This window comes from Pseudonaja textilis, chromosome 7 (genome assembly GCF_049901715.1).
Source record: "Pseudonaja textilis isolate UNSWEBS1 chromosome 7, rPseTex1.2, whole genome shotgun sequence".
Taxonomy (NCBI): domain Eukaryota; kingdom Metazoa; phylum Chordata; class Lepidosauria; order Squamata; family Elapidae; genus Pseudonaja; species Pseudonaja textilis.
Window position 1 is genome coordinate 32,192,541 of NC_141996.1, and position 121,004 is coordinate 32,313,544.

Below are 121,004 nucleotides of genomic sequence, written 5' to 3' on the forward strand. Positions count from 1 at the left end.
AGGCGATGGACATCGTTCTCATCGTTGTGGGCTTCCTCCGCTTCCACCTCTTCGGAATGGACTGGGAACGATGCTAGCTTGGCACTTGGGCCCTGAATTTCGGTGGCTGAGTTCGTTGCTAGCTCGGCTGCTAGGGCCTCCTCTACCGCTTGCGCGAGGTTGAGGTCTTTTTTAGCTAGCAGTCGCCTCTGTAGGTTGAGATCCTTGACCCCACAAACTAATTGATCGAGGAGCATGTCCTCCAGGTATGTTCCAAACCCGCAGTGCAGGGCTGCTGTTCTGAGGGCGGCCATATATTGATTGATGGTCTCCTTACTTGATTGCTTCCTCATACGGAACGTGAACCTCCTGGCGATTTGTGAAGGCCTGGGAGCGTAGTGGTTAGTGAGGATCTCAAGCAACTCGGACCACGGAACGTTTTTCAATTCTCTCGGCGCTACGAGTGCTGCGGCGGTATCGAAACGGTGGCTCCGCAGTAGATTAGGAAATAGGATTTTTTCCGATGCTCTCCCGCATCCGCCAGACCGACCGCATCGATGTAATGATTGAAACGGTTCTTATACGATTCCCACTTCTCTTCGTCTGGTTTAAACGCTGGGAATACTGGGTTGGAACTCATGGTGCTGGAACGGCTGGGCTACCTGCGGAAAAATCTCTCTGGGACTACGAGCGCTCGTGAGTTACTAGTGATATCAGCTCTGGAGAGGTTTTTTGCTACCCTCTCTTTCTCTCTCTGGGTTACCACGTTGGCTGCTAGCCGTTGGAGGTGTCTTGATTCACGCCAAAAAGTGGGCGTTAGTGACTCTCTACAGCGCTGTGCTGTGATTCCTACTGGCTCGAAATTCAAATGACACCCGTTTGAATTTCGCGCCAAATGCAGAGCGGCTGCGGCTCGCAGCGCTTCACTTTCCCCGTAGCAGGGCTAACAAGCGGCTACAGACGCTTCTAACTTTTTGTCTCAGACCGCTTTCTCTGGCTGCGGATCTGCGTTTGCTCTTTTTGATCGCTCGTTTTGTTAGCTGACCGCTCTCTCTGGCGCGGATCAGCGTTTCCCTTATCGCCAGCCGATCGCTCTCTCTGGGCTGCGGATCGGTGGCTAGTGACTCAGCGGTTGCAAGGTGCATCTGGTAGCCATCCCACCTTCGTCGCCAGTGTTAAGTTTGAGCAATGAGAGGCTGAACCAGAGCATGAGTGCAACAGTACTTTATTTTACAAATAAAGGGCTGACCGTGCTTGCCAAGCCTGGAACTGGCTCGCAGCAATCAGCAACCAGTTGGACCCCGCAGCCTGCTTTTATAGCTGGCTGCTGGGGAGAACCAACCAATGGGAATGGGGGAATATCGCCCACACAAAGTGAGTGGACCTGAGTGAGAACTCCTTGAGTCCTCAGGACATAACACTTCTGCTTAGGAACTTTGCTCGCTAGTCAATTAAAGCTGATAAATTTGGTTAATTTCCCTGGTCCTTTACCTTCCTTCTATTTTTTAAAGAGAGGAATCTTTGCTTTCTCATTTTTTTAAAGAAAGGAATATTTGCTCTCTCCTAGTCTTCTATAACGTTCTCAATTCTCCAAGAGCAATCAAATACTGTATTCAACTAGACTCTTCAGTATGACATGATACACCTGGACCTGGAGTCTTGGATTCATTTAAATTAGCTAAAACACCTCCTATGCACAGCTAGTTGTTCACTTCCAGAACTCTGCCTTGTCTTTTTAAGTTATGAACTTAAGCTGGGTGTGTTTAGAAAAACAATGTTTGCACAAATTCATTCACCATCCTGCCCATTGTCTCAGAATACCTGAAGGGTCCTTTCAAGTTTCTTCCAGGTCAAAGCTTTAGAAAAGCCTATGAAGGAAATAAAGATCCTAGAACACATTCCCTCTAGCAGGTAACACCCAGATAAACAATACATTAATCAAGGAACTATCAAGAAAGGAATGATGCCCTAACCCTACTGGCAGGACAAGCTACTATATATAAATAATATAAATAACCAGCAAACTGCACAGTCCCAGGCATTGTTGATGTTACCCAGTCTAGTAATACAATACTATAAAATAACCAAATTCAGAGAACATCAAGAACCCAAAGATTCAAACATATATAAATTACTTACCATTGGTATGATCTGAGTGTTCTTTAATCTGTAAGACAAATATTTAGGTTTCTTGCAACGTGCTATAAAGCTTTCATTGCTTCGTATTGTTTGATCTTTTCTTGATGCATTTCTTCTTCAGTGACTCCAGTGTGTGTGTGAGAGTGCGCGTGTGTGTAATAATACACACATGCATACAGTTAGGTGTCTAATTTAATACATTTTTGTAACTCAAATGTGTACTTCTTTAATACTAAGCAAAATCTTAAAAATGGTGTCAGTAATTAAATATATTTGCAGAAACTTTGTAGTAAATATTTTTTGCTATATAATCCACACAAGCACAGTCCAAGCATTCTCTGCAACTAGAATAAATGTTAAGAAAAATAATAATGTCTCATTATTTATGAAGAAAAAAATACAAGTGACGGTGTGGCATCCTGTCTATATCAGAACCAGCTAAAACAGGGGTGTCAAACTCGATTTCATTGAGGGCTGCATCAGGGTTATGTTTGACCTCGAGGGGTGGGAGGCATGACAAGGGTGGGTGTGGCCAGCTCAACATTACTCATGTCAGGGAGCCTGTGGTGGCCAGAGCATTCTGCCAATGAAAATGGGCTCCTGAGACAACCTCCTGCAACCCTCTGCCAGCAAAAACAGAGCTTGGGAGGGCTGCCCGCAGCCCTTGCAAGCTCCTATTTCATTGGCAGAGGCACCGTGATCCACTCCTTCGCTGTTTCTAGGGTAAAACCATGGGGCAGATCTGGAGTTGGTTCCTGGGCTTTGAGTTTGATACCCCTCAGCTAAAACAATAACAAGTGGGTAATTCATTTTCTTTTATTTTGTTAGTTTTCTAGACTAACTATTAATCTGCAATTATTTAAATTAAAAACAGTTATACTTTAACTACATTAAATTCCGAACTCTTTGGTTACTCTCTGTATAAAATATGTTTTTATCCTGTTGTCAAATAGCCAAATTCTCATTTGCTCTCTATATTTCTAGGTTTTTTTTCTAAACGTCTGTTCTGTGTTATTTTAATACCCTTGAATTAAGTACTGGGCCTTAGTATATGATTGCTGCTTGCTCTTCTAGGCAACACATGTACTATGGCCAAGTTACTGCATACTGTGAGTGATATAAAAGTGTTGCTTCCCCTGCTAACATGTTATTTCTTAAGCATAATAGTGAGCAGCACTTTCTTCCAGCTCGTCTTTTGTTATATCAACAATTAGGACATCTGTAGTTGCTAGATGCTATATACATATATGCCCATTCATAACAGAAGAATTCCCATAATTGTTCACCGGAAAATGAAACTCTGGATATGAAGTGTTCTTGGATGAAGGGAGCATGGTCAAATGACACCTGGACAATAACTGTAAAAAAAATCTTTCTAAACAGTTTCTTTTTTTTGTCCCTCGCTGCTTTAGTTTGCCACCAATTTTGTAGAATTTGGATATTTTGGTAGAAATAGTGCCTATAATAATTAGAAATGGTGACAAATTGACAAACAGCACCTTTAGCCAGGGTAGCAAGATAATAGTTAACTGAGACAAGATTACAGTAACTGAGAAAGGATATTATACCATTTTTCTCAGGTAAAAGGGAATTTAGGTATTCCATCCAGGGCAGAGTCCAGGAAGCATCCCCACAAAATAGTACAAAATGAATTATTGGAAATTCTGATGGGGAAAGTATCTAGTTGAGTAGATAACATGAAGAAACTCCTGTTTTGTGATTTCTTTTTTACTTCATTATTAAATGTGCAGTGAAGGACTACTTTAAAGCAAATAGACTTTGCCATTCCCAGAGATTCCCATAAACCAAATGGACTGTATAGATTACGATGCATGTGGGATATCCCTAGAACGTTCAGTTTGTTTACGTTAATGTCCAAAAGGTGGTGGGATTGTATAGAAATGTTTAAATGGATGTTCTCATTCCCCCCCAAAAGCTTAATTTACTATTCTTTCCCCCGCCATTTTGCCTAAATGTGGCCTGAATTCTTCTTGACTGCAACAACACCCCCATTTTACCTCTTAGCATCTCCACACCTCTGCTACAAGTTGGAAACATCCTAATTCAGTCAAGTTCCTTTTGTTTTCTGCTTTGGGAATGTACTCATGACTTATTCCTTTTGTTTGGTAGCTTGCTCTTTTTACGAGTCTGATTCAATTACATCTGTCAGTCCAAAAATCACCTTTGTACTCTACTATTTTAAGAACGAGAAAAGTCTATCCTTTACTTCTTTGAGAATAAACTTTCTTCACCCACAGCTGCATGTCCTCAGTTCTAATTTTTTTTTTCTTTAGCAATAGTCAACTTGTATTTACTGTATGTCAAAATTTTTGCAACTCTATGTTCCTGTTCAGTGTTCTACACCTTGTTTTTGTATGATGTTTGATGTGTTCAATATTAGCTCCCAAACCCTTTAATCTAGAGTCTTCAATAGTTATTTTTTCAGCTATAAAATTAGTCACTTGCTATTAAAAATGTTATATCTATTTTTCTTTAAAATCAGGTTTTAAAGAATGATACATGATTAATGTAAGTCTTTTAATGCATCCTTGTTTGTATATATCCCAATCTAGATTAAAGCTTTTCAATTGGCATTGCTAGGATATTGATTGCACCTAAAGACTCTAATTATGAAATGTTTTATATAAAAAATACCAGCCAGCTATTTTCACTATTACAACCCACCCACCCCCCTACTTTTATGACAATAAGATTGCAATATTATTAGGGATTGTAAAGCCTGTAAGGTTTTTTTTAAATAAGATCATCTTAAAATGATCAAAATGTTTGCTCAAAAAGATTTGTACATACAGTATGTTATTTGATTTAGTATGCTTTCTTGTGTTTTCTCACATTCTTCCTGCCTTCATATTTCCCAGACAGACAAAATTACAAAATATTAACATATTCAGTACAAAGATATGATATTTTCACAGAGATTATCACATCATTCTCAGCTCTCTTGGCAATTATCAGACATGAACAAACTGAAATCTATTGTACATAGAAGCAAAAGTTGAAACTCTCAGGCTCTTGAACTTAGCAATGGTACTATAATTGCTTTGGCTTCTAATTGCAAACAACCTGACCAGTAGTGGGATTCAAAGAAAATTACTACCGGTTCTGTGGTTGTGGCTTGGTGGGCATGGCATGGCTTGGTGGGCATGGCGTAGTGGGCGTGGCAGAGGAACGATACTGTAAAATCTCCATTCCCACCCCATTCCAGGGGAAGGATACTGCAAAATCTCCATTCCCACCTCACTGCAGGAGAAGGATGCTGTAAAATCTCCATTCCCACCCCACTCCAGGGGAAGGATATTATAAAATCTCCATTCCCACCCTACTACTGGAGAAAGGTTACTACAAAATCTCATTCCCTCCCCACCCCACTAACTGCTTTCCAGCTCTGTTCTCCTATGCAGGGAAACAAAAGAAGACCCACCCACCGATCAGCTGGGACTCAGGAAGCAGAGAATAGATGGGGGCGGGGCCACTCAGAGGTGGTATTTGCTGATTCTCTAAATTACTCAAAATTTCCACTACCGGTTTTCCAGAACTGGTCAGAACGTGATGAATACCACCTCTGAACCTGACTCATTATGAAGGCATTAGATTATTTTTAAATGTTGGTGCTGAACTAAACCACTACAAATGCAACTTTGGTTATTACCTGTTTGAGAAGATTTAACAAGCAAATGAAAATTGGATTCAGGTTTGAAAACTAACTTTGGACACCTTTATTTTCTAGTTTGGAGTTCTGCAGTGTATATTTCTATTTTTTAAAAAGAAAAATTATCACAGTATTACTAGAGGACTTCTCCAGTTACAGTTAGCCACAGAAGATTTTTTGATAGATTTCTTTAACAGAGAAAAATGTTTTTGAGGACTATCTTTCTTTTAATTCACTTTTAACTGACATATAATGCATATAATACATATAATTTTACATATAATTTTATTAAGAATTTTTATTATAATAGTAAAATAAAAATAGTCTTCTAAAAATTAAAGCAGGATCTATTTCCTCCATAAACTGTTTGTACATTATAATTAATTTCAAAATCTTATTGTAAAAGTTACAATATTTCAATTTTCTATTGATCCTTAATCTGTTTCTCTTGCTAAGATGAAAATTTTATTTAGCTTTTTGCTATTTATTTAAATTCTCAAGCTTGCAATTATAGTTTCTTTCATTCAGGATTAAAAGTAAACTCCCCCAGTATTTTCAAACTTGTCATTCTGAAAGTCTCTAATGGCCTAGAAATAGTCAATGAGCAATTTCTGAAAATGATTACAAAGTGATCCACTGTCTTCCCCTTACCTGGAGAGGTTCCAATAAACTCCTCTACTCATCATGGGCTTTGCTATCGTTTCAGTTAACATTTATTTTTGCAGTACTGCTATATATTTAGAAGTACATATCTACATTAATTTTCAGTTAAAGAAGAATAACTGAAGATTCAGAAATGTGATTGACATCTTCAACATGAACAAGAAGCCTGAAAAGCAACTGATTCATTGATCTATATATATATATTCCAGTGTGTACCATGTTGACTCATTCATTTACAAGAAAATGTCAAAATTTACTGAAGTATTTTCAGACTTTCTTAATAATTACTACTGTTGATAACAGATCTCAAAATAAAAAAATTAAATTATTAGAAGAAACAGAAAACCTATTGGATTCTTCCTGGAATTGCCTGTTGAAAAACACAAAAAAAATCTTCAGTCACTAATAGTCCAGTAACAACATTATGCATTTGAAGTTTCATTGTAGCCTTATTAAAGCATGGTTATTTTCTGTGGGCTTTGTGAGAATAAAATATATTTATTGGTAGGTTTTGCCAGCGGGCCTGGGGAACCCAGAGTGGAATGGAGCCCATCAAATAGCTAGTGTGATCTGTTGTCATTGGGGAAGGGTGTGGGAGTTATTTTTTTCCCCCCAAATTTTGTTCTATTGTACTTTACTAATTTATTCGATTCTTTTAGTTAGTTTTTATTGTTTTTTATTTTTATTTTTTGTTTTAAATATGGTTTTACATTATATAAGCCATCTCGAGTCGACATGGGTGAATAGACAGCAATATAAAATAATAAATAAATAAATAAATAAATAAATAATACAAGTCAAGCATTCCAACAAAGGAGTTAAAGACATGATAGCAGTGTTCCCAGTGGAGGTATTCTATCAGTTCAGCCCAGGTCAGGTTAAAAATGCTACCGGCCGGCTGATCCAGTGGTAAAAAAACAGCTATTAGTTCAGGCAAACCGGTATTTCTTTTTTTTCTTTCCGATGATAAGCTGTTCTGATGACCAGCTCTTCCAATGAACAGCTATGCCAGGATCCTCCTCGCTGTCTTACTGCTTTGCCAGGAGGCTTCCCTGAGCCCAGGAGGCAAAAAAATGGAGCTTCCACCCCCCTCTGTATTTTGTCTCCTGGCCCTCAGGGAAGCCTCCTGCCTCCCAGGAGGCTTCCCTGAGGCCCAGGAGGCAAAAATGGAGTACGGGGCAGGGTGTTGCATGCCTCCCCCCGTGCTCCATTTTTTGCCTTCTGGGCCTCAGGGAAGCCTCCTGGGCGAAGCAGTGAGGGGAATCCCAGCACAGCTAATCGTTCAAACAGCTGATCATCAGGAGGAAAAAAGAAGCCACGCCTACCCAGTCACATGGCCATGCCCACCTAGCCATTCACACCTAGCCACTCCCACAGAACCAGTAGTAAAAATATTTGCATCCCACCCGTGAGTGTTCCAATATGTAAGGGGCTACCACAAAGAAGAAAGGGTCAACCTATTCTCCAAAACAGCTGAAGGTAGGACAAGAAGCAATGGATGGAAACTAATCAAGGATAGAAGCAACCTAGAACTCAGGAGAAATTTTCTGACAAGGAAAACCAGTTAACCAGCAGAACAGTTTGCCTTCAGAAGTTGTGGGTGTTCCAACACTGTAAGTTTTTACGCACAAATTGGACAATCATTTGTCTGAAATGCAGTAGGGTTTCCTGCCTCAAGATTCCTTCCAACTTTGTCATTCTGTTTATTACTATGGTTAGATTTTAAAAAGCCCCATGGATTTCAGGCTAACACCTTTTTCCAAGCTAATGAATAACATCTACTTGTGTCCCAAAAAAGTAACCCTATAGCACGGTTTCTGATAAACAAGTCAAAAACAAGGAATTGAGAGAAGTTCTGTCATAATTGCTCAGCATACCAATTTAAAACATGCACTATTAAATCCCTGCTGCTAGTCTTGCATGCTAATGGCTGACTTGAGCAGTACTTCTTTTCCAGCATTGCTTAGTCCGCTTGTTCTTATTTGATTGCATCTAAAGGATCTTCATTCTATTAACTGCTCTAAGGAGCTGCTGTTCAAAATTAGCTGAATTCTGTACTGTGCCAAAGCCAAAATAACAGCAACAGAAAACACTAAGGCTTTATCAACTTTTTGGCTGCTTTCCTTCAGCTTGCGTAGACTGTGTGACACATTACAAAGGGGTTTAATTATCAAGAAAGCTGTCCCAAATTAGGCACATACTGTATAGGATGGGTTTTTACGAATCACTTGTGCAAATTTGAGATTCTTACCGTAGTTTATGGGGCAAAGAACCACCAATGCAACTGAAAATGATTAGAGTGGGTTTCCTAAATTACTTAATAAAAAGGATTTGATAATAGAATTTGTTCATCATTCATTACCCGTTACCCAGTTCTGGATTTCACCCAAGCCATCAGTGTTGACTGTTGGAAATCTATTAAACTAAATACTGTGGGTTGTTTTTTTCTTTCTTTCTAAGGGATTGAAAGGAAGGTATTGAATGGTTGTATATCCTCTCAATCCCTCTGTGTCTATGCATGTGTATGTGTATACACACAAATATATATTTTGACAAAAAGAATGAAGTTGAGTTTCTCTAAGTTTACCTATTTTGAATACTAATGGTCCATTTTCTATTCCAAGCTCAGAAATTATTTCCATTCCTGGTAGATGGAACTATCCAGCCATTAGATGCAAGGTCTCACTTGATGCTTTGTATAATTTCTTAGAAATAAGCCTTACTGGATTCAATATGGTTGCTACATGATGCTTTTATGATTGCAACTTTCAGTTTTATAAAATCATTATTTAGATTTCTTTAGGCCATACTTGTACTCCACAAGTAAAAACTAACTATTGATTGCTATATATACAAAAATTCAAACTTCCCCTTTTTATTTAAACCTAACTGTATTTCTAATTTCCTCAAATTAATCTGCATGGGGCTCTCTTAATTTACTACCAATCAGAGTATCAGTAGATTTTCTAATACTACAATATTTGTTTTTCTTCTGGTATTACATATTATGATCATGTCACCAAATAGTTCCTCTGTACCCTCTCTAGTTAAATTTCTACATTTTTTAAAACTTCTTCTTAATGTCCTATGATAGTCTGTAAATATCTATGCATAAATAAGCATCACTGGCTTTAGTGTAATTTAGTCTCAGATGTGGGATTGCAGCCTTAAATTATAAAATTTAATATTGACGATGGGGAAACAAATTGCTATTTCAAGCAACTTACATAAATGTAAACTTATAGTAATAGTACATTTTCTCTCTAACTGAAAACAAGCTTATTTCGAAATAGTCAGTAGGAAAGGATATATAATCGGGGGTGGGATTCTACCAGTTTGGACCAGTTCTATAGAACCGGTTGTTACAATTCTGCGCAGTTTGGAGAACCAGAAAATCACACCACTGGCTGACCCCTCCCCTCCCAACCCCACCCAGGAGGCTTCCCTGAGAACCAGTCAGGGGTAGTATTCAGGAGGTTGGAGGAGGGAGAAGTGGCCTGAGAGCAGAGCTGAACCTTCCTTAGGATTGAAGCTTCTATTTTTCAGTGCAGACTCAGGCAGCAGATTGCAGAAAGGTAGATCTGGGAGTGAAGCTGTGATTCTGCAAGCAGCTCAAGCTGCCCGCCTGCTTTGATTTTGGGTAAAAGTTGCTCTTTTTTAAATAAAAAATTCAATCTTTACATATATATTTACAATATTTACATACAAGTCATGCCCAGCCAATCATATGACCAACAAGCCACACCCACAAATTAGGCTATCCCCACAGAACTGGTTGTTAAGAAATTTGAATCCCCACCCCTGTATATAATGACTTAGTATGGTGTGTAATTTCACCTATTTCAGAATTTAACCAGACATTGTATAGAATTTAGATAACAATTCTATACTCATAAGGTCCCGAAGATTCAGTGGAATTCTTTCCCAGTCCTTAGACAGAAATCTGCTAGTCTTTCCTGCTTCTCCAGTTGTCCTGCATGCAGAATAGAGGAAGAAAACGGCTGAAGCCCTGAAATGACCACTTCCCATCACTCCTTAGAAAACAGACATACATAAATCACAAAGGAAACATCATAGATTCAGACGGTGCCTAAGCTGAAATTATTAATAATTAATTAAACATTAATTACCTAATTATTAATTGCTACTTATACATTTTTATTCTTGATTTTGACATTATTATTTATGTCTGAAGTATTTTGTTATTAAATGATTGTTGTTATCATTGACGTCGTCATCATCATCATCATTATCATCATCATCATGGGCATCCAGATGTTTAGAAGGAGTTTGGCATTTTTATCCATCTTCTGAGTCTTTTCCAAGGGCCTGGAATAGACAGGTGTGATTGTTTGATGGGTTAAGCATATTTTTGCAGGATTTAAGCTGTTCCAAATAAAGTTGCCTTTTGCAATTGACTGATAGTGATTTTGTCAATGTCAGTGGTGTTCAATATTGCACCTAAGGCAATCTATTGGTACTTTCTTGGTTTCTTCTACCACAGTTGATCAACTTCTATTTGCAGGTCTTTGTAATTTGTTATTTTCTCCAGTTCTTTCTTCTATGCTACCAGGTTCTAGCATAACTGTTATGCAGACTTTTTAGTCTTTCTTATTAACAACAGTTAAGTCTGGGGTGTTATTTAGCAGGTGAATTTTAGTTCGTTTGATTTCTATTTATCTGTTTTGTAGACCCACAAGTTCTTACTTGTAGGCAAATATTATTAATAATGATACTCCAATGTATCATTGTTGCTACTTTTCCATGCTGCTGTTTGTAATCAGTCCATGATCTTATAGCAGCTAACTAGGTTCCACTGTTCCTTCATCTTCTTTACAGAGGTGCTGTTTGCAATTCATTGCTGTCTTCTCAATTCTGGCTTTGTATGTATTTGTTCTTAAAGCTTGGAGTTGTATAGCCACAATCCCCCCCAATTTTCCTGCTCTTATCCATTGCCAGGTCTTGTTATTTACTTTGCCTGCTATTTTTATGTACTGGCCATGTAATACTTTGTCTAACCATGTCTCTTTTCTTCATTTGGACTTATAACCCATCTTCAATATTCAGTAAGCCTTCATAGTGTATAAGTTTCATTGCATCTTTCTAAGGTGACCAACTATCCTCCTTTAGGGAGGGCAGTCCTCCTTTCGTAAGCTCTGTCCTCTCTTGAAAAGTGTCCTCCTACATGTCCTCCTTTTTGATATTTGAAGACTAATCTGTAAATCTCCGTATTTGATTGATGCCGACCCAATCAGTTGTGTGTGATGTGACGTATTTGTATGATTCGTCAAGGCTCGGTACAGTGCGTCGAGATGTGATTATGAGACGCATGCTCCCCGCACAGGAGAATTGTTTTGAGAGTGCACTGTACGCAAGAGTGCGCCATGCACGAGTGGTTTTTTTTTTCTTCAATTTATTTGTGTCCTCTTTTTCATTGTAAAAAAGTTGGTCACCTTATTATCACTGTTCTTCTGATATTCTTCCAATCCCCTTTTTTCTTCTTCAACTGTCTGGTTTACTTGCAACATTCCACCCCCATCTATTTTCCTTGGTAAGTAGGATCTGTCAGCATTGTTACGTGGTGTGATGTCTCCTGTGGATGATGACTCCTCCACCTCTTCCTCGGAAGCTTTGAGGGAGAATGAGAGCATTCCTGGCACATCCGGTATTGCTGACCCTGAGCTACTGGCAGAACAGGCCTCAGCTGGGGAGAGCTTGCAGGCTAATGAGGGAGAGGAGCTGCCAGCTTTGGTGGATGCTAGACTGCACAGGGCAGACAGCCAGAGATCTACCAGATTGATGGGGAAAAGGCCCCATCCTTCTTAATGGGCTGCACTGGGAGGGGCTATTTAGCATGGCAGGCAGAGGAAGGTGTTGCTGGAAGCAATGTGTGTGGGTTGTGGCCAGATGGTTGTTTGTGTTTCCGGGACTCTGCAGCTCATGGATATAATTCAATTGCAGAGAGTGCTTATGTTTGTGTTTGGAGCAGCTGGTTATCTGTCAGGTGGACTAATTGGCCATTTCCTGAAAGGTTAGTCTGGAACTTGTTCGTGGCTGGCTTCACTGAAAATGACCCCCTGCAATTCCTGTGACTTCTCAGACTGGACCACTGGACTTATTGACAAACCTCAGTGGAGGCCCCAGACCCCAGAGGGGATTTGGGTTATTTTTGGAACCTACCCAGGCAAAACCTTTATTTCTAAGATTGTTTCTGGATTGGCTGTGTTTGTTTTGCTTTTGGTTATCTACTTGGTCACAAGCCAATTACTGTGCTAAGCTTGCAGCTGGGGGTTAACTGAAAACCTGAAATAGAACTGTTGGGGGAACAAACTGAATAAAGTTATCTAGACCAATCCTGATGTGTGGGTGAGTGGGGGCAGCACACATGGATGAAGGTCATGATTTTTCTGGTCTTCCCATCCAGGGTTTTAATCTGCTTGAGTCTAGTCGATTATTCCAGCTGAGTATCCAATAATTGGAATTGCCAGTTAATTGCCTTCAAGGTATTTCCTCCACTTTAAAATCTTCAGTCTCATGATGTATTCAATTATAACTTTCTTCATGACATTAGCATGCTTGATGTTGTCAGCTTGAAGGATGCCCAGATATTTGTAGTGATCTTCTTCATCCAGGCTTTTGATGTTATTTCCATAAGGTATCTAGATTCCTTCAGTTTTCACTTTTATTCCCACTGATGGCAAGGTGACACATTTGTCCAGTGTTAGTATTATTTACTTTTATTTTTCTTCAAAAACGATATTATATGTGTGTTAGCTTGCTTGTCTAAGGTTCATTTCTGCATGATTTTTTTCTTGGAACGTAGGCTGTTTTCATTGCAGCATATTCTTCCATTTTTCCAATCCTTTATTGATGGCAAATTGTATTTTTCCCAATGATGTATTAGATTGATTCTCTCTGCTGACATACCATCTTAATAAGTATGAGTTTTTTGGATCATCTACATTGTATAATAAAAATATGGACTAACCATGGCTAAATATAAATCATGGCTTAAGCTTATGCCATTGAGTTTGATATCTGTGTATCTAGAAATGTACATTTTGTATGCTTTTCTTTTTGTTTCATTTTTTTTGTTTTATAAAATTGTACATTTTTCTTTCATTTTTGGTATCTAATTTTAAAAATAAGAGATTTCAATTTGGTTCTAGGGTCATGACAATATAAGTTGCAAAATATCTTACATATATCATAAAACTGTTAGATGGGAGAATATTTCAGAAGAATTTATTTTTATCTGGAGGAATGGACTGTTGATAAGTTTTTAATTAGCCTTTTCATCAAAGAACAATAGAAAGTATTTTCAAGTTAATTTTCTTTGATTATTTCTGTTTATGTTTATATGATTACAGGGATATTTCTTCATTTCTTAGCACTTATGTTTGCTTAAAAACATTTGAAGTATTATAGATAACTATTGCAATGTTAACTAAATGTGTGGAATTCTTGCTACAAGGCAAGCTTGCAAACTTCACATATGATTTTGGCTATCTACTCAATGGTCATCATATTTATGTATAATTATGCATTATATTTACAGAATAGATTTAAAAATAAAAAATTGGAAATTTTGGAGAAAAAAAGCAGGGTTGTTTATCTAAAACAGGGGTGTCAAACTCAATTTCATTGAGGGCTGCATCAGGACTGTGGTTGATCTTGGGGGCCTGGGTGGGCCTGGCTGACTGGGTGGGTGTGCCTAGTTTGACATCATTTCCCAAACTGCTGGCATGTTTCCTCTTCGCATTGGGTAGACCAGGCAAAAGCCATGCTGGCCTGATCTTTCCTCTTCACATTGGGTAGACCAAAAACCAGTCCAAACTGGCCAAAACCAGTCTGGCCAAAACCAGTCTGGCCTCATCTTTCCTCTTCACATTGGGTAGACCACATTGCAGGCTGGATCTGGCCCACAGGCCTTGAGTTTGACACCCTTGGTCTAAAAGACCTGAACTCTGAATTTAATAGGTTCCACATTGTTTGGTCACTCTTACTCTCTTTCCAGGTTGCCTATTTCTCTGAATAATTGTATGTACAATCTAAACATCAAATAGAAACTTACATATACAGCATATCATTCTTCAACATTCACTGAACTGAAGACTTTGCTTGGCTAATGTAGCAATTAGCTAGTCCTGCAGTACTTGGATGTTTTTGAAACTTCCAAACTATACAGCTTACATCAATCATTCTGAGTAGAACTTAAAAAGCTTCCTCTGAGGATTTTGAATATCGTCCAATTTAAGTTTGAGCATTTATAATTAATACTTGCAATACTCAATTTGCTTTGGATCCTGTGCACAGTACACTGATTAATTTTGCCAAGTCAATGAAAATACAACCTAATACAGGCTGGATAATAATTTGCAGAGTAGCCAGATAATTATTACCCATTTTTTTGGGGCCTCAGTTCTCCCAACTGCAGAAGCAGCTCGGGAATATTTATACAGTAATGAAATGATAATACTACTCTTTTTCTGTTTTTATGTATTGTGCAAGAAGTGTAAATAAATATAGATATGCATTATTTCTGACATGGACACCCATTTTTCTTTTATTTTTCTAATTAGTCTGTTTTCTTATAATCTTCTAAGATGGTTTCTGACATCACAGATCTATTTAACACTGCTTTTCTAGCTGATTATTCAGGTCATCATATTCAAATAGGAACAGCTCCACCTTAGTTTTGCCCGTATAATAACTTTTGTCAACTCATAAACATATTTTCTATTCTGGTCATAAACTGGATCAATTATATAGTGTTTACATATCTAAGACTCAGTTTGGATATCATAGACTGTAATTCATAGTGTTATATAAGAATAGAGTTTATACAGAGCCTTTGTGGTTATTCATTGTATTGTATAACTGAATTTCTCTTTTGCTTAATCACCAGTTTGTTTTTAACACATTGGATCTTTTTGGTTAATATACTTGATCTTTTTCTTCACTTCTTTGCTAATTAACAGATGAGACGTGCTGGGTCAAAAAATTATATATTCATCCATATCCTAACAAAAACACCAATGTGTTAATGATGGTATTATTTTAGCAAATTCTATAATGAACACTGATCGCCTTGTAGTTAATAGCTGAACTTCATATAAAGTTATAATTAATAGCTATTATACATGTCAATAAATGAAAATTAAAATCATAGAAATAATCTCACTATTAAAATAAAAAAGCTATAGGAAACTGACTATACAAATCAGTACTACATCATTCTGGCAATATATGCATATTGCATTTACCTGGAAGGAATGGTATTTTTCCATAATTCATCTGCTTTTACAAAGGGAGGTTCATCTTAGATTCATCTAGAATATGGGAACTTTGATCAAATCAAATTAAAATAGACTTTCTTTTTGAAGCCTGCTGATTCAATTCAATTCAAGATAAACTTTCTGGTACACTTAGTAGTAAACAATGTATGTTTACTATTTAGGTTTGTTAAACTTATATCCTGCAGAATTTTCATTTCTTAAATTTGTATCTTGTCTTTCTTCCAAAATTCAGGGTAGCATTCATCCTCCCACTATATCTGTCATTTCAAGGTAAAATATTATTCAGATCTTCATACTACAAAAAATGACATACTATATCTGCAATGTAATCTTATCCTATGTATGTCAACTCTCGAATAATATTCACTTGAATGAACCTTAGCCAGGCAGCTATTTCCTAAGCAATTCCAAACTACAGGGATTTCTCTACAAGGAAGTATTTCTTTGGTAAAATTGTTTGTAATAAAAGGAGGAGAAACAGATATAATTGTATAACTATTCAACTATATTCATACCACTTGTATCTTAGCAGGCACAACAAGATATATAATTATTATTCAGCACAAGGTTTATTGGGGTTTTCTCTTAACGTAAACTGATTCAGGCCCAGTTTGAATTAAAAATCAAATCAGTCATTTTAGGAAAGCTAATTTCAATTTGATATAATGAAATCGTATACATACTACCACAAGAACTATGGACCTGCCTTTGAAGATTAATCAGGAAACCACAATTAGTACAAAGTGTGATGGCTGGAGTTTTTGCAGATAAGAGCAGTTATGGCAAATAAACATTCATTTTGTGATCATGTTACCAATAGATTTCTGAGGCTAATTCAAGGTGGTGGTTTTTAATTCATATAGTCCTTGGTGGGTAATCAAGGCCCAACCTGTAAGAGTTCAAAAGAGTGTGTAAAACACCCATTAAAAACTAACAATCAAGAAAGCTAACTTTTTATAGAAATTCATTTGGCAGAATTTTACATAATATTAGAAAGTAGACATCTGTGTTACTGAGCACTGAGTAAAATTATTAATTTTGTATTTATTTTATAAACTTGTAAGGCAATCCAAATTTATAATGAGTCTGAATAGCTTATACTAAAAGCAATCTTACAATTTAAAAAAAATCCAAATGGAGAACAACCATTAAAGGACAATATTCAGGTCTCCTCACTGATTCTAATTCGAAGCTTGTGAAAGAGCAAGTTTTTCAAAGCTCTTTCGAACATATTCATGGTGGGGCTGCGATGTATCTCCAGGGAGATAGTATTCCAGTGAATAAGTACTGCACTAAAGTAGGCTTCTTAAATCCCATCAAGATACACTCTCTAATGGAGAGTGTATCAGTGTTGGAGCATGCCAACACTGCTCAATTTTAAAAAATGAGCAGGAATCATAGAAAACAGAGCATTCTTTACAGATAGTTCTTGACTTACTATAGCAATTGAGATAGGAATTTTGATCACTAAGTGATGCAGTTGTAAAACGCAACCACATTGCTTAGCCACAGCCATCTCTGCATTTCTGGTTGTTGACCAAATCCTACAGTCACATGGTGAGGAAATGTCTTACCGACTTTCCACAACAAGTCAGTGGGGAAGCCAGCACGGTTGCAAGTCCCACACCAGCAGGCAAGTAAATGGCTGTTGCCAGGTTGGGGAGGGATTGAGATGTGTGGGGATGTGCAAGGTTGTGAGGGGAATGTGAGAGAGGTAAGGTGTAAGTTGAGGACAGTGTGAGGCTTCAAGACACTGCAAGGGGACACTGGGAGGGCATATGAGGGTGAGCAATGTGATAAGATACAAGAGGTACAATATGGCTGGGGGGATGTGAAAGAGTGCAAGTGGGTACATGTGTAGCCAGGGTGACACAAGTACAGAGGAGCTTGAGGTTAGTGCACAGATGGGGAAGACTTAGTCCCCATAGGTGATTTATAGAGGCTAAATCTAAATCTACTGGCAACTCCATTGACTTTCTGGGGAAGCCAGAAGATTGCAAATGTTGCAATCACATGATCATGTGGTGCTGCAACCGATTCTAAGTGTGAACCAGTTGCCAATTGCCAAGATCACAATCAACTGACCACAACACTTCTGCTGCTCCTATTTGCCATATATTGTGAGAATATACATATTCTTGCCCTACAATACTTTTCGAATGCTGTTTCCACTATATGGCCTGTAATTGTATTGTGATCTCTTTTCTGAGATGCTTAAAAAAGTCAAAAGAAAACCATTTGTTTGCATTAGCATTGTCATTATACTGCAATTTCCCCCCCTAAAAACTTGGCTTTGTATCTGGACCTAGGGCATGTAATATATTAAGGACCTCTTTTTGGCTTTACTGTTAGATGTTTAACTAGCCTATAACCTGCTTAATGCATTTATTGTTTGGATGTTTAATTGTTCTAACTGTTACATAGTTTTATTATTGTAAGCTGTCCAGAATCACTTGCTGAGATGGGCTGCAATAGAAACTGAATGAATGAATGAATGAATGAATGATAGAAATATAGTAAGTTTCCATAATCCTGAAAAATATTCCTTTCTCCTTCCACACTTTTCATTCATTATGCAAGCATGAAAACTGAATTTATGTTTTAGAAATGAGTATGTGAAGAGTATTTATCAAGAAAATATGTTACATTTATGGCATTGGTTCAGGTTGTCTTACAAGACAGTGATCAGTGAAGTCTTAATATCCCCTCATTCTCTTTTGATAAAACAATTATCACCTCTAACCTGTCTGAACCTGAAAGCATTATATGGCAAATCACTTTTTTTTTCCCATAGAGCAGAGTCTGCTATCTTTAATACAAGGAAATTTGATGTTGTTGCCAAATTCCCTGTTTTTCTATTCTTAATAGTGGACATGATTAGTCTATTTATCAGCTGGGTAGAAAAATGGGGCCACCTACAGACAAGTGCTAGAAGTTTTCACAAGTGCAGAAGACATTTTAAGATTGATGTATTAATAATCCCCTTGTTCTTCTCTTTCTCCGGGACACTCTATGCTGTCTAAGGACTAAAACAGACAATTTCCATTAGGGATTTTCCATCACATTCTCTTGAAATTTCTCTATTTTTATTCGTTAAAAGCAAATAATGTTATGAGTCTCTTCTTCCAGGTCAACTTTAATTCTGAATGGTAGCATTCCTACTGTGTAAGAAGGTTTTTTTTTCTTCTTACATAAGTTTGCTAAATCCGTATCAAGTAAATAGAAAAATTAGTAAAGCAATTGTTTTGAAATATGCAAGAAAATGTTCAAATACATGAGCATTTTTAAAGAAAATCCAGAAACTTCACTCAGCTAAATGAAGGTTAAATGTATTCATTGACCTGCAGGAGGCATGGGATATAGAAACATCATTTGAAAATAATAGGGCAGAGGTGCAAAATAATTAGTCTATCACAGCTCCTTACATACTCTGATTCCTATTCCCCCTCCAATATTCACCAGTGCCTGCAGACTGCAGTATATCTGCAGATCTCTCTTGATTGCTACCAAATTCCGCATTTCTCCTAATTTGGTAGAGTATAAATTGTTGTTGTTTTTTTCAACCCAGAGACCAGCATGTTGCTAAACGAAGTCCCAGCCTCATTTTCATTTTCAAGAATTCCTATGGTAATTTTATCAAAACATAGCTAGCTGCTTGAAACAGGCTTTTATTTGAAAACACTCTATCAGAGAAAGATTGAGAGAGAGGGAGAGGGAGGGAGGGAGTGGGTTGGAGGCAATATCTTGACAGTTTAAAAGGGATCCTAAGGAAGCAATAAGCATTGGTAGAAAGTATAAAAGTGTTTTAACATAGTAGGTTGGTTTCATCAGGAAAAAAATAAGACAGACTTTAAAAGTATCTATTATATTGTGACATGTGTTAGCTTGTTTATAAAATCTATTTCCTTTTTCTGTGTTGGTGCATGTATGCACAGCAGGAACAACTTTTTTTTCTGCTTTTGCTTTTAAATCTGGGAATTATGCCTTTACAAAGCAGCTCTAAAATTGGCAATTTGATTCAAGTTATTCTGAAAAAGCAAGGTACCTTCACTGAGGTTCTCAATTGAAGCATCAAAGGCAATTGTTTCCTTTGCCAATCTATTTCCAAGAAGTGCTTTCAGAATATGCATACCCTTGTAGAATTGAAGGCCCTTAAAACGGCCATCTGAATTTGAACGTTTTAATCATGATTCTATAAAGCTTAATGGTTATATGCCCTCTGTGTGTGTGTGCATGTGCTTTTAAATTAGTAGGGGAGGAACATTCCAGTTTGCCTTCAATGTCTTCTGTGAAATAAATGGTGGGAAATATGGAAGGTTATATGAAGCTCAGACCTACCTCTACCCTTATACCCAATTACTTGGCTAACCTGCCTTTCTGTCTTCTTTGAAATAGATATTCAAACAGAAAATTGTGGTTCAAGTGAATAAAATTAGAGGCAAAAATGTGCAATATTTTTTAAGCATTTCAATTTACCTCCCCCAACTGTCTTATATACCATCGAAGATAAATATATCCTTACAGCCAAGCACTTTTAATCTATGTTCTAAAAGAACTGTTTTATGTATCCCGGCTCCAATATTTCAGCAGTCAGCATTTTTAATGGACTCATTGTACTAGAGTGCCAAACTAATACGTGATTGGGTAAAGACGAATCTACTATTTAAACCCCAGAGTGAGCAATTTCACATCTATATTATTAACTACACAGATGGGACAGGGAGCAAAGGAAATTATATAATTTCAATATATATGATGCTTTGGGAGAGCCCACTTTGTTTTCAATCTATTTCTGTCTTGGGTTTTCTAGGTTTTACTCTAGAAACTATGGTGCACGGTTTTTTTAATATATATATACATATATGAGAACTCATGTCACAAGTGAGGCTTGTTTCATACAAATTAAAAATGATTTAAATAACTGCAGAACAAATTATCACAAGAGTATTACTTGGAAGATGCTGATTTGCCCTTCAGGTTCATAAATATCTTTTGGAACTGTTCCCTTAATTTAAAAAAAGGCAGAGAAAAGTCTACTTGTAAATTAGTATGCAATAATTATTAATATAAGTATTTTCCTGCATATGCAAGTTCAAATGCACTAGGGTAAACTATCATAGAGATTTTTTGGGGACACTGTAAACCCCTTTGAGGCAAAGGAAGAAGATGAAAGCAATCCCAGAAAGGCACATAGATTCCTTTGAACCTATTTCTCTGCTTAGCTTGTTTAAGATCAACAGGACAATTATATTTTAAAAAAAGTAAGGGCTAGGCAGTTGCAGAGTTAAGAATGCAGCAGTTCCACCCCCACCCCCCCATCAGATCCAATTCACCCTTCCATCTATCACCTACCGATTTAACCAAAGCCTTTGGCAGTATCTGACAACATCTGAGATTTCCACAGAATCTCCTGGGGAAACGTCTACTTAAGAATTTAAACACTGCATCCACCAATTTAAACACTGTATTGCCATAAAGTCATTGCAGTCCTTTGGGACGAAGCCCTGAAAACCAATTATATTGGCCCAAACGAAGAGAAAACCCTTGTCCTCACTGCATCTCTTTGTACCTGTTTGCTTAAAAGTCTCACTGAGACCCGTCCCTGGAAACCTAGCCACAATGATCTATGCTCAGTTGGCTGCACCTAGGATCACAGCTCTTTTCTCGGAATTTCCTGCAAGCTGGCGCTTACTTCGAGGTAGCAAGTGCTGCCTTCTGCCCGCATCACACGCTTCTGACAAGAGATCGCATGATGGCCTCAGAGTCTCAGGAGCCGCGGATTTATTTCTTTCTTTTCCTAGGGATCAACAATGCAAGGCAATTTCCATCTCGGGGATGATCAAAGTCTCCCCCCACCTCTTTCCCCCCCCCTCCCCCCCTCGTCCCTTCTCTCCGGAATAAGGCGCCCTTCAGCCGGATTCGGAGCATCCAGCACTGCATCCTTCCCTGGGAGGAAACTCCCTTGCAAACAGTGGGAACTTAGTGCCAATGAACACGCCCTAGCTAGGATCGCGGCGAAAGATGCCCTAGAATTTCGCCTGACCTGCTGCCATCGCCTCCCACTCGGCGACCCCTAACGCTGCCTTTTTGGTGACTTCCCTGCCCAATCTTTCCCGAGGGCTTTGCATTCCAGCCCGCCACCCTCTTGCCGATTAAGAGGCGCCTCGGGCTTCCATACCGCATTTTCTTCTGCCCCCGCCCCCCCCCCCGCCCCCGCCCCGCTCTCGTTAATTTCAATGCGCCCTGCCCCAAAACGCGGCCGCCCCCTTTCTCCGCCCGGCAGCCGCTTTCTCTCTTCCCTCACTTGGCTACTAGAGGAAGGCTTGGAAAACAGCTCTCGGCGAAAGAGCGGGCACTTTGAGGGAGCTCAGGGGGGCGTGTCCTCCCTGACTCGGCCCCACCTCTTTCTTTCAGCTTTCGGTCTTGGAGCGCCGCTAGGCTGCCAGAGGAAAGAGCCACCTGCTTCGGAGCGGTCGCGATTGGCGCCTCGCTCGTTCGTGCCTCCCCCCTCCTCGGTCGCAGAAGCCTGTGAGCGGCCGCTTCTGCGAAGCCTCCAACTTCTCCTTCCATCACCCTCCACGCGTCCCCCTTTTTCGTTGGACCCCGTTGGCTGGAAAGTTGCGGACCCTCCGCTGCGGTTCCTCTTCGGAGAGAAGAAAGCCGTAGCTGCCGCCGCTGCTCTCTGAGGGGAGTGGGTGGGTGGGTGGTAAAAAAAAAAAAAGCCCGCGCCCTCGTCCTTCATATCTTTCATCGAGAGGAGCAGCGGCCGAAGTCGCCGTTCGCCTGGCGGGGAGGCGGAATGGAGATGTCCTCCGCCGTCGCCTCCTGCTTTCCTTGCCGGCTGCAGCGGCAGACGCCGCTCTTCTTTCTCCTGGGGTTGCTGCTTTCTGCCCTTTCCCTGCGGCCAGGTAAGTGAGCGATTGGAGCGGAGCTCAACTTGCGGCTGGCCGGGGACAGGCGCGCCTTTGGGGACCGTGTTAACCGCGGAGGGGAAAGCTGTTTTGAAGCGTTCCGGCTCTTCGGCCTCTTGGTCCTCCGTTTCCTTTTGCTCTTTCTCGGCTGCCTGGAACTTTAGGGGAGGGCGAGCCGGATTGCGGCTGCAGGTGGCTCTGTGTCGCGCGCTCTGGATGGTATCTGGATCCGGTGGTTTAATTTTTTTTTTCCCCTTCGGAAACCGCCTTCCAGACTCCGGACGAACCTCGGCGTTTGTGTGATTTAGAAACCGAGCGCCTTAGCTTGTAAGGGGCGTAGGAAAGCGGGATGGGGGGCGGATTGACCAGAACCGATCAAGCTAAAATAACGCGTGTGGATTAGATTACGATCCCCCCCTCCCCCCGTCCACGTATGCTGCAGCACGGATGCATGACTGCCATCCCTCACTTATTAAACTCATGGAGACTTTTGTAGGAAAGTGGAGACCGTCATCCCAAGTGGACCCGATGCATCCTAAGAACCTTTGAAAATTATTCCCTCTCTTTTAAAATGAATATTTCTTTTTTTTTTTTGGTTGGGTTGGTCCCCCCCCCCCTTTTTTTTTTTCCTGGCTTAAATCACGTTGAAGGTTCCACTCTCGTGTATTCGTTTGGGGAGAGAAGCCTGTTGATCTTGGCCACCTTCATGTCTGACCTAATGGATCATTAAACATTGAGCCTTTGATAGGTGGGACTGCCCTGTTTTAAATTCAAATGAAAAGATCGTTAGCCCTTTTTTTTCTTGTATTGTACAAATGACAAAAAAGTTGTTCATTTATTTTCCTTATTTGCTTGGGTTTTGTTATAAAAGGAAACAAAATGTGCCTGCCAACTCCCCTTTTAGTTCTCTGGGAAGCTGAACAACATTTGTCAGGGACAGAACAGCCTTTATCTTTGATAGGTTTCTTCTGCTCATTTTAAAAGTTGCCTTACTGGTTGTGCAAGAGAGAGCAAAGCAAGGTGACTACATCTGCTCTACAGATATACCCACACACGAAACACCAACAACCATGTCCTTTAGCTCAAAGAACCGCTAGTACTATGTCTGTAGCAGAAAAAAAATAGGCTGTGGGGGTAGGGTTGAGTGAAAGATTCAAACCAAGTCTAGTTGAAAGTTCAGAGCAGATTTGTACTTCCTATCAGACTGATTTTAAAGCATTAAACATCATTACAGGAAGCCCTCTAGATAAAAATTACTACATACTTAGATAACAGTACAATAAATGGCTTCTTAGGCTGGAACACTTTTCTGCTGTTTCTATTTCACACCTATATAATTCTTTATGGACTTCGCTTCTCTGCTTGTGTTGTATATACTTGTACACACCACCTTCATGGATGCTGTCCAATTCATTGTTGTACTGTTTTCAGAATTTTAGGGACAAAAATATATAGTCCTGTTACGGATAGTTGAGTCTTTACGAGTGACAGATTGTGATATTGAAAGATTAAGTCAGTTCTTGGCTTGCAGACGCTTGGAAAGTCTTCAGGCAAAGAAGTGTGAGATCCACCTGGAATATTCTTCTTGGTGTAAGATCAATTAGGATCTTGAAAACAAGGCTCTTCCAGTTCTAATAGCAGAGGTTCTGCATTAAATCAGCTCCACTTTGGAGCAAATTTACTTGGTAGAATTCCTCATGTGTGATTTTCCACTGAAATATTGGCTTGGTTCCTATTATTTCTTAAGCTTTTCAGGAATAAGTTAAACAGGGTTACTGAAATAGCCTGTATAGTTAGTTCTGTTTCCAGTTTTCTCTCAGAATCTATATGTGTATTAACCAGTACTGGAAGAAGGGAAGCAAACTGTACTCTTCCTACACTGTGCAGCCTCTCATTATTCTTGTAGAAAGAGCGTCAGCCTGTGGCAACATTTTGTATTACTTGAAGAGAGAAGCTTTGTGTGTCGGCCTTTGAATGAATAAAAAACCTTTGTAGTGGATTTAGTGTTTTCACATTTGGAGAACCCCCTTATTAACTATATAAAGGCCAGCTTTTTACTGTGGATACAGAAAGTAACTTTTAAGTATGTGCATGTTTAAGCACATTCATTCCAACTGGTGGTGTTTTGATTAGTACACATCTAAATTTCTAATTTCAGTTAATGAAGCTAAATTTTCTTGCAATAAAATTGGACAGTGCTTCAGTTAAATTTCATTAAATGCAGTATTTAATTATTGTGTCTTTAAGCAGCAGTGGGTTGCATTTGTAAGAAAACTAATTGCAGTGCAACATGAAAAGACTAAGAAAGCCTGAATTCAGGGGTTCGATTAAGAATGCAGTTTAATTGATGATGGTTAGAGAGCAAGCCCCACTGAAGACAGTGGGATTTATTTAATGAAAAAAAAACGTGCTTTTACGCGGTCCCCAAATAAAAGTGTTAAAAAAATAAAAGGAATAAGGTTGCCAAAAATGTTAAATATGCCTATTTATTGGCTTAATTACTTTTGTGTCATCTCAAAACCATTTACTGTGAGTGTAAAGAATCATAGAATCATAGGACTTGCTGCTTTTAATTTTTTTCCTTAAGCAAGGAGAAATCATTAATAGTTGTTTTTGCTTCAAAAGAAGCAAAAGGAATTGAAAATGCCATTTGCTGAGATAGAAACCATTACTAGAAAGTAAGTTGATTGAAATCAATGGGTTTTATGAGCGGACTGAGACCAGTGTTGCTATGTGGATGCAGATAGACACATGATTATTTGTGATAACTATAAACATAATAGTTGAAATAGGTTTTTCCTTTCAAAAATATAATTTTGGAACCGAGTCCTTCCTTTTTCTGATGATATATATACAGTATATGCCATTGAAGTCTAAGTTAATGACAGTTGGCCAGCGAAGACATTTTGAAGTGGTGGTAGATTAGCCCAGTGACAACTTAAGCTGCTGTAAAAATACAGTACTGTAAATCATTAGAAAAAGCATTAAAATGACCAATATTGTAGGAATTTTACATAAAGCTGTGCACCCATACTGATGTTTACTGTCTCAGGTTTACATCTTGAAGACTACCGTAGAACTGGAAAGCGCAGGGCACAATTATTAAAGTGGACATAGAGTGGGAGTGGGAGAGTAGTTCAGAAAGAAGAAAAATATAACAGAAGCATATTAAAATTGTCAAAATACTAGCCTGACCCAAAGAGGGAAAAGAGGGAGGAAGCCAGTACAAATGTAATGTTTTTCTGGTGGAATTGGATATTAATTTGCTCAGAATAGGACAATACTGTATGTACAAACTCATGAACTTTTAGATTATTAATGAAACTAGATGTAATTACACCTAATGTGTATAGTAATATTGGCAGAAGATCTTTTAATGTTATTTTCTGGGATCATGCTTGTGGGTATTGGTTATCCCTCAGATCCTTTTGAAGGATTTAATGATCTTGGTTGACCTTAGCATAGCTAAGCATAGTTTTGTAAGGCCTACCATTTAATAGTTAATTACTTAAATGCTTATTCCTTGTTTATTTCCCATAACTAAGATGTCCATTTCTTAACACTAAATCAAAATATTTTTCTGTCCTTAATTATATGAGTTGCTAAATATTTTATGTGACTAAATGCTTAAACATTTAAGTGCTTAAATGATGTGTGTAAGTGTATTGTAAATAGGTGTGTGTATGTGTGTATAAATCTATGTAAATAATGTATCACTATCATAATATCAGTTAAATATGTTGACCACTATTTTAATAAATGTGAAATTAGAAACAATAAATTGAAGAGCATAAACATGAAAGTCAGTAAATCAATCAGTAGATCTTTTAAGTTAGAGATAGCAAACTTGTGGCTGTACAATTATTATGCCCAATTGATTGATTTAATTCATTAAATTTATATAGCTGTTATAGGAAAGCTGTGAGTAATAATTCTCTATGTAAAAAAATACGCTGATTATTTATTCAGAAATTAATAATCTTATACATATAGTTGCTGTGACATATTTTCATTTGGATTGTCGTGCAACACCATGTAAATGTTCTATTTTAGGTATGATTTTATAGAGGGAGCTAGTTTAGTTTAGTGATTAAAGGAACTTTTCTATCTTTAACCCTCTCAGACCTGGAAAATAGCAATTGCAAACTGCCTTCAAACCATGAACATTGCATGAACTTGTTCATTCAGTTAGAGTCATTATTAACTTGAAGACACCATCAAAATATCATGTATATAACAAAATTAAAGAAATAAGCACATTACAGATTTGTGGATTTTTGTACTTTTTAATCTTTTTGCAAATAGGATTACTTTTCTCCATTTAGAGGGGATATTTCTTGTTCAGGAGCAACTGGAAAGTCAATGATTGCCATGTAAATGATTACTGTACATTTTTTATCCAATACTGTATATCAAACTTTGGTAGGCAGATTACAGTGCATCTAGACAATATCTCACTCTCAGGCTTTATCTTCAGTTCATTTAAAATATTTTCTTTTCTAAGAGTATTAGAAAACATGTATTTTGTTAAGTAGGGAAAGTTTTCATTTCTCAATGATGGACTAATGTTTTATTCACATTTTTTTGCATCTTTGACTTATTATGAGAAATGTGAATGAGTTTGTGAATGAGTGAATTTAATATGTATCAGCCAATGTCTGGGATTCATCATTTAAATTCCAAATTTTATGACAGGATATTTTACAGTTGTTCCAAAAGAAACAAACTATGAAACTTATAATAGTTAAGTGGGGTGATATCCATCTAGATTGTTGATGGATTTGCGTAAAGCTTTCGTGCACACTGTTAGTCCTTTAACTGAGCAATGTGTAATTTCTATTCACACTTATTCTCATAGCTGTTAATCTAATATTCTAACAGAAAAGTTCTCTGTGGATGTCTACTTAGTTTATTTCATTTTCTTTGTGTATTTACATGTTTTTACAAAGCATCAGTAACTAGTGGCTTAGTATTTTTTCATGTATAAGAAATATACTCCCTCCTTAATTTTATTAAAAGTGATGAAATAGTCAAAAGAGAAAGGAAAATTTCAGGGTATAATTAAAAGAGCCTAACTCATGTTTGGAATGGTCCTCCAGTGTTTACTTAAAAGTGCCCGAAATAAAGAAACTATAGTGTTCCCCAACTAGTTGTCAAAAAATGATATACTTATTTTATTCTGTCATTTTAAATTATTTCTTCTTTTTTATTTAATCTTGATTTCAGTTCTATAGCATGTTCTCATCTTGTTATTTAATCTAATTTTCACTAAATTGATCACTTTCCAATGCATTGATCAAGTCCTCATAATTCTTAGTTATTTTCAAGAAAATATTTAGGTGAAGAATGTACAGGCACATTCCATAGTTAGTTTAATTAATGTAGTTTATATTAGACACAATTTAGAAATGAGACATGTGACTTTGATTACTGTTGTGTGTTGGTAAGTACTTTTATGCTTGTGCTGCTCAAGGATAAATTCTTGCCATATGAAGCTCACCATTTGGACCACTCAATAATCTTCAGTACTATCAGCTATGGCAAGTGTAGATAATCTGCCTCCAGACGTTTTAGCCTTCAACTACTATCAGCATTAATAAATTCAGCCAAAGGCAAGAGATTATGGGAATAATAGTCCAAAAATAAAGATTGATTTATAATTTTTTAGGCTGCTTTATGTATTCCATGTTAAGCATTTGAAGTTTGGGTGCACATTATTATTAAAATGCTGAATATATCCCATATTGTCCAACAATTCCAAATAAACTATGGATATTCTCAACTGATTATGATGTTAGTATTGGTCTAAATGAGAGATCTCTACAAAATCTAGACAAGTTAAACATGTTAACATAATGCAGATTGTGAACTTCCTGTTGTGACTAAAGAATTTTTTAATTTCAATAAAAGATAAAATTTGATTATTATAACAGAAGAAATTAGGAAATGTCTATTGTATTCAAGATGCTGCAGCTGAGCTTATTATGAATAAGCTAATGGGGGTTGGATTAATATTGTTTAAAGATATTTATCCTAGCTGCTTGTGTTCGGCCCTACATGTATGGAGACGTCCATGCGTTTCTAATATTTATATAAGAAAACATTTCATTTTTAATTAAGCTTTTAAGTCAAACCTTCATATGGTTTGGCCTATGATAATTTTATGGTTTTATATTGTCTGGTATGCTAGATTTTTTAAAGTATAACAGGTATAAACAAGAAATTTTATTCAGAACTTCCCTATACTGTGTGTATAAAGGAACGCTTCAAAGGTTTTCCAGAGTCCCCCCCCCCCTTGTTATATAGAAGAATGAGGAAACATTACTTTATGGAAAGTTAGTCATATATAGGTTGTGTCAGGATAAATATAAGAAGACTCAAATTCAAATATCATTTAAGTCTTTGTGATTTAATCTTGGTATTAAAGATTGCCATGGTGATTTTACTATTATTGTTGATATTATTGTCAACCTAGTACTATAACATTAGAATAACACTATCCTTTTGGAAAACATGTAGTAGCTTTCAAAAACAGAAATTTAAGCAATCAGTATATCTTAAAAACAGAGCCTTAGACCTGAAATTCATTTGGTAATTAATGGTATATTTTTACCACATTAATATGTTTAGGATCAAAATAAAAGGTATTTGTGTTTAATTCCTAGACGTAAGCCGTTCAAGCAATAAATATTGCTTGAAAACCAATGTTATTTTTATAGAAAGCTTTGTTTACTGTTTCTGACTCATGGTATATGTGTCAACTTGCCATATATATCAGTTGGATTGTTATCGTCTAATTATTTGATAACAGAAATGTTCAGCTTTTTCCTGTCTTCTCCTTAGTGCTGTTCTGTGTATACAATTTCCTTACCATTGATTACAAAAAACATTGGCCTTGTATACTCTGACTGCATTTTTATTATAGCATGGAGAGGATAGATTTTGCATTTGTAAAGGTCATAAAATACTAGCAATGGGAAACAGTAGTGTAAAATATAATATTACTTCCAATATTAACAATGAAACTATTTTACTTACTTTGAGAGCATCAACATTTTGAAAATGTGTAAAGATGCTCCAACCATTTTAAATAGAAGTGGATGCAATTTAAGCCAGTTCTTTTTAATTAATTTATATAAGTAAAAGAAATCTGTATGTGAGATTGATATACCTGTTATGTTCAGATATTAGGCAATCAAATTATTATATATACAACAATGTGAAATTACAACTGTCCATTTTTTAGCTAGTGTTCGCCTTCATTTTCACTGAGTTCTTTCCAAGAACCTTGAATGTTATAATGTATTGGCAGAGTATATGTGCAGATTCAAGCAGTGTGGCCTTTTGTTTTGACAGGAATTTTATCAGTGCATAGATTTTCTGTGTCATCCTGGACTTTTTGGTATGGCATGCAGTATGCTGATAACCACTGTGTACTACCATAGTTGGTTTATGCCATAATCTTTCAAATTTGTTTTTCAGATCTTAATACTTTATGATCTTCTCCAATTTCCTGCCTTCCATTCTCCTATTCTTAGATATTGTCACATCAGTTATCTACACTTTCTTGTTTTTTTCCAACCACAATTAAATCTGTGGTGTGTCATGTGCCAAGATTTGAAGACTCTAATTATTGTTATGGTTGGTCATACAGCCAGCCATTCCATATGGAATGGAATAGGCAGGTGTTGCTTGATAGTGTTAAAGGTATCATGGCAGAATGTGAACTGTTCCAACTAAGCTACCTTTTGCAATTGATGTTGGTTTTCTCTATCCTGAAGATAGTCAAGCAGTGTTCTAGATATTTGGGGATTGCATCCAAGGTACCTACCAGACTGGTATTATTGTTGTTAGTATCTTTGCTTCCATTTGCCAATCATTCTACTTCTATTTGCAGATTTTTGTATTTTGTGATTTTTCTCCAGTTTTTCTCTCTTCTATTGTGGTATCTCTAGGTACCTCTACACCGATTATCCGTAGATTTTTATTATTGTTACTATTATTATTGTCTATGTTGATTTTCAGAGAGTTGCCTCTTAGTTACAATTTAAAAAAGAATTAAAACTATAAGCTAGCAATAACTCAGACATTTAAACAGAAGAATAGCAAAGGGTAGTTAAGATATTTTACCCAGCAGTATACTCATGCTTTTCATTTATTTGCCATTTAAGTGCAATGAAAACCTTAGCGCTCTTAAATAGATAACTTATATTTAATACTCTTAGTTACTTACAAAATAATTAATACTTATTTACTATTAAATTAATTTCTATGAATATTAGTAAATACTCTTAGTAGTCTTAATAATTAATACTGTTATTTAATTGCTTGAACAATCATACTAATATTAAATATATTATAGTTCCAATATTAAAAATGTATGATGTAGGCAGTATAAATTATTTCAGTGAAACACTTGAAAAGCTTCAATATTAATTAAAGTTTTTGATATAGCTAAACATAAATATGCTACACTTAGACCTTGAAAGCTCCTAGAATTGCAATATGATCTATTCAAGAAGAATGTTCATAATTATATTTCAGGAACTGAAATTGATGGCCTTATCCTCTAAAGAATCTGATATGTTAAGATATGGAAGTCAGATTTCTAAGCTATAATTTGCTTTCCATTATGTGCAAATATGTTACATTTAAAGCTAATGGGATTTACATAAACATAGATAATGACAAGTTTACATTCAGATAGTACATAGAACTAGGGAAATATTTTTTGCAGTAATGTTTGCAGGATTGAAAATAAGATTTTGAATTATACAGAAAAAGCTTTTAAAAACAATATCTAGGTTCCCTATAAACTATTTGAGTTGCTACTATACTGGAATTGTTACCCTTCACTTTGTATATTTTTTTTAAGAAAGTAGGCTGTTTGAAATGCTAGATAAAATGAAAGATTAAAGCCTAAATATAATGGACCATTGGGGAAAGGGGTTTCACTGAGTATCAAATGTGGAATGGGACTTTTGAGCTAACCCCCCATAAGTAAGTATGAAGGAAGGAAGAAGGAAATGAGCTGAGAAAAGCAACGTGCATAACAAGTTACAGGCATTTGAGCCTGACAGCCACAAATGGTGATACTAAAAATGGGCCCCAGCCAAACGAGGCTAAGGATCAGAATCTAAGAACACTGGAGGCAGAGTAATCACCCAGCCAGACACACTGGGCTCTTCCAGAACCCAAAGGAAGCACAGATAGGGGCAGAGGGGAGCAACAAATTGGAAACTAGGCGCGATCAGTTGTGGCAATCCTGGGAATTCAGCAGATTTTGTACATTAAACCCCAAGACCACTGCTATTTTGAGTGTCTGTTGCAGTCTTCTTAATTATCGACAGATTTGATATAGTGTTTCTCCTTAAGTAAAAATGTTTTTATCATATACTAAAAATAAGCATTTCCAGCTCATTAGTATTAGCTACAAAATTGTGCCTGTTAGAGGCAATATCTAGCATTGGATATTTTCCACAATAAATCAATTAAAGTTTTGACTCATTTTTTTAAACTGGGTTGTTCATCTAGTTTTTGGACGTGTGGAGAATAGACCATGTTTTAGGTCCTATTGATGCATATTGAAAATTCAGAGGAGTTCACAATCGTTTAAGCACTATTGTGTTGAGAGAAACTGCAGCACATCACACTTTCAGGAAGCTGGAGGGAAGGGCTAAGGCAGGGAAGTGCTACTCTTATGTTATTATCAGGGTGATTTGCTCTTTTGCTGTTTTTTTTTTTTTTGGTAAGCCCTTGGAAGACTGAGCTTCCTTTCAAAAACTTCTGGTTTAATGTGACATTAACATCTTTTATTTTATTTCTATTTTTGAGGTATTATTTTTATTGTTATAAGGTATTTTACACTACATATTTTTCCAGGGTGAGTAGGTTTTAATTGCAACAGTGAAGGAACATGTTAAATAAATAACTAAGCAAACAAACATTTTGTGGGAGCAGAATTGAATGTAATTCATATTTGTCTTTCCAGGAGAGAGATCCTAGCAAGTTTCAGACAGATGGCTTTGCGGGGTTGGTAATGGCGGTAGCGGCTTCACCTTGATGCATGTTAAATAGTTCATTTTCCCAATTTATTTTTTGTCATTTGCCATGAAAATACTGTCAATATAAGCTTATGCAAATAAATTATGCCATTTTAGCAATTACAATTTAAGACCAGATTTAATTCATATAAATTGAAAGACTGTGTGCAGTTTTATGTTTTATATTTCTTTCACAACTATTACGATGGGGGAGAGATGTTATTTTTTATTGCTAAATGCCCCTCTCTTTCTGTAGTTTCTTTCAGTGGAGGGGGTTAAGATAAATGTATAAATTTGTACAAACATATTATTAGCAACTTTTTACTGTAGATATCTGATATTGGTCTGAAAGTTTAGGAATAGTTCATTTTGGTTTGAGCTTCTTTTTGAGATCCACCTTGCTTTAGATAGATTACAAATTACTCCAGAGGTTGGGTAAGGATTTGCTAAAGTATACAAACACTCCTAAAGGAAATATGGAATATAATTCTACAGAATGCAGTAATACTTACTGTAGAATTCTCTGTAGCATACATTTGGAGAGATAATCTTCAATGGTTAACTTTCTTGTTTTTCTGAAAGTACCTAATGTTTTCAACTCAAACCAGCTTTTTGCAACTAGGAGTTGGATCATTGTCCTGCTTAAATCACAGAGTGTGTTTCTTTGTTATTATATATCTGCCTTTACAGGAGTACACCACTCGGGAGAATAATATGCTAACCATATGCTAACACTGTATGAGCTCCCTAATGCTTGCTCTAAATGTAACTATTTTTCTTGTTCTTGCTGTGTCTTTCATGTGAATGATTAACAAATTTACTGTAGATTTTATGTGAATGATTAATAAATACTTAAGTGTCACTATTAACATATAGACATCAGCACTGCTTTCTGAAAAATGTCCATTGAAGTTTGAACAGAACTACCTCAAAGCTAATTCAGCTCACATAGCTTGGATAAATCTTTTGAGAATAATAGTTCAATTAGTAATATTGAATAAAGGCTGCTAAGACGTCCAGATGCATCACAGCAGAGATCATATCACAATGTGATCATCTCACAGTGTAATCAAGTATGATCAAGTAGTTTCTAGGACAAAAAGATAACTGAATTCTAAGAGAAATAATTTTAAAAATCCATTTTATCTTTCCTCAGTGTTAATGCACCATGTCCTGAAAGCAGTTGTAGGCAACCCATTTATTGTATACTTCAAATGTTCAGCTGTGTTATTATTTTTTTCTATAGAAAAAAGTTATTATTTTTGTTTAATGAAGCTAAAACCACGCTATGGTGTAAGAAGAATTTACCTCTTGTCTCCAGTCCAACATCCCTCATTCTGCAAGGTGTAATATACTATCTGAAATATGACTGTGATCAGTGATTGGCCAGAATGTACAAATATTATGTGTATCTCCTCAACTTTAAAAACATAAACTTGTTTTAAAAAATCACCAGACAATGCCTGATATAATTTGAATTGCCAAGGCTGTTAATTATCAACATTGCAATTACTTATCAGAATGAATCTGTTAGAAGAACCACGACTTTTCCTTCATCCTGATGTAGATATAAAAGTGTCAGTCTATCCTCATATATTTCTTCTTTTTAAGTAATTTTCATTTTATTTTTATTCTTCCAGTGTGGCATGTAGGCAGTTCATAACATTTCCCTATTACATCTTATTTAAACCAAACTGACAAGTTAGAAAAGGGAAAGGAATGAACCCACCATTGGCTCCTCCTACAATATTTTTTCATAACTGATTCACATTCACATTCTTAAGAGTTGTGCTGCTCCAGTTTAATGTCTCTTTTTAATTTGACAGTAGGTTCCTTACTGACTCAAGAATATTTTATCTTTCAAGACAATTGTTCTAAAATTGATCTATTTCTACCTAGACTTGTGTTTGCTTGAAAGTTCATGATAGGACATTTAGCACAGTAACTGAAAATTTAGGGTTTATTTGCTTTGGATACTTTTGTACATGAAAGAGAGCATAATATGCACAGAGAAGAAGGATGTATTTTAAACAGCTCAGCTAGGAATATGCAATTAACAGTTTTTGGCTGAGAACGTAACTAAAAGGTAGAAAATGAGTCTGTACAAATTGCTACGATTATCTCATCACAGTTGTTTTATGTTTAATTAAAATACAAAGAAATCCCTTAACATAGATTTGTGGTTTGGTGGCAGTTTTTAATGAGACTTTTGTGAAAGACATGTCTTTATAGATACTTATCTTTATTAGTTTTGAGATCAGCATATATTTAATTAAAATACATAGCTATTGGAGTCTGTGATGTTTGTTTCTATATTTGTTGGTTCATTTTTCTGGCTACAGTTCATAATCTAATTCAATTTTATTGCTATTCAAATGCATTGTACTTTTTTTTCTGAAGCTGTTGCAATTCATCTCCTAGTATTATGAGTATTTGCTAGAATATTGAAATATCTTACTCTTTCAAGATGTGAGCATTTGGAGAAATATTTATATGAGATGGAATCCCATATCTGGTATCTTGCACATCAGAGGATAACTGTAATGGGCTTTACAATTTTTTCATAGCACAGTCTATATACAAATATGTAAATTAAGACATTGTGTCTTATCCACAGACTGTAATTAAATATTTTGGATTAACTATTATGCAGTGTAGAGAAGCAGCTTGTAAAATGTCTTATCCTTTTGCCTCAGCAGTTCACAGTTTTTTGCAGGCAAGAGTACATTTAACTTCCAAGTGATGTATGGGGTCATAGTCCCAAAAGAGGAAGCAAATAAGATACATGAGCTATCAAATAGGGTTTTTTTATTTGAATACAAATACATTTTAAATTAAATATATGAAATAGACTACTATAATTGCTGTTTACATGGTAAGATTTTTTCCTTCTATTAATAACTTTTGGAGATATAACAAAGCTTCTGACACTATTAGTACCCACTCTTGTGTGCCCTCTCAAGATGTAGATCTGATGGTCTTGGGAAGCTGAACCAACTAGCTTCACAAAGTTTGCTTCATGTTTTAGGGAAAAAAATACTTATTTTGATGATGTGATAAATATATAATTTCCCACTGGGGAAAAAAACACAATCATGTCCTGTTTCCTGAAGATTATCTGCTCTCGCTAGTTATGATGCTTTAACATTCCCTTCATTACACACTTAAGTCTAAGTGACCTGTTTGGGTTGAGATTTGGGGGCAAAATCTCAATGGTACCCAACAGTACATAGTAAAATAAAGTTCCAGGATCCTTTTTTTTTTCTTTTACTGACAAAACTAGAGAGAATGCCATTTGACTCCATGGGGACTTGTTAGTAAGAAATCAGTGGTTAAGTTTGTGGGATGACACGTTTGATGAAAATATTTTCATCACTGTTTGATTTTACTGAAATCTTAAATTCTTATTCACTGCATCTCTATATCTGTAGTATATGCATACATTATTTTATCAGACAAAAGAAGCTAGAATGAATAAATCATATTTCAAATATTACTGAAAATGTACTAAACAGATCAGTTGATTCTTCCACATTTAGTGGCAATTTTATAAAACATGGTGATTCCAAAAAGTGAAATGTGCCAGAATGAAATAAATTTTAAAAAATGAATTTTAATTTTTACCTGTAACATTTTTATTAAACTTTTTTAAACCATGTATTCCCTCAGACTGTACTGATCTTTCTATATTCTAACTGCTCCAGGAGTTACATTTTTTACCACATTTCATGTATTTTTTATTAGTTTGCTTGTACATCTTTTTCAAAATTTTAATTAATAAAAATATTAGTAAAAGTAGAAAATTATTTTTATGAACTATTTCCACACCTTTTGAGAAAGAAGGGGTACGTAATTGTTCAAATTCTTGTCAGGAAATTTATGCTTCTTTTTCAAAATGAGTCCCTTTTCATTTTTAATGAAAGTCTGCTTTCCTCAGTTTCTGGTCCTTTCAGGGTCTGAGAAATAGAATGGCAATGCTTGATGGTTTAACAATCAATAATTGTGCTATTTGAAGAGGTTACAAAGATGGGAAAACTGTGAGATTAGAAGTAAAAAACAGTTTGCATTGTTACTTGAAGATGTTAAAATATAAAATTACAGCAGATTTTTCTTCCATATTTTAAAGATAATTTAAAGCCAGTTAAATTTTGTTTTGGGAAATTGTTATATTGAGAACAATGTGTAGAACATATTTTTAAAGAAAGAATGTCATGCATTGGGAAAAGTTTTATTTTTAAAAGTCCTTCATTTTTATCTTACAATGTTTCAGGCAGCATTGTGCACTTTTCAATCTGTTCTAGTCCTGTTATGTTGTGTTCTGTTCTGTTCCATGCTTTTAAAAATGTTACTGCACTTATTATAAGATTCAAAAACTATACTGAATTAAAATTTTACTTAGTATCCAAATGATCTGATTACCGCTATTTTAGTTCTGTTGCTTTAGGTTTTCTTGATTCCTGTAACAAACTGCCTACTTACAAGAATGGTAAAAGTTAGCTGATCTTTCTAAATATAGCACACACCAATTATACTTTAAAAGAAGTTTCGGATGTAAAATTAGTAAAATAAAAGAAATCAGGATCAGAAAAGTCCTAGTGTTCTATGCTTGTGTTGAAATCTTGAAAAATATCAATCGTATGTTCTTAGATTATTAGACTGTTGAATTATGAAACCAATGGCATGTAAAGAGAAACAAAGTCACCTCTAAGACACAGCTCCCTAGGTTTCTGGAGGTCCTGTAGTATCATCTGCTCTAAGACCATGTTTCTTTATCCAGAATGGGAAGTAAATTGCTATAAAAGCAAGTCTTTAGTTTTACTGAAATCTATGGAGCTGATTGCCATTGTTGACTGAGGCATAACTATTTCCACATTTCCCTTTTATGATAATAAATGCAGATGTGAAGAGAGACTACATAATTTCCTGCAGTGTCATTACATGCTTCTGTTGCTTTTTGCGTGCTGTGGTACACAAAAATAAATAGGAATAAATAAATAGGAATATGAGGGTCCTCATTGAAATAAAGTGATTACTGAAGGAAATTTTTCTGGGAAAGAAAAGGAAATAGTAAATGCTGTTTACTCTTGGGACATAATGTGTCATCATATGGAAAGGGTGATTTTTTTTCCCAGGTAATTTAAAATATGTTTAAGCATAAGGATGTGCTGCCCCACTCACCTATACATATACGTCAGTGTGGTTAATGGAGAGTTTTATTGGTATTCTCCTAAATGCTGCTGCATGAGCCCAGGATGGGTGAGACTCCTCCTGATGACATCATCAAGCTGGGTCTGTCTTGTATAAAAAAGGACTGCCTATGGGAATTTCCCCCAGCTTTGACTCAGCTTCTTTCGATGTCAATCGAGCTGTGTCTCTGAAAGCAATTTAGCAAAGCAGCAACAGCAAATTCGGAACAGCAATTGCAAACCTTCAGCACAGCTCCCTGGGACATGGTGTAGCTGTGCCTTCAGGAGAGCGGATTTCCGTTCTTCTGCAATGCAGGGAATCATCCATAATCCAGGGAGACTGTAAGTAAGGGAGAAGCCATAGGCCCTCCCCTGCAGCTCTCCCTGAGCAAATTTGGCCGCCGCGATCGTAAAGACTAGAAAGGAGATAACAGTGCCTCACAGCTGATTGTAAACAACACAGTTTCCTTTCTACTGCTGATTTCACCGCTCGGGGCATTTTTTTTCTGTCTATAGAGCAAGGATCAGCCATCACAGGCTGCAATTGTACAAGGGGCCAGTTTGGATCATCTTCTCCTCAGTGCACGTGGTGAGCAACCATCTTAAGCAGCCGCACTCATCAATGGCCTACCCCCATGCCACAGCAGGCCATAATCAAGGCCTCTACATGGGCAGCACATAGTGTGCTGTCCATACCAACGATGGAGGAAGATAGAATTCAACAGAGCTGCAACAGGCCTCCCAACCATTGTACCTTCCAATTGTTCAGGCAGGTACTTCCAAGGGAAACTCTTCAGGCCTTTTTTTGACAACACCCAAGCCCGGTCTCCAAAGCCGAATTGTTATTCGGGCCCCGAGACCTAAGCAGATCAGGCCCCAATTTTTAAACAGGCCCCTTGGGACCTCTCTTCAGCTTGGCCCTCCATGGCCCAAGATGTTCTTGACCTAAACTTGAGGCTTCCTTCACCTCTGCTGCAGGCCTTCGTCCCTCAGATCCATCATTTAGTGGCAGACCCAACTACATCCAAGATGTAGTCTCCATTGCCATCAGACAGGGCCTAGCAGAAGGGCTGCAATGAATTTCGACCCTCAAACAGGTCCAGCCCCCCTTTGCTGCCCTACTACAAGCCAAATACCCCAGAGGGGACTGCTTCACCCACAGGAGCCCAAGGCCCCTTCTGCTCAATCAGAATGGGGGGGGGGGTGCTAGAGCAGGGAGACTATACAGAACCATCAGAACGTAGCCACTCTCCTGCTTCTGAATGGGAGGAGGGAGAAATCTGGGACCCCAACCTCTCTGAGGAAGAGGAAAATCTGTGATCCGATCAACCCCCATCAGCCACAAACTGGCTTTATTCAAGCCTCTCCTCCACAAGGCACTGGTTACTGCCCAGTGTCCCCAGAGGAGGATGCCCCCGAATCTCAGGTGGTACAGTCGGGGTCCAGGGATTCCCTCTTCTCCAAAAACATAGTCCAATCGAAGGTCCTTCCATCATCCAGTTTTTCTGGATCTGATCAGAATTAATTCGCCTCTCCTGCCGCAGGCCCCTACCCATCTTCATATGACAGGCGGTTCTACAATGTGATCCCTTCTCTTGCTGCTGCTCTTACAGTTCCCTCTGTAGACATTCCAGTCATGGCTTCCTTCTCCTTGGGCACTCCAACTGAGCCCGAGGATGTACTTTAGGCAGGGGACAAATGTGCTGAGCAGACATTAAAATGTAACCATCAGGCCTCTGCTTTGGCTGCTGCATTGTTTTTCATAAGGGCCTCTATCCGCTGGCTGCACCAGCTACAAGACCGCATATTTCCATCAGACTTGAGATCGCATCAAGATCTCAATAAGATTATAGCAGCAGTGGAATTCACGGGGATGCCACCCTAAATTCCGCCTGTTCTCCTCCAGGGCCATTGCTTCGTCTGTGGCAGCGAGGAGACTGCTATGGCTATGAATTTGGCAAGCAAAGCCTCGGTGCAAGTGGAAGCTGGCTTTGGGCTCCAGCACCAGTGAGAAGCTGTTCGATGATGTTCTCGATCCATCCATCGTCAAAATGAGGGTCAAAGGAAAAGTTCCTTCCTTGCCAGGCTGGAGGGCAGACTTCCATCATGCCCCTTACCTGCCACCTCCATTTAGGCCCAAAATTACTTCTCGCTTCTCCACGCCACAGGGAACGTATTCCCAGCGCCAAGAAAAATGCCCTGACATACCAGGCAGACAATAACAAACTGTGGGTAAAAGGCCCTTTCGTGGGGGAGAGGGTCGCTCATTCCATCGCTCTAAATAATTTCTTCCCATCAGGGGTCATTTGGCCTTCTTCTCATCCAAATGGGAGAAGTCAACAATGGATGCCTGGGTACTCAGTAAGGTCGGGGTTACAACTAGAATTTCTATCATCACCCCCAGGAAAATTTCTGCTCTGCCCCATCTCGCAGGACAATTTAAAAAAGGGCCTTTATTGAATCGACCATTCAACACCTAGTTGACATAACGACTATTCAACCAGTCCCTGAACTCCAACGGGGACGTGGGTTTTATTCTCGGCTTTTTTTTTGTCCCCAAGGCCTGGGGGGAGGGTTGGCAAGCTATTCTCAACCTAACATTTCTGAATGTGTTTATCCCATTCAGGCACTTTAAAATGCAGGTGCTGCATTCTATTCTAAAGCGTGTTTGGGAGGGCTGTCTCCTCTCTTCCACTGAACTTACAACCCATCAACAGTTCCTCAGGTTCTGTTATAATGGGAGACACTACCAATATAGGACCTTTCCCCTTGGACTTTCTTCAGCCCCCAGATCATTTTCTAAGCTGGTGGCAGGCTTGCCAGCCCTTATTAGGGCAATCCCAGTAAGAGTCCAGTGTTACCTGGTTGATGTACTGGTCCAGTCATCTTCCCCATCTAGGGCAGCAGAATATTTGGATATCACCATTCAAGTTCTCCAAGAGCACGGCTTCTCTGTCAAAGAGGCCAAAAAGCCACTTTACTCCCACCAATTCCTTACTCCATCTAGGAACTGTAATATAGTTTTTTCCTGCAAGGTGTCCTTGTCCCAGGAATGTCAGGAGAGTATCAGTTAATTGGCCATATAAAATCTAATCCTAGAGTGCCCCTGGCTATGCTTTCCAAGCTCCTGATGAAAATGATATCATGCATTAATATAGTGCCCTGGGCCAGATTCCATGCCAGGTCACTCCAATGTTTTCTTCTACCTTATCAGAAGATAGGTAGGAGTTGTTCCTCTTTCTGGTCAGATTAACTCCATTGGTCCTTAAATCTTTTCAATGGGGGTCATCTGAGGCATTTTCCATGGGACTCTTGTTCAAGGAACCAGACAGGTTAGTGCTGACCAATCTGTATGGCTGGGGAGCCCACCTTCAATCCAGGGTGGTCCAGGAACAATGGTCCCAGACAAATTTGGTCCATAATATTAACCGGCTAGAGCTTCAAGCAGCCCATTTGGCCCTGACACAATTAGAGGATGCTGTCTCAGATAGGGACATCCTGATCTTGCTTGACAAGGTGTCAACCAAGGCGTATATTAACCACCAAGGCGGAACACATTCAGGACCCCTGATGTTAGAGGCAGATCAACTCTGCTTATGGGCAGAGAGACACCAAGTATCGCTCAGGGCTGAGCTCATTGCAGGTGGGGCCAATGTTGAGACTGACTGGCTTAGCAGAGCCACCACTGACCAGGCAGAGTGGTGTTTGCACCCCGATTTATTTCAGGAGCTGTCGGAGCACTTTGGATTGCCAGCAGTGGATCTCCTCACTTCCCAGGACAACATGCAACTCCCGAGGTTCTACTCCAAGTATGTGGTTCTGGGGGTGGAGGGAATGAATGCTTTATGCAGGCCTTGGCAACTCATGTATGTCTTTCCTCCTCTGCCCCTGATTCCGGGGGTCATCTAGAAACTGGGCAGAAGAGCAGAACTTATCCTTGTAGCCCCTCTCTGGTTCAGGAGGCCATGGTTTGCAGACTTAGTAAACCATTCCATTACCAGTCCTTGGAGGATTCTGGTAGACAGAGTGTTGCTCAGACAGGGGCCGATATTGCTTCCAGAGTCCCAGTGGCTTCAGTTGGCCATCTGGAGATTGAGCGGGGATCCCTGATCTGGAACTATCATTCCTCCAGAGTAATAAGAACAATCCAAGCCTCCAGGGGATCCTCCACCAACTGCATCTACGATGTAACCTGGAAGGCTTTCAGTGATTGGTGTCGTAAGTAAGACATTGCCCCTTCCGGGACTTCAATTGCCAGATGCTGGACTTCCTCCAAGAGAGCCTAGATGAGGGACTTTCACCTAACACTCTGCAGAGGCAGGTTGCAGCCTTGTCCTCTGTTCTATCCTTGGGGGAAGTGAAATATTTGTCTAGACATCTCACAGTCCGCAGGTTTCTGAAAGGTGCTACAAACCTGAGGCCTCCAGTGGTTCATCGAGATCCCACATGGGACTTCTTTAAAGTACTGCAGTCGCTGATTAAGGCCCCATTCGAAACACTGAGGTCAATTCCCTTGCAGTTTTTTGTCTTGTAAGGTGGCATTTCTGGTAGCGATCACCCCTTCTAGAAGGATTTTGGTCCTGGCAGCCTTGTATGTCAGGAAAGACATCTAAACCCTACCTTTTGTACCTAAGATAATACTGGGTTCCTCAGATCCCAAGACATAGTGTTACCTGATTTCTGTCCCCCTCCACTCCACAACTTAGAGTGCAAGTGGAACACCCTAGATGTTAGCCGGGTGCTTCGAATTTACATCAGACATCCCTCGACATTTAGCAAAACTGAGGCCATGTTTGTGTCCTTTCCCCTTTCATTGGGGGCAACAAAGCCTCTCCTCCCACCTTGAGTAGGTGGATCACAGCATGCATCACTCAGGCCTTCTAATCAGAGCCCTTCCAGTACCCCAGGGCCTAACGACACACTCTGCTAGGAGTACCTCAACTTCAGCTGCCTGGGCCACGCAGACACTCCTAGTGAAGATTTGCAGAGCGGCTACGTGGACCTCCCCATCTCTGTTCATCAGACATTACCATCTGGCCTCCTATGCCTCGAGGAGTGCGGCTTTTGGCAGACGGATGCTTCAGTGAATGGTTCCAACTTCGGAGAGACTTGCCGGATGAGGACCCTCCCGTGGACATGCAAGCTTTGGTATGTCCCATCCTTGGCTCTCGCAGCAGCATTTAGGAGAATGGGTATTGGTAAATTTACCTGAGAACGCCCTTTCTATAGATGCTGCTAGAGAACCCAGCCCCTCCCTTATTTCATCCAGACCATGGTAAGATACGTTAATGTTAAAGATTCTGTTTTGCTTTCAGAGACACTTCCTACAGTCTGTCAAGGGCCTTCGCCAAAGCTGGGGGAAACTCCCACAGGCAGTCCTTTTTATACAAGACAGACCCAGCTTGATGATGTCATCAGGAAGAGTCTAACCCATCCTGGGTTCTCTAGCAGCATCTATAGAGAGGGCGTTCTCAGGTAAATTTACCAATGCCCACTCCCTAGCAGTTCTCTACACCTGGCTTTAGAACTTTTCCAAACGAAGCCAACCACAAGCAAGGCCAACTTAATCCTCCAGGCAATGGCCAATTAGCCCATAAAACAAATAGCAAGCTGCTCAAACAAGTAAGTCCCATAGACGAACACAAAGCCTCCAGGCAAAAATCGAAAGTTCATCCACATTAGCTCACTTGTTATCGAAGTTCAGAGTCTCAAAAGTCAAGCAGGAAACACGAACAAACACATGGACATGACCCACACACGTTGTTCCCGGCAACACCTCCGTAATAGCTTCCTGGTGTAGCCCATCAGGAGGGGAGGGACCTTCTCCTGAGTAAGGCAGGCAGCTCCTCCCCCTCCTTTGCTGGCCTGCAAGCTGTCCCCAGCTGAAGCATGTAGTTCTCTTCCTGCTGGCCATTCAGGGTCAGTAATTAACTCTGTTCCTGATGTGCCAGGAATGAACTCATTCTCCCTTGAGACAGCCTCTGAGGAAGCGTCAGAGGAATCATCCAAAGGAGACATCACAAAGGAAGACTTTAGATAGCTGTTGCAAATCATAATCAGATGTTTTTCTTTGGAGCTCTTAACAGCTTCGCAATCAGATAGCAATAGACATATATACTGCTCTATAGTGCTTTTCAGCATATTTTAACAGTTTACAATGTCAGCGTATTACCCCCAACAGTCTGGGTCCTCATTTTACCAATACTATGTGGATATTTTTACTGACAATAAATATATAGTCTGGATAAAAATGCATTTGACTTCAGCACAATATTATTTCCATGCACTGTGAACATACAATACCAACATAAATCTTACATAGATTGGTAACAGAACATCTAGGCCAGTTTAATTTTATTGTCTAAGAAAAAGAACAGCCTTTATGACTGTAACTGAAGATGCTGTACTTCAAAAAGATATTTTTGGATAAAAATAAGTGACTGTAATTGAACTATAGCCTATCTGTAATAATATTTCTGCAGCTATAAAAATTGAGTACAAATCAAAGAAATGCACATTGCTTGCAATGAAAAGATAGTTACAAAGATGTTACAAAACTGCAATGATTTTAAATCCAGTTAAATTATGCTGTTTATTCATAAATGTATGTTGGTAATAAAAATGATGAAAAATTGCAGGACTGACAAGAATAGAAGAATGATTTTAAATGGTATTTAAAAAGATGAAAAGTGCCATGGAATATTTGAGAATTTGTTTCAGACATTAAGTCTGTTACAATTGTTTCTAATATGTATTGTCATTTCTTTCTATTGCTCTCACTCTGTATATTGGAACTGTTAATTTATTGTATGCATTTGATCTTACATGGCTAAGTGTGCATTATTGAATGTTCTTTGGGAAAAGGTTAAATTGGAATATTTCTGTTTATCTGAGTGGTTGGGAGGGTGACAGCTTTTTGGAGCAAGGAGCTATGCCTGTTTCAGGATTTAGTAGTATAGTGTGAGCCTTTAATGAACATTTGACAGCACAGTAGTTGGTTTGATGGTTTGTCTGTTTCTTTATTGTTGATTGCAAGGTGAAGAATTTATTCGGACCTCTGGCATATGATAGATGTGGATGTGAAGGTACTTTTTTGTGACTGAACTAGATGCTCTGTCAGTTCTTACTGTATGAAGGAGACCTGTTCAGCCTCAAGAAATTACTTTGTTCAACAAGGATAATGCCTTCTACCTCGTGAACTGTCAACCAGAAGCTGTAGCCATGGTTACCTCACCACTTACCTAAGAAGATCACCCAAGGTCACCCCCCCCATAGACTCTACCATTTGCTATTACACTAGATATGACTTAGAATGAATTAAACTTTCATTCAATCTGTAAATATAGTCATCAATCTGTAAATCGAGTTATAATAAGTGTAAGATTAAATGGTAAGGACCTATCATCTGAAAGCTGAGTGGGTTGGAAGTATAAGACAGTCATCAGCGGTGGTTTCTTCAATATGTAATAGAGTGAACCATGCTGGGACAGTTTCAGGCAAGTTACAACATAATGGGACATTTGAGAAGATAAATACTGTTCCTTGCTCTTTAGAAAAGTTTAGAACATAAAGAAAAATGGGTTAGCTGCCTTTAATTTGGCTGACAAAAGAATGGAGATGAGCTTTTTAAGGAATATTATTATATACCACCTACAAGAAGGTTTTAACTTTTAAAAGATTGCTGTCAACCCTGAAGCTGACCTGGCAGAAACCATCATGAGATGGGATTATAAAGATAGCTTGGCTTGTATAGTCAAAATAAAATACTTTCTCCTGGGAACCAAGGACATTCTCACACCTGGCCAAAAGAAGGAGGAGTGATGTCACCAGACCAGCACATGCTGCAGTGATTGGCCCCTTTGACTGACTGATTGGGGTTGAGGGAAAAACTTTACTTTTAATTAGGTGAAAACCAAGGGGCCCCTCACAGTTGGTTTTCACCAGATATGTACCAATATGATATTTCCACTAAAGGTATACTTTGAGGAATTCACCTGCTTCAGAGTTCTTGCTTGGAATGGATTTATTACTTGGAACCCTGACAATTACATTTTTGGCTTACTCTTTGTACAGGTAGTCTTCAGTTTATTGTTATTTGTTTAATGGCAGTTCAAGGATTCAAATGGCTTAACGTAGTTTATGACCATCCTCAAAATTAAGATCACCACACAACTGCTATGGTCACATGATCGCAATTTGGGCACTTGGCTGCTGGCTCACATTTACGATTATAGCAACTTTTTGAGACTTCCCAGCCAGCTTCTGACAAACAATTAAGGAAGTAATATTCATTTAATGACTGGATGATTCACTTAACAACTGTGATGATGAACTGCTTAATGAAGTGGTAAAAATGGCTGTAAAATTGGGAGAAGTTATTTAAGGACTCACTTAAAATCTTCTTCATGTAGCCACTTAAATTTTGGTTCCAACTGTGGTCTAGTATTATATATTAGAAAAAAACTGTTAGCATATTTCAAACATGATATGAACTTACTTTTTGTCTTAATTTTATTCTTTAAATAAACATGGTCAATTCTGTGTGAGGTATGACCTATTGGCTATAGTAGGAAGTGATCCCACAAAGTAACTTGGAGCTTTCAACTAGTTAAAATGCAAGTCCTTGAGTAAGCGTTGAGTAACAAAGGTCACTCAACTTTATTATTAAAAAATATTTTTCATCTGTTTTTTCATCTATAATAGTAAATAGGATAAATGTGTTATGATAATAATCCTTGCTTTTCTTCATCTCCTGATTTTTAGGATATTGCAACTACTATGTAAGAAACCAGCAGTATATAGAGTATGTTTAAAAGACCTTTGACTTTGGTATTCTATTATTTATTATGATTATTATTTTGATGTTCTGGGTTTTTATTGTTGCTAGTTGTTACTTTAAAATAATATATTATTGGTACCTTTTTAATACTTGGTGATTTGCTTTGAATTTGCACAGTTGAAAACCAAATCCTATAAATAATTTAATGTTATTTTATAATAAAAGTGAACTAGCTATACTTTAAACACTTTCTCATCTACAACTGCATTTTGTCTCATTTGGACACATTTATTGTATCCAGTATGCCAGCAGCCAGATTGATTAAAGAACAGAAACCTACCTGCTTCATCTAATATTTATGATAGTATCAGTTACTTTAAATTTGCTTAAAAATATATTTGCTTAAAATTTTGTCATGCAGGGTATATGGTATGGTAAAGTAAAAAATATTGACTGAAATCAAAACTTGTTGGCTGTTCCCCCACATGCACACTTTATGACATTTATAATTTCCAAAATTAACATACAAGGCTTATAAAATAAAGTTAACAGTGCAACTTTTCTTGTATGCCTTAGTTTTTTCCTCTTGTGATGAATTATATTGATTTGAAAGGTTTTTCTCCACTTAAAGAACTGAAAACATATTTTGATGAAATTGATCCTGATGTGTTTAGTCAGATTGGCTTCTACAATATTAATGTGCTTTTGCATTTTCAAGAGAAAGAAACAGATAGTGTGCTAATAGTTCTATGTATACAGAGAATAAATTTTTTTTGTCAATATATATTCCTGTAACAAAGAGTTTCAAGAAACTGTGCAGATTATCAAACAGATTTACTGATTGCTTAACATCTTACAAAGAAGAATACAGCCATACATAAAGAGTGAAGTCCTGAAATTTTCATGAGACCTATCCAAAGTGATTGAACTTAGGACAGTGTTGGCAAACCTTTTCAGCACTGAGTGCAGAAACTGGAGCGCATGCTGGGGGGAGTACTGGAAACCGGAAGAACTGCCCAGCGTGTGCAGGAGCACCAGAAACCGGAAGAGCAGCTCCCCAGCATGCATGCCAGCTGGTCTTCATGCATGCATGCGTGCCAGCCAGCTGGTCTGTGTATGCACGCCAGAAAACGGAAGATGCATGTGCTCTCTGGCCACCTGGTTTTACAATTTCTGGTGCACATGTGCATGTGAAGACTAGCTGGCATGTGCACACATGTGCACCAGAACCTGGAAGAGCAGCGGGCATGCCCAGAGAGATGGCTCTGCATGCCACTTCTGGCACACGTGCCATAGGTTCGCCATTATGGACCTGGGATATAGTTCATCTTCCTCAGAGCACATAAGCCCTCCAATCACCTCAAGGTAATGCCTTATTTGAAGTCAAAGTAGTTCCTCATTGGGGATTGTTATTATCAAGTGTGGGTAATCTACAATTGGATTCACAGTCTAAGACTGATGAAAACATAATAATAATTCAAGTCCCAACCACGGCTCTAAGTATTAATGTTTTGCTTCCTGCACAATCAGGAAGTTTCAACATGAACATGTTATTCTTCTTGGCTGTCAGGTAAATTACTCAATGCATCCTTTTTTTCTCTTCAACAGTTTGACTTGAAATGGACTTCTGTCTTCATTTATGCAAAACAGGTATAATATATCAATAGCACTAAACAGATATAATGAAACTGAACAGTAATTAGCTTTCTGTTTTTTAATCTTAACTGTGAGACCAGCTTGTGTCCAGTTAATAATTCTAGGAATGTATTATATCACAGTTAGGGCCCATGTATTGATGGCCTTGATGGTGTTTTCACCGTTATCTTTAGCATTTTTCTCACTCTTTGGATGTATTCTTTACTAGTATTTTTAACTTGTTCATGTTTGTTATCCAATTGGAAAGGTCCACATTTTTTAGGCTTTATCCTGATAGCATCTGATGATTTTGCCATTCGGCATTTAAATGCTATTACTGTTTGTGATTTTACTCCAATTTATTACTACTAAGCATTTTCTCTCAGCCAAATTCCATTGCTATATCTGTGCTAGAAGTTCTTATAATATTGGTCATTAACTGGATTTCAATTTTTCATTTGCCATTAAACTTAAGATCATCCATATAAAGCAAATTTTGAAATTTTTGTAACCTTTTTTGCTGTTTTGTAGCCAAGATTTATTTTCTTCAAAATCACGGAGAGTAGGATCATAGCAATGACAAATAGTAAGGGTGAAAATGAGTCACCCTGCAAGATGCCTCTTCTAATGTTGACAAGCCCAGGGTTTTCATTTCTAATAATCAGTTTTGTTCTCCAATGCTCCATTACTTATTCTATAAACATTCTGTGTCTATTGACGTCACTTGTCTCCAAACATTTGATGATTCAACTATGGAACAATGAGTCAAACACTTTTTTTATAACCAATCCACATCACAGGTAAATTGTTTTTTCAGTATTTGCAGTTCTCCAAATCATTTTATCAATTAGAAGTTGATCTATTGTACCTCAGCTCTTCCTTTTATTTCCTTTCTATTCTTATTTATTTATACCCCACCTTTATTATTTTTATCAATAACTCAAGACAGCAAACATATCCAACACATCTTCCTCTTATTTTCCCCACAATCCACCTGTGAGTGTGGTTGGGCTGAGAGTGGCTGGCTCAAGGCCAGCTAGCTAGCTTTCATGGCTAAGGTGGGACTTAAACTCAGGGTCTTGTTGTGGTTCACCAGCACCCTGTGTAGACGGCAGTGGAACGACAGTGGGGAAGAACAGGGACCAGTCCGCGAGTCTGGGAAGGACTCTGATGAGGGTCCTGTTTCTGATGCAGAGATGGGGCCAGGACCATCTGGGAGTTGTGTGCTGATTCTGGAGCCTCCAGAGTCTGGCAACAGTGAAGCAGAGGAACAAGGGGAGACTGTTCCCAGTGTGCTTGTATGCAGAGCTGCTAGAAGGCAAGAGAAGCTAAGACAAAAGGGGTGACTCGGGAGTAAGGCTTGGAGGTGATTGCTCCTCCCATAAGATATATAGGAAATGCAAAGATAGACAAACCTTTGCAGGAAGCAAAGTTGTCCACTCTGTTTGGATTAAACCTTGAAGCTCTGTGTGGACTTTGTACTTCGGAAGCCTTGGTCAGAACAGGTCTCTTGTTTTCTAGCCTGATGTCTTAATCACTAAATCAAACTGATTCTTTTATTGGAAGTATGTTATTTTCTTCTAAATAATCTTGGATGTTTTCCACTGTTATACTTGTGAGTAGCTTAAGCATTGAAGGCAAGCATGTTATTAACTTATAAATTCCTGGCATTGTCTCTTTTGCTGGTTCTTTTTGTTGAGTCTTTTTGAATCTGGTTAGTTCTGCCAGTTAATAACCAGATGCTGATGTCTTCTTCTTCATGTGATACATCATTAAGTGATTAAATCACCTAAGATAAAATCAAATACATTATTGGAAAGTTCTTACAAGGAGCTACAGCCACTGCTGGAATATTTTTAAGGAAACCAAAATTGAAGCACCTAATTAAGTGATTTCAGGCAATTATCTATACTTCAGCTTTAGAACTGACTTCTGCAATCTATCATACATGAAACTCTCATAATTTTCCAGATGGATATAGTCTAGTGTTTATATGTGACTATCTAAATCAGGGGTGTCAAACACAAGGCCTGCAGGGCTGTCCTGGAAAATGTAAGGGGTTGTCCCACATCACTTTGTCCCGGTCTACCCAATGCAAAGAGAAAACATCAGACCAGCATGGTTTCAGACCAGTCTACCCAGTGCGAAGAGGAAACATGCCAACAGTTTGGGAGTGGCGTCAAGCTGACCATGCTCACCAAGTCAGCCACACCCACCCAGCCCCCCTGAGGTCAACCACAGCCCTGATGCAGCCCTCAATGAAGATCTAGATAGTGCCTTTAATAACAGTACTTGGTCCAAACAAACCAGTATCCTCTGCCTTGGTCCTTAGGAGAAAAGATAGACACAACAAGATGAAACAAGCATCTGTAGGAAACATGGTCGCTGGTGAGGATTGCTGGAAATTTTAGGTACATTACACTTTGGGAAATATGTGCTGATATTTCAAAGTCCTATTTCAAAACTTAAGAAAAAAGGCATGTGTCTTAAATACATATTCAGAGGTTTTTTATTCAGGAAGCAATTGAACATGTGTTGTTATACAACCTTGTACCACTAGTAGCGTTTATATGGATTGGACTTCAGCAATTATGATTCTCCAACCAGCCAATGATACTAACAATTTTGGGGAAATCAATATTACAAAATAAGAAAATGGGGAAAATATCCCTAAGGTACTGAAACTGATACTTTACCTAGTGGGACATTATTTTGTACAGATATTGCTTAGCATTATGCATTGCTTAGCTTATTAGAAGCTTTTTGCTCTGCATTTTACCAATATAACTGTCCTATTTCCTCCTTTTTGCTTTTTCTCTTTGCAAAATACATTCTGTATTTTGAAGAAAAAATCTTCTAAAAACATTGTTTCTGGAATGTAACTGCAAATTGACTAGATTAAAAAACAACAATCTGCTTACAGAAAGTGCCTTCTCCTCTTTGTAAGTTAACCTAGCAAAAACTTTTTAACAGGCGATTTCTTGAATGCTGGAAAAAAAAGTCTGGTAATTTTCATTTGATGTCTTCTTAAAAGAATGTTTATGTAAGACCACCAAATAAGTATTACCATAAGAACTACTTTTCAGGCAGCCTGATGCAAGTACATATATGAAATTATGCTCTTTTCTTAGCAGTGGTAATTGCTGTGAGAGCTAGAAACAAAACAGTAATGAGCTTGTGTTTGCATTAAAAAGGCCTCTAAAAGACTATTAGGGGGAAAATGCACCATTATTTTGCAGAGAAAATTGAAGCCTGACTGGATTTGCTTTCACTGACAGTGTTCTAGCATTTGATAATCATATCACTATATTAACAGCTAATGTCCACCATTTAAAATGCTTTTTTTAAAGTAGAAAATAGCATTTATATGAAAAATCCTATTTCTTCTTTTTTATAAAGAAAATAGATGCTAGAAAAGTGAAGAGCCTTTCCCCACTGTTAACCAGAAATATTATTCAAATATGCTTCTGTTGACAGAGAAATTGCTGTTCCCATTTACAGACTCTGTTTGCCTCTAATTGCCTCTGTTTGTGTAGTGTCATGCTTGTTTAAATAAGTTGAATTTACCACTTAAATTCCCATTTTTGGGCAGGTGTTTATGTTTTTTGGGAAGTCATTTGTGTTTCTTGTTACTGTTATGATTATTATAATTCAGGCTGTGTCTACATTGCTTTAAAATTTTAAACATTTTTAGTGTTTTGGAGGTTATACATATTCCACAGTACACCAGAATTAGGCTTTTTTTTTGTAACAAAAATGTAAGTAAATAACTAGCTTGAGAAACATACTTTTGAGTTTTTATTGCCCCATTTTATTTCAACTATCTTAAGTGTTGACATAAAAATTGTCAGTTTTATGATATCTTCATGCCAGTTAACTTATGAATATGTTAAAAAAACTCAGTTCTAAGGCAAATCCTTTTGACCATTTATTCCTAGCATATTAGTTCTATTACTCAATGACTTTCCAATTCATAAAAAATAGAACTTAGCCTTGGAATAGGAATGTTACACATATTTTTAACCATTAATACTTCAAATGTCTTGACTTTTGCCAGGTTAGGTTCACATTTATGGAAAGAGGGCTTGTTTCTTTTTGTTATGCTATTCTGTAAGAAAAATTAATTAGTTGGTAGTTACTTCTAATTATGGACTGGTTTTGTTTCTGCAGCTCTAAATAAGCTTCTTTATTAGTTAGTAGCAATTTATAGTTGATAGAATGCCTAAATCATCCAAAAGGTGGATAGTTTGAGAATTCAAACTCAAACTTTATTTGACATATTTTATGAATATATTTCTGGATTCATCATATGATATTGCAGTATGGATTTAGTAAGAAAACACTGAATTGCAATATACTCCGCTATTTTATTGAATCCCAGAACTGAGCAGCAGTTGGTTTCCACTTGTTTTTCATGAATATTTTTCTTTCATTTGGAAGCAACGTGCATGCATACATGTATATGTATGTGTGTGTAACAAATACTCTTGCCTCTTACTTTCCCTATAATAATCTTGTGAAATGGGTGAGGTTGAGAGGGAGAGAGAGAGAGAGAAAGAGAGAGAGAGAGAGAGATTGACCAGCTGTTTTTTATGCCAAAGGAAGGCTAGAACTCACAGAGTCCTGCTTTTTTGATCAGTACCTTAACCCTCATATCCAACTGGCATTTACATACTTTATATAATGTTAACTTTCAAATATTTATTTACACTAGGTAACCTTTAAGAGAAGGGAACATTTCAATAGATAACAGTTAAACAAATATCATTTAGTTCAATTTTTAAATTTGGCATTTTTCCCCTAAAACTTATGTTTTACTAAACTACTGTATCAGACATAACTGTGCAAAGTATCAGAATCTTCATGTTTCTTCTTGTCTGGAGGTATGAGTTGCTTTTTAATAACTAATCTCTAAAATATCTTATTCTGTATGCTTCCTTGATTCAGTTTGATTGTATGCTGTAACAATTTGTTCTGTTGTGCCATTAAAATCAACAAAGAACAAGAAACTCAAACTTGAATAAATGAATAAGTTTGAAAGAATAAAGGAGAAAATGAAATATGACATAGCTATGCTTTTTTATCAAAATATACTCATATAGTTTTAACAAAGGAACACATTGTTAGGTTGCTGCAGTATTAGCTGAGAATTATTCCTAAAGACATTCAAATACAGACAGCATAATATAGTACCCAGTATTTCTGTGAGAGAATTTGAAGACTTGGTATCAGGAATGGGAAGTATGAGCAAACTCTTAAGGGGAATTTTCATAAAGGATTAAAGAGTCCTGAGAAAGTGGAAAGCATGAGAAAGAAATTCAAAACAATCCTACTTTGATTTTGTTTACTCTAAGATACAACATAAAGAACAGGCTTTGGTGTTTTGTTATTCTGCTTTACTTCAAACTGTAAAGAACATTCTGGAACCCCTTCCATGCTGCTTTTTCACAGTTAAAGGACTGGCAGAAAGGGGGAAAAAAATAAACACTGCTGCAGAATCCTACAAGGACAGATCTACTGTAGTATAGATTCAGTACTTTGAGGTTAATATCATTTGGTCAAGTGTGTAAAATACGTTATAAATATCCCTCAGTGATAATTGTAAGCTGTAAATAAAGTGAAGTGGTAGGACATTGTAGGACTTCTAACACTCTTCATTTAAGGAATGTAGTGGCTAAGATACTGAGCTTGTCGTCCAGAAAGGTCGGCAGTTCGACAATTCGAATCCCTAGCACCGCATAATAGAATGAGCTCCCGTTACTTATCCCAGCTTCTGCCAACCTAGCAGTTCAAAAACATGTAAAAATGCAAGTAGAAAAATAGGGACCCCTTTGGTGGGAAGGTAACAGTGTTCCATGCACCTTCGGCATTTTAGTCATGCCAGCCACATGCCTATGGAGATGTCTTCGGACAGCACTGGCTCTTCAGCTTTGTAACAGAGATGAGTACCTCCCCCTAGAGCCATAAACGACTAGCATGTATGTGCGAGGGGAACCTTTATATAAAATAAAGAGGAAAATGTTATTTGTTATTGGGATAATTGAAATTGAAAATGAGCTACTCTTACACTACTAAGTATATGAATTAATGTGCATGTGGACTTGATGTCAAACCCTAAGAGACCCATTCTGTTCTTATATTCTCTGAGATCAATGAATAGTTATATTTTAATTTCCAGCCCCCTTTTGAGTCAGACAAAATCTAAGTGGTTAATTAAAAATATTGGATTCTGTGAATACAAAAACCATGGCCATATAGACCCAGATGTTTTACATAACATCTTATAAATCAGAGTATGGCATCAACATAGCATTGGATCTAGTCATAAACATGCTTAGTGTAGCTGCTTTCACATTAATTGAGCAAAATTTTCATGATTAATTTGAGGAAAATTATGCATAGATCAAAACAATAATGCACAGATAGTTTTTGCAATTACTCCTCAAACATTTCTGAACAGAATTATTTTTACAGTAATGAGCACTATATTTTTCAATCAAGCTCTTCATGTACCAATAAAATGCAGATATAAAGATTGAACAGTTGCAACTAGGGAAGTACTACAGTAGCAGCTGTCTGTTGTATCATATGGTACTGTATCGGCTATTTTCTCACAGAAAACATAAGCAGAAAGTGGCTACACCATGCCACTTACATCAGAGAGATATATATTCTGCCCTTCTTTTAGATTTCTAGCCAGTAAAATTATGGGGGACTAAATAAATAAATAGGACTAAATATTCTTGCCCTACTTACAAAGTGAATCACATATCCGTCTCAATGCAGTATAGCAATTTCTTACCCATACACTTATTCTAAAACTCATACAAAATGATGTGTTCAGCTAAACTTTCAGAGGTAGCAGTTACTTGCCAGCTGGCCTTGGACTTGCAACTTCTTGCTGGCTTTTCCCCACTGTCATTCTTCCTGCAAACTTCTCACAAGCCAACCAAAAGGGGAAACTGGCAGGAGTTCTAGGGAGGAAGGGAGAAAGGAAAGAAATATTTCCAACACTTAAGCTGGCAGGGAGTCTCAAGTCATTCCTGTGTCCCCTGCTTGTTTGTTTGTTTATTGTTTATTTATTTATTTATTTAGCTAGCCTGCTATGGTCATTCTGTGTTTTTGGTGTAAGAAAATATCTCTGAAATGATACCTTAACACAAGGGTATCAAACTTGCCACATCACATCGCCGTCATATGATGTGACATTTTTTCCCTTTGCAGAGCTGGTGTGGGCATGGCCTTCACGTGATGCATGTATTTGTTTTTAATTCTTAAAATTTATATTAAACATCACAGAACACAGTTGCAGCTTTAAGATGGCTTTTTATTTTTCAAGGGTCATAGGTGAAATATATCTGCTGAATAATTTGATTTCTGTGTTATTTAAAAAAAATAACACAGAGAGGAAAAGAGCCACTGGAGAATGTGGCAGATGAAGTTCTTATATCAACTGTGAAGCCCTTTCCTTTTTCTTGACTTAATATAGTACATTAAACTTGAATTAAAACTTGTAATGCTTATTGATTTTATTAGCCTTATAAATGGAAGGGAAAAAGAGGAAGGCAGATCATTTCAACCTTCACTTGACTTTGACTTAAAGCTTTTTAAATGGCTAAATTGCCTCCTATCTTATCAGAAAGACAGGTTTACCCAATGTAGATTAATTAAGCAATTGTTAAGAGTTACACTGAAAGGTTTTTTTAAGTTCTCTTTTTCTGGACCTAATTAATTAAGTAGTCATAGCAAGAAACATAATTATTTGATTTTTATATGATTCATAAATGTTTTATGACTTACATAGATTTTATTTTTCTGATTTCAGCCATACTCTGAAGTTGATCTGAAGTGATAAAAAAATGTGGAATTACCGATAATAGGAGATAAATGTAATGTGGAAGAAATAATATTCTGAGATAATAAAATACTTACTTTTCATGAAAATGTATATTTCACTCTTTATTGCAAAACTTCATCATATAGGATACATATGCCTATTTCATCAGGTAAATAAAGAAAATTATTTTAAGCAAGTCTGTTTCTTTGGAAGAACATTTTGATATGCAACGTCATGTAAATCTGCTTCTAGTTCATAAAACAGAACTTTGTTACATTCAAACCTAGTCTGTTATAAAAATTTATTCCAAAACAGCTGATCAACCAATCTGAACAGCATGTCTATATACTGCTTATACTTTCTATTTCGACAAGGTATGGGTATGTTAGCTTGCAAGATAATCTCTAGATAGCAATCTTATGTTGCATAAAATAGCATAAACGTCCTTCAGCTAAAACTGAGAATTCACTCTAATTATGGCCCACTTATCAAAGCGTTCCCAAATTGACCAGTACTTACCTTATGAACTAGGAATGCTAGATGAGACACAGGTATGATTAAGGCTACTAACCTAGTCTATCATTTTTTAATCTAACTGAAACTGAATATGAAAGCCCCAATTAATGAAGAAATGGATGGGGCAAGAAAAATAGCTACACTGTCTGAAAACTGAAAGAAAGAGGAACAAATGTAGTCTAATATTTTAGAATGAAAGTGATGAATACATCCAAGTAAATGAAGGTGTAGCTTTAATTATCAATTGAAGGACTAAAACCTATTTTCTATGTCAGGGCTGTCAAACTGATGGCCTGCGGGCTGGATGCGTCACAAGCTGGCCATGCCTGTGCACAGTTTAGCAAAAAGGAAAAAAAATCATGATATGTCATGTGACGCCACCGTGATGACATGAGTTTGACACTCCTGCTCTATGTCATTCCATGTTATATATGTCATATGAATTGGTGCTATCTAGGTTGTTATGGATATCTATGAAAGTAGGAATAATGTTATTGCTGGTCACTTGTTAACTTGAGCAAATTGAGATAACAGAAGAAGCAAAGGTGTGTTTGTGGGATAGTTAAGCAATGTTATAAATAAATATGTGTACTGAAAAAGTTTGTTCAGCTAGGTAACATAAATCCATGAGAGAAATGAAAGAGGAAATTCACTGAAGAATGAATGGAAAGGTTAAGTATTTGGTGAATATTTGATTACAAAAAAAGTAGTTTTATTTTTAATATTTGGTTTGAGCTTATATTATAATTCTGTTATATATCATCTTGTATTCTGTTATGTTAAATTCTCAAAATTATTCAAAATAAATGTGAAAATTAAGAATGATTATTATGAGAACTTTGGATATTAGAAAAATTAGAAAAAAATTTCACACTAAATATATTGCATCTAAAATAGTACAAACATGGATTAGTTTGAAGTTGAATATTCTTCTTTTATTTTCTAAATTTGTGCAGATATTTAAGACAGTAGGAAAGTACTAGGGTAATAGTTTAGAAATAATGTACAGTCATTTTAAAATATCCTGATTTTGCTGTAGAATTACAAGTTGGTAATAACCATATCCACTCTATTTGTTGCACTTGGTGTTTGAAAAATATTTGCTGATACTGGGGAAAAACAGATCAGTTGAATAAATGCTAAGTAGTTTGTTGAACAGTGTTTCTTTAAATAGTTTGGCAGAGGATTTCTTCATTTCCTGTATAGCATTAGAGATTATCTTGATTGGCCCTGGCAATACTTTTCTATCAGCATTTTCACTAGAAACTTTCAGTAAATAATATATCAGGTATAAAAAAGTTACTTTATTTGGAAATTACGCAAAAAACCTTTTTTTCAACAAAGTAAGAAAGGACATTTTAAAAATGATAGAATTGTTTTCATATTGGCTATTATGTGCCATCAAGTCATTGTTGATTCTGGACTTTCTGACAGTTTTCCTGTGAAAGTTGGCATGCACTAAGGATTGGCATTATTGCTGTTGCTGTTCATTCATGTCATGGATATGTCATGCTAAACCTGTATCACAATGCCCATTGTCTACACTGACAATGTCCTGCTTGGGAAGAGAAGAATTGCAGCTTCTGTGTCCAGACATAGAATGAGTTGACTTAATCAATTTGGTTTGTGTCGCAATATCAGGAAGACTAAATAGGTAGAGTCTCCTGATACTGGCAGAGTCCAAAGGATGTCTGAAGTTGCAAGTGACATGGGGTGGCCATATTTGGGTCAATACATTTAATATGCTTATAATTGGCTATAATGAAATTATGATCTATTGTTTTTATCAATTTCATGAAATTAAGGGAAAAACTACATGTATAAAGTTAGTAATTATGCACCTTGCAAATACCCTGAGAAACTTGTAGTCTGGTAGAAGCTAAGTTGTTTAAAACAACACGACTTTTACAAATCAAGACCATTTTAAACCATGAACTAGTTGACCTGTCCAGTATCTGAGATGATCTTCTGAACCATGTGTCCATTTCTTATGACAAGTCAACTTGTTCTCATTAATGTTGATAACACTTGCGCACTGGTGGACCATTATTTTTGCCTAGGTTCATGACGATGACATGGTCAACCATATAATTTTAATCAATCAAAGAACATAGTGCCTGAACATAGTGTATTCTGGAATATGTAATATTCAGAGATTCTGTATTAAATACATTTGGAAACCATAATGTTTTTGGAAAATAGAATATTTCTACTCCATAACATTTTTTGGGAAGTCATTTGCGTTTCTTGTTACTATTAGGATTAACTTGTCTCTTTTTTCCTGAACTTTATACAGCTTATTGAACTAAAAATGATTAAGGGTTTTTTTTTTTGTTGTTTGACATGAAGAATAATTTTGAATATGTATTAGTATTCAGCAGGTTCCGATCAGTTCTGGAGAATCGGTAGCGGAAATTTTAAGTAGTTCAGAGAACCAGCAAATTCCATCTCTGACTGGAGATTTTACAGTATCCTTCCCCTGCCACACTCACCAAGCCACACCCACAGAACCGGTAGTAAAAAAATTTGAATCCCACCACTGGCTTTACTTAAGACCAATAGGTAATATATTACAATAAATGGGAAAATTGCAGTTACTAAATAGTGTGACTTGCAGGCAGTCAACAAAAAATAAAAACTGGATTTTTTTTGCTGTAACATTTTTCATCATGAAACATAAACATAAATTATGATAGGTATAAGGGTGGTTTTAAAGTAAATAAACAACCTAATCTCTCTCTCTCTTCCTCCCTCCTCTCCACTTTCTCTCTGTTTAGTACTGTCTCATATGAATTCTAAGTGGGCTTTGCACAACCTTTTTGTTTTCTGAAAATTAAGTATACCCTAATGCCTTATCTGATCATATGCACTCAAAACATTGTGCCTTGACTAGTTCTAGCTGTAGCCTTAATGTTTCAAGAACATTGCTAATTAATTTACACTTTTCTAAACTATATTTCTCAGTACTTCCTATTAGCTTCCAAAGAAAGTGTTGACAGGTAGGATTGATTGAAAGGGCCTTCTTCAGTCATGCTACAATAGTAATTTCTCCCTTTGGAAGCTGAAATCAATCATTGCTTCAAGTGCTTCATGAAGGTTAAGATTACAGTTTTAGCATACATTCAGTTCATCGAAATATTATCATGGTGAGAAAGGAAAAAACACTTTAATCTTTGCTTTATGCAGGTCATTATCTTTGGAATGGCATCTTCTGAGTTAGCCTTTACTAGTTTTGCTTTAATGTTTGTCCCCCTCAGTTTTTAATACTATTTTCAGTTCATGTAGTAGCAATCGAATTTTCCCGCAGAAAGAAAAACCAACTATCCACTAGGGGATCAGATTGTAACAAGAATTAGCCATAACTACTGCCAATAAATGTCTCAAAATAGACTAAGCAGCCAAAGGAAGCCTGACTGAAATAAAAATTTAGAAGGTGGGAATAGTTGCTTGGATGAATTGTACCCATAGTGTATTAACACAGATCACAAAAAACTACTTGCTATGAATTCTAAGGTTGAAAATGTATCCTGAATCCTATTAATAATTAACTATTGCAAAAGGCAGAGCCTATCACCAAATATCAAAAATAACTCTGCCTTATCTCTTTTGGCATGACAAGTAACACATTTTCTTCTCTTTCCCCTTCCCACCAATGATATTTATTCTTCATCCCCCAGCTGTTTTTAAAAGAATACTAATTCTGATTTCTCCCCCCCCCACTTTTTTTTTTTGTTATTTTCATATTTGGCTTCTTATCCAGCATCAGATCTTCCTACAATGCTGTTTTCTGTGCTGCTGTCTGGATTCTCCTGGGAGAAAGAAACTTTTATTTGGAAACATTTTTTTAACCAAAAGAATATTTATCAGAGTTTCAGGAAAAAAAGCTAGTAGTTTGGTAATACGGCAACCTAGATCAATAGAAGTCACTGATCTAAGGGGTGTTTTTTTTTTTTCAAGTAGAAAAAGAGGGTAAGCAAGGTATTAAATTTTGGATAGCAAAATTCAGGAAGAGAACTCAGGAATGCCCAGTGGGAATAAGAGTGATAGGTATGGTGCTGATATATACAGGTGCTGATAAATTTGATGTTTAAATCATTCATTAATTGTTGAAGGGTGAATAGATGAGTTTCTTTTTTTGCATATTAATATAAAAGGTGACTTTTATTTCATTTCCATTTAATTTAAACTTAATCTAAATTTGAATACTTAATTCTTTCCAAGTTATAAACCAGAATGCAGTTGCATTTCAGGTATCTCATATTTTTGAACTTTGCAGACAATTCCAAAACCAATTATAAAAAAGTCTGTATAAAATATATCTAAGGAGAAATGTATAGGAAAATATGCATAAAGGACTGTTATGAAATGTTAATTTATATTGCTAGTGTATATTGCTGGTCCATGTATGATATGCTATATGGTTGATTGATTGATAAATAAATAAATAAATAAATAATAAAAAAAGTTACATAAATAATCAGTTAATCTCTTAATTATAAATACCACTTGATAAATCATTTAGCCACACTGGATTAACTTTGTTTATTCTTTCCTTAGTTCCCTCATTCTATTTCTTTAATAGTTTAAACTATTTTTTTTTTACTCACACAATGGTGGCCAAAGCTGAAGAAAACTACAAACTGGGATTCATTGAAATTGTCAGTATCATATGAAGATTGAATTGTTTGCGGAATTGTTACAGAATTTTTCTGTAAAATCACAATTTGTAGGCTTTTTTTAATTGTAAAAACTTGTCTATGTTTTTTGACAAAAATAAAATTGATTAAATTAAGACAAATTCTTTTTTTAAAAAGCCCTATGATCAACAATTAAATGTCTTATATTCATTTATTTTGTAATGTCATTAAGTGAACTATATTGAATATCTAAATTTCATTCTAGTAATATGATTGTAGGAGAATCACATCTAATTTAATAACACTAGATATAATTCTTGGATTTATAGGTCTGGAAAAGAAGTGAAACAAAATTGCTTCTGTGCTTACTCTGATGGATTATCTGCTAACTTCTGAATACTTTACACTTTGGGATAGTAGCTAGGCTATATATCCAAGTGAATTGTATTCTGCTGCAGAGTTTAGAGTTATCAGTCTGGAGATACTGAAGCTTCAAGACCTTATGGAAAGGAATTATTGCACTAAATTAGCTTTCCCCTTAACTATTAGTTATATAGCAGATGATCATGATGGAAAAGGTCTTGTACCAAAAAGTACTTATTTTTAACTCCGCAAGTTCAGTAGCTCTTTCACGTGGAAAGATTCTTTGCATTGATATGACAAAGCTATTTCCCCGTGATCTACAACAAAAATGTATTTTATGTTGCCACAAGATCTGAGTAAAGGATTTCCTCACTTTCAGACCTTTCCTGGGTTACTCAGTTGAAAATCTCTTCCCCCAAATCCAAATACTTAAAAATAGTTATGTTACACATTTTAACTGAACTACCAGTTCTATGGAGTGTTTAATATTGTTATGCATCATGTTTTAAGATAATGTCTTGGACCAGAGTTTTGTTTACTACAATGGCTTTCATATATGGGAGAATAAAACATATATGCCAGATTTTAGTCTAGATTTGACATTTTTATCCACATACCAAATCATTCCTAAGGATGGGGGAATAGGGAGATATGTTGTTCTTATTATATAATCAAGTGAGAAATAGCTTTTTGTTATGTATTTATGCATTGGTGATGTAGGAAAAAGAGAATATATAAAACCCACTCAAAGTTATAAAAGCCAAAACGTATGTTTGGGAATTTTTCAGTTGTGGAGAGTAATGAGTCAGAAGACATAACAAGATAATATTCTTACAAATGAAAGATGATTCTCCCATAAATTGGAGAAAGTGACATCAGTCCAATAGAAAGGTAGCAGGAGGTATTGTATATCAAGTGTACTCAAGACCAGCTTTGTTGGTCATTTTAAAAGTGTATTGGAACTGTGGTCATTTTGAGTAGTCAGTGTTGAGTGAAGTTCATGCACATTGGACATCTCTCCTCAATTCCTTTGGAACACACCCTTAGCCTGGCAGCTAGAATTTTACCAGCTTTATATGGTGTGTGAATGACCACAGATCTTTTGTTGTAGAAAGTGAATAATAAAGCTTATAAACCGCATCTGTTTTTATATGTCTGAGTCTTTGATTAAAAAACAAACAAATAGCACAGGAAGCGTCATAAACATTCTCTTTACTAGTCATAAAGTCTCATCTTCCCAAATTCAGATTGTTTTTTTAATCACGCAATAAATTGTACAAAAGGTTTTTAGATGATATCATAATAGTCTAGACTAAGACTTCAGAAAATAGCTTTATAAACTTTGGTGTTTCAGATAAGGTTCAGATTATACTAAAATGAGAATGACATCATTTAGGTTTCCACATAGTTACTGAGACTTTTTTGAGTAAATTCCACCGGCTGTAAATTAGATATAGAACTTGTCAGATGCTTAAAATCAGAATATTTATTTTATCCTTTGATGGCCTTCTAACTTTTCCTTTTGCTAGAAAAAGGCACTTTTCATGGATAAGTAATTTCTGAGTAGAATAATAGTACATAAAACAGATATTTGCATTGTACAAATCCTCATGTAAGATTTTATACAAGCTTATTTTTGGATTACTTCAAAAATGTATTACAATATGCAGTGTAGAAGTATGCAATAAAAACTTTTCAAGGGGTTTTAATACAGTTGACTGACCATTGACACTGAAATCTTCAATATTTATATGTGCTACAATATTTATATGTGTCAGATAATTTTACATAATCATATTTAAAGCTGAGCTCTTTCCTTTTGAAAACTTAAGTATATATTGAGGTCTCTCACCCTATATATCTGGGCTAAATAGTACCAGATTTGAATGTAAAGCTTCTTCTGTTACAAGTAAAAAACATATGAAAATCATATGAATTTGTAATTTATTTACAGATAGAATAAAATATTTAAGTTATACAATATTCTGTAAAAATCTCATCTAAGAAAATTTGGAGTTTCTTTTTAATATATTTATCTGGATTATGCTAACATATTAATTTTATATTGAAGAAAAAAATTGTGATCTTAATATTACCATATCCCAAACATATCCCAAATGAAAAATTATTGTCATTTATATATTTACTTAATGAGCTAATATACTCATTCAACAAAAATGACTCCCGATAAGTTTACAAAAAAGAATAAAACATAAAAGTGAATCAAAAGATAAAAGAAAAACAATAAGTGTAATCCCCAATAACCGTTTCTTTCAGTTTCCAACAAGCTTAACAACAAAGGTGTTAATCTAAATTTCAGAGGCGGGAGGGAAATAATGGGCACTTTGTATGCAGAAAAGGTGGTCTTGTAAGTAATTCAGTGTCAACAATATAGGGCTTTATACTGTATGTTAACAGTTTGAATTGCACCCACAAAGCTGTTGATAATCAAAAACAATTACTGCATGATTATTGCTACTTTATAATAAAATTATAACTGGATATATAGTATGCTATCTATCCAATAGTTTTGTTAATTGCTCAGCCCAGATTGCTTTGCCCAAGCTACAAGGCTTTAAATAAAATTGAAAATCAAAGAAGGGGCAGAGCTTGTGAGTGTAAGGACCATTTAGTGAACCGAGTAGTCAAAATCCCAGGATGGTAGAAAGCAAAGGGAAAAAAATCCCAGAATTCAGCTATACCAGCAATTTATATTGATGATAATAATGCTATATTAATGTATCCATTAAATCATCAAGAGTTGAATAATTCTTTATTAGATTTTCCCCAAATTTGGGGAGAGAATAGAATATTTTGCAAGATATATTTTAATTTTCATTGCTTTCTCCAACACCATTTTGCTTGTTCATCACATGCATCATTATGTTTCTTTTTTAAAATTATATCAACGTTTCATTATAATTTCATCTTCTGTTCCATTTTCCCCCTAAATTAGAATTGCCAAAGTTGAATTTACTGCTTCTGAATGTTACTAATAAATAATTAAGATCAATTTGGGGAATTTATGGTTCTTTAGTCACAGAAGAATAACCTTCAATGTACCACGTTGCTTTGGACTCTTGGGATTGTAATTCAGCAACATGCAGAGAGCTTCTCATTCCCCCAACTGTGTTTCAGATTATAAATTAGGGAAGCCAACATGATGCCAATTACTATCGCTCCATCTAAATAATGATAAAATTTGTAAAGGTACATTCACATTCAAAATAAAAAAGAGTTATTCTGAATTCTAGTTGTGTGTCAAGATGTTGCCTTTGTAAGATCATCTTTATACTCAGTATAGTCATATTGAATTTTTCTGTCTTCAAAGGTAAATCAACAAGCACTATTTCTGGCAATATTTTCCTATGTTTTCCATTTCTTTTCATAATATTTATTTATATTAAAATGTACATTCCATATGTAGGTGCCATTTATATTATAGATTTTAATGTATTTGATTAAATGGCATTATTTATTCCATTTAAATATGTAACAATTGGGTTTTTTTTAGACTGATGATATTGTCATTTGTTTTGAGTAATAAACAAAATAATATTGCAATGTTAATAACTGAATGGATTTGGTTACCTGATGATATTACTGAAGGCTGGGTACAGGGTGGCCAAAAAGGCAGAGATAAGGGGGGAATTGGCAGGTAAGGTAAGGGAATTGGTCTTACTTAGTAACTACCTTACTAAAGCTCAGGGTTGGGAAGGAGGAAACCTAGAATGGCTTGGGTTGAGGTGGGTACTTGCTTAACAAACCATGATTCTTGTTTAATAATGGCAATAGATTCCCAATATTGCAGTTGCTAAGCAGTGTGGTCACATGACATTTCATCTTGTGACCATATCAATTTGTGATGGAAATTCAAAACTATCTATATGCATCCTATATACCGTTGTATGTCTAATAGTTGTAAATAACTAAACCATAATATAAAAATAATAAGTGATAATCTTTGGTGTTTATGAGTAAGTTTGGATTATACAATTTTTCATATATTCTCAATGATACATAACATCCTTCAGACTACAAACTTCATAGTTTGCTAAAGAATATTTGCTAAAGAATATTAATTCTGTCTACATTTAAAATATGTTTAAAAGTATTCTTAAAACATCTTTGTTTATAAGAGTGGGCAGATGTTACAAAATGACTCTTATGTAAGTTATGATTAAATACCAAATATGTGAAACTATGAGGACAACAGTAAATTAAAATTAGGCTTTCAATCTTAGTATTAAAAACAGTGTTTTCCTTAATCATGAAATTGCTTCCATTGTATATTGTTTGCACAAAACTGCTATGGGCCTTTTAGGTAAATCAGAGTACTGAGCTTTGTAGAATGCCTCAGCCACATTACAATGACAATTGATAATATATGTTTCAAATAAGATGTAGTGACTCTTACAATGATTAGTAATGTCTTGACATGCATGCTTGATTGGTGTGATAGCTTCTTGCAGCTCTTGAAAATTTTTAGAACAGTTTAGAACAGATGATACATTTTAACTCAAAACTCAGACTCAGAATTTGCCTAAAAATAAACAATATCTGTCTTTATTCATAAGTACAACATTCACATAACTGAGAAAGAAAATAGATAGGACAATACATGCCCCTTTAGACATCAAAGGTTTGTATATTTTACTGTTGTATATTTATATTTCCTTACAAAGTCATAATGAATGGATGCATTTTAATCTTGTACAATCTACCCTTCTTAGTGTAGCCTTTAGGACGAATGTTTAGAAATGGAAAATGCCATTCAAAGAATCCAGTTGCATCAAACATCAACTCTGAATACTGTGAAAATAATGAATCAAAAATATCTGTGGAATGTAGTTTAAAAAGCACTTCTATTCTTCTATTCTTTGTACTTTCATTTTCACTTTCATTTTTGTTTGATTTTGAATTTGTTTCTTTGTCATTTACTAAGTCATGATTTTATGATGTAGATTTAAAGTCTTGTATGTTCCTATGTTGTTTTTGATGTTTGTTTAATTTTGCATGTCACAGAAGAGGGACTTGAGGTAGAATTCCAAAGTGACAAATGAAGTAAATAAATGAACTATAGTAAAGTCAATGAAAAGATGACTATCCTCAAATACATTGTTATTTGGAGATGACTGGAAACATGATACTTGACACATTTCTCCTGATTTGTATATTACTTGTTGAGCAAACAATCTGTTTCCTTCTGCCCTCCAGAAACCCACATCTCAAACACATAAAGATGTCTGATTATTCTAGTTCAACATATTCCTGTAACCCCATTTACTGTTGAGGCATCATGGTTTATTTCCCAGGGTGAAGGATGGTTTATTTCCCAGGGTGAAGGGTGGTTTATTTCCCAGAGTGAATTCACCACATGAAAGCAGCTACCAAAGAAATCAGTATCCATAAGAATCCCTCCTTCCTGTTAAATGACTGTCTAGCACAGGAGTGTCAAACTCGAGGTCTGCAGGCCATATCCGGCCCACGAGCTGCTTAGATCTGACCCACAGGGCTGGCCTAGAAATAGCCTATAGTGCCTCTGCTAGCAAAAATGGGATGTGGGGGGGGGTCATGTGCAGCTCCTCTGCAACCAGTTTTGGCTGCAGGAGGCCTTCTAGGCCCAAAATGGGGCCTCCAGAGTGCTGCAGGAGACCTTCAAGGCTGCAGGAGACCTTCAAGGCCCAAAATGGGGCCTTTGGGGTGCTCCAGGCCCAAAACGGGGCGCACTCCAAGCGGCCTTCCAGGCCCAAAACGGGGCCTCCGGAGTGCTGTAGGAGACCGTCCTTGACTCAGAAGGTTATAAAAGGGAGGAAAGGTAAAATATTTTACCTTTCAGGCTTGCAGGATTCTGTTACTATAGCCTGTGTCAATAATTTATAGTTCTAGTTCTCCAATGGAGTCAATTTCTTAATTTGGTCTCTCTCTCTCTCATAAGGTGATCAAGTAGATCAAGTAAGTATTAAAAAAAACAAATCACAGAAATGTATGCCTCTCTATTTTTATACGTGTATAAAACCATGTGTGTGGAGGTGCGGTCCCGAGTCATGCCCACCATGGCCACGCCTAGCCCCCACCCACCTGACCCTCTGAGGTCAAACACAGCCCTGACGCAGCCCTCAATGAAATTGAGTTTGATCCCCTACTCTAGCATCTCCACTTTTAAAAAAAATTCTACATGACTCCTGTGTAATTTGGCACCTCATCTTCTCTACTGTCTGGGACTTCTGTTATAAATGTTCAGACTGTAGAAAATTGCTTAGTAAATGAACTAGGTAAAGATAATGCTTCACAAGATGCATACTCTTCATTTACTCTGGCAATAGGACTTCAACATCTTTTAATGTTTTATAGTACAGAAATAAATGAACAGTATCATATTTTACTAAAAGCAATGAAATTCAAGCTATGGCTGCATTTATTGCAGTTGATCTATTCTAAAATCTTCAAAGGAGCATCATGTGTCAATATAGATTGTAAGAGCTGTGTTAATGAGGGCACCATAGTGTTATTATTGAAATGAAATACAGCTTCATTATATCATTATGTGAAGGAATATTTTAAGACATAAGTAGGTATGCTTACAGCCTTAGCAACCCAATAGAATCTGAGCTGACCTTATCATGTAGTGATTATGAGAGTATCTATATCTTTTTATTGCAATAGTATGGTAATGGTTTGTCACTGCTTCATTTTAAGTTCTCAATTGCTTGGTGTAATCTACTATTATTCTAGTACTAATCACGCCTGGTCCTTATGCTTCTAAAATCTATAGGTATAGCCACCTTTTTAATCTATTTAAAAGTTGACCATTTGGTGGTGGGATGGTAATCTATTGATTTATCTTGAGGTTAGTTCAATTCAATGAAATTAAGCATATTTAACAGGGATACAATCGAGATCAAGTGAGGTACTAATACCACTCTATAAAGCCTTAGTAAGACCACACCTAGATTACTACATCCAGTTTTGGTCACCACACTATTAAAAAGATGTTGAGACTCTAGAAAAAGTACAAAGAGCAACTGGGATGACTAGGGGACTGAAGACTAAAACATATGAAGAATGGTTACAGGAACTGGGCATGGCTAGTCTAGTGAAGAGAAGGACCAGGGGAGACATGATAGCAGTGTTCCAATATTTGAGGGGCTCCCACAAAGAGAAAGGGATCAAGCTATTTTCTATAGTGCCTGTAGGCCAGACAAGGAATAATGGATGGAAACTGAACAAGGAGAGATTTAACCTGGAAATAAGGAGAAACTTTCTGACAGTGAGAACAATAAACCAATAGAACAGCTTGCCCTCGGAGGTTGTGAGAGTGCCATCAATTAAGACTTTCAAGAAGAGATTGGACTCCCCATCTGTCAGAAATGATGTAGGGTCTCCTACTTGGACAGGGGGTTGGACTAGATGACCTAGGTCCCTTCCAACTCTTATCTGTTATCTGTTATCTGTATCAAGAAGACTGTAGTATCTTGGTTAATGTTTTTGTTGCTTTTGACTCAGGCAATCTGTAGATAGTGCTCATGAAATTTTGGTAATAGAAATTACATGCCTGTATTCTTCCAAATATTTTTCATGGTAAAACATACGTATTATAGGGAAACAGTTCAGTGGAGGCATTCATACTGGTCTGAGTTCTGATGTATTTTCTGTTTGGTTTCTTCTAATTGTTACGCAGTAATAACAGAAGCTTTGATTTTTCTTCCTTATAATGTATGTTTTAGGTCATTGCCATTCAAGAAGCAAGATACTTTGCCTTGCCAGCTCCATAGATCAGTGAGGAGTTGGTTAACCATAAAAAAGACTCAGAGGAAGAGTTGCTAATTTGTGAGGCATAAATCCAAAGGATTCCAATCTGACTCACAGCATTGTACTTGAAAACTAGTCTCTTTCTTTTTCTTTTACCTGTAATATTTTACTTTTAGTGAAATGATAGGTTTTGTCTCTAAGCAGCTGAGACCTGGTGATGATGCTAATTAAGTAGAAAAATACCAATTGTGTATTTTGTCAAACTTCATGGCAGGACCCATCTACCTGGAAATGTCACTTTTATGGAATTATTTCATTATTGTGTCCACTCACCCACCCATCCATCCATCCATCCATCTACCTGAATAAGTGCAGATTAGATTCAAGCCTAACTTGATCCCTTTTAAACAATTCAACTTGTTCAGTCTTCTTGAAAAATGGTATCACTTCTTCAGAAGAGTTGATAATTTTGTCATAATGATAATACAGGTGAAACCTGAAAAATTAGAATACTGTGCAAAAGTTCATTTATTTCAGTAATGCAACTTAAAAGGTGAACCTAATATATGAGATAGACTCATTACATGCAAAGCAAGATAGTTCAAGCCGTGATGTGTCATAACTGAGATGATTGTGGCTTACAGCTCATGAAAACCCCAAATCCACAATCTCAGAAAATTAGAATATTGTGAAAAGGTTCAATATTTTAGGCTCAAAGTGTCCAACTCTAATCAGCTCATTAAGCCATGACACCTGCAAAGGGTTCCTGAATCTTTAAATGGTCTCTCAGTCTGGCTCAGTAGGAATCACAATCATGGGAAAGACTGCTGACCTGACAGTTGTGCAGAAAACCATCATCGACATTCTCCATAAGGAGGGAAAGCCTCAAAAGGTAATTGCAAAAGAAGTTGGATGTTCCTAAAGTGCTGTATCAAAGCATATTAATAGAAAATTATGTGGAAGGGAAAAGTGTGGAAGAAAAAGGTGCACAAGCAGCAGGGATGACCACAGCCTGGAGAGGATTGTCATGAAAAGGCCATTCAAAGGTATTGGGGACTTTCACAAGAGGTGGACTGAGGCTGGAATTAGTGCATCAAGAGCCACCACACACAGACGGATCCTGGACATGGGCTTCAAATGTTGTATTCCTCTGGTCAAGCCGCTCCTGAACAACAATGTCAGAAACATCTTACCTGGGCTAAAGAAAAACAGAACTGGTCTGTTGCACAGTGGTCCAAAGCAGTGGTGGTATTCAAAAACTTTTACTACCGGTTCTGTGGGTGTGGCTTGGTGGGCGTGGCCATGTGACTCAGTGGGCGTGGCTTTTTTTGCAGTCCCCACCTGTTTTGGGGAGCTTCTTAGCCACAGAGGAGCCTCTGGGGGACATTTTTGTTCCCTGAAAGCTCCTCTGGGGCTCAGGAAGAAAAGGAACAGAGCATGGGAGGGGCATGCAGCACTCCTCCAAGCTCTGTTTTTGGAGCTTCCTAGTCTCAGAGAAGCCTCTGAACCCTCGGGGGGGGAGGTGTTTTTGCTCCTCCAAGGCTCCTCTGGGGCTCTGGAAGTCAAAAATTGGAGGGGGGGGCTGAGCTCCTCCCTCCATTTTTTGCCTTACTGGGCCTCAGCAAGGGGAATCCCGGCACAGCTGATCTTATCTACAGCTGATTATCGGGAGGGAAAAAAAGAAAGAAATACCTTAGGCGAATGTCAGGCAGGCGGGCAGGGTGAGCAAACATCAGGTGGGAGGGCGACCGGGTGGGGGGCATGGCCAGCCAGAACTTACTACCGGTTCGGTGACCCATGCCAAATTCTTGCTACTGGTTTGCCTGAGCCGTTGAGAACCGGCTGAATACCACCACTGGTCCAAAGTCCTCTTTTCTGATGAGAGCAACTTTTGCATCTCATTTAGAAACCAAGGTGCCAGAGTCTGGAGGAAGAATGGAGAAGCACACACTGCAAGGTGCTTGAAGTCCAGTGTGAAGTTTCCACAGTCTGTGTTGATTTGGGAAGCCATGTCATCTGCTGGTGTTGGTCCACTGTGCTTCATTAAGTCCAGGGTCAATGCAGTCATCTACCAGGAGATTTTGGAGCACTTCATGCTTCCTTCCGCAGACAAGCTTTTTTTTATTTTTTTAAATATATTTTTATTAATTCTCTTTTTTTACATCGTAAAACATCATAGTATCAACAATGTTCCTGGCATCTATCTATACAGGATGTTGGTTTAAATATCATAATACATTATATAGCATTTGTCTACTATTAAATAATATCTTTACCTAGAATTACTATTCTTATATCTTTATATAATTTACAAAATTTTATTTTACTTTCTTAAGGATTGTTTCAATTAACATTTTTGTCTCACTTCTTGGTTCTGTTTGTTAGCCATTTATACCAATTGTTCCAAATTGTAAAGAATTCAGAGTCATCTTTTTCTTTCAATTTCATTGTTAGCATATTCATCTCAGCACTTTCTGTTACTTTGTGTATTATTAGTTCTTCATTGTGGTTATTTGGTGTTTTCCATACCTGCACAAAGGCTATTCTGGTGGCTGTTGTAATATGTAATATTTCTTTGATGATTCCTAAAAGGAAGGATTCCAGTCTGAGTTCAATCTGATAGCCAGTGATCTCTTTTTAACAATTTTTAATTTGAATCCAGTATGTCCTGGCCTCGGGGCACATCCACCACATGTGATAAAATGTACCATAAACTTTTTTTGCACTTCCAACATTTGGGACTCATGTTGGAGTAGATTTTTGCCAATCTCATTGGAGCTAAATACCACCTATAAAACATTTTTTATATATTTTCTTTGTATGCTGCCTGTTAACTTATAATTTATGTTCCATATTTTCTCCCATTCCTCTAATTCTATAGTGTATCCAAAATTCTGTGCCCATGCAATCATTGTACTTTTGACTATTTCCTCTTCCATTTTGAAATCTAATATTTATATATTTTAGTTATAAGTTTTTGTTCCAGTCCCATTAATATTTTATCTAATTGGTTCTGCCCTTTGTCAAATCCAAAATCTTTTGAGACTTTTTTATATTTATTTTGAATTTGCAAATATGGCCACCAATCGATTATAAAAACTATCCAGATAGCTGTTGTCTATACTGAACTATTCTTTAGAATTTGAAATGTAATATAACAATGCTAAAAACTACTATACAGTTAAAAAAAAGTGTTTTGTGCTGAAATTTGTATTTTTAAGAAAGATCATTTGATCAAGTAGGTATACAAACTATGCATCCTGTCATCAGCATTTCACAGAATGATTGGTAAAAAAAAAAATCCTGCAGGAAGACAAATCAGCAGGCAAGGAAAAAGGAAGGAAAATTGTCCTACAGCTTTTTGTTTTGTTCTTTTTTTAGTAAATATCAAAATTGAAATAAAGGTGGAGGGACAGCTTCACAGATGTGAATGAAAATATGTACTCCCCCCTGCCCCCCGCATCAAATTTTAAGGCAGTGTGAGACATCTAGTTTCCAACTATAAGAGAATGTCACCTTCAGGGCTTCTGTGAGGGGGATATGTTGAGAAGGGGAGATTGCAATCATGTGGAAGAGCAAGAAAAAAAGGTTACAAGTAAAAGAGCAGGAAACACACCATAGCAAAAACAACTTGGTGCAGTATGTAGCAGGTGATTGGCGGCATGGGTAAAGCTGTGCAGAAATCAGGTGCCCAACAGCCAAAAGCTGAGAAAAGGGACAGAGTCCAGCAGCCAGCTGGCACCTGGTAACAAACTTTTCTTTTCCCAGTCAAAAAGTATGAGTCTCTGCAATAATTCTGGATGCCTCAACCAATTCTTGGCTGAAAATACTAAAAGGCCAGCCATCAAGAAAGCCAATTCAATCTAAGATGACTAATTGGTAGCTTTAAGAGATGTCCATTTTTAGGTTTCCTCCACAATCCATAGCTGGGCAAGGAGCCAGCTAGGTGCTCTAAATAAACCCGTTTCTTTACACAGGGTTAAGCAATTCAACTGACTGTAAAGATGAGGGGGAAAATAAATAATTGAAAATTCATAATATACATCGATAAAAATTCTTAGAAATAGCCATAGCACATTTAGAGACAGGCACATAGATAAATAGCCACCAGTAGAAGTCCAGAAAGTATAAATCTAGATCAAGATTTTTCCAGTCCTTCACAAGAACCTGTTGTTTAATAATATACAGTATTAAAAGATTGTACGTTGTTCCAAGTAAACATGTTTAATCATTATACAACTCTAGTGTAGACAGGAGTGTTAGTGGCTGATCCACTCTCCTTAAGTTATGTCTTCACAACATTGCAATATTTTTTCAATCAATAATGAAACAAAGTAACAAATGTTTAGTTGTGTAGGAACGGGGCACAACTGTGATGAGCTATTTATACTTTTTTTGTAAAATTATTTTCTGTAAAAATAATAGATTCCTGTGAATTGCGGATTTTTAATAGCATAATGTAATCTTTTTCTTTTTCATACTTAATTCAGGTTAGTTGTGTTAAGAATAACAAAGACTCTCAGTGTAATATATTACACTTCAGTTGCTTAACATTTTATGGCATGCATTTTCTTTTTCTTTTTTAAATAAAGTTTTTTATTTTTAAACACATACACATGCAAAAACATAAAAACATAAAATCCTCTTCCATTTTATATACATACAGTGTGTCAGTTGGTTACGTATCTTTTGTGCTATACTTTTGTAGTCATTTATTCACAGTTTATACCAGTCTTCACATTGTCAAACTAACATATGTTTATATATTTATCAGTTATTAATTATCCATGACTAAACTATTTATTCCATCATTTTATATGAGATGTTCCAAGTTTATCTTAAAATTTATGTTATACTTTCAATCAGTGGTTATACAGTATATATCTATACTATGTTTTATATCAATCTATTAGATTTTTATCACAAAATTATCTAGTCTATTATATTACCATGCCTTTTTATCCAACCATTGATAAAGCAAATCCCATACATATAAAATTGCTTATCTTCTTATTCTCTAATTTCAAATGTCAGTTTATTCATTTCAGCATAATTTTTTTGATAACTTCCTCCTGCATAGGTATTTTGTCATTTTTCCAGTTCTTCGCAAATATAATTCTAGATGCTGTTGAAACATTTACAATCAAATATTTCAGTTCTTTATTGTATATGTCCGGTATGTCTCCCAACAAAAAGATCTCTGGTTTAAAATCTATATGTTTTATCATTTTTTCCAACCATGTGTGGATTTTAGTCCAATATTTCTTTGCATCTGAACATGTCCACCACATATGATAATATGAACCAGGTATCTGATGACATTTCCAGCATTTATCAATTTATTCTTAAACATTCTCGCAACTCTTGTCGGGGGTAAATGCCACCTGTAAAACATCTTATACAAATTTTCTTTATATGCAGTTGACATTATCATTTTATAATTTTGAGACCACAACTTTTGCCATTTTTCCAAATCAATCCCATATCCAAAATTTCCCCCCCCCCCAGCAATCATTGTTTCTTTAACTTGCTCCTCCTCCAATTTAAATTCTAATATATGTCCATAAAGTTTTTTAATTACCTTTTCATCAGTACCCATCAAAATTTTATCTAAGTCAGTCAACTTATCATAAATATCTTCTGCCTTGGAGTCTTTATCAAAAATCTAGATTATATTTGTAAATAAGAAAACAAATTCATTTTTACATCTTGTTCTTGCAATGTTTGCATAGATTTGAGTTCACCCTTTTCATTCAGCATCTCCCCATTTCCAACTGTTTGTTCCTTTTTATATATTATTGGATAAGAAAAAGCTTTAATAGTTGATATCCATGTTGGAATTTTAAAGTAATATTGTCTTTTAATCTTCTCCCAACTCAAAAGCAATGCCTCAAGAATATAATGTCTTCTAAAATACCCATGTGTTTTAGTTCCCTTATACCAGAGAAAGGCATGCCATCCCAACAGCAAGTCATGACCTTCCAAAGTCAATAATCTACCATTCCTTAGTGTTATCCATTCCTTTACCCACATCAAACTTGTCGCCTGGTAATACAGCTCCCAATTGGGCAAGGCAAATCCTCCTCTTATTCTTGCATCTTGTAACAGCTTTAATTTTATTCTTGCTTTTTTACCCTGCCAAATGTATTTCAACACATTCTATTTAAATCTTCAAAAAACTATTTCCCTAATCGAATAGGAATTGTCTGGAATAAATATAAAACTAGGCAATATATTCATCTTAATTGTGGATATTCTCCCAATCGATGATAGTTGCAATTTTTCCCATTTCATCAAGTCTGTTGCAATCTGCTGTTTGAGTTTAACATAGTTATCATCCTTCAGGGTACTGCATCTTGATGTAATATAAATCCCTAAGTATTTAACGTTGTTCGTGACCTGTATTTTTAAAGTTTCTTCCAATTCTTTCTTTTGTCTTATTAATATATTCTTTGTTAATATCTTTGTTTTGTCTTTATTTATTCTCAAACCTGCTACTTTTCCATATTCTTCTATTTTTTCTATTAATTTGGGTGTTGTTTCCAAAAATATAAATAAATACCAGGTCATCTGCAAAAGCTTGCAATTTATACTCCTCCTTTTTAATTTTCATTCCTTTTCTTTTTCTTCTCTGATATTCCTGTTCAACACTTCCAATGTTAACAAAAACAGCAGAGGCGATAATGGACAGCCTTGCCTTGTCCCTTTTTTAATATCTATGGATTCTGTTGGCATGCATTTTCAAAGAGTAGCACCTACAACAGCTCCTCTCAAATGATGTTTTTCAGAACGCATCTTTTTATCTGGGATGATTATAATGTCTCAATTGGGTATATCTGAAATTATCTGAGGAATTAGTCAATAAACTATGGTTGCAGTTACATTTGTATATGATATTATATGATTTGTATGTGACATGATGCCATTGATGTTAAAATGTCAGAGGGAATTATTTCTGTAGTTTTTATTGTTTTAAATTGTTGTCTGTTATAGGGAATTTTGAATTACAGCATCACTGATATGCTGTTTTAGACGTAGTGGGGAGGAAATTAGATAGATAGATAGATAGATAGATAGATAGATAGATAGATAGATAGATAGATAGATAGATAGATAGATAGATTCACATGTGAGATATTACTAGATCTTTTGAAAAGCACATTAATAATAACATACTTTGGGTCTTTCTTTTAAAGAAGCATTAAGCTTTTTTATTCTAAAGTGTTTATTTTTTTATTTAGTTTTTTTAAAAAAAATTATATGGACACATTTTAAACTATCATAATAGTTTAAAGGTTAAGGTTAATTTAAATATTTTCTTAAAGATCCACAGGACTCCATTTTTTTATTTCAATATATATCTTTGCAGGGCCTTAGCATAATGGCTATTTTTAATGTAAAATGGAGTTGCGAACTATTTACTTTACTTGGATTCACTTTTGCTCTGCCATATTTCAATATGTTTGCATGCATAGCAATAATCCAAAGAAAACTCTTATTTTTGCAAATGATGTTGTAGACTGTGTGTTGTCAGCCCTGGACTCCACCATCCACCCAAGCCCAGCAATTCTATTTACACAGCCAAAGGTATGTGTTGACTGATACTGTGCATTTGTTACTATAGCAACTTGGAAGGGTTAAAAAGCATTGTTTTAAAGTAAAGAGAAAAGATCAACAATGAAACTCACATAGGAACATTCTTTTATAATGACATTTAGTGTACTTAAGCAGGAAAGCAAATACTTATCCTCCTTTTTATCAGATGCAAAAATAGGCTCTGTCTGTGGTCTCAATTCATCCTAGAGAAAAATGTCAAATTTCTTCCGTGTTCTGACACAACTCATAGATTGCAGATAAAAGGTAGCCTTTCATTCTTTAACTGTCTAATTTTGTGTTTGGGTTATGGGTGGGTTTCTTTGTGAATTTATATTTGTCATTAATCTATAAATGTTAGCACATATATTAAGCAATCCCAAAAAAGTTTATATTTCCTTAGCACCATCTAGCGGTCAGTCTGCTATATTCATTAAATTCAATGATAAAACAGCTGTTTTCAGCTTGGGCTCTAGATGGGATTGACCAAGTTTAATTTAGGGAATGAAACAAAATATTATAGAAGCATACATCACTGTTCATCTGCTAGATAAAAGTGCTGATCAATCATTTTAGGCTGTACTAATGTGGGTAAGATGTAGGTTTATACTGTAACATTATTTTTTAGTTTCTGTATTATTTTCTATCAAATGTTTGCACATAAATAATGTAAAAATGAACTGTATATTTTGAACAAAAGATTGCTACTCATTGGGGTTAAATACATCAAAAGATTGCATTTCTTCTCTATATTGCTGTAATTTACTCTGTAATAGACTTTTCTTTTTCTTTTTGTTATTCAAGGAGCCCATGTTTAGAAATGTTATAACAACTGAGTATAGGTAGTCCTTGATTTACAGCCATTGGTTTAGTGAGCGTTTAAAGTTCCAATGGAGTCCAAAATGTGACTTATGACCATTTTTTCACATTTACAGCCATTGCAGCTTCCCTGTAGTCACATGATCAGAATCGGGATGCTTAGCAACTGGCATGTGTTATGATGATTGCAGCGTCCCCTGATCATGTGATCAGCTTTTGCAATTTTCTGACAAGCAAAATAAGTGGGGGAGCAAGATTCACTTAACAACTGTAGCAAGAAAGGTAGTAAAATGATGCAAAACTCACTCAACAACTGTCTGGCTTAAAAATGTTAATTCTGGGCTCAGTTGTGCTCATAAGTCAAGGATTACCTGTCTACCATTACCTTTATCAGTGAATCTGATAGTGGTGGACAAGTTATAAGACAACGTATTTAAAATTTGTACACTCTGGATGGATATATTCGCTATTTTGATTTTGGAGTAATGTATGCAAGTCACAATTTTTTAAAAAATGCTGGTGGAAATATGGAGTAGTGGTTACAAAAAGAGTGCCCTTAGTTCATATTTATGTAAAGTATAATAACAAATCTTATAACAATGTAGTACACTGTAGTTTTTTTCTTGGCTGTTGTATCTTTGGATAATATCCTGTTATGACCCTGGCGGAGCATGTAAGCAATAATGGCGATGTGAAGGATGTAATTCCCTTTTTATTGAATCAGCCTTTCCCCAAATCCCCACACCTCACTGTTAGCCCAAAAGCAAGGGTCTAACATGTACACACACCTCAAGGGGTTCCTCGAAGTGAGAGAGTGAGCAGCACAGTTCTGAGAACAAAAACAGTTCAGGACACTTGGTCATGTGTGTCTTCATTGCGCAGAGAGTTCGTTGGGGCACAAACCAGAGCCAAGCTGTGTCGCTGCAACTGGCAATAAGAAGAAATTATTTACAACACAAATAATAGCCAGGTGCAGCTCTGAACTCATGCCTTATAACGATTTAAGATGCTTGATGATTGTGTGCCATCAAGTCCTGTCAATTTTTAGAAACAATATAAATAATTGTTCTTCAGAATGATCAGACCCCTATCTGATTCTTAAGGTTTTCCAGTGAAGCACTGTGTAATTCAGCTTATTCATCTTACCAACTTTTTCATTGTCTATTTCTCTTTCTTCTACATTTCCCTCCCTCCGGACAACTCTGGAATTATTTGTTCTGTTTTAATTACTTATTTTATTTAATGGTATTCCCAGGAGTCTTCTGTAACACTAAAAACAAAATTGTAAATGGTCACTTCTGTGTTTACAATTACTTGAATAGAGTATCAAAGGAGAAACTATAACTTGCATAATTTTGATCTTAGAAAGTACAAACATATCCTAGTACCTGAATATCTTCTCCAAGGTTTTTGCTACTTTTCTAAGTGCTAGTATGCGGTTTATTTCCTGATTGCTCATTCCTTAACATTGATAATAGATTCTAAAAGGCAGAAACTACCCATCACTTAGGAGCCATAGTGGTGCAGTGGTTAGAATGCAGTACTGCAGGCTAACTCTACTGACTGCTAGCAGTAGATCCTGACCGACTCAAAATTGACTCAGCCTTCCATCCTCCCGAGGTCAGTAAAATGGGGATCTATATTGTTGGGGGCAAAATGCTGACTCTGTAAACCACTTAGAGAGGACTGTAAAAACACTATGAAGCAGTATATAAATATAAGTGCTATTGCTATCACTTCAGTATCTTCATTGTCAATTCTAAGACTAGTGACTACACTTATTATCATTAGTTCGGTCTTTACATTTAATCGTAGTTTCATTTTTTGTGCTCCTTCACTTTCAGGCCAGTGTAGATCAGTTGCATTTCTGGCTATTAAAGTATCATGGTACCTTAATACTCATTGTTAATTAGTTCTGGAAGACACAATGAGCACTAAAAATGACAAGTACAAAACCATGTGTCTTATCATGTGACCCTTTGTTTTGTCCAGGAAGGACTTCTTTTTCCTATATCAGAGACCTTCCCGGCATGGCTGACTTCCTGTCCATTCTCTGCAGCTCTCTGTTCCTATCACAGTGCATCGAGTATCAAAAAGCAATGAGTATCAGGACAGCATTTTCATGTCAAAATGTGTTGAATACCAAATTCAATGAGTTTTGAAACATTAGAGAACCAAGGTACCACTGTAGTGTTATCAGAGTAGATTAGGTCCCTGATGTCACTTCCACTCATTTTAAAACTGTAGTCATCTCCTTCAATATATATTCTTCATATAAGTTGTATAAATGATAAATAATGATAGCATATACAGCCATTGATTCTTTTTCCAACTTAGAACCAGGTTGTATTACCATTTTCAATCTCCATTGTGAGCTTTTGTGTGTGTGTGTGTGTGTATAAAAAGAACTAAAAGTATAAAAGCATAAATATAATACTAAACACAGCTAAATATGCAATCCAAGTAAAAGATGGAAAGTGGCATCTGCTGTTAATCACCTCCACTGTGATGCTTCCCCATTGGAGCCCAGCCAAGTGGTAGAGCCATGTCTTTAAGTATTTACAGAAGGTCAAGAGCAGTGGTCGCCAACCTGTGGGCCACGGCCCACTGGTGGTACTACAAGAAAATTTTGGTGGTCTGCAGAGAAATGTCACCCTCAGAGCACCCTCCAAAGCAATTAATCCAGGCTGCACGGGAACACAAGGTTGCGCTGCCCACATGGTCCGTGGGAACCCTCCCTGCCCACTCACTCCTTACCTGGCAAACTTGCCTGCTAAGTTGCTATTTTTCCTTTTTTTTCCCCCGACTGATCAGCTATTCTGCTGTGCCAGGAGTTTTAGATTAGTAAAAAGCAAGAAATTGTTGGATTTCTTGCTTTCTAGGTAATCTTTACCTTCCTTAGGACTGAAGCTTCTGTTATTCAGTGCAGGTAGCTGATGGCAGAAAGATAGATCTCTGGATTAATCTGTGATTCTGTGAGCAACTCAATCTGCCTGCTTTGCCTGATTATGGGTAAAAGTTGCTCTTTTTTATAAAAAATTCAATATTTACATAGATATTTATAATATTTACATACAAGACATGCCCAGCCAGTCACATGACCACCAAGCCACACCCACAAATTAGGCCATGCCAACAGAACCGGTTGTTAAGAAATTTGAATCCCCCCCTCTCTCCCCTCCCCCCCCACCAATGTCAGCAAGCTACCATCAGTCAAAATTCATATTAATGGTCCCAGGATGTTATGAGTTTGGTGGTCCCTGAGATCCAAAAGATTGGCGACCCCTGGTCAAGAGTGTTGGAACCAACCTCACTCTGTGAGGCAAAATGTTCCACAGGGCAGGCAAAATATCCAATGACACCCATAGCATACCTCCTCTGCTGGCACAGGTAGGATGAGCCAATTCCAGTGGGATGAGCTGGTTCTTTAAGTACCTATACTATATTTCTGTGTAATCAATCTGATAATGCTCATGCAAATTGGAATTCTTTTGGCTATTGGAAGACTGTCATTGATTAAAAGATAATTGGATTGGCAAAAAGTGATCAATCTCTTCATTTCAGTTTCTAGACTAAACAGTCCAATTATATCTTCTTCAATATTCCAACTTTAGCATTCCAGTCTCCACTATTAGCAGCACTTTTTATTGCAGTTCAAAACTGATCTGAGACAGAAATGATGTTTCAGGAATGGGTCAGAAAACATGTTTGCATTAGGGCAGAAAGCTCCAAGCAAAGGAAAACGAAGATCAAATAAAACAAGCTAATTGTACATGAAAACAGAATTGCACCAAATAGGCATGTACATTTGGAAAGTATGCTGTTGCTAAATGATTTACTAGAGTCTTCATATACTTCCAACCAGCCTTCCCAGGCCATTGCTTCCAGCTCCATTGTACAACCGTTAGCATAATTACGTAATTCTATAATGAAAGACGTCCATAGAGTACCTGTTATGAAGACATTTCCACAGTATGTAATTATTGCAGTACTATGCCACATGTTATTAGTCTAATATTTATTGAACTTTGCAGCCTGTCTGCATAATCATTCTTATTAAGAAACTTCAAGATTTCGTCTTATTCACATGTTTTTGCATGATCTGAAAGCCAGGTCTTCATCCTCGGAAACAAGTGGTAGTCGCTTGGTGCAAGATCGGGGCTGTAGGGCAGATGAGGAAAAATCTCCCACTTGAAAGCATTCAGGACTTCTCGAGTGCCGTAGTTCGGCCATTTTTAAACTTAATGCACCATTGGCACACTCCACCTTTAGTGATGATGTTGTCCCTGTACACTTCACACAGTTGCCGAAAAATTTCAATCCGTTTATGGTTTTTTGCCAACAAAAACCTTATCACTGATCGCACCTCACAACTCGAGGGATTTTCAATTGCAGCACACATTTCAAACGTTAGCTGTCAAATAACGGGCAACAATATGAACCTCCCACTAGCACGACTAGATGCAGACTGAGCGGCGGACGCACAGACCAAAGATGGCCACGCTAGCTCCGCCCCTTCTTGCTACAGACGAAAACATAATCTATTTTGTGGATAGCCCTCGTAGAAGATAACTGTATGAAATGCTTATTTGTGGCACATATTTTCCCCAACAATAGATTAGTGCCCTGAGTTGATTCCACCCTCCTAGTCATTGCGAGTTGATGTAGCCATAAATAACTTTTTGATGCTTTATCCTTCCAATAGGTAAATATCTAAAAATTTACATATACTCCTTGAGTCCCTCCAAAAGTTCTTGTAATTGTTGGGATTAGGTATTGCCTGAGTGTGGTTGTTCTTACTTTGTTGCTACCAAACTCCAGGCTTTTACACTTTTAAGCAATGTTGCTTTTCAGCATTCCGGCTGAGCTTCCAAGTCAAGCTCCACGCAGGAATCACACCACATGATAATGTGATCCTGGCAGTTGATTGATAGCCCATTTGCTTTCCTGTAATAATTGTAATTACCAGATATTACCTCTACCTTCTCATCTGCTTGCTATCTTCTTATCAACTTTTCTCTTACATAGCCAGACTTATGCTGTGTTAGCTTTGTAGACTAAGGACATAAGTGGGGTAAAACTGTTTATGAACATTGTCAGATTCCTGAAAACACCAGCATGTGCTTCCCATCTCCTCTTAAAATTTCCAAAGCTGTAAACTTCCATGGCCTTTTTTGGAGAAGGGGGTAAACTGAGCCTGGCCTTGGGGAATTAGCCTGTCTATGTAAGCCTGCCTATGCAAGCACTGAAAGAGCATCTTAGCTTCACTTCCTCACATATTTTACAATCCCTTTTGAGAATCCAAGCTAATATTTTCCAAACTTTCAAGACCCTACCACACCACTGGGATTAAGATAGATCACTGGTAATGCTGCAGTTCCAAGAAATCCAGAATTCACCGGGAAATTTTATCTGCTAACATTGAAACTTTTTCTCATCTTTGGAAATTATCTAATTCACAAATAATATAGAATAAGAATACTTTAGAACAATTTATTGTTCCAGTGACTAATAAGAAAGAATTGCGCACTACCACAGCATATCATTCAGTTAGATGTAGTGTGCTCTGTAGTGGCTATGGAGGCATTCATGTGCGCTGTGGGAAAAAATGGGGCAAATCACGAAATACAAAATATATATGAATATATAAATATGCAAATATTGCAAATTACAGGCTTATATTGGATGTTCCACAAAGTAGGAAACTCAATGTTCTTCTAAAATTGCTGTCATGGAGCTTTGCCAACTTTGCTAGCTTTATTTTGAATTGTGATAAATTAAAGACAACAAATATTTAATGCAGTGTAAACTATTTTTAACCAATTAATTAAATTATTTATTGAATTTTGAAAATCATACATTTTAGCTAAGACTTAGAAAATTCCAATGTTTTATTTTATAATAATAAAATATTTTATAATATTTTATAATTAATAGCTGTTTCTTATTGTTTTTAACAGGACTTGGATTATATACAGTAAACACAGTATATGGAGATACCATTGTTTTGCCTTGCCATTTAGAAGTTCCCAATGGTCTTTTGTTTGCAAAGTGGAAATATGTAAGTATAAATTATTTTAAATTATTTCTGTTATTGCAATGTAGGAGAAAATTTGTGGAACTAATTAACATATTATGCAAAAGCAGGTTTTTAAACTTTGTGTTAAATGTGTGGTATAAATAAGTCTTTTGGTATTTTTATGCAGAAGCTTATATGGCACTTCTCTTAGAGTTCATTAGGATAAAGGATCCATAATAATTTGTTCACTCTTTTTGAAACAAATTGCATAGTTGTTAGACCAATGTTTCACTGTGGTAAAAAGCCTATTGCTATGTTTTTATTACGCTCACATTGTTTTATACACACTGTTTTTCATCCTCACTATAGCAACATGAAGCAAGTTCATAGAATCAATAGTTGTGTGTCATAACTGTGTCTGAAAGTGCACTGCCTGCATAAAGGAGACCAAATACAGGTCCATCAGAATGCTAATAAAAATTGTTGCAGTTGTTCCCGCTTCTCATAACATGTTGAAAGCACTATAGAATAAATAGCCCCTTCTTACAACAACCAGTAATCCAGCTGTAGCTTTCTAAGAAAGAAAGAAAGAAAGGGCTTTCTAGGTTTTGTGATTTTTTTTCTTTATTTGGCTTTTGTTTTGGCAAGGAAATGTTCTGAGTTGAATTATTCAGTGAATGTGTGTTTATCTGAGTTGATGTAGCAAGTCTGTGTACACTACTAGAGGCTTGGGAGCAAAAGCTCCATCTTTACTTAATAGTACAAGAAAGTGCTGGAATGTCAAGAGATAAGACTTCAATAAATATACTGACAAATGTGACCTGAAACAAACTCCTCATGAGCATTCCTATCAATTCTTCAACCTTCTTCCAGACTCTGCTATCTGAAGGTGCATGTACATATCTTTTGTGCAATTACCACCTAATGGTCTCTTGTTTGCAGAATGGAAATATGTCAAATTCTAGGTGATTGGTTATAAATGTTCTGATTGAATTATTTCAGGGAAGGAGAATAAAGGTGACTAAACTTCCTTTTTTCGTTTTAAACATTATTTGTTCTGCAAAACTTGGGTTTTTACAAGCTTTGAATATTTTTTCTTAGTACTTTTCAGCTATTTTAACAATATTGTCAACTATACAACAAAGCAAGAAAAAAATTGGATAGCACAGATTCAGTAGTACAGTAACTCATTGCATAAGGTAATATAATCTCTGTCGGCTTTACTAGAAATAAACTAATTAGATAAGTACATCTCAAGGTCATCAAATTAAAGACTTCTTCAGATGCTTAGTGACTTTTATTTCTTCAAAATTGGATACTTCCTGATAATTTTTGGCTGCATATGAACAAATCTGTTGAATCAAATATTTTCTTACAGTAGTGTTGAACAAAATATTGTGGGAGCTATGAGAAAAATATGAGTTGTGTAACTTTCTTCACTTACGTTTTCCTAAGAAATACTAAGCAACAATTTGCCTTTGATGCTGCAGGTAGTATCATATTTAGTATAATTAATCTCTGGAATTGTGCTTGGTTCTCTTGATCCAACTTGGTATATGAGCTTATTTTGTGGAGGTAATACTACAGAGTTAATTTGTGATTTGATGTTCATATATCTCTGCTTTTTCCCCAAATAATCTGCTGAAATATAATCTCTGGCCTGACCTACCTATAAACAGTGTAAACTTACACACAAAGGTGAACACACACACACACACATACATAAATGTACTGAGTTTTATTCTACGTGTGATGTGCTGACATACTTCTACATAGGAATGCTGAAAGATTAAAAAAAGTTGTGAAAACTTGGAATTATTTTCTTCTAGAGTAGGAAAAGTAAACTCAGATATTTTAAATAGGAATTGAGAAAATTTATTTTACTATATTTCTAGAACCCTATTCTGTAATGAGAAGTAATCAGGCACAACATACCAAAGTAGATATTATTCAAAACTGGGGAAAGGGTTAACTGGGTCAAACTGTTTAACAACTATTGATTTATTGTGCTCCACAGATTTTTTTTAAATCTTTTGAATGACATTCTGTATTGTCAATGCCTCACAAACTCATAAGCTTTGTGAAGTTAGTCTACAATCTAAGCCAGTGTGGGCTATTGCTGAGAAATCTGGAAATTGGCCAGTTATCAGATTGGAAAAAACTGGTTCCTCAATGGCCAAATCTTTATATTCTGCTTTCAATAATTTCCCAGGGTTGTGATACATTTAAATAAAAAATTGGATTCAGAAGCCTTTAAAAACTGAATGTATTTTAATTGTTCATAATATGTATTGTGTAAATATAAAATAAGTGTTATGAAGAGCTCTGAATTATTGAAGTGGCATAAAACATTTGAGAGAGAGATAAGAGAGTCATCTGATGTGAGATAAGCAGCCATATAAATTTGATAAAATATTTTCCCCCTTCTAGGAAATTGCAAACAAGGCTTCAGAGTCTATTGCATTGCGATCTGCAAAAAAGCCAAGTGCCCAATATGACAATGTACCAGAATACAAAGACCGAATAAGTCTTTCTGAAAATTATACCCTGTCCATTAATAATGCAAGAATTGGAGATGAAAAGAAATTTGTATGCATGTTTGTAACTGAAGACAATGTCTTTGAACAGGCTACACTCGTCAAAGTTTTCAGTAAGTACTGCTTAATTCCTCTAACAGAAGGATGATGTCGGGGTCATTGAAAGCCTTCAAGAGCTCTCTTCAATAATTACCAATGAATTGTAATTTGTCCTGTGACAAATGAAAAATTAAATGAAAAATAATCCTAGTGATTGCATTTAAGTTAATTTTAAATCAAATTGAACTTTTATCCCAGCTACTTTGTTCTAGCCTGTGATATTACTGAACTGCAATTCTCAGTACTCAGTTCATGGAACATTTTTCCTGCAATTGTCATGCTTGTCCAGAATGGTGCCTTCCAAAGTAAGGGGTTGAACACTCCCTGAAAAATGGTGAATTGCAGTTCTGAAATTTTTAGTACTTCCCATCTGGAGAACATCAACCTGGGAAAGGATAATCTAATACAATGTTTGTCAACCTTGGCAATTTTAAGACACATGGACTTCAGCTCCCAGAATTGATGCTCATATATCTTAAAGTTGCCAAAATTGAGAAACACTGCTCTAAATATTCAGTAATTGAAATTAACAGAGCTGAGGACAAAAGTACACAAACTGAAAACAATCACTTCTGTAACATAATCTTTGTCATTAAGCATTCATTTTTTGAGCAATAATTTGAAAAGATTCAGCATATCTCAGTGGTGGGATTCAAATTTTTTTACTACCAGTTCTGTGGGCGTGGAAGGATACTGTAAAATCTCCAGTCAGAGGTCCTATTTGTCGGTCTCCAAACTACTCAAAATTTCTGCTACCGGTTCTACAGAACTGGTCAGAACCTGCTGAATACCACTTCTGGCATATCTGCCGGAACAAATTTTTATTCACTCAAATTGAAACCCAGTTGTGGAAACTTTTATACATTTAAAAACACTTTTAAATATTTAAAACTCAACATTAGAAAGCAAATATTTATCTATATCTTATGTACTGTAATAAATAATTCCAGGGGAACCTGCATGGGAATATATATGCATCAAGAGTAATATAGAGATTGTTTTTGTATTCACTCTTCAAAAAGTTTTTCTTTAAAAACTAATGTGAAACAATAATGGCTTTATATATTTTTTGCTCTATTTCCATGCTGGGTGAAAGAAGGAGAGCTTCTTTCTTATAGCATTGAAAAACTAAAATCTCTGATCTATGAAGCAAATTGGGGAGGATTACTAGGAGAAATCTTTTAAGGAATAAATCTTGCTGTCAATTTAATGGGAGAGAGAATAGATATAGTGTTATAATTGTTCCATTAATCTCCAACCTATTTTTAGTTTTTGTGAGGTTAATTTACCATGAGAATATAAGAATAGTACTGCCAATTTTAATTGAGCATTTTTTTTCTCAAAATTTGCCAAACAGATGACTCTAGGCTTTTCACAACCAGGAAATGGAACTCTGTCTCTCATATTATTTTCTTTCATCTGGTATTGCAGACATGCTGCCTCTACTCAGAGATAACACTGACTGTTCAAGAGAGTTGATAAAACTATCCTCCATTAATTTATTCAATGCCTTTTTAATGTCATGCAAGTCATTGGATATCATCTTGTGCTGTGGTAATGAATTTCACAGGTTAATAATGTACTGCAAGCAAAAGTATTTCTGTTCAAAATCTCCTTCCAGTCAGTTTCTTTGGATGGCCCATGGGCATAGTATTTTCAAAAAAAAGGAGAAAAACTACTTTTGGAGTTGTGCACAAATTCATATAGCTCATATCTTAATCATACCACCAATCCCTCCCCCCATTCTCTCGCTACCTTTCTTCCAAGCCTAAAAGAACCAAACATTGTAGCTTATTATTATAAGGATGTTATTTGATTTCTCAAGTTAATTTCTGTTACCCTTTCTATAAATCTATTATATCCTTTTAGAAACGTGGTAATTAGAATTGTGCAATATCTCACACGCAGTCTCACTAGCTTTGTATAAATGAATTATAATATTGACAATTTTATTTTAAGTCTTTGCTTGATTTCTAAAGCTGAATTTGCTTTTTTTCTCTCAGTTGTCAATTGAATCAACATATTTTCTGATATTTACAATTTATACTTTTTCTGGTTAGGAGCAGATGGCTTAGATCTATCATTATTGTTACTATTATCTGAATTATTTGTATAAATAATACAAAAATATAATTCTGTTACAATAAAGTTTTCAGTTTCTCACATGATTTGATTCCATCCATGTTGAGAAATCTGCATGCAGGTAGTCCTCACGTAATGACTATAGTTTGGCCTGCCAACTCTCTCACTAACTTATTAATAAGCAAGATATCGCATAGCTGCAACTGACTTAATGACCTCACTTCTGTGATGTTATTAAGAAATCACCTGCTGTCATTAATTGAGATATCATCTGAGTGTGATTTGTGATTTTATTACTGGCTTCTCCATTGATTGCTATTTGTTGGAAGTCAGCTGCAAAGTGTGCAAATGGCAGTGACTCTGGGACACTTCCAAGGTTGCAAATACCCACTTGTTGAGAAGCACTTGATCTCAATTACAGGACCTTAGGGATGCTGTAATCGCAATAAGTGCAAGGAGGACTGTAAAATTACTTTCTCAGTGCTGTTGTAACTTTGAATGGTGCCAGGCAGTCATGCATTCAGGACTCCCTGTATGTGACTCAGTCCCAAATATCTGAAAGTTGAAATATAATTCAAATTTTTATCATTTTCTTTCACTAAACAACAACAACAACAACAGAGCAGCCATCAAAGCCTGAAATTGTAAATCAAGCAGAATTTCTAGAAACAGAAGAGCTGAAACTGGTAAGTGAACAATTTTTTCCTGCTAAATTATCTTTAAGCTGATCTGTTATAAAATATATTGGAAAACAGAATACAAAAGGGACTGTGGCAAAAGGGACACTTAAATCCACAAAAGGGATTTGTTGAATCTTCCTTGTAGGGAAGATACAGAGCAACTCCACTAATTATACTAGCTGTACGTTGAGCGGGATAATCGTTTCTATGGGCTGTTAGAATTCTGTTACAGAAATCCAGGTTGTCCTTGTTTCCTGAGCTTGCCAGCCTCACTGTCTTGTTTCTTGAGCTTGCTAACCACTGTCTTATTTTGCTATTTTTTTACATGAATTTAGTATGTCAAAAGAAAGCCTTATTTTAGGACTTAAAAAAGCATTATCATTATCACTAGCTGCTCCCATGCTATTTTGCATATTGGGCAGCAAACAGGAAATAATGTAATTATAAAAAAGAAGCTATTTTAAAATAAAAAAGACTTAAAAGTAGACTATATCTATTGGCTACATTTTACAGATTGCATGTAAATACAGCTATCTGCATATTGAAACCTGTTTATGGAATAATTTTTTGCTAAAGATAATGTAGCCCTGGTCTGTAAGGAGGATTAGGAAAACATTTCAAGCAGAATTATTTTCTACATTTTGCAATCTAAACATATATAAAGATTCCATAGCTTTATCTGTTGAATTTATTCATGGAAAACAGTCACTATCATCACCTTCCCTTCTTAGGTATAATAATAGGTAGTCCTCAATTTATGGTCATTCATTTAATGGCAGTTCAAAATTTCAGAAGCCTTGGAAAAAGTGGCCTATGATCCATCTCCAAAGTTACAATCGTCACACGATCAACCTAGTTACATGATCACAATTTTGGCACTTGGCAACTGGCTGTTATTTAAAATGGTTGCAGTTTTTTGTGGTCAAAATTTTCAACCTACCCAGCCAGCTTCCAACAAACACAGTCAATTGGGAAAGCAGGACTTGCATAACGACTATGTGATTTACTTAACCACCATGGTGATTTGCCTATCAACTACAATAAAAGTGAACATAAAATTGGATCTAGTCATATGATGAATCATTAAATGACCCCATTATTTAAGGATCAAAATTCCAGTCCCAATGGTGGTTGTAAGTCAAGGACTCCCTATATTATGGTTTAATAGATATCTTACGTAATTTATTTTCAATTTCATGCAGGATTTTCTTTATAGACCAATATCTCCAGTTATTTGATAATTTCAAGTAATTTATTCTTATATCTAAAATCTTCTAATTTCCTATATTTCTTTCATAGTATATCCATGTTCCAGTAACTACACTAGGGCTAAAAAATGAATAGAGAGTATGTGAGGACTGACGAAAATGTGACCCTCCAAATGTTGAAATTCTCATAATCTCTAATGATTAATCATGCTACTTAGAGTGAATTGGAGTTGGAATTCAAAGCCCTGCCCTTGATTTATACATATATGTGATCTATCTATTATATAAGATCTGGGGTATACAACAATTGAATTAAAGGCTTAATGAAATGAAGATTTGCAAGACAAAATGTAACAGGAAAGTCTTCAGACTTCCTATATATAAGGCACAGTACAGCGATTTAGTGTGAATCCCATATTAGTATATTGGTATTGTAACTGCAAAGAAAGCACATCATCTGCAGCACAATTACTATCATCCATCATTATGAGGAAAGCTTTTATTAAATAAAAGTATACAGGAATAGATGTGTTGAAAATAATAACTTTAAGTATGCTGGTAGTCCTTACTTGATGAGCTAACTGGGACCAGAATTTCCATTTAAAAAATGGATTTAGGGATGGCAAGTAGTCGTCACTGCAGTCATTACACTAGGACCTCCCACTTCTCCTGCCCTTCCATGTTTACTTTAAGCCACTCCCCACACCTGACTATCACGCTCACCCATCTCCGCTTTTTTGTTCACTCTGAATTCCACTGCCTCGCTGCCCCAAATGTCCTGCTCTCTGCTACCCCCAACATTTGCTGCTCCTGCCACTCAACCATCCCTTAATATGTCACCCTGCCACCAATAAATCTTTGGTGTCTTTTTCCACCTGCTGCTGCTAAGATGGACCTGGGCTTGCCCTCAGCAGCAAGAGCAGCAAAACGCAGGGCAGAGATGAACAGATAGGCGGGTGAGGTAAAATTGAAGCACATCCTTCTGTTGTCAGTGTAGATGGTGACTCTAATTTTGATCACGTGGCCTTGGAGGCGCACCCCGTGGTCATAATTTCAGGGACGTGATGTCCTTGAACTACCTGAACTACAAATAGTTCACCGCTATCGTAACTTTGAACGGTCACTGAACAAATGTTCATTAAGTAAAGGCTATCTATTATGAACAAAAGAATATGCAATGTCCATAACCAAATCGTGTATTTGAATTCTTAGCTTGGGGAATGTATTACAAGAGATGGTTATCCTGCAGGAAACATAACATGGTTTAAGAATGGAGCTATTTTGCAGCATGCTGAAGAAGGTAGGATTTTGTTTCTAGATGTTACTGCATGCATGTTTCTTTATCTTCAGTCAGTTTAGAGTAAGCTATTTTAAGCATGGAAATCATTAGCCTTGTTAACAGTGCTGCAATTAACTTTCTATCCATTATTCCTTGTCTGGCCTACAGGCACTTTAGAAAATAGCTTGACCTCTTCCTCCCTGTGGCAGCCCCTCAAATATTGAAAAACCGCTATCATGTCTCCCTTGGTCCTTCTCTTTACTAGACTAGCCAAGCCCAGTTCCTGCAACCGTTCATTGTATGTTTTAGCCTCCAGTCCCCTAATCATCCTGGTTGCTCTTCTCTGTACTTTTTCTAGAGCCTCAACATCTTTTTTTATAATGTGGTGAACAAAGCTGGATGCAGTATTCCAGGTGTGATCTTACTAAGGTTACTTTATAGAGTGGTATTAGTACTTCCCTTGATCTTGATTGTATCCCTCTGTTAATACAACTTAGGATTGCATTAGCTTTTTGGGCTGCTGCTGCTGCACACTGCTGGCTCATAGTAAACAATGTTGGCTGAGTTTTGTTGTATTTTTGACATTTTTTAAAATAATAATTATTGCTACAATTTAAAGTAGTTATTTAAAAATGTTATCTAAGAGCTAGCATGTTATAATTGCTATATGAAAAACCTTAAGTTTTAGTCCTCCTTAGGCCCAAAGCTAAGAGTTTGATTTGGGACCAATCACTTCCTCTCAGTCCAAACCAGCTTCAGATTCTTGTGATAAACCAGTTGATAAGCCATATTATTATTGCATCATGCATTCATAAATAAAGCAGTATAAAAAACAAGTGCAGTGTAAAACTCAAATTGACCCTGAAGCAATGTGTGTGTGTGTGTGTGTGTGTGTGTGTGTGTGTGTGTGTGTTTTCATAGATTTTCACGGGTACAGGTATGTAGGTCTTGGCATGGTTGGGTCTTTTCCCATGTAAGATTGAGAGCATCTTGGCAATGTTTCGATGAGGTCCCACTCGCCATCTTCAGGCTGGTGCTTTCGGCTTCGTGCTTGTGCGAACAAAGTGTGATCGGAGCTGCCATCTCCCTATATATACTGGTGGGGAGGTTGGCTGTGTTGTCATTTCTTGATTGGTTGATCGAGTTGATGTTTGCAGATTGTCTGGCTTTTTTGTAAGAACATGTGGGACCTCGTCGAAACGTTGCCAAGATACTCTCAATCTTGCACGGGAAAAGACCCAAACATGCCAAGACCTGCACACACACACACACACACACACACACACACATATATATATATATATATATATAGAGAGAGAGAGAGAGAGAGAGAGAGAGAGAGACAGACAGACAGACAGACAGAGAGGGGGAGAGATGATAGATTTATATATACCTTTATTTATTCTATAGTTCCAATTCCAAATCATTAAAGTGATTCTGATTCTAATCTATGCTTTTTAATTCTATTATGGATATATTCTATTTGTATTCTATTCTAATTCTATTCAAATTCTAATTCTCCTCCCTGTCCCATCCCCCTACTCCTTTCCCCCTGCTACTCCACCCTGGTCCATTGTACCTCCTTGCCCTCCACTGCTTCCTCTTCCCTATCCCTTTCCCCCTGTCTTCCCCTCCCCTATCCTCTCCCTCTCCCTTAGGTCTGGCAATAACCTGCCTTGATGAAGTCATAAAGGCATTAGAATTCCTCCCTCCCTCCCTCCTCCTCCTCCTTCTCCTCCGTCTTGCTTCCCTATCCTTCTTTCCTACCAGGTCCACTCCTTCTTCCCCTTCTTTATCATCCTCCCTTCCCTTCCCTCTCCTCTTTGTCCTGTCCCCTCCCCTCTCCTACCCATCTTACTCCATCTCTTTTTGCCCTTCCTCATCTCTTTTCCTTCTCCTCCCCTTTTTGACTTAGCTTCCTGTCATTACCCATACCCATTCCCCTCCCTATCCCCCTCCACCTAATCTTAACCCTGACTCAGCCTCACCCTGACTCTTAGCCTGTCCCTCACTCTTTCACTCTTATTCTCATCCTTACCCTAACCCTCACCCTCTCGCAGTCACTTCCACCCTAAACCTAATCCTCACTTACCTCTCTATGAGTTGTCTACAAAAAGAGGGAAGCTTTCCCAGAGTCCAGGAGCCCTACTGAAGAGCAGCTTATCTCTTGGAAGGCATCTTCACTTTGATAACTGACAATAACTGACCCTTTAGCCTGCTGGGATGAAGTCATCAAGCCATTCAATTCCCAAGGAGATGACCCGCCTCCCTTATCCTCCTATCAAAGTTCACCTGCTTCTGTACTTTTTATGACCTACACATCTACATATCACACAAATCTCTCTAGAAAGCTACCAAACTAATCACTAAAGCTGCCAATCAGTCATTTTTTTCCACGGAAGACATGGGTCTTTGGATGTGGATTGTTTCTTGTTATAGAAACTCCATTAAGCACCTCAACATTGTGAGCAGCTTAATAGTCTGCTGTTTGCTTTCTAAAGTCAGGTTGGAAGTAAAGTTGACTGTGTTTAGGATAGACTTTGAAATAGATTTGTCCTCATGAAATCAAAAGGACTGAATCTTAACAGATCTGATTTGAGTGGCACAAATTTGAAAACTTTGAATCCAGACCATTGTCTGAAAAGACCAATAGATTTTAAACCAAAATTATTCAGCCTGGCATATTTAGACCCATTGCAATATATATTAAGTATTATTTTCTGTGTGAGAAATGGGAAAATATTTTACATTTATTACTTTCTTCTCTCTTGACTGAAGTCTCTGTCTTCCACATATATCTCTCATCGTCTTGCCTTATTTAGTCAGTGAAGCTTCTTTTGTTTTCCTCATCAAAGAGGCTGGGCTCTATAACCTTTTGAAAAATGACAATGGAAATGGAACATGGAGGGCATATTAAACTGCATGCAAACCTATCCTAGAGGTTCAATCTGCTTGTGTGCATCACTGACAAGAGGGTCTCTTGCTTGAGGAGGGGATTGGACTGGAAGACATCCAAGGTTTCTTCCAACTCTATTATTGTTATTCTGTTATTCCATTTAAATGAATACATTTAGGACTATAGATATACACAAATTTAGTATTACTTCCACTTGGATATCCTAAGTAGAATCACTAGAATTTGCACTTTTTATTTACAAATAACTTTGTGTAAGTCATTCTTTTTCTTTTAAAAGCTGTTGTCATAGATGAACAAATAGATGCAGATAAAACCAGCGGACTCTATACCATCAAATCTTCCCTAAAATATAAACCAACAAAGGATGACACTGGTGCACAGTTCACCTGCACAGTGACGTATTTTGGACCAACTGGACCAGAGATAATACGATCAGAATCAGAAGTCCCTAACATTTACTGTAAGTTTATTATCATAGTTAATTTCCCTAACATAGATTTTACATAAATGATGCATTTCCAAAAATCAGACAAGCATAACATATTCATGTACATGCAGTTGTTTGTCATGTCTTGCCCTTCCCTTTTGAGAAAGGGAAGTAAGTTAAGAAGCAAGAGTGAAATCTGCTGTAACTTGTGCTTCCTAATATTTGACTACTTATACAATGCAGTGGAATTTTCTCCTATGTATATTAGCATCTGAGTAGCTATTCCCCAAATGGCTATTCTATGAATATATAACTGCAGTTCTGAAAATTCTCAGCAATGTTCATGATGGCTGGAAAAACCTGAGACAAAGACTATGTATAATTTATCCTATTCTAGGTTTTGTTCATTTAGGTAACACATTCTAAAATTGACTAAAAGAAAATTAGGTTGCCACCAAATACCTATTGAATTTAAAAACATGTTAAAGAGAAGATTAATTTATAACATGATTTGTTGTTGTTTTTTGTTGTTGCTGTTTTTCTGAAGCTCTACCTTCAGGCAAAACATGCTGCAGGATGGTTTTTCAATATATATAATTGTTATTTTTATATATATATATATTTAGCTTCAGTGTGTTTAATCTAATGGTTAAAGCACACAGTTAGAAACCAGAAGACTTTTGAGTATTAACCCTGCCTTAGACATGAAGCCAAGTGAGTAATCTTGGTCCAGTCATTTCTAGCTCATCCCTTGGCAGGAGGCAATGACAAACCACTTCTAAAAAATTTGTCAAAGAAACTGTAAGAGCATGTTTAAGCAGTTGCCAGGAGTGAACACTTACTCAAGCATGCACACATACAAACACATGCACACATACACTATTTAAGTCTTTCATTCCAAAATATTGTACCTGCAGTAAGGTTTTGCAAGTAGAAGCTCTGGATCTGCTTCTGATTGAGACCAAAAGTAAAAAGAAGATTCTCCCCTCCCCTTTTTGTCGCTTAGACAACAGAAATTATCAGCCCTTACGGAGAGGCTCCTTTCATCCCTACTATCAGGGACATTTCTCCCCTATATTTCAGAGAGTATCGGGATTTAGAAGCAGCCAGCACTCCGATAGAGTGGACTTTTCAAACAGAAATCGTAGGGAGAGACAGGTAAAAAGACCATTTATTGGGGCAGGAAACAGAGGTTTCTGACGTCCAAAATAGATCCAGAGATTATGCCCCCATTGGAGGTTGATTAAGGCTCTTTGCAGACCATTGGGATACTTCTACTTTGGATTCCTGGGTTCGAGACACCATTAGATTTGGCCTGGCTCTAGAATTCCACTCCACACCCATGAACTTTTTTATGACATGCCCTCTCTCCAAGAACCCTGTTAAAAGGAATCTGATGGGGACAGTGATCAGTCATTTACTGGAAATCAGGGCTATCCAATCCGTAGCCCGGGATCAGCAAGGGCAAGGGTTCTACTCACTACTCTTCATAGTTCCTAAGAGTTCAGGGGGGTGGAGGGCAATTTTAGATTTAAAACGACTCAACTGTTCCCTCGTTTATCGTAAATTTAAAATGAGTAAGTTGCAATCCATTCTGCATAGCATAAGAAAAGGTGACTTTTTAACTGCCATGGACTTAACAGAAGCCTATTTACATATAACAATTAGACCTTCACTCAGCAAATTTCTCAGATTTCGTTAACAAAAACAACCAACAACCAACACTTTGAATATATCGTCCTGCTCCTTGGGTTGTCATCTGCCCCAAGAACATTTACAAAGGTCTTAGCAGCTCTGGCCACCCATCTTAGGGGTGATGGAGCATATGTCCGGGCTCACAAATACATCGGCAGACTGGCTGAGCAGGGCCACAGTCGACCAGTCAGAGTGGTGCCTGCACCCAGATCTGTTTCAGGAAGCAGTTCAGAGATTCGGTCTTCCAGTTATAGATCTGTTCGCTTATCCCCTGAACACGCAGCTCCCTAGATTCATTTCGAGATACCCCTCCCAGGGGGCGGAGAACATCAACACTCTCCATTGCTGGTGGCCCCAGGGACTACTCTATGCCTTCCCCCCTCTCCCACTGATACTCAAGGTGATCCAAAAGCTGCTGGACGAGAAAGCGGAACTGATCTTGGTGGCACCATACTGGCCCAGGAGGCCATGGTTCGCAGATCTCAGAAGTCTGTCCACAGAAGAACTGTGGAAAATTCCACTGCACAAAATTCTGCTCACCCAAGGACCCTCTACAAGCCGTATATATAATGCCACATGGATTATCTTTTATGAAAGGTGCACCAAATCCAAGGTGGACCCATTTTCGCCATCAGTGACACAAGTTTTGGAGTTTCTTCAAGATGGTCTCGACAGGGGTCTCTCTCCAAACACTTTTAAGACGGCTATTGCCTCGGTGGTGACCTGGGAAGGTCTAACATCCATCTCCCACCACTGATGGATAAGGAGTTTTCTTCGGGACGCCACAAATATATGTCCACCAATGGTACATTGTTACCTGACCTGGGACCTTAATTAACAGGTACTTACAGCACTCACGAAGTCCATTCTTTGAAGGTCCATTTGAACCACTGAAAACTACTAGTCTCCATTTTCTCACATACAAGGTAGTTTTCCTCGTAGCTATAACATCAGCACAACGTATCTCGGAAATAGTGGCTCTATCGGCCTGAAAGGACCTTTGTATATTCCATACTGACAGAGTGGTTCTTCGACCAGACCCCACATTCATACCAAAAGTCAATTCTGCCAACCACAGGGCACAAGAACTTGTGCTCCCAAATTTTTATCCCAAGCCTTCTCAGGGCCTAGAGCATCAATGGCACTGACTTGATGTCCGCAAAGATCTCCGTACGTACTTACATCGAATGGCTCCTTTCAGGAAGACTGAAGCCCTTTTCGTATTTTTTCCGCCAACCACTCAGGGGCATAAGGTCTCACCTTCAACTATAGGCAGGTGTCTGAAAGCCACGATAGCCAGGGCATACGAGATTCAATCATTACCCGTGCCTAGGGGCATCACGGCGCATTCAACAAGGAGCGTGACAACTTCAGCAGCCTGGGCCACGCAAGCTCCTGTAGCAGAAATATGTAGAGCAGCAACATGGCTCTCTCCATCACCTTTAATTCAGCATTACAAAATTGATGTATTTGCTTCTGCTGAGGCCTCCTTTGGGAGGAGGGTGTTACAACGGGCCCACTCGGACAGTGGGGGGGCTCCAACCCAGATGGAGACCCTCTCGTAGGGCAAGCCAAACCTTGGTATGTCCCACTTTCTGGATGCTCGGAGCAGCTCAATGGAGAAGGGGTGTTGTTACTTACCTGATATGCCCGTTCTCGGTGAGCTCTGACGAGCATCCAGCCCCACGCAATATCCGTCTGGTGGGATCCTGTTCCAGCCAACAAAATCTGGAAATTTGTAAAACAAACAAACAAACATAACAAAGAAGAGGGCAGGGGTTGCATCACCTTGTCTTCGCCAAAACTGGGGACGCTAGGGAGGAGTCAGGGAGGAGTAAGAGCGTCCTAACAATTAAGCCCAGCCTATCCGAGCAGAGACTAAGCACCTCCCCACTCTCTGGATGCTCATCGCAGCTCACTGAGAACGGGTATATCAGGTAAGTACCAACGCTCCTTCTCGCCAACTCTGTGGCCTATCACAGACTACATCTCAACATGTGGGCTGTGTGTTTGACACATCTGATCTATAGATCTATAAATCATGAAGTTCCCATGTTTGGAGACCTTTTTTACAGTGATGTTTCACATATACGAGCAGTGGTGGTCAGTTGGTTAAAATGCAGTATTGTAGGCTAGCTCTACCCACAGCCAGGAGTTCAGTCCTGACCAACTCCAGGTTGATTCAGCCTTACATTCTTCTGAGGTTGATAAAACAAAGACCCAGATTGTTGGAGGCAATATGCTGACATTTGTAAATCACTCAGAAAGTCCTCTAAAGCACTATAGAATGGTATATAAATCTAAGCACTATTTCTATATGCTGATGTAGTTACTAAATGGGGTGTTAACACAAGTTTTGAGAGCACCATTTGGAGAGAAAGAGTGGAAGCTCTGGATCAAGATTATCAAACTGGTGATTTGCCACCAATATTTGCAGGGTGAGCCCAATAACTTTTATTTTGCATAAAGTTCTTGATGCATCCGTTGCTTGATACAGATTTATTTTACTCTCTTAGATATTTGGAAGAGTCAGATTATTAACCAGTTTATGTTGCTTTACAGATCCCACAGAAAAGGTTCAGATTGAGATTCTTTCACGAAGAAAAACAATTAAGGAAGGTGATAACATTACCCTGAAATGTTCAGGAAATGGTAATCCTCCACCTCAGGAGTTCTTATTTTTCATCCCTGTAAGTATTGCATATCTGTACAACCTCTTAAATTTGGGGAAGCCACAATTTGGTTTAGGCAGGAAGGTGTCTTTTTCACACTATTCTGTTAATCGGTCTCATATCTTTCCATTCCTACCCTCCCAGTTATTTTTTTTTTTTTGTTTTTCTATAAATTTCATTCAGTTTTATTTTTAAAATGTGTACACGACAACACTATACATTAATTCACTAAATCTGTATCATCATTAGTTTTACATAAAATTTATCAAGAAGGCTGGAGCAAGAAACAATAACATAAAAACCCTGAAAACATAAGTCAACTAGAAGTTGTGTAGAAGTTATACACAAAACATAAACATTTTACTGTATTGCAAACTTTTGTTTAACATTTTTTTAAAGGGAGAGCCTGGACCAATTCGAAGTTCCAGTTTTCATGAGTTGACTGATGTAAGAAGAAATGCAACAGGTGAATACAGATGTTCACTGACTGATGAAAGTTTGATAGATTCCACAACAGTTACAGTACATTGTAAGTATTATTTTTGTATTCCTTCTTATAGTCATATATCATTTTGTAATATATGCCAAGGCTTTTGCCACATGTTTTGTGTTTTGATTAAATTACGCATGGATGTTTTTGTCAGAGTTAGGCCCCATTATTTTTTTTTAATTCATGTCTGAGGCTTATTTTAAAAGTTCAGAGATTTTTTTTTCATTCATCTTTTTCTTTCTTTTGCCTCTAAAGTTCTGGTTTTGTTTTTAATTGATATTCAAATTTCATGTGGCATATATTTTCTTATCTTTAACATTTGGACCTGTTAAAAGCATTAAAAAAATAGAACATTGCATTATTACACAGTTATGAAGTGGTGATCTTGTTATTGGAGAGGAGGGAGTGAGAAGAGAGAGTGATCTCAAAATTAAGGTATAGAGACTGAAATCGTCTGTCACATAAAATATATGGCTAGGATAGTCCATTGAGAGGGGCTTCCTTCAGTTATTATTTTTCTGCATTTTAATGTTTCTGCATGCCTGAAAATATTGATATAGATGCAGTTACTTATGAATATAATTCTATTTTTTCTATTTACATTCCTTTATCATTGGATAAATAGATGAAGAGAAGGAATGTCTGGTTACAGAAAAAAAATCCAGGGCCAACTTAATAAAATACACTATCAAAAATTGTCATGAGGGCTTTGAAAGGTTTACAAAAAATAATGCAACATAAAGCACATAAAAATTCTCACTTCTTCACCTCATCTAGAGTCAAATCAGAATGTGGCAAAGATTTATTTCTGTTTGTGCTGATATACCCCTAGGTTTTATCTCAGATAGACATCGTAGTTGCTTAATCGTAGGATTTAGTTGGTTTATTAATAAATCTGTCATTATGCTCAACAATAAAAGCGTGCTTCAGAAAGGAGGGAAATCCTATTTTAGTATGTACATCCTTGTTTCAATTTAGGCACATTCTTAATACAGGTTTTAAAATATAAAATAAATAATATCTCTGTAAGGAGTTGTGCTTCTTTACACTTATCACATGTATTTTGTATGTTTTCCTGGCCAGGATTTACAAATGGCTTTTGGTTACACCCCAAAAATAATGGGTGGAGCAGGACAACCTTAATGGAACAATAAATATAAAATGTTTAATGTTTGGTCATAAATTTAATAATTTTCTTCTTGTGTCCTATCAAAAGTCATTATTTTGTATTTTGAGAGTTCTCTAAAGGCTTTCAGGGGCTACGTGCAGTCCTTGGGGCCCATCTATATGCCTGACACAGACACCAACATAGATTTCTGCTTATTGTGGTGCCACTTAATTCAAAACTGCAGCTCTATTTTACATGAAGTTAATATTAATTTGGAAGTAGATTTATCATAGGAAAATAAATGAAAATCTCAAGTTGTTATGTATAGTTAAGAAGATGAAGATAAAAGATAAATAAAATTGTGTAATGCATTAAAAGTAACTAAAAAAACAAACAGGAAAATGTAGCTAATTTTAATCTTACTGTATTTTGATGTTACTGTTTAACATTTTAGTTTTTTTCTTAGAAAAGGATTCAGTTTCAATTTCTAATCAAATTATGAATACACTACATTTTATTTATCTCGGTATCTTAGGTACATGCTAAGAATACCTTGGTTGAGTGTTTGTATTATGAACTTCACTTCTATTTATCATAGAAGCAAGGCTGAAAGAAAAAATAGTTGTATCGAAATGCCTCTTACTCTTCTAAACATATACACAAATAAGAGTATTTCTAACCATTTCCTCATGTCACTTATTTTTCTTTAGCCCAAAATTCTTTAAAGAAAAAATTGAAGTATTTCATTTTATGCTATCTACTGATTACACATATATGTACGTTTGTGTGTGTGTATGTTCATTCTCTCTCACACACACACACATATGCAGTACATACACAGACATAGTACATGCAAATATTTCTGCTATCTTCTTCTGAAGTTTATTTTCAGTCCTTTTATGAAAAGTAATTGACTGAGACTTTGAGAAATTGCAGCTGTAACTGAAATTACCAAATAATTCTTTGTTTTTGTTTTGCTTTATTTAAACTTCCTAAGTAAGCGAAGTTTGTGAATATGAATAACAATCCTGAATTTCTTCAACATAGATTTGGATTTGTCACTTACTCCCAGTGGAGAAGTTATTAAACAGATTGGAGAAGCATTGCCTGTATCTTGTACAATTTCTTCTAGTAGAAATGCTACTGTGTTCTGGCTGAAGGTAAATATTTTTAACTTGGCTATTCTTAATCCATTACTGTATCTGGAATGGTGATAGTTTAAAGTTCATAAGAACCTAAATGGTATGGGGTGCATATTCTAAGACCAAATGCAGCCCTCTAAAGTATTATGCACAGATATTAGAATTCTTCCAAAATTGTTTCCTAAATTGTAATGTTTAATATTCAGAATGAGGAAATTATCAAACATGGGCAAAATAATATCTGCATTTAATGTATTGTTAACTTTAATTTAAACTTGGAAAAAGCTATCTAACTATTAAAGCTGCTTGACCCAGAACCAGTTAAAACTTAAATCCTCAAACAGGTCTTTTATTTTTTTGAAGATTTGTGTGAGAATCTTCCATAAAATTACTTCATGAAGCAATATGTCTCTTTCACTTTAAGCAGTGAAACAAAACAAGTATTTTGTTTCTGTTTGTGTAGCTACTCCTTAGCATAACATCTGCGCAGAGACCTCTTCTGGCTTTGGTAAATTCTGAAGAATGCTGAGTAGTCCTCTCAGAAATTTCTGTAAAATCCAAAGTATAGTCCATACAAGAGTCATTTGAAATATTTTTAAAAATGCCAGATGAAGCATTTGCAATTGCTTCTTCAGTTTGACTAGAAAAATCAGGTTGTTTCTGTATTGTGTGCTTTTTCATTGAAGTAAATTTAAGTCATTTTATTCAGGCCAAAACTAATTACTACAAAAGGCCAAAAGTAATTACTAATTCCTACAATAGCTGGTCTTTCCTGGACACTTCAAGCAGAGATTAATAGCCATCTGTTGGCTTTAAATTTATTGAAAGCAATTACCAGCTCTGGTTTATTTTAGAAGAGGAAATTCCAGTGCTTAACTTGTTGAATGTTCCCATGACAAACTGAGAAGTAGATATAAATATTCTTATTGATCAATACAATAATAAGGGTCAAGATATTTGTTTATTAAAACATAAAAATCAGATTTTATAGGGCAGATAACAATGTAAGTAGATTTTTTTTATTTAGTATTAAATACAGTTTAATTGGAGAATCAGTAAAAATTGTTTAGTAGTCCTATCCAAAGTGGTTAGTTCAAACTACTTGTGTTGAAGAACTTTGTTACTTTTTTCCCTTGAAGGTAAAATAGGTTCCTAAGCATACTGGCTTTTTTTTTTAATAGGATAATAACAGAATGAGGTCAAGTCCTTCTTTTTCAAGTTTGCAGTACCAAGATGCAGGAAATTACGTCTGTGAAACAATTTTACAAGAAGTTGAAGGCTTAAAGAAAAGTCAAATTCTGACATTGATAGTACAAGGTAATGTAGATTCTTAAATTCAATATTGTTGTGTTTAGTTTGTATGTTGCAATATAATTATGAAATGCTCACCAGCCATAAAATACCTAATTCTAACACTGCCGTAGAAATAACATTAAAAGTGCTTGGCTAGATTTTTAGAAATAAAAGTATTTACATGATTCAGCTTTGTCTGTGTGTATGTGTGCGTGTGCATCAAAATCTAGATTAATTGGTTTCAAATTTGCACTGTTTAATAGTGATATTTTAATTGGTCTTGAATCCCATAGTGATTCAGTACTATGAATATAGCAATAAATAAATAAACAATTTAAAAAATTATTTTGCATTTTAAGGAAAGCCTCAGATCAAAATGTCAAAGAGAACCAGCACAGATGGATCTTATAAAACTATAGCCTGTCACGTAGAAGGATTTCCCAAACCTGCAGTACAGTGGACTAGCAGTGGAGGTGTCATAAATAAAGCAAGTAATTTTCTCATTATGTTTGCATGTTTATTTCAACTACAGTAAATACAGTATTGTGAACTTCTTGCTGCTTCTCTGAATTTGGTTATCTCATTATCAGACTAAATTCCAAAAAAATGGTCTGCTTCCTTTTTTCTGGTGTTCTGGGCTGCTGAGGTGAGTTTGTGTTCATCTGAATAATGTTCTTACACAGGAGCTCTTGTGGCAGGTTGGATTATTACTTTGATTATGGAATTAGTAAATGTGAGTGGTTTTTCAATGGGCTTCTCCTTCTAATTTGCTACATTTCTTCTGCTGATGAGGATATACAGGAAGGATAGTGTGTTATTTTCGTATTTCCTTGTGAATTTTATTCCTTGAAGATGCTGTTGATTATTTCATATGTTTTCTCTAGTTGTTCCTTTTTTATTATGGCAAAGATGTCATCTACATATCAGATCCATACTGTTCATTGTATGTTGGGAGTGCTATAGTTTCTACATGCTGCATTAAAGTATCTGCTTTCTGAGAGTGGTGATCTCATGGGTGTTTCTCTGATTTGTTGGTATATCTGTCCAACAGACTGAAAGCAGGTAGTTAAGGAGAGATTGATGAATTCCATGATTTGGATCTTAACATATTTGGTTTGGTTGGGTGTATTGTGTTGTACACCTGCCATTGATTATTTTGCTAGTCCTGGTCCCTGGGTGTAAATTATTGTGATACCAACTGAAATCATAACCTCTTATCGTATTATTAGATCTTTGTTTTTCTGGAGCCAGTTTAGTGGAGAATAGATAGAATATTTTCGCACAGATGAAGGCAGGAATAAAAAATAGAATATTTTTTCTCCTTTGTGAAGCTTTTTTGTAAATCCTTTAGCTATGTGGTATGTTGAAATCCTGGTAATGATACAATTGCACAAAGAGATATGTCGGGGTTGTGTATTTGGAGGCACAGAAGGTAGGTATAGGAGAACAGGTATACCGCTTTTTATCCACCATTGTTTTTTTTATTATCCATTGTTTTTCTTTTGTGATTTCACCATTCTTATTAGGACTTTCATGGTTCACTTGATCAGGTTGTCTAGTTTCTGTATTGGGTTGCTGTTTACTGGAATGAAGGGTTTTTTTGCTGTCCAGTATTCTTTGGAATTTTGTATGCATTGTGATCTGTACATTATCAACATGCAATGTACTGAAGCAATTTACCATTGAGTAAATTGTATATTGATAATGTATAATACATAATATACATTAATATACAAAACAAAATGAAGATATGGTACCTCTGTTTCAAGTACAATTTCAAATAATAGTTAATTATGTATTTATTAAAGAATTTAAAAAACAGTCCATCATAATTTGTGTGGTATACATAAAAAATAAAAACAAACAAAAACTGAATTAAACAATAATATAAAAATAATGTAATAAAGTACAATCATACTCACAGTCAAGTGTAGGGAACCGGTTTTCAAGTTCCTAGTGTATATAATATTGTTACACCAATATAAAATCAAATCCCAGAACTGCACTGGTTTTCTTACAAGGTAAATTTACTTTATTTACACACATAATTGCATGTTAATTGCATAGCATGCAATTAACTGGATAATAAATTTTGCAAATTAAATATATATAAATAACCAATAATAAGAGAGACAGTGACTTAAGATATCAGACTAGAAATTAGAGAGCTGAGTTCTAGTCTTGTCTTTGGCATGAAATCAGTTGAGTGACTTTGGGTCAATCATTCCTTCTCATCTTATGACGATGGCAATGGCAAATTACTTGCAAAGTATTGCTATGAAAAAAATGTATGGACCAGTCCATGTACCAAACATGCTTTTTCAGGAGGCAACTGGACTTGCAAACAGCTGGTAATTTGCATCCTTTTAGAGAGTAGCTGAAGCACTTGGAGGTGTATCTGTGTCCTCAAAGTCACCTGAGTTATGCTCCTGGTTCCTGTAGTCTGCAATTTTTCCTCTAGATATCCATTCCTACAATTTGGGATGCACACCCTTTGAATGATATGGGAGTTGGAATGGATTGCCAGAAGAAAAATTGCAGACTATAGGAACCAGGAGCACGATTCAGGTGATCTTCTTAGTATTCCATCTTAGTAGTATAGAAAATAGAGGCTACAGCAGTAGATATAAGTGACGTATATATTTATTAAAGAGTTGCCTTTTCAGAGAGGTGGGTGGCAAATAAATGAAATAAACTAACAAACAAACAGATGAAAATAAATTTGCAGGATAAGTCAGGGCACTATGTACTCAGGTTCATGCATGTATGTCATCAGTATAAATAGTTAGCCAAAGAGAGTGGGCAGGCACACACACATACAAACCTACCCCTACGGATTCTTTCAACTTTGACATAACTGTTTTGAAAACTTATTTCCAGACAGAAGAGACTAAATATATCAATGGAAAATTTATTAGTAAAATCAAAATTGCTCCTGAAGAGAATATTACATTAACCTGCATTGCTGAAAATCTACTAGAAAGAGCTGTCACCTCTTTGAATGTATCTGCTAGTAAGTATGTTTATTTATTTTTAATATATTAAAGAAGAAAGATGAGGAAATGACCAAAGGTGATCATATTTCCTTATTCATTTACCTTTACATAAACTGTTCTTAGTATTCTTGCTCACATGGAGGTGACTCCAGGTTAGAATTTTGTTATGAGTTACTTCATTGTCCTCCCATTAACAAAAGACATGTAAATTAGCATCTTATTTCTTAGATTTGTGTCACCATGCTAATTTCTGTTATTTGTTGTTTTTCTAGAATATCTGCAGAAATGCAAATGAATTTGATTGTACTTATACGCTGCTAGCTATAAGTCTCCACCCTATCAAATCCCATAATAAGTGTTCATCATCTCTTGGTTTTTATATATTTCATCGTTGTCATTGTTTTGAAAAAATTCTTGTAATCTGAGAACTACCTGTTTTCTTTTTAAAAGAGCAATCCTATAGGCGGGTTAATACCTAAAGGCAGAGGAACCACTCAATCCAGACCTTGTTTGCACCATAGTAACAGGGTAAAGAAATGGCAGGGTGAACAGGGTAAAAGTTTTCCTTCCATCTATATGGACATATTCTTCCCCTTGATTGTTCAATAAATAGGTTAGTTTATTAATGGTTAATTACTAATTAACCAAGAAATACAGTCCACTGAATTTATTGAGATGGTATGCTATGGTAGACTATTGTTAAGGTGACAACAGGTTACCAGTTTTAAATTAAACAATTCTACCTGGACTATATAATGTCTTCATAATTAATGGTTATAACAATTACATTGAGAAACTTCTGTTTTCATTTTTAAATACTGTTTAGGATGTTGTCAGAGTTGAGAGCCATTAATGATAGTCAACAGAGTTGTTCAGTGCATGTAGTTTTTGAGTTTCTCATTCTTCTTCTAATCAGCATAGCACTAATGGGAAATCGGCTATTACTGAATATACAATTTAGCAGTAGTTTTAATGGCATTCCATTGAAAATTTTATATTATCAATACACTTTGAATCATGCTCCTAAGCCAGAGGTAACAAACTCAAATTGTCACGTCGTCATCACGTGACGTATCACGACTTTTTTTCCCCTTTGTTAAACCGGGAGTGGGTGTGGCCAGCGACTGATGCATCCTGCCCATGGGCCGCAAGTTTGACAGCCCTGTCCTAAACCAGTCCTTTTCCTTAAGGACCAATGATGCACAATTTCTTGCCATAAGTATGGAAAACAAACTTTGTGGAAACTAATGGATGAATGTGCATTATATATGAACTCAGTGTGGTCATGATGAGAAATTATAATCATTGTCACTAAGTATGTAAATTATTCAGTAATTGATTTTAACACACAATTATGTACACATATGAAGAAATTATAACAGTAATTAATGCTGTTAAATTATCTATTTCTTATGTTCCAATTTCGAATTATGATTAATATGCTGTCTCCAGAAATATACAAGAACATGTGAAGACTTAGCATAACAAATAAGTGCATTGTTTTTACACAATAAACAATTATATAGGTAGACAAATTATTAACTATTCAAACTAATCCTATTGTAAAGATTTACTTCTATATAGAGAACACTTCTGTACCATTTTTAAATTCCTGAAATGTATAAATTAATATTATTCTCAGTTATGCAGTCTATATTATGGAATTTTCAGTGAGCTATCCAGCACAATTCCCATGAATGTTTCATGGCTCTTCTCATTCTGTGCAGGGTCTCTAGAAGAGTTAATCAAAGGTTGACTTCTAAATTCATTCAAGGGTGCTAAAGTTTAATCAACTCTCTGTCTACAGTAATAAAGTGACAAAAAGTCAAAATGCAGGACAGAACAACACATAAATACTTCTTCTCACTAGGCATTTGTAAGATTAAACTTGTCATTTTTTAGAATAAACCATTTTCACATGATGCATTATAGATACAAAGTAAAGATTGCTGCCTTAAAAATAAGATTAATCATTTTGTTTTGTAGCTGATGCTGCATTAAGTATATTTGGGCTCAGCTGAAATATAGATTATTAAATATCTTTAAAGGTGGAAATTTTGAAGGTGACTTAGATATCAGCAGCTTTATTTTGTTGTTGTTGTTCCTTTGTTTCAGTAAGTATTCCAGAATCTGATGAACCAGAAGAAAAAAGTGGTAAGAACATAAAAATATTCCACATTTAATACTATTAATTCAAAACTGTTATACTTATTTTTTTGGATTAAAGGTAGATTTCTAAAAAGGAAAATAAATAGAAGTAATTTTAAGTGCTAGGTTTTACTGCTATGCAATCAAAATAGTACTGATACTAATATATAACTATGTAAAATAAAAGTTTAATTCAAACATCATCATGCTATTTTCATTGGAAACAGTAATAATGTCCCAAGTCTTAACTGATTTCAGAAAAGTCAACATTTGCCTAAATCTAAATCTTACCTATGCACACAAGGATAGTAAGAAAGAGTTGTACTTTTGAGGAGAAAAAATCTATTTTTGACAAATTGCTGTTCACATGGAACTAAAATGAGTATTTGATACCGTGGTATCCTGGTACTCCTTTGAAATTCATCAATTTTAATGCTTAACACATTTTGACATGAAAATATGGTCCCAGTACTCATTGTTTGTTTGGTACTCAATGTAAAAGCTAGAACTTGTTGATTTTGACTGCCTCGTGACTCACTACATTAATAGTGGGGAAATGTTTGGTACTCATTTTTAGTACTTATCATGGCTCCCGGAACCAATTAACAATGAGTACCGAGGTACCACTGTATTTAATATTTCTTAATATTATTTAATATATAATATTTAATAAAGAAGGCTGTAATCCTTAGATCATTTACTCCAATACATAACTCCTAATTCTGTTATCTATTTTCTTTCCCAGAAAATATGACCTACCCAAAAAACAAACCCTAGCCCAATTTTCATGCCTGTGCATAATATAAGCCCTTCCCAAAAAAATAAGCCTTAGTTAAACCCCACCCACCATCTGGATGGGGTGAGGTGCAGGTGTAAAATTGGGGTGAGGTATAGGTGTAAAAATCAAGTTATCCCCCTACCCACTTACCTTATGACTGCTGCAGCCAGGCCTCCCACACTCCAACACCTTTTTTGTGCTGCTGCCTGACTTCTGCAGCCTCTCGCAGCTGGACGCCACATGGCACATTGCACTGGTGCCACTACTCACGCGTGCAACAATACATCATGCCACACAGCCTCCTCCTGTGAGCAGTGGCATCGGCATGACAAACTTCAAGTGGCAGCACCGACACAACAAGCCACATGGTATCTGGCCATGAGCAGCCATGAGCAGCCACATAACTTGGACAGCAGTGCAACAGGTATTAGGGTGTGGGAAGCGTGGCTGGGTGGTCCTAACATAAATGGGTAAGGCATCCCCCGAAAATAAGATGTGGTGCTTATTTTGGGCCTGAAAAGAAAATAAGACCAGGTCTTATTTTTGGGAAAACTATCTAGCTATCTATTTATTTATGATTTTTGTATATTTTATTATATAGACTTAACTAAGAACCTTTTTTTAATTTTGTAGGAAAAAGTGCAGATAGAAATTTTATTGTACAGGAATAAGAAGCTGAAACCATTTATCTTAGTTTCTCACCCAGAATAAAGGCTCAAGTGTTTTGGCACTGTCAAAAATTGAAGGTCCCAGATAAGTGCAGTTGTGACAACTGATCAAATTGACTAGATAACCAAAAGCACAGCTTTTAAACAGGATCCAACAGCATTTATACTCATTGAAAGTGTGTGCATAAAGGAAGCCTTGATGAGAGGCAATGATGCCGAATCTGCATTGAGATTTAATGTGAAGTAGAACATATTTGGCGGTTTGTGTGATTGTTCTGTTTTTCCTTCTCTTTTCCATCCAGAACTAGAAAATATCAAGCTCAAAAGGCCTTTAAAGGAAATTTGTGAAGGTCTGCTAGGAATGAGTCAAGAAGGATTAAACTAAAAAAGAACCCCCCTCCCAGACTTCAAACAATAGGAGAATAGCTAAACTAAATGTATTCCTTCCTTCCACTGCTGACAGTTGGAGATAAATTTCTTATCTTGTTTAGCAAAACTTGATTGGGCATAGGATTGCTCTGCCTACTTCTAATGAATCAAAGGTAGATTTTTCAGACAGTTCTCAGACTGCAAAAATCTCATTTGTACAATCTCAGAATATCTGTGCCATCCTTGTGAAATATGGACAACACCAAAATGTTTGTAATGCAAATGGTTTAAGGATTGCAGCCAATATATCTTTGTACTGTAAATGTGTATGCTTTCATAATGATAGCTTATTGTTGCTACTGGTTTTACATAAGCTTTTGAATTTAAAAATACTTCTGAATATTATAACCTATAGTGAGTGTTCCATATTTTATTTTTTCAAGACACTCCATCATCCCTTTTTTCCTTTTGTTTTAGATGATAATAGGGAAAATATTAATGATCAGGCAAAATTAATAGTGGGAATCGTGGTTGGTCTTCTTCTAGCAGCAACGGTTGCAGGTGTTGCTTATTGGCTATACATGAAGAAATCAAAGTAAGTCTTCACTGACATTCTTAATATTTTATAGAAATAAAATATGTTATCTCACCAAATCTGCTTTCTATAGTATTTTGTAAAAACAGGCAAAATATGTTTTTGTGTTTATTTATCTAATATTTTTCTTCTCCTTTTATCAAAAGTAATTCCATGGCAGTTTGCAGGTTTTTAAAAATGTATGAATGTATCAAGCACAAAAATAAATAATGAGATAGCACAAAAAAGTCTACTTTCACAGCTGGTGTCAATTAAAAGGTGATGAGCATCTAGGCTAAATGGCTATGGGCCAAATCTCTGATATCCTGACATTTCATTGGAAACTGTGGCTGGCACCTGCAGAGGCAGTGATTTTCAATTCAACAAAAGACAGATAGAAATGGAGATAGACAGATATAGTTAAAACATCCCCAGGGGGGAAAGTACAGATTGAACTGAATAATAACAAAATTATTATAGAAATACAGCCTAAAAACAATTTACAAATCAATTAGGTAAATCCAAATAATTATTCAATCACTTATGGATGACAGAAATCCACTTTCGTCAACAGTAATCTACCACATCCCCTGCATATTAGACAGTCAGAAACTAGATTACTTAATCACAAACACAAGAGTCAGTGCCTGTTCAGAGTTGCTGACAAATACTCCTAACCTAATATCCACTCATAAGTCACTGTGATTAGTTGAGGTATCCATGTGACTGAACCCAATTTTTTCTGACATTTTTCATAGTAGTGAATAAGCAAATCATGTTGTCATTAAGTGAACAGCACAGTTGTTAAGCGAACCCATTCTTTTGAATTGACAGAAATCAGTTGCAGATTGTGGCCACATGTTTATGGGTTTCTACAACCAGTCATAAATGTAACTCAGTTGCCAAGCAACCAAAGTACAGTCACATGACCACAGGGGTTGAGAGAATATTTTACAATACTCATTCTAAAGCCATCATAATTTTGAAAGAACATAAAGCCACCAGTTGTAAGTTAAGGACTTCTATGTGCTATGGAGCAGATCACTTTGCCTCTGAAGACACTAGCCACAGTTACCAGAAAAATATTAAAATTATAGAAATTAGACTGAGATCATTTAGCAGGGAAGCACTTCACTGTTTGAAAGCACATAAAATTTTATGTAAATAGTTCAAAAACTGGAGCATTTTTTCCAAAGCTGCATTTTTCTTAATAGACAAAATAGCATCTCTGCAATTTTTATATTTATAATGAGAAAAGTACATCAACTAAAAATAGAAGTACATCATTATAAGACTAGTCCTTTCTCTAGCCACTTATTAAATGGTTACCTAATAGGATTATAAGTTTGAATGTTGTAACCAATCAACAATATTGTTTAAAAATAAGCAGATACTATGTTGTCTCAAGAAGCAGTTGTTAGATAGAAAAAAATAACCATAGGCATTACTTTTCACTCATGTTAATTATAATCTCTTCCTAGCAGTGGATATGCTGTAACTGTAATTAGTTTACTTGGACCTTCAATAAGATAAAATAGGGAATCATATTGTCAAAGTAGTAGTTATCAGTAAATATTCTCGATGGCCTGAAGTTAACTGCTGTGTGTATAGTTCTTGGGTTGCCTTAATGCATGTTAACTGAGGCACAAAGTTCCATGTGTAGCCTACGAAGTCATTCTTTTATAACATGCTAAAAAGTTTAAAATATGAAAAAAAAGCACCTGTGGTGTGGTTTATGCATTTTTCCTTTTTTTGAAAAAACTATATATAAAATAGTGTTTTATACAACTGAAGTTTGACATCACATCATGATTTCTTCACTATCTGATGTGTCATAATACTTAAAAGATTCAAAATATAGTCCATCTATTTGCTTATTTGTAAAGTAAGATCTTTGTCAGTTCAGTGTTGATATTTGAAAAGTAGCCTTTACTACAAATTTGTATTCAATTAATGTTTAAAATATCCATAACTGTTCTATTAAGGGATATGAATGTTTGAGCATGTATGAAATAGAGAAGATTTGATTTTTCATTATAAGAAGACGAAATAAAAATTACTCTTTCCTATACTTTATTATGCCCTTGGCTTTGGATATCTCTTATCAAGTTTTCGTCGAAAAATTTGGTTTTTTTGTTTTTGCTTCGAAGAACTCATTAACCTGCAAGTTATTTTCCACAGTTATTCCCTGTGAGTTGAAGTAAACTGGGACTCCTTTAAATGTGGGAGTTGACATGCTTACTTACTGTATATCAGGTCAGAAGGTAGGAAAAACATATGCCTGGTAGTTTTTTACTTTATTTCTATCCACTCATAGTGATTCTTATAACTACAGTAGATCGGGAAACCAACAGCCATAAAAGGGCTGCTGATATAAATCCAATACTGCAAAGTTTCGAGTCATTTGTATTTCAGGTCATTTGCATACATGAAAGTTGTCTGCTGTGTAGAAAGCCCTGGGCTATGTGATAACATGCTAGTCCCATGGAATATTGGCTGCCTGAAATCACAGCACAACTTTATAGAGAAGACCAGCTATTCATTTCTGGGTTCAGTTCTACTTCTGGACAAGGCCTGAATTAGTTTAATTACAATGAGTGAAGTTACTTCCCAAAGCTAAACTAAACTGCATTGTGGCCTTTTTTTTTCTTAAAATTTCTTCCTGATTTCTTCTGCCTATTCTATCAGTAGCAATCAGGTAGGCCATCTAAAACAAGGTATAAAGTTACCAATTCAGGCAAAACTAACTATATGTATTTTTTTACATAGTTTGAAATACCTTTGAAATTTAATTAACTAATATTATAACTTAAAATATAATATATTACATTTGTTCTAATACTGTAATAGTGTATAATTCTACACACAAACAAATAAACATGTCATATTACATCACAATTTCATTTCCATTCACTTTCATTGGCTGTTATCTTAAAAAAATGAAAAAGTAATACTAAGACATATCAAACATATTTTAATGGTATATTGTATAGAAATTATTACGCCACATCTCACTATCAGTTAGCACTTAGGTTTCAAATGCTTTCAGTCTTGCTTAAAAATTTGGTCTGGCACTTTTATTACATACAGAAGCCTAGGATCAATTTTATGTTTTTATGTCATGACACGATCCATACACTGCTCTTATTCAGCTATTACTTCTATTGCCATCCATACAGTCTAATTCCTTTTTCACATTTATTTCTTTAAATGTATCAAAATGATCAATCAGCAAATCGTCCTTTATTATTTCTTTGCTGGATTTGCAAACCTAGTGCTGAATTTGTTTTATTACCTGCAATAATAATATAAATGTGTTGTCAGTAGTTCACATTAATTTATGAAGAGGGCCAATTGGCTTATTATCAGTTTATTTAAAGCCAATAATGAAATTAACAGAGATTATGATGGAACTGAATGTTGCTAAATTATAGATAATTACCATACCTATCATTTTAGAATAAACCTAATCACTTGAAAGATTATTACAGGTAATCTATTTTGAGCGTGCATGTGTGCCATAGTAAAATAATTGTTGCTGCTTTGATGAAAACAGTGACAACATATTTAGCAAAATAAGATTCAATAAAAACAGCTGCCCAGGAGGTGGAAGTACTTTCTATTTTTAAAATCTTCTCTAATGCATAATCCACTCATTAATTTTAGTATTCTTATCAGTCATCATTCTCAGGCATTTCTGATCAGTTATTCACATCACCTCTATGAAAATTATATCTCTGTGTTTTTGGTCTGTGTGTTTTAATATAATCCCTGCCACCCCTTTGACAAGACTGGCATTGTAAAAGGTGATTTTAGATTTTTAGTTATTCATTAAAATGTCATACATTTTCCACTAAGAACAAAAAAAATTCACAAAAATAACTGGGATCTAATTAGAGGCTTAGCTATACCAGAGTACTGATATGGTATCCGAGACCTACCAAGTTTTACCTATAGCTGTGACCTAATTTTTCTATATTACGTGTTATTTATAGCTATAACATGGTTTCTCTGTGATATGCCTTCATATTATTTATGAATTAAATTTCTTTTTCCAAAACATCTGCAGCAGTTTCTAACCCAATAAACCATCAAGTTTGATATGGCTCCTCCAATAATATGTCTTTGCAGGATTTCTACGCCCTTGTTTCCCTTCACTCTGCACTTGAACTTTCTTGATATCTTTTGCTCAAAATCCATATTGAGCATAGACATCAGCTCACTAATATTTTTTTTAGAAGAGGTGGTAGCCATAGGATCCACAAAGAGAATTCATTTGTGGCACCTATGTGTGTTTGGCCATATACCTCAATCTGTTTAAAATGTTATCATGTTGCTATAGATGCCTCTCACCTTTTAACTGTGAAAGTTTTCTCTATGTAATAAAAGCTTTAAAGTGGATTAAATTATTCAAGCCCCAGTCAATTAAAACATGAATTTATAAATAAAAATGTATTAGTCATTCTTCACTTTTGCTTTACCTCTCTTAAACATCTAGGGGTTGTGCAGCCTGTGTTACATTACAAAATACATTTTCTAAAGATAGCATAAGTAAATTCTTAGTAAATAAATTTGCATTTTTATTCTAAAATATAAGCATTAGAAGGAAATAAAACTTAAATGTTTGAGGGAAAAAATAGTATCAGAATTATGGGATGCCATGAGTGAGATAAGCAATAATTTTATTTTTATTTTATAGAACTTGCTCATAATTAATTGAAATCCTGCTAAATCAATTTTTCACAAAGAAGCCAGTTAGAAAGATATGTTTTTTAGATTTTAATTATCCTTCAGGTTAGATTTCAGCAAAGCAGGTATCACAATCAATATAAATGGAGTATTCTAATGATAAAATGTGTTTATAATATTTCAGTCTTAATATGCATATTATTTGAAGGAAACATAAATTAAATCCTGCTAATAGTTTCTCCAGCTAAAAAAAGTTAATGTATATATCTATAAATGAGAGCAAAATGGAATTTGAAAGTTATCACTCTGTGTACATTATTCCAGGATTCACTATTTTAGAGTCTTTCATTTGCCAATAAAATCAGATTCCTGTGTTGGTAGTAGAACAATTTTATGTTGCAGAAGTCAAAATGGTGTGCATCTATCCAGTAATTGGATATAATAATAACAGCAAGATGAAACATTAGTATTTTTATTTCTGTTTCAGATCAGCTTCAAAACATGTAGCTAAAGATCTTGGAAATATAGAAGAAAATAAAAAATTAGAAGAAAACAATCATAAATTGGAAGCTTGAAACACCAAACTATTTGGCCATTCCAGGTATGTTTTAAAAATTTTATAGTGTATTATCTCCTCTTGATATAATTTAATCCTTACACTAATGAAATTATAGGATAAGGGATTTCTTATATGTATTTATATCAAGAGAAATCCAAGTCTAGCCATTTAAAATTTAAAGTGCCTTCCATAGCAATAGTTTGCTCTCATTTTCCCCCATTTAGATGCTCTAAAATGTACTGTAAGTTACACTTTCTAGCCAATTCAACCAGTTCTGTCTTAGACAATCCTTTAGAAGGCATAAGAAGTACCCTTGGAAAAAAGGAGGAAAAGTTACTATCCTGTCAACAGTTAATTAAGCAGGGTTTCATCCAGGCTAAGAAACTAATTTGAGAAAATGTCTCAGAAAAGCCTCTCTCTAGTTCACATGTAAATAAAAAGAGAGAATGAAAGCACATTCAGACTACAAAATTTTGTTACTGTAGCTATCACAATAAAAATACTTCTGATTTATACCCACTGAATGAACTAAGAATGCCTTGCAAGTGGTTGATTGAACTCATTCCAAGTTTCAAATATACCACCAGGAGGAAATATTAATTATCTATGTTGGCAGTGAGGAAGACTAGATGAACAATTTGATTCATTCCAATGCGCTAATTTTGTGCCATTTCAAAGAAAAGGTTCATTTCTGAAATACTACATTTGATCACAGAAAGTTCAAGGTTCACTGTGAAAGTTTTATTGATTTTATGGATAATTCTCTTACATTACAGTGTGGATGCCAGTTAGTTACATTTTCTGTCATTTCACATTGTGACTATTGTGTAACATGGCTTATAATTTTTAGGCAGAAGTAATAGCTATTCAAATATTAATTAAAATGGTCCTATTATGGAAGAGAAGATGCCTCCCTGTTTTACAGATGCACAATTTCTTGGCCAGTCTTTATGCGTAAATAGTCTTTATACATATAGAATGAGTCCAAATGGCCTGGAAACTTACCTGTTAATCAGGATTTATATCATGCTATCAATTAGAGTTCCTGAAGAAGTAGGTTGGAAACAGATCCTCTTAAAGAAAAATCTGTTGTTATGAAAAACTGACACCAAATTGACTGTATATATGGGTGATCCTTGACTTAAAACAACAATTGGGACAGGAATTTCCCTAATTGTAAGTTGAGTCAGACCCAACTCTATGACAAGTTTTATAGCAGTCATTAAGTGAATCTCAATTGCATTGTTGTTGAGCAAATCATGTGGTTGTTAACTGAATCCAGCTTTCCCAATGGGTGTTTTTTGTCAAAAATCAACAAAAAAAATGTGTTCGTGTGATTGCAGATACTACAACCAATCACAAACATGACTGGTTGCCAAGAACCTGAATTGTGATCACAATGAGAGTGGTACAGTGGTCATAAGTTGAATTATAAGTCACTTTTTCTGAGACAGACATAACTTTAAACTTAAGTCAAAGTCTACCTGTACTCAATTATACTCTGATGTCCTTATTAAAAGTCCACAAGAAATGAACTACTGTTTCCATGGGCCTGATCTTATGCAGATTAATGGCTATTATAAAGGTTGTCCTATATCATCACTCCAATATGGCTGTTGCTAACTCATTAAAGTGGGTTAATGACAAAACTTTTCTGTATTTTAAAAATTTAGTTTGACAAATCTACTTTATTTAACTATTGAACTGTTTAGCTAACCACTGAGATAAAGCTCTCTTGGCAGACATCTTTGTATTTCTTGCCTTTCTATATCTAAGGCTTTCCAGCTGAGAAAGCTCTTAGGTAAGTGGAGTGGAATGATGTTCAAGATCCTGATAATATCAAACATGTTTCTCTGTAACAAATTCAGCTAATTGTTTGTTTTTTCAAATGCCAAATTCAGAAGATAATGGATTGGATTAAGGGTCTGACTCTAGACAAGTCAGACATGTTAATAGTAAGAAGTAGGACACAATAATCAGGAGTTTGAGCTTTTTCCTAGAGCCAGATAATGTAATCTAGTTTACGCCATAGAGGTAATAGCCAGAAGCATTTTAAATTAAAATTTTAAAAATTAGCTGAATACCAAGTTTGCCCTTTCTTGGAAGAAAATTGTGTTAAATTATATGGGCTGCCTACTTTTGTATGAATAATGGATTTCATTTCATACAGAATGCAGCAGGAATACTTATCAAAGAGAACATATAATATTTGTTGTTAAAAATACTGCAGTGCTACCTAATAATTTTAAAATTATAGAGTGTCTTGATCTAGGTTACCTAAAAGAAAATATATTCTTTGTATGATCCCTTCTAGATACTATGGCTTATCTGGGATCAGGTTTTCAGTGGAGCCACTCTAAATTTTTGGAATACATATCCTGATTAGTTGGAGGAACAGATTTCTTTCGTGACTTTTAAAGGGAGCTTTGAAATATTTTAAATATTTTAACCTTTTTATTCATTATTTTAATGGCTATTATTTTGTATTTAGTATTTAGTTATTATGGAAAATTACTAGGAAATTTCACTAGTATAGAAAGATTCATCAGTATACTAATATATCTCTTGGCTGATAGGATGCAGGTAATAAATATGTCGCCAAACACAGGTTTGATTAAGATTAGAACTTTTTTTTAATCTTACCAAAAATCTTAATTGACCGAAAATATATTAGCTCTATTTAGTATATAGCATCTTAAAATCTTAAATAGCAACAGTAATCACACAAAACCCAGCTATCTTCTTGGATATTTCAGATTGCCTTAGTCTGAAATTGGAACACAACTCTTTTATTGGATAGTAGCTTGTGGATGAATGGAGACCCTGATTTTAAGAAAATCCTAAATACTTATGTTCCTATTTGGTGCAGTACATTAGATATAAAATCATTTCAATGCAATAAAGAGATTAAATGAAAGGCTTCATAGAATTAGCATGTAAGAATTGGAAGATATATAATAAATCATCTAATCTACCTTTCTGATTTATGACTATAATGGAGTCCAGAATTTTGGTCATGTCATTGAGATCATTAGTTGAGGCATCATATGACCAGACTCAAATTTTATAACCAGTTTTATAATGGTCATAAAGTGAGTCACCATAGATGTAAAGTGGAATCACAAGGTAGTCATAAGATCATGGGACACTGCAACCATAAATGCAAACTGGTTGCCAAGCCTCTGAAATGTGATCATATCACTGAGGAATGGCAGTAGTCATAACTTCAAATATGGGTTGTAAGTAGCAGTTTTAAGTCCATTTCAAGTTCAGTCATTAAACAGCCAGTCATAGGTCGAGGACTATCTGTACTGCATTTTCAACAGATAGCCATCCAACCTCTGTTTAAAATGGAGTCTTTTACTTCACAAAATAGTCTATTCTATTCTTATACAATTCTTACCAATAGGATTTTTTTTCTTGATGTCACATCACAATTTGTTTCTTTGTAATGTAAATCTGCATTTTCTTGTCCTGACTTCTGAAAGTTCTTAACTGTTCTGCTTCATCTTCTTCAAGGCAAAACTTCAAATACTGGAAGACGGCTATTAATTTTCCTCACAGTCTTGTTTCCCTCACTAAACCTCAGAAGAATTTTCATTAGTTATCTGCTTTATAAGCACAAAGCAATGTATAAGTTAAGAGAGTTCAGTATGGATGTTCTCAACTAGTTTCTCAAAAACTCTTAAAAATAGTGGTAAACACTACATGGCCAACTATTTCTGGAAACTATTGTTATCCTAACAAGATATGATATGTAGTATCTTGCTTTTGCTGTTAATTTCCACACTACTATCATTATTCAGTTATTCATGTTTGCTGCCTACTTTCTCTGATAGTTTTCAATTTAAATAATATATCAGCAAGAACTTTCTAGTATTATGAGCAGTTATGGAGCAACTTTCTTTACTAACTGCTGGTTACATTAAAAAATAAAATTTCAGTCATATACCTTCTGTGCCATTTATGCCATCTTTGTACTGGATCTTCTTTATTTACTGTCTTTGTTCTGTTTTTAGAAAATAAACATAGATCAACTGAAGCATGAACATGGATTATGTTTAAGATATATAAGAAGATGTGACGGCTTTTCATGGTTCAAGTATTATACAGATAATTGTTTCAATTTTTCAAAAAAATATATATCCAGTTTTCTCAAGCTTACAAAATTTCAGCAAATCTAATTTTGGCAACAGCCGTAATAATAGGTCAAAAATTGTGTTCAGTTTGAATATATATATTATTTTTTTGTAAATGTCTGCACTGAAGATTACTTTTGGTTTGCCTTTATGTAAATTTTTTACGTAGCTATTTTTATACACTGTAAGGCTTTCTTCTGGGAGTTGCTGGTAATCTGATGTATAGTGTTTTTATTTTCATCGTTTTTTGCACCGTTTAAAGAGGTACATTTCTAATTCTGACTGCTATCAGTAAATCTCCTACTTTGCACAGTGAGTATTTAATTTATGAAACTGCCTTATGGAAAAAGGAAACATTTCTTTCTGTTTTTCAAAAATCACTGTAAGAAAAAATATTTTAAAAAATCTGTAAGGGAAAAATAGAAAAAAATTAAGCTAACCACTTTATAATATAATAAAAACCTGCTAAACTATTAATAACATGTACATAATTGTCAAAGGGTAATCAGGTATTATTCAAGACTCATGTTATTGTGTATACCAATGTCAATTATGAAATCTTTTTTAGACAGTAAAATCTTTTTATTGATAGCATTCTGAAAAACAATTGTTTTT

The 121,004-nt window shown here is 36.0% G+C and overlaps 1 protein-coding gene and 1 long non-coding RNA gene across 3 annotated transcripts; both read left to right on the forward strand.

The window, feature by feature from the left end:
- Positions 1-22,194: 22,194 nt before the first annotated feature.
- ALCAM (activated leukocyte cell adhesion molecule) lies at positions 22,195-116,292 on the forward strand. 2 transcript variants are annotated; one of them, XM_087937373.1, is made up of 15 exons: positions 22,195-22,658; positions 83,782-83,882; positions 86,271-86,490; positions 89,180-89,244; positions 91,659-91,746; positions 94,920-95,102; positions 99,327-99,454; positions 99,836-99,965; positions 102,082-102,194; positions 103,358-103,493; positions 103,829-103,960; positions 106,354-106,482; positions 108,581-108,619; positions 110,906-111,023; positions 116,179-116,292. In XM_087937373.1, the coding sequence occupies exons 1-15, from the start codon at positions 22,550-22,552 to the stop codon at positions 116,264-116,266; spliced, it is 1,779 nt and encodes a 592-aa protein (XP_087793499.1). In that variant the 5' UTR covers positions 22,195-22,549; the 3' UTR covers positions 116,267-116,292. The 2 variants fall into 2 exon arrangements, with proteins under 2 accessions (XP_087793499.1, XP_087793500.1); XM_087937374.1 differs by lacking the exon at positions 108,581-108,619.
- LOC148125296 (uncharacterized) lies at positions 47,909-56,186 on the forward strand. The gene is made up of 3 exons (XR_015744312.1): positions 47,909-48,034; positions 48,278-48,319; positions 56,130-56,186. It is a non-coding gene; the product is annotated as an uncharacterized LOC148125296 (long non-coding RNA).
- Positions 116,293-121,004: the final 4,712 nt, after the last annotated feature.

Coding starts and splice junctions, on each gene's coding strand:
- ALCAM (XM_087937373.1), top strand. CDS start 22,550: ATGGAGATGTCCTCCGCCGTCGCCTCCTGCTTTCCTTGCCGGCTGCAG. Junction 103,494..103,828: donor TCTGACATTGATAGTACAAG/GTAATGTAGATT, acceptor TTGCATTTTAAG/GAAAGCCTCAGATCAAAATG. Junction 108,620..110,905: donor TGAACCAGAAGAAAAAAGTG/GTAAGAACATAA, acceptor CTTTTGTTTTAG/ATGATAATAGGGAAAATATT.